Genomic DNA, 144,179 nt, shown 5'->3' on the forward strand with positions numbered 1-144,179 from the left:
ACTGTATCAAAAGATACTTGTATCAGATACATGAGAATCCAAGCTTTTTTATCTACGCTTTCTTATCTTCGCTAAGAAGAAGTCTTTAAAATGTATCACACAGTAAAAAGTCAAATTTCTGGGGCATCCGTATACCAGAGATTATGGTACTGCTTCAGAAGGGTGTCAGACAGTCAGATTCCAGGATCGGAATGATCTGTTTTGTAATCGAGAATATTTAATCACGTATCTAAATAAATTAATAATGATATTAATTTAAGGATCTAAATATCTAAATCTATGTATCTATATAGCTGGTAGTAGTACTGTATTTCACTTTCTTTGTAAACACGTTTTGTTAACACCCGAATCGCAGGGGGATTCTGTTTTTTGGTCTGTTATGGTCTGTAGCTCAAATCCTGCTTAACTAAAAATTAGACACGAGAAGAGTATTATTGAACAATGTTGTGAGGCTCTGGCGGAATTTCTCTGTAAACTGAAGAGTTATAGAGGAGACAGGTTGTGTATCGCTTCTTTTGACACTTGTAAAAAACACATTCCAATGTTAATGCGAAACGGAAGATAATGTGGTGTATTGGTCATTAGTGAAAAGATTTATTAATTTAATCTCTTTACTGTGCACATTTTAATCCACTTAGTATTGAATATTTATATGGAATTTTGCCACTAAAGGGAAATTTTAGTAGCTAAGCATAAAATGCAGAGGAGCATAACGAAGGTGATAAACAATATTAATTTAGGAACATAAACATATTATGTAAAATGTATGTTGCTGTTATTGGTATTTTAAAAAAAAAATACACACCAATACTCAATTTCTCCCTAAACATTTTAAGCACCAAAGTCTTACATGTGGTTGACCTTCCGACCATATTACTGTAATATCTGTATTGCTGTTTCAGTGTGTGTCACATGTCTTGCCTCGGTGGCGTCACGGCTTAAGCGACTGATTTACAGTACTGTATAAACGTGAGGTCGAGTGTTCAAATCCAGCAATAGCTTTGAGTTTTCTTTTAACAGAAACACTTCTTTGAAAAACTAAAATAGCAAATATTATGGACACTAAAGTATATTGACATTTTTTATATTTCAAAATAACACGTTTGTACTGTATGTACAGTACACAGCGGTACCGCAGGTTGAACTGTAGGGCGCAAATCTCCCTGAGCCCAAAAGCCCAACATTATGTGCATTCGCCTGATGCAGCGCGGTTTTCATCACTCTCTGCGGGAGTGCTGGCTGTGACGAATTAAACCGGTTTCACAGGTATTTACAAAGTAGAAGTCTTCCAGCGAAAGACACATCCCCCCACTCCAAAACCCTTTTTTTTTGGTTACAGTAGTAGTACTTAAGTACAGTACAGTAAGTACTTACTGTACAGTACTTACGGTAGTACTTCTCGCGTTAAGAAAGCTAGGTGTTAGCATAAACTATTAGTAATCAATAATATTAAATTTAGCACTGTAATAAATTGTGCTGATAATAAATTCTATTCTACTCTGAGAATGTAGGGGGGAGGAAGAATGCTCGTGGTCTTTTCACTGATAAACTTGTGTCAAGCTGTCAACAAAAACCAGCTGTCAAAAAAACATTTTTTTTTTTAAAAGTCAATTGTGTGTCCATAATATTGCTATTTTGATATTGCTAATTGCTGTTGCTACTGAGTCTCTGTGTGTTCAGTACACTGTTTGTGAAACAACCGGTTTCACAGGTATTTTCAACCCCAGGCCACTGTTGATTCATCGGTTGTTATCCTGTAAAGCGCTTTGAGGAGCCACCTTTAAAGGCGCTATATAAAATAAAGTTTATTATTATTATTATTATTATTATTATGAACATTGATCATATTTTTCCTCCCAGAACTTGTAAATTGTTGTTGTTATTGTTGTTGTTATCCTGTAAAGCACTTTGAGAACCATACTGTCCAGCTTGTCAGGTGCATTCTCTTCTAAAATAATAAGTAGAGCTTTGGGCTTATTAGTGCTCCACTTACAGCAACCCAATGTAAATACATTTTGTCTCCAAATCCACCACCACTCGTATGAATCATAGCCCTGCCAAACAATGCAAATTCCGCTGCAATGGTTGTGGGCAGGAATTATTCAGTATAGCATCTCCATGTTCAAGTAAACACTGCTCTGTGTGCAAATGCAAATGCATTTAAAAAAAAGTTTTTTTAAGAAAAGCCACCTTTAAAGGCGCTATATAAAATAAAGTTTATTATTATTATTAATATTGATGATATTCTTCCTCCCAGGACTTGTAAAATTGTTGTTGTTATTGTTGTTATCCTGTAAAGCGCTTTGAGAAGCATACTGTCCAGCATATTGTATTTCATTGCACTTTGACAGATCGTCTTATAATCACTTGTTGTTAGAATATCCCCCAAGAGGATATTCCCCCCAAGAGGATATAGAGGATATCCCCCAAGAGGTATCCAGGTAACAGTGAAACAGGCGTACAGTCTGGGGAGATTGCCCGTTTTCCATGTAAATAGTTCCCTGGTTCCACACCCCTTGGTGTCTCTCTCTATCTCTGTCTCTCTCTCTGTCTATCTGTCTGTCTGTCTCTCTCTCTCTCTTTGTCTATCTCTCTCTCTCTCTCTCTCTCTCTCTCTCTCTCTCTCTGTCTCTCTCTCTGTCTGTCCCTCTCGGGCCCGCGCTTTTGGCGGGCTTGTCTTGTGTTTCTTTCTCGTCTGGGTGTGGGAGTGCTGCTGGCGGGTGGTGACGGAGAAGAAATAAAGCACAGTTTTTAACTCCACAAGTTTGAGTCATTGTGTTCGTTCTCAACGAACCCAAATTCATTACATTGGTGTCAGAGGTGGGAGGATGGACAGTGAACGGCTGATGATGTCGGACTCAGAGAAGCGTCGGTTCCCCCAGCAGCCAAGTGACCCCCTATGGTGCCTTTTGGGGGTGAGCAGCAGCCGCCAGGGGCCAGGACAACCCCTCAGCACCACCAGGGGCCACAGCCCTTATCAGGGCTACCCCACGGTGACCTACTCAGCGGAAGGGGGGCCCTTTCCCAGGTCGCCTCAGGCCGTGTGGCAGGAAGGAGACGCCAGACCAGCGGGGTCCAGCCCGCCACCCCTACTCCAGCCTGCGCCGGTGAGACCGAGCCGATATAATGGGGAGATCCCATGGCAAATGTTTGAGGCCCAGTTCCAGATGGCGGCCTGGGCAAACAGCTGGTCTCAGGTGGAGATGGTGGGCCACGTCACCACCGTCCTGGAGGGGAAGGCCTGCCAGGTGTTGCTGGATGTACCCGTGGACCAGAGCTACAACTACGCGGTGTTGGTGTCGGCCCTCTGGAGGCGTTTTGGCAGGAGAGGGGAGGCGCCAGGACTGCTACGGGCAAGGATGGCCCAACGCTGCTGCCTAGCGGGATAGCCACTGGGTCCAGTCGCCACAGACATGGCCTACTTAGCCTGCCAGGGTTACCCTACTCTCCCGGAGGAGGCCCACCGGGAGATAGCGCTCCAGGCGTTCCTCTGGGCCCTGGTGCTGACTGAGGTGCAGCGTCACATGATGCTGGCCGCACCGGTCCTCTTGGAGCAGGCCCTGGCTCTGGCTGAGCAGGCTGATGCTGTATTCGAGGAGACCGGTGGGCACCAACGGAGGGGTGCACGGGGAATCAGATGGGGAGGAGGAGACGGCCTGCGCAGCGATGCTGGGGGAGTGACGACGGCTGGTCATCTGTCACCGCTGTGGGGAGAGGGGGCACATCGCCAGGAAGTGCCAGACGCTGGATCCCCGAAGACTCCGGAGGCCGTTGGGAAACGGGAGCGGGGCGGCCTAAAGGGGGAAAGGCCGCCCTTGAGCGACGCTACCCCTGCTCCAGAAAGCAAGAAAGAGTGCTTCACCCCTCCTGCTGTGGGAAGGGTTGGCCACAGCCGGGGCTTATTTCTTCCCTGCATCATCGAGGGCAGACCCTGCCCGGCCCTCGTCAACACCGGTTCGACCAACTCCCTGCTGTGGCCTGGTGTCCTGCCGGGCACCGAGGCAGCCGAACCCCCAGGGCACTCACCGTGCACTTTGGGGCTGCGAGGGTGAAACACCCCTTCTACCTTGCCCCAGTCCGCGAGGACTGTATCCTGGGGTTGGACTGGTTGCAGCAAGTGGGTGGTTGCCTTGACCTGGGCGTGAGGGATGGGTTGCTGTGCCGGGGGTGGCGGGTGCCCTCCAGCACCGAAGTCACTTGCTGCAACCAGTCCAACTTCTGACACCAATGTAATGAATTTGGGTTCGTTGAGGACGAACACAGAGACTTAAACCTGTGGAGTTAAAAACTGTGCTTTATTTCTTCTCCGTCACCACCCACCAGCAGCACTCCCGCGCCCAGATGAGAGAGAAACACAAGACAAGCCCGCCAAGAGCATGGGCCCGAGAGAGAGAGAGAAACCGACACCAAGGGGTGCGGAACCAGGGAATTATTCACATGGAATATGGGCGATCTCCCCAGACTGTACGCCCATTTCACTGTTACCTGGATACCTCTTGGGGGATATCCTCTATATCCTCTTGGGGGGAATATCCTCTTGGGGGATATTCTAACAACAAGTGATTATAAGACGATCTGTCAAAGTGCAATGAAATACAATATGCTGGACAGTATGCTTCTCAAAGCGCTTTACAGGATAACAACAATAACAACAACAATTTTACAAGTCCTGGGAGGAAGAATATCATCAATATTAATAAAAATAATAAACTTTATTTTACATAGCGCCTTTAAAGGTGGCTTTTTTTAAAAAAAAACTTTTTTTAAATGCATTTGCATTTGCACACAGAGCAGTGTTTACTTGAACATGGAGATGCCATACTGAATAATTCCTGCACACAACCATTGCAGCGGAATTTGCATCGTTTGGCAGGGCTATGATTCATACAAGTGGTGGTGGATTTGGAGACAAAATGTATTTACATTGGGTTGCTGTAAGTGGAGCACTAATAATACGCTGGGCAAACGTTCCGAGGTCAAATTCTTCCAGCACGGGGGTACCTTTAAAGCGGACACGACGGCACCAAAATTTTTTGGCGCGCCGTCTCTTTAAAGCCCTGGCCAAATATGAAGACAGTACGTACAGTTATAATTCAAACGGAATTAAAAACTACACATCCCAGTTACCATGGTGGTGCTTGTGATCATTGCGTTTAACCAACGAAAGAGGGCGAAAAATCAGTCACATGACTTTGGGGCAGAGTTTCGAAAGCTTAACCTATCAGGAACAAAGCGAAATTTACACGATAGGCTACCTCAAACTGTCAGTTACATGACTGTGTATGTCGCTTAAGCCACTCCTATTTGGCATTTTAGTTATGGAGGCGAGAAGACGCCCACCCCCCGGGTGCCTGATTTGCCGCCATCTTTAACCGTTCCGTGTCCAAATCGCGGTAGCTATGCGTCCGAAATAAAGTTCATCCCAGCTACAAAACATATATATTTTTGTGGTAAGAGGGAACAAAACATCAGTATTTACTGCTATTTGTACGATTTATAGTTGAAATCTGAGGCTAAATATAAAGTTAAAATCTCGACAAAGCAATGTAGGAAATACAGAGAAAATAAATCCTTTCTGACATCTAAAATCAGTTTCGATCAAGGTCTCTAAAACGAACAAGAAAAAGAGGATTTTCGGAGGGCAATTACGCTGTGTTTATATAGAATAAGTGATTTATGAGCAATTTAATTTCTTGTTCGTTTAAAACTGAAATGTCAGCTGCAAAAGATCGCACCAGAAACAGCACTCTCTCTGCCTGTCATAGACGTTCAGGAAAGGGTGAATGAAGTCATGTCAAGTACAATAATTCGGTGATCAATAATAACAGTTGTAGGACAAGAAACAAAAGATAGTGAAAACTTAAGCTTTTTAAGGCTAAAACTCAAATTAATTCTACAAATTAAGGCAAATGAAAATTCAGGACGTTAAAGTGCTAGAGGTGTAAAAAATAAAAAAAATGCACATGAGCAAAAAAGTTTTAGAAATGGAGCAGGTGTTGCTTTGAAATAAGCAAACAGAAAAAAAGCCGTGACTATAGTGCAGAAGAGGGATGCAGGAACGCTTAGATATACAAAAAAATCACAAAAAGGTGTATGTTACAAAAGAACATGCAAACATGTTCATCATGTACATGAACATGTACATCAATTTCCCTTTGCGATCAATAAAGTCTTATCTATAAACATGAAAACAGAGTGAGGAATCAGAAAATTAGCATGCATAAAAAACAGCAATTCTGTCAGTGAGCCCTAAATGAATTAATAGCAACCATGGTTTCATGGAGGGCTTCTCAGATAGTTGGGCATTCAGGTAAATTGCCAGGTGAAAGGATCTGTATTTTGTTAAAGCAAGTCAGTTTTTTCCGCAACACATAAATACATTTTTCCAATAAAGTTTAGCCTTTGTCACTAATAAAACCACTAAATAAAGACATAAATATAGAAATCTTAAGATTTTTTTTATTCAATGTTGGTAGCAGGATGAACTGTCAGGTTGAGCTAAGTGTATATTTTGTCGCAGAGTTGCTGCAAGATGTTAACAGTGAAAAAAGGTATTTAGAAATGAGTTATTTCAAGAAGAAAATTTTCAGAATAATTGCAAATCTAGCAGGATAGAGAAAGCACAGAAAACAGGCAGTTAGATTGATCAGATTAGTATGAAAAGTCATTTAGCAAAGGGAATGAGAAGAGTGACAAACTAGTATACTTTAGATCTTTTTTTCTGAACCAGGGAAAATCTGATCATGTTTCTCTATAACAATAATAAAAAACTTTATTTTATATATCACCTTTAAAAGTGGCACCTCAAAGCAATACAGTAGATGTAAAAACAGATAAAAGGACCACAGATTACAAAGTAAATACATATAAGAAATACAAGCAGTTAGAGGTGCTACCAAAATTAGAAAATGAAGCAGATACAGACACTAAGTCTTCTGAAAAGAAAGGTTCTGAGTTAGATTTAAATGCACTCAGGGTACGTGACTGATATCACTGGGAATACAAATTGAGAGCTCTGGGGTGCAGCTAGAGAAGACCCTGTCACCTACAGAATGTAGATGTTCTTGAGGAAAGCTAGAAGACCAGAGTCAGACGGACAAAGGTGGGGAGTAGACAGATAATAAGCCATATACTGTAGGTACTGAATGAGGATGAGGATTTTGAAGTTGACTCGAAACCTGATAGGTAACCAGTGCAAGGACTTGAAAACAGGTGTAATGCATCCCTGATAGGATTCTCGCTGTCATATTCTGAATATATTGAAGATTGCTCAGTGTGGATTTAATTTCCCCAGTGAACAGGATGTGCATTTATTAATTCTAGAAAAAAAAGCCTTTCTTGATTTCTCTAGTTCTTAGTTTCTCTAGTTCCCTTTAAAATAAACTATTATTCCACAATGCAGAGTATTACATGGCCAGTATTTACACATGATATTTGTGATTTAAAGAAATTAACAAAAGCAGCTTTTGGGGATTTAAGTGTTGGCTGAGTTATTGCAGGATAAAAGACTAGAGATGTTGGTAAGAAGAAGTTAATTTTGGGAAAGCTGAGGAATACACTGATAACAAGAACACTTCCTAATGGGGTCAGGCATACTTTTAATGAAGATGATGAAGTTAACAGACTGTATGTTTACATAGATACTGAAATGAGGATTGTATTTTAGATTTTGTGTAGTTGCTAGCATTGAACTGTGTGTTGGATGCACATGAATTGAAGGAATGGGCAAACATAGCTGATGCGGATCCACAGAGCCAGCATATTAAGATGTTTATAATTAGAGGCAATTTGTTTAAATAACTAGGTATGGATACTGATGTGCAAGAGAGGTGGAAAGTCTGTTTCCTTAAGCCAGCACTATAAAATATTTTATTCTCAGTGAGATGCTGCCATTTCATAGTGGGTTTCTAACACTGTGTATAGTTCCATCCACACAGTGCCTTTACTTCCATCCATTTCTAATCTCTTTATCCAGTACAGAGGATTTGGAGCCTATCCCAGTAAGCAACGAACACAAAGCAGAATACACCCTGGACATAGCGCCAGTCCATCACAGGACAGACAGACACAAACGCACACACATCAGGGCCAGTTTTCCCATAAACCAATTAACTTACCAGTATGTTTTGGAGTGCGAGAGGGAGTCATATCACACATATGGAGAAAAACCATGTAACCCAGAGAGAACATGCAAACCCCACACACACAGGATGGCAGGAATTGAACCTAGGACCCCAGTGCTGCAAGATAGCAATGCTAACCACTTCGCCAGCATTATAAATGGATGGATATCTTAGTTATCTTTCTAGTTCACCGGATTGCATGCATAATTTAATTTTGAAAGCCACTGAGACATCAGGTACTACTGTTGTATTTATGAAAAAGAAACAAAACAAAAAGCATACTAACAACTGTGCCATCCTGTCACGATCGTTACTCCTCCTCTTAAGGGCGCTCCAGCCCTTCCTCGTTTTGTCCCATTCCCCACACCTGTTCCTTATTCCAGCCCCTCTTTTTCCAGACGCAGGCGTTTGCCAGAGGCTTCTCATTGATTTCCGCATCATGAGAGCCCGGGGTCCTGCCGCGTCTGGCTCCGTTATGGTTTTAGTTTCCTGTTCCTGATTCCCTGCCCAGCCGGTCCCGACCCGGTTCTGGTTTTAACTTCGGATGGATTCGCTGGTCTTGGACTAAATCTCCCGTCTTGGATTCCCCCTCTGGATTTACCCTTGGATTGTTCGCCCTGGATTCACTCCCCCTGGACACCTGCACTTCTCGGACATGCCCCCTGTCTCCTGACCCTTCTCCTGCATGACTATTTCCCAATTGTATCCTCACATTCCGGATCGCGTCGTCCGCATAGGGCCCGGAAAGAACTGTTCCTGATAATCCTACTCCTTAGTTAATACATTTTATTATTCATAAATAGTTAACATTGTTAGCAAAATATTTTGAATTATATTTAACCCTATTTTTTCTTTAGTTTTGTATTTAACTTATTATATGATAGTCAGATTTAATGTATATTTGAACAATGAAAATATATTTTTACAATATGCGGGGGAAAGTGCAACAACTTATTACAGTGCTAAATTTAATATTACTGATTGCTAATAGTTTATGCTAACATCTAACTTTCTTAATTAGATGTATTTAAAACAGTGAACTAAGTGTAACATACCATTCAGAAATACAATCGAGAATAGTTTTGTTGTGTTTGTATGGATGAAACGTTTCTAACATGTATAACGTAACAAAATTAAAGACGATTAAAATCTGTAATCTTTCCACTTGTAATGTAATTAGACAGAACAACAAGTTTCTGCTTTGTCTAAGGATGGTATCAAAAAGTAGTCTAAGTGGTGAGAAAGCTGTGCTTAATGATAATTAAGGGACTTAAAAGTAAAAAGAGATGCTTCATATTGCTTGATTAATTTTAAAAACTAAGTTATAAATGCAGACGCGATTACTGCCATAAGGGCTCCAGGCAGCAGAACGTTCATTCTGTACTCCTGAGCTCCGTGCCTCCTCCCTCTCTCGGTGCCGCGCCCCTCTCTGACGGAGCGCAGTGGGCGGTACGCTATTTTCAGAGCCTCTGATTGGGAAAAAAAGACCTGCTGATCAGTTTCACACAACAGGAAGAGAAAAGAATGGGATTTTTTCTCTTCGAAACATGTGTTGTCTTTATGAAATTCGTGTATTTTAAACGTTTAATTAAGAAGTAAAAACCTTACAGCGTACACAAAGATTCTGAGTTGATCACGAGGAAGAAAAATCACCCATTTTTCGCTCATAAAAAGTGGTTTTTAACTCTCGAAACCTGTTTTTATAGGTTTTAAAGTCGTGCAATGTCTAAGTTAAGCAGGAACACATCATTATATCTCATTTTTTATTTCTTTTTAAAAAATTTTAAAAATCGTTTGCCCAGCCTACAAGCCCAAAGCTCTACTTATTATTTTAGAAGAGAATGCACCTGACAAGCTGGACAGTATGCTTCTCAAAGCGCTTTACAGGATAACAACAACAATAACAACAACAATTTACAAGTTCTGGGAGGAAAAATATGATCAATGTTCATAATAATAATAATAAACTTTATTTTATATAGCGCCTTTAAAGGTGGCTCCTCAAAGCGCTTTACAGGATAACAATCAATGAAACAACAGTGGTTGGGGGTTGAAAATACCTGTGAAACCGGTTTGTTCACAATGTACTGTAGACACAGTGTTACACCAACGCATTAGCATGTTAAAGTGATTCCATTGAGGAGCCGGGCGCGATAATTGTTTTGTTTCTTGATTTTCTGATCTGCAAGGCCATTCGGCTGCAGCGAATGTGAATTCTGTCTGGCATTACCAGATTGTGAAAAAATTAAAGTATTTTAATCAAGATTCCCTTATAAAATTAATGTGAAACAAAACAAAAACTAAAAATAAGATACAATCTACAGACATTCACAAAATAAACATATCTTAAAACATTTACATATATTGTTAAATTATTACTTTAAATATATACTTTAGGTTACTGAAACAGCCAGTTAATAAAATCATTGCAATTTTGTTCTTGTTTGGAGGTGGGGATATTCTGACAACAATTGATTTAAAGACAATCTGTCAAAGTGCAATGAAACAATAACTACGCTGGGTGAACGTTCCGAGGTCAGATTCTTCCGTGACAGGGGTACCTTTAAAGCGCAGACGACGGCATCGAAAAATTTTGGCGCACCCTCTCTTTAAAGCCCTGGCCAAATACGAAGACAGTACGTAGAGTTATAATTCAAACTGAATTAAAAACTACTCCTATTTGGCATTTTAGTTATGGAGGCGGAAAGACGCCCCCCCATCTCTAGGTGCCTGATTTGTCACTATCTTTAACCATTCCGTGTCTGAGTCGCAGTAGGTAGAGACACGTTCGAAAAAAGTTCATCCCAGCTACAATACATTATTTTTAATATTTTTGTGGTAAGAGGGAGCAAAACATCAGTATTTATTGCTAGTAATTAGTGTACGATCTATAGTTGAAATCTGAGCCTAAATAAAAAGAAAAAGAACATTTTCAGAGAGCAATTACGCTGTGTTTATGTAGAATAAGTGATTAGGTTTATGAACAATCTAATTACTTATTCGTTTAAAACGCTATATAAAATAAAGTTTATTATTAATTTGCTGGACAGAGTGGTGAACATTATTATGCAGAAGACAAAAATAACGATTTACGTTAAAAGACATTTAATTAAACACGATTGCGATTTAAATGGAAATGGGGGTGACAGGAACTCTTAATCTAAATATAAATAAAATAAATAAAACAGGTTTCGATAGTTAATAACCACTTTTTATGCACGAAACACGGGTGATTTTTCTTCCTCCTTTTCAGCTTAGAAATCTGTGTACGTTGTAAGGTTTTTACTTAATTAAACTTTTAAAATACGTGTTTGGAACAGAAACAACATATGAGCAGATCAGCACGTCTTTTTTCCCCAATCAGAGGGGTGTCAGATGGTGTCAGCCAATCACCATTCTGAAGCCCTACCGTAATCTCTGGTATAGGGAGACACCAGAATTCTGTCCCATAGTTTAGATAGATAGATGATAGATACTTTATTGATCCCGTGAAGGAAATAAAGTAAATCATTTTCATTTTAGGAAATTATGAAACGCTCGGTTAAAAGCAAGGGAGATTGTCTGTTATAGTGGACATAAAAACAAGAGTTTGCTGCGGCGTTATTGGAAACCCAAATTTAACAAAAAATCGCTGGCATTATATCCTTGAAGACACAGACCGGTGCCAGACCGGGAGAATGCCCCCAGACATAATGACATTACATATTGTCATTATGTAATGAATCTATATATCCATCACTTGAAAATTTGTTATAATATTTAACTAAGTTTGCTTTCTAGTCACACCACGACTGTTAATAATGAAGTTTATTACTTTGTGTTGATTAATGAAAGTGTTATTTATTAATAATGAAGTTTAATCTATCTATATTAGTAGATGTATTGCAGCTAAATGTATAGCCTTTAGTATTCCATAATGAATTTTCAGACATCCTAGGGAGTGAAAAGAACTACTGTACTTAAAAAAGACATATTTAAATAGGGTTTGAGTCTTAAATGTACAGTATTCCTGGAACTCTACAGTTTAGGTTTTTAGAAGAAAACAGGGATATTAAGGAATCGGGGATAGAGAGAAGAAGTTGTGTAGGCAAGTGGAAGGGTACATAGAAATAACTCATATAGCCTCTTTTTAAAAGTGAATATTTATGACAGTTCTTTATGTCTGTCCCGGGGCTGTGGTCCAACAATAATGGTGTTGAAACAGCCTGAGTATGCTGAATGTCATGACAACAGAACAGGTGGCTCATTCCAGTCGATAGCAAGGTTGTGCTAGCTTTTAACGGACTGGTATGTAGACCAAATAAGAAGCAGGAAAAACACTTTTTAATATTCCAAAGACTCTTTCAATGTGGGTTCTTACTTTTTTATGACACTTACAGTACAGTAGAGCTATGGTGGTGTTGTAGGATTGGTCACAGCAGTCAGAATATACCAGCGTAAGGGATAACCACGGTCACCCACAAGGACTCCACAATACAAGTGTTTCTTGCAGTGTTACTGCCAGTCCATCTTGCTACCTCATTATGGTTAGATTATGGTCACACACCATCTGACAATTAATAGTATACCCATGTCTATTTAAACTAGATTCTGCCTCAGCCTGGGGAAATCAAATGGGGATATGAGTGCAATCAATGGCACCAACAGCTCCTGGGATTCCAGCTTTAATTTAAAAAGCCATGCAGATGTCTCGTTGCTCCTCTTTATTTGGCATAGCAATGTAAAATGTGTGTAGGTATGCATTGACTGTAGAGACTCTGAACTGTACAGCAAACAGTGCTCTCATTTACTTTTATAATATCACCACCAAAATGGAAAAGCAGATCCAGTGGCAAAAATACAAGATTAATTAAACCTGGAATGTGGGGTCCAACGGATGCCCTCCTCTTCCCGCGGATTGCAGTCGAGGTTCCAGTATCTTAATAAGTCTTTTGACAGAAGTAAGTTCTTTGAAAGTCTATATTGAAATTTAAACTCACATTCATTGCATGCAGTAAATGGATCATAAAACAATTGTGATAATGCCTGGATATAATTTATGCAGACCATACTCTTGGAGCATATAAAACTCTGTCACAGTAACTTAACATCTTCACAGATTTTGAGCAACCGTCAATGCAGTGTATTAAAAAGAAAAGAAAACAATGGAAAACCAGTTATAAATCATAGTAATCTATTCCAGTTCCCTGCTCTTTTCCTTTGGCTGCTGGCTGGGCACACTGTGGAGGGTGGAAGGTCAGGATGTTACCAAGATCATTGATCAATGGTGCTAGTATATAGTTTACATCTGTACTTTTGAATAATATTAATAATGGTTTTAAAATATTGCATTGTTCAGAAAGTTTTTACTGTACAGACAGTTTGAAAGACTCATTTCTGATAACAAAATATTTTTTAGAACAAAAAACATTGCAAAGGTAAAAAGTAAAAGATCACAGCTTATTATAATGTTTTGTTAGTGTACAGTACAATATAGACAATAAAAGCTTCATTTCTCAATACAAGTATTAACAGCAATCACTGCTCTTCAAATACAAAATTACACAGTGGCACAAAAGCTCTACTTCATAGAGCTTATCAAGAATGATGTGGAGACAGTGGAAGATGCAAAAAAAGACTCCATAACAGTATTGAAGTGCAACACTGTATGGGAATTAATCCAGAGCAGATTCAATGCCAGCTTCCCAGAAAGACAGCCGTCAACTGTGGCCAATCTAAAAAGTGTTTGGAAGAGGCCAAAGATTGATGTGCGCCATGCAGTGACACAGCAACAAGCCCTTCTTTCAATAGGCAGACCAGTATCACCTCTGCCGCAGCTCTATGCACAGATAAGGTCAATAGTACTAAATCTTCTAGCAGAAGTGGAAGGTGCTACTGACAGTAGCAGCTCTAGAATAAATACACAAGATAAAATTATTGTATTCCATTATTGCAAGGGTAACATATTGCATTAAATACAAGGGTGTCCAGTGTTAGAGATACAAAACATTTTTAGAATTTGTTTTTATATAGTTAATGTCTCAGTTACAAAGATTATTTTACCCTGTGTTTATGATGAAGACTTAGATTTTAGAGACCTAGAAAACCTGAAACCTGTGTGGTTACATCTCTGCAGTCTCACACTGGCCTCCCTATCAGGTATACATCTGAAGACAATATAAAAACACTAATGTTTGTTGGTACTTGCTGGTACTAACAGGTGCTGTAAAAGACAAGGAGAGTGAAGAAGGAACACACTCCAAACGAGCAAGAGTAATTATATCACACAATGTGGTATCTTTTTATTTCATCATATGCACCTTTTTACTAATTTTGCATTCTGTTTTAGGAGGCACAATGGAGTGGGGATGCCAGTGCCTCTCAAGCTTCTGTGAGAGATTCTGACTCACTCTCCTCCACTCTGACAGCAGCTTCTCTTCACAGACGGCAGGTCCATCCATTCCTTCACCTCCCAAATGGACTGATAAACCTCTGAGAAAAAAGATGCAGCAGGTGGACTGATACCACCATACAGTCAAACATTCACACCACATCCTCACAACACCCGCAAACTGTATATATTGCAAAATCATGCACTGCCTCAAACACAGAACATATTTCTGATATAACACATAAACACTGCACTTCAGCAGACTGAACTACTACTCTGCAGCCACAAGACCAGACAGACACTGACGGTAAAGGTCCAGCTGGCCTGGACACACATCTAGCCAGGCGTAGTGGAGTGGAGGGGGTTTATGTGGCACAGAGATCTCAACCTAGGGGCACCAGCACAGCCTGCATGATTTGGCACTGCAACATGCCAGTGAGCTGTTCCTTCTTTTGAGAGGAAAATGTTGGAACTTTATGAAAAATAATTTAATTTGAAAAGAAAAAAAATATTCCTGGCACAGACGGAGAGGGATAAACTATTATTTGAAGAAAAAACTGGATGTAAACAAAAGGCACACAGTGCTACAGAAATGAGATTTGTAATAGAAGTTTCCTTAGTATACCTTTTTAGACTTACAAATATAATTTGACCATTCCCACATAGCAGTAATTTATATAAATGCTAATTCTGTTTAAAGAAATAAAATTACTAATGCTGTTGGACATTAGCTGGTCCTTTTTATAACAATTTCCAAGCTCCACTGTAAGGAATATGCAGTACTTTGCCTTTGTCATTGTTATTTATTGTTACTTTATTAACCAATGCAACATTCAAGTTCCCAAGACCATTTCCACGCCCAGGAAACACAGGTCTAACCTCACCCAAGGAGAAATTCAGATGCTCCAATCTTTCCGCAATAGGGATGATATTGTCATCAAACCAGCTGACAAAGGAGGAGCTGTTGTGGTGTGGCAGAAAGACTTGTACAGACAATTAACTGATACTTCTGCCTACCGTCATCTCCAATAGGATCCTACCACTGACTACCAGAAGTGGTATTGACTATCTCTCTTCTTATCCGCAACCAGGACCTCCCCCTGGAAGCGAACCATCTCATCATCGTAAATCCCCAGGTATCCCAATTCTACCTCCTTCCCAAAATCCACAAACCTGACACCCCTAGACATCCCATTGTCTCAGCATGCAATTGTCCTAAAACACTCATCTCTGCTTTTCTCGACAGCCTTATGAGACCGCTGGTTGAAATGCTTCCTTCCTTAGTATGCTTCAAGTATACTAACCATGTCCTTCAACTTTTCAATGATTTCCAATTTCAGGGTCCAGAATGCTACATTTTTACCATGGACATCACATCTCTATACACTGTGATTCCCCACAATGCCAGTCTTACAGCCCTCAAGCACACGCTGGACAAATGCACAGTGCTTGATCCACCCACCCATACCCTTGTACGTCTTGCAGAATTGGTACTCTGAATGCATTCTCATTTAATAACTTTTTTTACCAGCAGGTTAGTGGAGTGGCCATGGGCACCAGAATGGGACCAAGCTATACCAATATTTTTGTTGGCTGGGCAGAAGAAAGGTTCTTCGCTTCCTACACTGGCTTTCTCCCTGACCTCTACAAGTGATACATTGATGACTGCGTTGGTGCCGCCACATGCTCTGATGACCAGCTAGAGCACTTCCTGCATTACTTCACCAACAGATTCTCCTGTATAGCTAATTTCACCCCAAACACACTAAAAACTCTCTCCCTTTATCACAGTTCCTTCGGCTACGATGGATCTGCAGTGATGACATGGATTTCCAAAACTAAGCACTCAAAATGCACTCTTTTTTATCAACAGAGACTACCCCACCCATTATTGACAGGGCCCTCACCAGAGCCAAAAACAGCCCTCGGACCATTAACTCAATCAGGAACTCCAGGCCTAACAACCACATTCCTTTGGTACTTCCCTTCCACCCTAACACACTTTCTATCCCCAGGACCGTAAACAACAACTTTTCCATCCTCCATTGGGGCCCTCTTTTCTAACTGCCCCATCACGTCATATCGCTGACCACCTAAATTGTGTAACCTTCTTGTTCACAGCTCCCTTGACTGCCCTCAGCAATCATCCACACCAGGCACTTTCCCCTGCAACAGAACCTGCTGCATCACCTACAAGTACATAGACTACACTCACTCATGGCCTGTCAGGACAATTCTGGATCACTCAGATGACATCTTGTACCTCCAGCAACCTTATTTACTGTATCTCTTGCAGAAAATGCCCAGCCATCTACACTGGGGAAATAGGAAGAAGACTCGGAGGCCACTTCAGGGAACATGTTAGGGCTGTGAAAATTAAAGTTTTCTTCAAGCCCATAGTTTCTCATTTCACCTCTGATGGCCTTGATCACACTGATCTCGCCGTCTGCGTTCTCAAAGAAGGGTTTCTTATCTCGTATAGCAGAAAGACATCAGAAACTAAAATGATCCTGAAACTTGGTTCACACATTCTCTCTCAACGACAGATTTGTTTTCTTCTAATCCTCTCTATTCACTAGGTTTCGACTTCACACCTTCACACTTCTCTCGACTTCACACCACATGAGTGGCTACTCTGCCTTTCCCCTGCTCCTGCCTCCACTCTACCGGCTTTTGTTCTCCTATGCTATATAATCTTTGCTGTCTGCCCTGTCTTTCCCACACCCAAAGAAGTTTCCACAGCTGAAACATTGTGTTTCCTTTCTTCTCTTTTCAGCATGGAATAAACCTATTACTTGTTCCTCCACATTTTATATATACAGTGTATATAAAGACACAACTCCCACTCATATTGGGTCTCCTACGTTCTGTGAGAGTTCTCTTTTCTGTCTCCATCTATCACCAGTTTTAGATCTGAAAACCTCAGGATGAGGTAGATTACCAGCAAGGGGTCATTCTAGTATTATTGTAATTCAGGGCAAGCATGTAGGCTCAGTTTTTGCGGTCTTCTCTTTGATGCAATAATAGTGCCTTTGTTATCAGCAAGGTTCTGGCTTTAACGCTGGGATGTCCTTGTGAGCAGTTTATATACCCACTTGTTAAGCGTGTTCAGCTGTCAATGATAATTCCTGTGGGGCATTAATAAAAATGTTTCTCATGTGGCAACATGACTCTCATATGGGCGTTAATTCATTATTTTCAATTACTTCCTCATGTTCCTATATACTGTACAGTATGTACCACAGAGCAAAACAATGCAAATGACAGATGCCTGACAAACATAGATCCAATAGCCTAAATGAGTTACTAAATTAGATTTTAGATAAATTAGATAAATCATCTGAAACACCTTGAATATCAATATCAATAACTACTTTTGAATATCCCATTACAATGTTACAATTTATTTATTTTAAATTAAAATCTCCAAGTAGTATGACTTCATTTTTGTTACCATCTTCTTTATGGTTATTGTAATCTCTAATAGAACATTTACTGTATGATAAAGATAATGTTAGATAAAGATACCTGATTACACGCACATGTTGAATAGCCTGTAGAAGATGGAGGTGCATTATGGGGTGGACAACTATCCCACACGAGTAATTTAAGAACCTAATTTAAGACAAAAGGAAGAGGCTCATATGGGTAATGAAAGTTAGAGTTCGTTCACAAAATACTGATTGTCAGTTATGAAAACTATGTTTTGTATGGAACAATCATAAACCTTTTTCAATGTTCTTCATCAAGATTTCTCCAAAACCTTCTTATTGAAAATTCGTGTATCCTCTCACCTGCATTAGTCATGGAACAACCACTTTTCATCAGGTGACAGAACGGTTTCTCTCTAAAATGAAAGTAATTATTCAAGTATAATGCATACTATATGTACATTGTTTTACGAGGAACATATGACACCTATCCACGTATGTATGTACAATACCCTTCAGTCAGATTAGCAATTAGCAGTATTGTCTCTATTGGCAAAAATATTAGTGAGTGGATGAAACTCTTCCCTTAGCTCAACCTGAGCCCAGCATGACAACAAAAAAAAACATTGTCAGAAAAATGTACATCATCTAAAGGAAGTATGTCATGTGATTTAATGTATTGTGTGTGCCCCAAACCTAATAGTGGAGGTCATCAGTGTCAAGACACTGGTCATCAAGCTCATGTTATCTGTGGCTATAATTTTAGTGAGGATGAGGAGGAAGAAGGATTTTGCTCACGTTTCATGCCCTCTATGTGTTTATAAGTGAAACTCTTTTAGTGGTTGACAAGCTGAGTTTTATCAACTGGGTACAAAACAAGGAACTTTAAAACAACTGTATGCAAGATCACAGAATGTTAGAAGGGTTTTGTAGGATTAGAAGAAGTCCCAGTGGACAAAGAAGTATCTCTCAGATTAGATCTACTCAGCTATTTACAGGGACTGGGCAATGATTTACATAAGTGCAAAAAAATGTCTATCCATTACATGTTTTTGTGTGAAAAAAGAAGGTACTTTGCAGTTCTAAATGCACTAAGTAAACTCTTCATTACACACTTTTGTAATCGTTTTAATTTTTAATATCTTTGTAATCATTTTAATTATTTAATACAGTTGATTAAAATATATTTCTATTAATATATTGACAACAAACACCATGTACCATCCATCTTTTATCATCAAATATGAAAAAGTTATACATTTTGCTTACTAACACTTTGTTAATACTGGTATTTCATATACTGTAATACCTAAGTGTTTTATATAATGCCTTGTCTAAGTACTGAATATAATACAGTATATTAAAAAAAATGTTTTCATACTTTGCCAAAAACTGCCAGCCATTGTATAGAATACCTAGAAAGTTTATATATTGACTGGATTTTATACTTTGCTGTAACATACGCAATACTTTTTTTATTAAAAGCAAATGCAGCACACACTGAAAGCATGCTTGTGTTTTACACATCTCTCTATCCAAAAATGTCGAAAAATGAACCTCGGGGGACCTTGTAAATAGCTAATTAAATGGCCAAGAAAATTAATAAAGTTTTTTGTCTCGTAGTGAGCAGGAAACGATATGCAGCTACATATTTTATTAAGTATGAATGGTAAGTATAAATAGTGTGTAATGCATGCAAACATGGTGTGTATAAACAATTAAGTAGGCATTTTTTGTAACTGTAGGATGTAGATAAGCATCATATGTTTGTTTTTATTGTAGCTGATGACTTAACATTGCCTAAAGGATTATGATTCAACAAATTAAAATGAACTAAGGACAAGACAATGTAATGATACAACAGCTAACTGCCAAGGATGATGTGTCAGTTATTGTACATAAAGCCTGCCTTTGAGATGAAATGCATTTTACATTTGACTTCAAACAAATGCCACTGAAATAGAACACACGGCATAATTTTGAAAAATAAAACAATTTGTCAGCTGAACTAAGCCTGTGGGTGGCTGCTGTTGTTTAAAATGTGTGCAAGGCAGTATCTATCAGAGCAGCACATTGAAATATGTTTTAAAGGATTTAACTGCTATGCATAATGTTATATTCTTTTAATCTGTCAAAGGCATAAACGTTTTGTTGGAATATTTCTTTACAGTGTTTGTCATTAAAATAACCGCAGGAAGGTACTTGTCAAAATAGAACACTCAAATAGACCACCTCAAAACTTTGGATAGGGATCACATTTTTTTAACAAAATAATATCATATTGATACAGCCATATGTGACTACAGAAGTGTTTCTAAGAATCTAGATACAATAGGTAACACTTGACTAATATTAACATTTCCAGCTTCACAGCAAAGGGATGTTTGGCTGAACTGTAGCGATCCAGATTCAGTGATCAAAACAATCATAAAGTTTACATTAGTTTAGCTTATCTAATTAAGTTCTGAGTTAATGATTAGATGTCAATCAATAGTCCAGGAAGACAGTATGTAACTAACAGAGAGGTACAGTAGGAGAAAAACAAGAGGGAAAAGAAGATATCAGAGGCATGAGCTATTTTTTACAGATCACCCAGAAAGACTGAATTGGAGCTAAGTATTTGAACATTGTGAAGAGACCTTGCTATTATGTAGTGTTTAGAACACTCTGAAGAACCCCTTGATTCTTTCCTCTCCTGGTTAATGGGTGCATTTTTAGAATAGGGAGATAAGATTCCCATCCATTTGCTGGCATCCAGGTTTACACAGAGAGGGAGATTCAACTGCAGGTTGTGCTCTGGTTGGTTTAAAAGCAGCTTATCTCTTCTTTGGGCCCTGGTAGGCATTATACATTATACAAGAGTTTGAATACTTAGTAACAGCCTTGGGTTTTTCTGACTGGTTAGGGAATTAGGCCTCTGGGATGCCTTTTTTGTAACTCTGTACATCGTGTGACCTGTGTGTTGTATGTTTATGTTGTGTGTAAATTAGTGCGTGTATTTTCATGGTCACTGTGACACAGTCATTGTAGCTCACCAAGCACCAGCAATTCCTGTTCCTGGTTAAATACCTGCATTTCTTTTGGTATTAATAATGTGAAAGCTTTGCTGGGATGCACCCACTAGGCATAAAGTACAAGACAAAGCACATAGCTTAGTGATATGAACTTCTGTGGATTTTTGTGTGCATTCATCTTCTTCAAGCTTGGCTGGGTAACTGGTGGAGTATTTGAATAAAGAATAATTTACTGAGCTAAGGCCTGAAAACTGTGACATTGCATTGAATATCCTTAATCAAGAATTATTAGATTGTTTTAATTGTGTTTGGTGCACCACATAAGCAAAGGTCTAGAAAGTATTCATGTGTGTTACTTCAGTATAAGAAATTTTTATTTGAAAAATATACTGATGGAAAAAAGAAATGCAACACCTCCTCCTCCACACGCTGGCCCTCCCATCTGTGTGGAACAGGCTGAAGAGTGACTCATCCGCGAAGAGGACCCGATGCCACTGCTGATGAGTCCATCGCAGCCTCTGTCTGGCCCAAGTCAGTCGGGTGTGACTTCTAGGAGTTGTGAGCAGAGGGCCTCTGACAGGTCGCCTTGCTCTAAGGCCAGCAGCATGGAGCCTCACTGTTCTGTCATTGATGCAGGTCTTGTGTCTGCTGGCAGTTTCAGCAGCAGTATGGCCGCAGATCTGAAGTGATCTCTCCGATGGACCAATCTGATGTGTCGGTCCTGCTCTGGTGTAGTCACTCATGGGCGACCAGATCATGGACGGTCATCTGTCCTGCCGCTGCTGAAACCTGCTCTGCAGTCAGGACACAGTGGAATGGCTTACTCCATAGTGTCTGGCAATGCTGGACCATGACAGCAGCATGCCAATGACTCTCTCCCTTGCTTCTGGTGACATGGTTATCATTTTAAAATGTAACACATCTATACAGTATTTTGTTTTTCTGAAAAGGGGATTACATGCCATGAATGAAGCAGGATTGGAGCATGATTTTTAATGTGCCAGATTTCACAGATATTCTTTCATGGAGTGATTATAAACTAATTAAAACAGCTGAAATTGTTTATATTGAAATTTTCCATTATATTGTTAAGGTACAGTATGCAAACATTTGAAACATTTTAATATCATTTTAATGATCCCTTTCAAAACCATGGTGTAACTAATTGCATCTAGATGAAGGCAGACTATAAGAATGATGGTAATACTGTAGTTGATGTATCATATGGAAATCTGTGGATGTTACTTAATGGCATTCTTTAATGTGTGTGGGATATCGGGAAACATAGTTTTTTGGTCCATGTATTCAGCTCACATTACAGATTAAATACTGTACTTGGTGAGAGAGACACTACCTTTTCCGTTTAAAATAGACCCTTTAAAATAAAAAATAAAACTATTTTAGAAATGTAAAATTAAAAAATGCTTATGAAAAAATCTAAACGTATTGCTAATATTTGTCCTTTGTTTTGTTTCCTCATGTCACAGTTAGTAGTCAAAATATTGTATATAAGGCCTGAGTCAGACATGCAGGACAGCATGATAGAAAAGCAGATTAATGTGCCTATGTGAAACACTACTTAATATTTTTTTTAATTCAGAAAACAAATGTCATTGTTACTAGCTGCTACCAAAAACAAAACAAACCACAACCAATTAGTGGCTGCCCAGCTCATGGAAATATTTCTCAATTTTGTGTATAACCATTTGTACTGGGGTTCTTAAACTGAGCAGAACATATTTTTATAGTTTTTTATATGAAGAAGCCCTCAAATCAAGTTCTCAAAGTGAGCATAAAACAGATTAAGTTTATTTGGAAGGCTGCTGTCATTGTCCAGTAAGATGAAAGTTTTTTTTAAAATAAATGATCATTTCCTGATTTTTTTTACCACAGTAATCTTAAATTGTTATAAAAAATTGCAATTGATCTCCAAACCTTTGAGTGTAGTTGTCCTTTGCTTTCCTCACAGCAGAGCGCAGCTGATACATAGCTGAGATACAGTATATTTAGTTCAGTCACCCTTAATAAAGGCCCTATTCTTTCTATGGCATAGGTCTTGCAATTTCTAGCATTGATGAGTAATGGCATTTTGTTGGACCTTGTCCATATTTTCAGCATTTTCTACATAAAATGCTCAATGTGCAATAAGCCCTTCCAGTCTGTTACCAATTATAATGCACAGCTGACTTTAATTTGCCTTATCATCAAATACTCTGTTTTATCCAGATAGCCTGGATCATGTCATTATACATTTGTGTCTAAAATTCATCAAGTAGCATCACACAAGTGGCTCAACACTGCCTGGTATAGTGTTGAAGTTAATCTGCCAGGGCTCTCTCAGCTCAGAGAAAAAAAAGGGATTTTGTCCAGCCATTTCTTCAAAAGAAACTAGTATATCATTTTTGACAGCATGGCCTTGTAGTTTGCTCCGGATACCCACAACCCTTTTTGTAAGACAGTGCCTTGTTTTCTCATCCTTAAATCACATCCTTTATCATTTGTGTCCTGTAGTTTGTGTTTCAGTGTTGAACATAAAGCAGCTTGTTTAATTAACTTTATCAACACCTATTAAGTGTTCATAATGCTTTATTCAGATCCCCTCGTAGTGTTCTCTGCTTAAAATGAAAAAGTTGTTTTTAATTATTAAGTAAAAAGAGCAACAATGCTTTTTTTGTAACTAGATAATCAAAATGTTACAGAGTATTCTAACTGAAGACATAACATTCTTTCATTTGAATTCTATAGTTTTTATGTATTGGATTTGAGACAAGAAGCTGTGATAGCTTGACTATTTAGTAATGAACTTGGATGTGTTTAGCTGAATGATGGTCGTAAAAAAGTTTACAATCATCGACCTCTTTCCAGAGCACTTTTGAAGCAATCATGAGGGTGCTGTAATAATAATAAGTACTTACAAAGTAATAATAATTATTATTAAGAACTTACAAAGTATAGTCCTTTAGGCAGGCAGGACTGATTCAAAACATATTCTTAAGAATTGTATATTTATACAGTAGATGCATATAAGGAAACCAGAGTATTGCAATAAAGAGAAACATGAAACATCACAGAACTATTTCATACTATAAAACTTGTGATATTACCTTAAAACCCCTTATGCAAAGGGAGTTCCTAACCCGTTTCAAGGATCTTAAATTCTGTTTAAATCAATTTGCCAGAATCCATATTGTTTCTATGTATTTTAATAACATAGAAATGTGGGAAAGGGGCTGTTACAAAAATATTTTATTATCTCAATAGAAGGGGGTATCCTTAACTATGAAACACAGGGTAATATAATTAAAATCATTTAAGCAATTTTGTTTGAGTCAAGCCATTATGTTGTTAACCATACAATTATACAGTATGCCACTACATCACAGTTACAGTATAATTAAAGTACAGTATTTAGAGGGCAATTTCAAATCTAAAACACAAATGCACATTTATTATGTGTGACTAACTGCATACATTCCAAAGATGTAGTATACAAATTTAACAACAAAATAAAGATTAGTTGTTTAGTTTATTGTCTGTTTAACGTTATTTTCTTTACTAGCTACTGTATATGTTTTGGGAATATCCTGTGATACATCACTTACTATAAATATATTGTTACAAATGGGGGGTTACGAAACTGGTAAAAATCAGCAATTGACTGAGCGGTTTAGTCAATAAGTGAAATAACTATTCATAACCCCCAACTTGTATGTGATTTTAACCACACACAGTACCTGAGCCGCTGGTATAACTAGAGGCATGTGAATTCTTTATTCTCTGGCACAGCTTTGTTGAGAGGAGTAATAATACAGGCACACTTAGTTAAAACAAACATTTATCACAATAAACTACAAAAGACACAAAACATACAACACACAAAGTTACATTATATACAGTATTTACAGACATGGTCACCCAGAAAACCCCAGACTGCTACTAAACACTAAATTCTTAAGATGCCTACAAAGGGCACACAAGAAATGTGCTGCCTTCTAACTACAATAAATACAAAGCAATCTGCAGTTAAATCTCTCTCTGCACCCCGGATGCCACAAAATAAAAGGGTGCCACCTATCCATAAAATGCACCCTAATCAGGAAAGATGTTTCTAAAAGATGTCTCTTTTACCCAGGAAATCCAGGTTCCCTAAAAACACAGAATAGCACGCTCTAATAAGGTTCAAATACTTAGCTCCAGTCAGGTTTGGTTTGGATGATCAAGAAGTAGGGGCTCTCTCCTGGCACACGCTTCAAGTCTCAACTCCTCTCTCTTCTCTCTCCTTGCTCTCCTTGTTTCTTCCTTCATCCTCCCCTCCTTTTCTCTCACTTCTGTTTTTTTTTCGTTTCTCCTGTGCTCTTCATGTGAACTTATTCTGTGTCTTTCTGCCCTGCTCCTTTGCAATCATTAATCCACAACTTGCCTAGGTAAGTTAAAACTTAGGTAAGTTAAAGATAAACTTTACTATTGTTTCTGCTCAAGGGACCCCCCAGGCCTCAGCAAATATCCTCTCTGCTTTGAAGTTACTCTTGACTCTTACTCTAAACTGAAGTGTTTACTCTTCCCAGTGTCACACACTTTATCTAAAATCTAAGAGACACTTCTCAGTCACCCAAAGCTGTAACAATATATATTATACATATGACTAAAATGCTGTCAGATGGTGTTGGATATGACTATTGTAACAGTACTTCTGAGCTCTCAAACATTTCTACATGATGGCTCTCAACTTTCTGTCAATTTACAGACACAATCTACTTTTGTTTGTGGTCTTGAAGGCCACAAAATCAGTGCGATTGAGTGGAGTTCATTGCACTTGGCTGTATTTGTTTACATGAATTGTTCTTCTAGAAATAATTATGGGTAAATTACATTTTATTTATAACGCTGCAAATACTGACAGTGTGATTAAAAGCTTTGTCTCATCTTCAGAACTTGTTGGATTAGCCCCTTATTTTATTTTATCACTGCCTAAATCTATTATTTAATATGTGTATACTGTAGATATCTTATCTGTAAATGTCTTACATGCTCATTTTTCCAGGAAAGGTTATATGGTCCCCACAAAAATAATAATTTCAATATCCTTCACATCCAAGTAAAATGACTGAACTTTTGCAGCAATTGTCACGGATGTTGGAAAGGACGAACCGTGGAATGGCAGGAGAGCGAAAAAACCCTATGCGTAGAGGCGAGACGGGGGTAAGCCCGAGCTCAGCTGTTCAGGAAATGCCATATAGAAACCTATGCCCTCAGGTAGCGGACGTGGGGCGACCTGGTGCTAGGTGGGTTTCAGGACATCCGAACCACGATGCTGAGCGAGGAGCAGAGCAGAAGCAGGAAGTAAATAGGCTTCACATAAAGACACACCAGAAAGACATGAATAATCACAGGAAACTAGGAACAGGAGAGAAGTAGAGTGCCCTCTAGGTGTACTGGGCATGACAGGAATTGTGTTATCCAATCGGGAACACAATTTCCATTTAATAAATAAATAATATTTGCATGGCATTTATTAAAAATCATAGATAGAAATATCTTTGATTTATAGGGAATTACTCCTTAAAGGGTTAATTAGCTGTTCTCATCTGATAGCCATCTGATCTGAACTCTGATGAGTTACACACAGCAGTTAAGAATCCCATATCACATTATCACATATGCATGGGAAAATGTCAAGCTATGTCTATAATGAAAGTATGACTTCATATATCATCATCTTTATTGCTTTTGATTACTATATGTTCAACCACTAGATTTATGGAATATATCAAGCCAATATTTTGGCAATTAATGACTTGATATTTGTATGCATCTTAACTTTGTATAGGAAAAGTCTTATTAATTGAAATGGCTACACATTTCCAATTATAAACTTATATTCAAACCTCTTAAGACAATGTGAGCTGAATAAAAATAGCATACAGTATACAGGTATGTACACTTCAAATTATTATTAATGTACTTTCTTTCACTGTATATGGCGTTACAAATAGTTTATTTTTTTTATGATCAGGTGGGTATTAAAAATGTATGAGAATCAAAAGCGAGTCAATCTTTAATAAGAATTAATTTCTCTCTGTGTATGACCGAAATAGGAGAAATTTAACCATGACCCAACTCAGAATAAACATAAATTCTATGTATTAGTTTGAACAATTTTATAAAAAAGTGTTATACATTTAGCATCTTACCCTCAGGCTGAGATCATTGTTACACAGCTACAGTATATACTGTACTCAGACCATAGAAACCCTGTGGTCCTTATCTGCAGTTCCTCTATTATATCACCCTACAACTCACAACTTGCAACCTGCTGAAACTAAGCAGGTGTGAGCCTGGCCAGTACCTTTTCCCAGGAGACCTCCTGGGAAAGCTAAGGTTGCTGCTGGAAGAGGTGTTGGACCAGTAAGGAGCACAAACCCTGCGGTCTGTGTGGGCCCTAATGCCCCAGTGTAGCAATGGCAACACTATACTGTAAAAAAAGGCATAATCCTTCCTTTGGATGAGATGTAAAACCGAGGTGTTGACTCTCTGTTGTCATAAAAAATCCCAAGGCATTTTTCAAAAAGAGTAGGGGTGTTACAAATTTCACCCTGGCCTTAAGTATTCATGGCCTCCTAATAATCCCCATCTATGAATTGGCTTCATCTATTCTTTTCTCCACTGATAGCTGATGTGTGGTGAGCATACTGGAGCACTGCCCAGGTGGGTGCTACACATTGGTGGTAGTGGTGGGGAAACCCCATTACCTGTAAAGTTCTTTCAGTGGAATGTCCAGAAAAGTGCTATATAAGTGTAAGGAATTATTATGATGTTAGAAAACAAACTGCTAGATTTACCAGGGAGAATGACATGGCTAGGCTTCAGAAATGTTAAGTTAACCTTTTTAAGAACTAAACCTTATTCCTTACAGCAAGAAAGATAATTGCTAAATCATAGCTCTGCAGGTCAAAATATTAGTCATAGGTCATTAAGAATACTGTAGTTACAAGCACGCCAAGGTTTTGCTGCATTTGAGCAGAAAAGGTAGTTCTTGCTGTGACACACAAACCAATATGATTGACAAAATAACCATTCTTAAGAAAAGAAAACTTTGTTTTATATATCCTAAAATGTGAATTTGGGTTAAAAGTGATTGAGCTAAAGAAATCTCTGTAGGTTAAAAAAGCTGCTTTTAATATAGACTGGTGCCTGTCTTTTGCAGATACACATGACTGTTATCTTAAAAACAAGACATGTAGACTAACAGTACTTCCGATAGTCTTGTATTACATGACTATTGGGAATGAGTCTTGTAAGGAGAGGCATACAATTAATGTTTTCACCTCATAAAAATCCACCTACGTATCATTTGCAGGAAAAGAGGGCATAATTGTTGTACCTCTTCTGCAATGAGACACATTTCAGTTTTTAAAGAAATGGTGTACAGATGCAGCCATTCAAAGTGCGCGTTACAGACACGTACCGCAGGTGGCGTCGCGCATTGTGACGCAAGATGACGCGCGGCACCGCAGTACGTGATTGGTTGACCGACAGGGGCACTCGTGGTCCGTTGGTCTGTCGTAGAAAGACTTACAGTAAACGTCTTTGCTGTGCCCATTGTAGATATTCAATTTTACCACTGAAGGGAAATCTTAGTAGCTGAGCATAAAAAGAATAGGAGCATACTGTAACGCGTGTGAAGGCCATAAACGATATTAATTTTGGAACATAAACATACAGTATATGGCTGGTCTTGGTACTTTAAAGAAAAAATACACACCAGTATTCCATTTCTCCCTAAACATTTTAAGCATCGAAGTCTTTAACTAAAGAGATACCGGAGTCAACAAGCATACTTTTAGAATTTGATTAAAAGGGAATATAATATTGAATCGCGTATATATTTTATGAAAGCAAGATTGCTCAGCTGGACAAAAGTCCACAACCTACCTTTATCAGAAATATTTATGCATCAAAGCCTTTACCGAAGATATTACTAATAGTATTAATAATGACTTTGGACAAGCTGTATACTCAAAGTATAATTTCTTTAGCACATTTGTACAAGCACTTGGAATCTGTCCAAGCCATACTTTGTCAGGCATTTTGTTTTACTTCAACGGGCATAAAAACTCCCTTGCTTTTAACAGGGCGTTTCATAATTTCTAACTACGAAAATGATTTAAAATGCGACACTTATCATTCAACTAGAGCTCAAAATATCACAAGGATCCTCAAGAGCACAGCAAAGACTGTATTAAAAGATACTTGTATGAGATACATGAGAATCCAGGCTTTTTTATCAACGCTTTCTTTTCCGTATACCAGATTTTATGGAACCACTTCAGAAGGGTGTCAGCCAGTCAGATTCCAGGAATCGGTACTTTAAAGGAAAAATACACACCGGTATTCCATTTCTCCCTAAACATTTCAAGCATCGAAGTATTTAACTAGCATGTGAAATAGCGTGTGAAAAAGTGGTAGTTTTAAGCTTTTCTGCTAATATAATATGGAATCGCGTATCTAAAGAATTTAATAACGTTATGATTATATTCGTGTACTGCGACAGGGCTGTGTAGGGCTGTTTCGCCTCTGTCTTCATGCAATTCCCCCTGTAGCCTACTGGTCTACGTGCCCGCTTACCAACTCACGGGTTGTGTGTTCAAATCCAGCTGGTGCTGAACTTTTCTTTTCACAAACATTTCTTCTAAAAAATAGAATAGCGATATTATGGACAATCAATTGACTTTTATATTTCAAAATATCCCAACATGATCGATTCTAAGTCATTTTTGATAACAATGAATAGTCACCTTCTTCCCTTCTGACAACGGTCCCTGCTTCTGCTTCCTGCTTCCATTGTGTGTGTGTGCAATAGAGTAAATTTTTATAGAGAAATGGAGGCTGGACAGTATGCGTTACAATATAAACATTTATATTGATTTAAATCGTGTTCTGATTTAAATCGCAAACGCGTGTTTAATTATATGTGTTTTTTAATCATAATCAGGCTAATGCAACATAAATTGATACAGTATCTTTGTCTTCTAAGTATCCTAATAAACTTTCAGCATAGCTTTCTACCCGTTAAGATTTATATTTCTTGGGATTTTGGGATCAAACGTGGAAGGATTAGATTGTAATCGTTTTTATTTGTCAAATACGTGATTGTATTTCTGAATGTTATGTTACACCTACAGTAGTTCACTGCTTTAAATACATCGAATTAAGAAAGTTATGTGTAGCACTTTAGATCTTTTTTTCTGAACCAGGGAAAATCTGATCATGTTTCTCTATAACAATAATAAAAAACTTTATTTTACATATCACCTTTAAAAGTGGCATCTCAAAGCAATACAGTAGATCGAAAAACAGTTAAAAGGGACCAAAGTAAATACCAGACAAACGCAAACGCGTTTTTAATAAAATGCTTTTATTCATTCAGCAGAGACTGAGAGGGACATCCAGCAGAGAGAGACACACACACCGGTTTCCATTGACAAAATTGTTTTTTTTCAATTCCTCTTGTCTAACAGGAATGTTTTGTTTGTGGACAGACTGTTAGACTAGAGGAAAAGATCGCCTCCTTCTACGAAGCATTTCGTTGATCCGATCACGAATTCTTTTCCAGTCGCACGAAGTAAGGGTAAACTTACACCATACCGATGAGCTAATGCCAGGGAAAGAGACCATTTCCTTTTTCTGATCACTCGCTTTCTGGATACACATCTCACCTGTCCTGTTCTTTGTTTTCCTGGTTTGCTGATTATGCCTGCTGCGGTCCACTCCTACCCTCACACCTAAAGAATACTATTTTAAATTTCTTGGCGCAGTTCATTAACCCTTGTATGTGCTGTCCGCGCCCAAAATGCAATTTAAAAAAAGTCAAAAACCGCGCTCAAAATGCAATTTAGAGCTTTCTGGCAAGAGGAGACACCCAAATCAATGTAACATGCCACAGTTTGTGCATGAACAGGGTTATACTGCCTATTCCCTTCGATACCCATTAAAAAAAAAAAAATGTTTTGAATCCCCGGCGGAACCGGGCATCCATATGAATCAAGTAACAGGTTTATTCCATGCTGAAAAAAAGAAGAAAGAAAACACATTCCATAAGAATTGATTGAGCTCCGCTCTGTACCACGCAATGATCCCCCTGGAGTCTCTGCCCCGGGTTATTTGGGTTTTTAGACAGAGGGTAAAAAACTCTCTCTCTGGCTTGACCTCCCCCTCCATGGGTATTGTCTGTTTTTTTTTTGTTAACATGGCTCGCCAGCTAATGTGAATCGAAACCTGTCTTTCTAGCTTTTAAAGTCGTGCGATGTGTAAACCACAATTCAAATAGAGAAAAAAGACCTGACTGACAAGCCGATACATACTCTTAGAGTTTGATTAATAGGGAATATAATACAAAAATATAGTACTAAAAAAGGTACTACCACTTTTAAAGGTGATATGTAAAATAAAGTTTTTTATTATTGTTATAGAGAAACATGATCAGATTTTCCCTGGTTCAGAAAAAAAGATCTAAAGTGCTAAACATAACTTTCTTAATTCGATGTATTTAAAGCAGTGAACTACTGTAGGTGTCGAGAATCGTTTTGTGGTGTTTGTTTAAAAGTCGTTCCTAAAACGTATAACGTAACAAAATTAAAGACGATTAAAATCTGTAATCTTTCCACTTGTACTGTGAGTCATCGGAAAGTTTCTGCTTTGTGTAAGGATGGTATCAAAAAGCAATCTTAAGTGGTGAGAAAGCTGTGCTCAATGTATTTAAGGGACTTAAAAGTAAAAGGAGATGCTTCATATTGCTTGACTAATTTTAAAAACTAAGTTATAAATGCAGACGCTCCCTCGGTGCCGCGCCGGGTGTAAATATCAAAATATACATACCCAGCACTGATTGTACCCATCTGTCATGCAAATAAAACACCTTGAATTGAATTGAATTGAGGGAGAGAGGGAGGAGGGGGAGAGAGATAACCAGGACTCAAGGCAAATAAGGTACACTCCACAGGCATTCACAACAGCAACATATGAAACGTTTGCACGTATAGTTAAGTTATTACTTGGTTTTCAAAGTGCAATGAAATACAATATTGTTGTTGTTGCTATTCTTGTTGTTTTTATCCTGTAAAGCGTTTTGAGAAGCCACCTTTAAAAGCGATATATACTGTAAAAGCGCTGATTCTTATGGAATGTGTTCCGCCGGGGATTCAAATTTTTTTTTATTTTTTTTTTAATCGCGTATCTAAGGAAATCTCAGTATAACTTTGTTCATGAACAAACAGTGTCATGTTACATTATTATTAGTTTTTTTGTTAACAAGGCTCGCCAGCTAATGTGAATCAAAACCTGTCTTTCTAGCTTTTAAAGTCGTGCGATGTGTAAACCACAATTCAAATAGAGAAAAAAAGACCTGACTGACAAGATTTAAGATGTGGCTGTCAATGTTGGATTAAAAAAAACACATTGCCCAACGTTTGTTGCATTGCTTGAAAAATAACTTTATTTCGAGAGACTGGATAAGTAATTCAAGTGTTTTTTTTAACTTCCTGAAAAACAACTAATAATTTAACTATATGTGCAAACGTTTTATGATATGTCGCTGTTGTGAATGTCTGTGGACATGTGCTGGCTGGACAGGAGGCTCCACTGTACACAGAGAGGGGCGGGAGGAGGGGACAAGCCGATACATACTCTTAGAGTTTGATTAATAGGGAATATAATACAAAAATATAGTACTAAAAATAAGATACACTCTACAGACATTCACAACGGCGACTGTCAGAAGATAGGACACAGCGGCTCAGGCACCCGCTGAATGGAAAAGGGGCACTTTAATGTTCTGTATGGCTAATACTAAAGCCAATACTGGCTCAATACCCTCAATGGGCTTTGACGTGCTAATGCGTTGGTTTAACAGTCCGGGTGTGGCAAGCTTCCAATGTCAACTCGACTCGATTGGAAGACAATGAACGTATTTTAGCCCTAAATGAATTAATAGCAAACATGGTTTACATAAAATACATTTTTCCAAGAAAGTTTATAATAATACGATCTATAGTTGAATTCTGAGCCTAAATATAAAGGAAAAGCATTTTCAGAGAGCAATCACGCTGTGTTTATGTAGAAAAAGCGATTAGGTTTATGAGCAATCTAATTACCTATTCGCCTAAAACGCTATATAAAATAAAGTTTATTTAGAGATGAATGATCAGTGTCGCAGTTTAATGCAATTTAGAGCTTTCTGGCAAGAAGAGACACCCAAATTATAATGTAACATGCCACTGTTTGTGCATGAACAAAGTTATACTGCAATTTTCCTTAGATACGCGATTAAAAAAAATAAATTTTTTGAATCCCCGGCGGAACACACTCCATAAGAATCAGCGCTTTTATACAGTATATCGCCTTTAAACACATATATTTAAACACGCGTTTACGATTTAAATCAAAACGCGATTCAAATCAATATAAATGTTTATTTTGTAACGCATAGGTGACTATTCATTGTTATTAAAAAGACTTAAATTCGATCATGTTGTGATATTTTGAAATATAAATTTGTTTGGTGCGAGTGAGGTTTTATTTAATCTCTGACCAAGGGAAACGTTTCATTTTTTCAAAGAAATGTTTGTTAAAAAATAAAGTCATACTGTACAGTAGTTCCATGGGATTCAATCACAGACCATGTGACATGGGAGTCAGGAAACTAACACACAGTGTTTGATAACGCTATAAAAACGCTATAAAATAATGTGACTAGGCACAGAACAAGTTTACAGCACAGTACAATAATAAATGCTGACCATGACTTTAGAAGCATAAATTACCTTACACTCAATTTAAACACAAGCTGTCTTTAGCCCTCTAAGCTGGTTCATACAGAAATGTAGAGATCCAGGCTCAGAACACACAGCTTCATTAGCGAATACATATGCAGGACAACTAGAGAAGACGTTTTACAGAGGATGGATTTTTAGAAACATCCCATCAGTGACATCACTGAAGTCAACTCCTACTGTGGGTAACTGTCGTGTGGATAGTTTCACAAGAATCAGACAAAGGTTTAAGCATCGCTTGTTCTAGATAAAACTGCAAAAAAAAACAACAAACCATAATGTACTTCTTTGCGGCTCTGTTTGCCCAAATCATATATTCACAACGTTAAATTAGAAAATAATATTACGTAACCAAAATCCGCAATATGGAAACAGAACCTGTGTAATTGTTGACAGATGATGTTCTCGTAACATTTTTACAAGACAAACTACAACATTTAAAAAATGACTTGTACTGTATGTACTTGATATCTCTAATCAATCCACGGCGATATAGTTAAAGCAGTCGCCGCACAAAACGAAACTAAAACGCCCTGGGCATACCGTTTCGCACTTCTTATCAGTTGCTCAAAAGTAATTTGACCGTATGAAATGCATAATATAAACCTAGAAACATATACAGTACGTGAGCAGTACTTACGTAGTATCAGTGTCAAGACATACCTCTCAAATACTGTAAATCAAGTTAAAAATATCTCAAGACCGATTCTGGTCATAATGAAACCATGTTTCGTGTATGTTTTCTTTAAAGTACCGAGACCAGCCATATACTGTATGTTTATGTTCCAAAATTAATATCGCTTATGGCCTTCACACGCGTTGCAGTATGCTCCTATTCTTTTTATGCTCAGGCACTAAGATTTCCCTTCAGTGGTAAAATTCCATATAAATATTCAATACTTAAACGGGCACAGTTAAGACATTAAATATACATATACATACTGTATACAGTACAGTTTGCATATGGTAATATGTTTATGTTCCTAAATCAATCTCTTTTATGAGCATGTGTAAGGCATGGTGAATCGATTCTCAAAAATTACTGTACTTTGCATGATTGGAAAAAAATGCGTGATTGCGAAATGCTGTGGTGTTACTTTTACAAAGACGGTCAATGAAAAAAAGAATGTGGACCAGGGCAATACTTTGAGTTTACAGCTTGTCCAAGGTCATTTATTAATAATACTATTAGTAATATCTTCGTTAAAGACTTTGATGGCTACAGCTCAAACATGAGAGGTTGAGCTTTATTAGCTCCACCTTGCGGAAATTCCGGATACTATTATTTTGCTAGCGGTATTTACCGGTAACTTGCGGTATTTACCGGTAACTTGCGGTAGACTGCGTACAGCGTACCGGAAAATAATGCGGTATCGCCCGCGCATTTTGAATGGCTGCATCTGTAGATTGTAACTATAGTATTTGAAATCTCAGATGTTTAATTTTTGATAGTTTTTTTCTAACCCTCACTCAATACAAAATCTTTTCGAAATCTAACACAATTAAATTGGTACATTCTTTAAAAAGTATAAATATCCCTATCTACCTATTATTTTCTTTGTCATTTTTTTGTCTATATGGAATTTAAATATTTTATTTTTTTAAGGATTTAAATATGCAAATGCAAGTCTCAAGAACTACAGCGAAAGACATCAGTAGAATGCTCAGTGTCACTGATGCTTCAGTTGTTTGCAGGGTCTCATTGATTGCTACTAGATATTCTGCACAGTCATTCAATATCTGACAATAAAGATGAGATCCTAAGTACTGCTGTGCATTCTGCTTCTGCCCCATTATTAGTACTCTCCTTGATTGCAGTTATTTATGAGTTAGGCTCATTTGCATATTTAGGAATCCTTGGAAATTGTTAGAGAACAACATGGGTATTGTACAACCACCTATTAGCAATGAAAAAAAAGAGTTAAATAAGCTGCTCATTTGTTTCAACCTTATAGACATTTTTAAAGGTGAATAACTATTTTGTAAGAAATTAATGACATTACACCATTGTAGCATCCTCTCACGAGGCACCAGTAATATAGGGGTTTGTGCATTTACTGGGACAATTATTGATTGTAGCAGTAAGTCACAAAATGATACTTTTGATGGTATTAGAATCTGTTGTGTATCTTAATAAAGAGCAGTTCTTATATAATTTTAACTATTTTATTAACTATACAAATCACGCCCTTACACCATATATTCTCGCCTTCTACTCTCTAGTTCTGTTGTCTCGCGATATCTACTCGCTATACTACAGAATTCAACCTCGCGGGATAACTCAAACACACAGGTACTAATACATGAGAATACATTTATTAATACATAAAATGTGCATATAAACATAACAGATCTTATCGTGAGGGTTAGTAGAATACGAAAGGCATTTATTCAATCACGAATTACCAATACCAAGAGGGACATACGTTCCGTATATCATTCATTTAGACCGTTTCGGAAATGAACTTGGTTACAACTTCTACACTAGATACTCAAAAGCAAGTTCATCACTCATAGGAATTAAATTGATATCAACTGGTTGAGATAACAATTGAATTCTCGAGCGGTAATGCAGAATGTTGAATACTCATCCAATCTCTGGGGATTCAGATCTTCTGCGGACACAAAGAAGCAGTGGCAGGCTTGTTGCTGTCCAATCGGCGCTCTCTGGCTCGGTGCCAAGCAGTGCTCGGTGCGGCTTGTGGTGATGCGTTGCTGGTGCTCTCTGAAGACCAGCTAGTTAGTATTGGCTGAAACTAGCAAAGTTTGTGCACAGGAGAAAAGTGACTGCGGGTCCCAGCAGGTCAGGAAGAAGACCGGTTCGTTCCTGATGAAGCGCTAGTTCTGAATACTGATTCAGCTGTCCACAGTTCCGACTTGGTGAGCGTTAGCGGTGGGTTCACAAGGCTTGGGCTAACCTCGGGTGGATCCTTTGGTTACGCGCTGGCTACCTCCGTTCTCGACTCTTAGAACAAAAGTTAAGTCCTGCACTCGGACACACTGGCCGTTACGTGGCTGAGTCTGAGGATGTTCAGGAGGAGCTCTGAGTCTGAATGTCCAACAGGCGCGCTGCGAGAATGTCCTGCGCTTGGGAACTGTTCTGCCCTTGGGAACTGTTCTGCTCTTGGGAACTGTGCTACAGGCTCTCTGTGTTGCCTGTTTTTCCTGGAGGAAATGCAGGTCGTTCATTGGTTGAAAGTTTCAAGGGCATCAGAGACCCAGGTGGGGTTAACCTGCCCTACCAGTTCCTGATTGGCTGATAATGAGTAACCATGCCCTCTGACCTTAGAGTTGTAAACAAACTTTGAATCAGACTCTCCCTTGGAATTTCAGACTTTAAGGCGCCAGATAACCATTTGTTAGGGTTGCTGCACTGGGGAGTTGTTCCTTATCAAGACACTCTATCAGCTAGAAAAACACCTTAATTGTGAACCAAATGGAATGGCCTCTCTGTATCAAGCACCACTGAAATGAAGGAGAGAGGGGCTGGCAAGGGAGCAGAAACCTTAATTCCTGTACTTTAATAAGCCTTGCCGCTACATATCCCCCCTTTTTGAAGGTCACGAGGTCCTGAGACATTGTTGTCTTCAAACCAAAACAGGGTTAAGTGATGTCCCTTGTGTCATTAGAACATTAACCTTAAATGTCCACATTACTCCTCGAGAATTCATACAGAAACCAGCATTGGAATCAAACATGATGAATAACATCCGAAGTATGTATAAACAAAGGAGACATCATCTCAGTCTAGGAATTACACATCAGGAAGTTCACTGTCAATATCTGATACCTCTGTAGGCAGATATTTGGGAAGAAGTCACTTCCTTTTAACTGACATGCTACCTTTGACTCATTCATGCTACCCAGAGTACATCTTGATGTAAGAGTACAGCATTCAGAGTACACTGCCAGTCATGATCCAGTTACCCAGCAGCAGTGTTACAATAACAACGGTTCCTGTTCCCAGCCCCCCCGATGAACCATAACACTGTGTTGGGCACCTACCAGGGTGTTTTGGAGGTCTGTTTCATTAAAAGCAAAGTCAACTACCTGTACCTCTTCAGGGCTTACTTGTTTCTTAGATTTCTATCCAATTCAATAGTGTGGCCCTGAAGGCATCCACGACCTCAATTTTTGGTCTTATATTGTCTGGTTCTAGACCGTACAGTGTTAAGTCACCAAGCTGTACTATGGCCTCCTCAGGAACTTGCAGGAAAACTGTTTGATTTGGCAACTGCATTGTGGTAGCTGTATCATGCCTGTCATAAATCATAGTGACAGTTAAATGTGGTGTGCGGACCAGCCATTTACTTCCCACCTGCTCTTCATGGGGTTCATTAACCTCCCTCTGCTCGTTAGTAGCTTTACACCCTTCATTGGTGGATCATTCAGACACAGCCAATGGATAGCTTTGGTAGCCATACCCATCTCAAGGTTTGGAACCGAATTCAATCTTGGAGCAGAAACCTTAATTCCTGTACTTTAATAAGCCTTGCCGCTACACTATCTTGTATAGTACTTTTAAATATTTGACTTGTTTTAACATCTAATTGCAATCAGTGCAATGTGCAAATCATAAATAAAAAATAATTGCAATTTTAAAATATTATTTAGCATAAAGGTCAAGAACATCTTGATAGAGCAACAATGGAGCACATTTTTAACACCATATTTCTGTGTGATTCTTAAAAAATATACTTATAGTTGGTTACCTACTGTATCTTTATGTTTTTCACAAATGAAAATGTAAATATTTGCACAATGTAGTTATGAAAAAATCATGTCATAAATATCTTAACTTCAAAGACAATCTTTATGTAAACAAATAAATGGTTTAGAATCTCAGCAACAGTAAAAGTTAAATAATGAATAAGACCTTTGCTTCAGTTTTATTTTATGAATGTCGCTTAGTTCTGGGTTCTATACCACATGTACAATATACAGTATAAGTGTACAGTAATTCTTCAAAGTGTGCTTTGCATGTTCCTACTGTGTTTGTGTGGGCCTTCTGTAAGTGCTCCATTTTCCTCCCAAAGACATGCTGACAACATTATTTGTTGTCTCTAAACTGTTTGTGACATAAAGCTTTGTATTCATGATACTTAGGTATTTAAATCCCCATAGAACACAATGAGAATTAAGATGCCTAGGTGTTTTGATTATGAAGCCTATTTTGTCTACTACCTAGCTCTAGTTGGAAGATTGTCTTTATTTCTCAATACTGATATATTGTAGCAGTCTGCCAGCACTAAGCCACTGGGCTCTGGGGACAGTGGTATTAAGCCTGTTAAGGATGATGAGAACAATTCTAATCTTAAATTAAGTTTACTACCATGCTAGGACTATGTGGAACTATGGAAATTGATCTGTCACATTTGAAGAATGCATATGCTTACCTTGTGTTTTGCCCTTCTCTTTATTCCTAAATAGTCCGTCTTTACAAGCGGCTGATACCCCAGGTTTGAACAGGTACTAGGACACCGGTGGAGACTTGTTTGCCTATAGATGGTGCTAACAATTGGTAGACAGCTATAATGCAAATAATACGTTTTTAAAAGCATTCATTGTTTTTTTTTATTACCAGCCGTAGGGTATTTAAAATACTATCCTGGCTTTTAATGCATTATTTCATTGTGAAATCATGCTTTAGCAAACTGATACTCTTGCAACAAAATGTAGGGTACAAAAAAAAAACAGATGTAAGGACAAGGTCTTTTATTTTGGTTAGAATTAAATGTTATTAAAGATTTCTGTTAATCTTTGTGTGCCTTGACAAACCTCTGATAAGGGGCATCGTAAAGCTGTATCACGTTCATTTAGTGACATACAGTATAGCGCAGATGGGCTCCAGCCAGTCTCCAGGCTGGTTAATTCCCAAAAAGTACAGGACAAAAGTCATTATCCCATTATCACCCAAAGGAAGATCCACCAATAAGTGATCTGTAAGGGTGGTACCAGAATTAAACCTGATAGCATCTTGGCCAATCACCAACTGGTGATACCACACCATATAAACTAAAATACAAGTCCTCTTTCTCCAGTAACTGATTTAAAAGCCTCCCTTTAAACTGGCCAGCTGACTTTTATGACCATGTGACTGCAAGTCAGTTTTTTCCAAGAATTCTGTCCAATATTTTTTCTGAAACAAAAGAAATATTGTGTTCGCAAAACCCTGTTGGACTCTTCCATTTTGACAATATTCAGATTATATCCAGAATGAACAAAGGCATAGCACAGAACAAACACAAAGAAGACAAACTGTGCACAAACTATTTTTTAACGATCGGAGTCTGCAAGACGTTTGTTTGGCAGAGCTGCCAAAGGCCAACACAAGCTGCTAAGCAAAGTAAGGCAAAAGTAATTTCTCTCACTCTCTCTTGTGTCAGGAGCCTCTCTGCACTGAGAAGATGATATGGAAACCCAGACAATTTTTACTAGCGTGAAGTTTAAATTCATTATGGATGGCTGGCCAACAGATTTTTGAGTATTAAATATCATTATTTACATAATTCTTGAGAGAACTGTTATTGCAAACACATATTTGATGTTTAGTTCATGATACTAAATGCAAGTAAATATGTCTGAGAATATAAATGTGTTTAGTTATAGGAGACACATAAAACCTACGAACTATGCTGTAACACATTATGCATTCATATTTTAAGTTATTAACTCAGATCTTTGTAATCCATGAGTACAACCAGACATTTGTGTTCACAACAGATCATTTCAAATAGATATATATTATATTTCATTGTTGCTTGTCATGTATATTTTTGTTATATCAATAAATTGTATATTGTATATTTAGAATCCATGAGACTTAAATTACTGTTTGATTGATTCCTAAAAGTTGTAAAGTACTCTCACACTTTACTGTTGCAATTTCTGATTGTTACAGTAAAATAAACCCCCAGCCTTCTACACAGAATAAAAATGGGAAAAAAGTAAAAATCCTGTATAAAAAGCCTGAAACCTTTGAAAATTATGTGACAGAATATAAGAAATGGTATGTACCTTCTGGCTCTCTTATGATAATCCCAAATGCATGTAGTGTTTATAGAATTCTATTTTTATGTCAGTCTTTCATCTCTTATTGAAATGTTGGGACTAGATACAGATTTCCTAGCCAATGAAACACAGGTCCAGCTATTTGATGAGCTGTTCTTTGATGTTCACTTTGGGAGATAAAATGGCCAGATTATGATATGCTGCCAGGTGTACTCTTTACTAAAGCTTTGAATGATGATCAGAAAACCACTAGTGAGTTGTTGCACTCTGTTTTACATGGTACACAATGAAGCATTAAGAAGATGAAGGATTCTACTGGACAAAAACAATTCCATAATGGACAGTGAAACATATGACTGTCAAATGTATGAAAATATGAGTCATCCACATGGAAGTAATTTTATTCACAGCAAATACATATGTTAGTTCCACACTTTTGAAAAATGTAGTCAATATTCTTTCTAAGCCCATTTACACTGTTTTAAAAATAAATAATTATTATTCTACAGATAATGTACGGAAACTTAAAATGGGCCATTAAACAGTGTTTTTACACAAGTACAGTAGAAAATGTAATAGCTGGAATCTTGAAGAATCATTAATCTAGTAGTGTTCATTAGAGATTGTCAGATACAGAGCACTAGATTCTTTTCAGCCTCCATTCACAGAATATATTTCATCCATCAGAAAGCATCTTATTCCTGGTGAAGGCAACCCAGACATTACATTAGCAGGATTACAGTCCATCGAAAAGTACTTTATGTACAGAGAGTTTAAAAGGTACGTTGTAGGTTTACAAATCATATCTTTGTAAAGTGGAAGAAAATTACAGTACCCAGCAAAAACACATGCAAACAAGGGGTGAACACACAAGTTCCACAGATGGCAAACCAATCCAAAATAAAAACCTAGGATAAGAATATACACTTTTTATATGCTATGTATATTAGTTGTTTTAAGTATCAGTTCAAAATAAATTAATTATGTCTGGTTCTGTGTAATATCATACTATTCACTTTGGAAAATCTTGTAGTATTGAGTGAAGGAAAGGGCTTTTCTAGCTGTTGAGCTCTGTTAATGGAGGAGTGAGAGGCTCTTGGTGTGTGTGAGAAAGTAGTGGTGGCCGGTTATGCAGACAGCTGAATGTGCACAGCCAGGGATAGCAGATTGAGATGTCAGAGGTTGTGCGGGTTTTAAGATGAGTGTATTGAGTGTCTGCAAAAGAGTCAGGTGCTGGAGATTTGGAGTTGAGAGAGGAGTCTGAGTAAGAGAGTGAGATGCTGGAGAATCTGATGTGTGTGACGAGTGTGGGATTTAGCCTGGTGGCATCAGGAGGTGCCATCAAGGGCTGGATGTGGACCTGGAAATCTGAGGGCTAGCTGGTCATGAAAGAACTGATGGCTGTCGTGGGGAGCTGGAAGCTCCATAATAGAGCAAGGAAGGCTCCAATATTGAGTGTGAGTCCTCTGGGTGCAGGAGGCTCCTAAACAGTAATGGAGGTACAAGAAAAGTCTTGAAAGGCACATGTAAGGTAAAAAAGGCAGCAGAGAGAATCCGGCCAAACAGGATCGACCAAGTAAAATCAATCCCGTTTGGATCTTTCACTGCTACTCCCCAAAAGGGACTAGAGAGTGAGGATGAGAGTTGCTCTTCGAGTCTAGGAATCTGTAAGTGAAGGGTTTGACGATGTGAGGAACCTCAGATGTGATCTCAGAGGAGATCATGGAGGACAGTGACATAAAGGAGTTAAAGATTCTGGGCCTGAGAGTCCACAGGCCGAGGGCTCAGAGATCCCAGAATATGTGTGCCACATGTCCTAGTTGCTTCGACGAGGGGGCAGTGCTCATCACCACTCTCTTAAGGAGAGTGCATGGAAAGAGAAGAAAAGAGTGAAAAAGTTCCCAACCAGGCTGTGAGAAGCATTTTCGGAGTGATGGACATACACGTTCATAGCCACAGTGGTGGCCACTACCCTTGTGGCATCACAGTAACCTTTGCTAATTCTGCTATATCAGTTAATACATTATTTTTTACTGTCACCAAGAATCTATGTTAAATACATTAAATAGAGAATTACTAAAAGAATTATGCCAATGGACATAATTTAATTTTTATTTATGTAAATTGAAAAACCCCATAAATTAAAATAATGGAATTTGCAGAACATTTCTTTACAATTGTAAGTTTTCAATAGGGTCTTTCCCATTTACATCAGCTTAATGAAAATTAAAATGATGAAAATTAAAACAAATATCAAAGCTTTCTAAAGTGATGCTTATTTATATATATGCATATATTTTTTAAGTGTATTTTTTCAATAAAAGTTTTTTTTCTTTGGTGTTTATACCATTGAAAAAAAACAGTCATGAAAAAGTGTTGAAAAGCACCTCTCTTATTTCACTATTTCTTCAGCTTCTGATGACATTTACATTTTGAACTGGTTTTACAAACCTGAATATACTAACTTCAAAACAATTACAGTACAATGGCAAGCATAACCAACATTTCTTAGCATTACTTAGAGGAAATCTGCTAGTTAAAATATTAATAGCATAATCAAGTTCATTTAGTGTATAAATACAGTATATCATATTTATTATTCTAAGGTATCAATGAATTACAACTCTACACCAGGCAATAACAAAATCACATTTACTTACATGTCAACAAGATTTAAGGCTGCTAGCATTAAAAAAAAAAAGTTCTGGTAAGTAAACTACTTGCACACCTGCTTTATTTTATCTAGTTATAACTACCATCATAGATTGCATGGCTTTTTTGTTCCCTTAACTATTTTTAAATAATAATAATAATAATGTAATGCTACGGGGTTCACGTGGGCGCCCTTGCCGCTGCCGCATCAGGTCAGGCCCCCACCATCGGGGACTTGAACCTGGGCCTCCGGCGTCACTCAACAGGGACCCAGCCAGTTGAGCTAAAGAGAGATCTCCCCTCAGCCCAGCGGCTGCAGCCCCTGCTATTCAGAGGGGAGGGCGGTGACGTCACCGCTCTGGTAAGCCAGCTCAGCTCTTGCAAGCAATGGAGGCCGTATGCGTTACAATAATAATAATAATAATAATAATAATAATAATAACTTTGTTTTAAATAGAGCCTTTAAAGGTGGGTTTACTAAATGACAAAAACAATAAAAAATACACAAGATATGCAAAATGAGAATACACAATGAAAGGAGACAGTAGATGGGGGTACTGAATACAGTAGGAGCAGAGAGGTAAAGAGTGTGGAGGGGCGGTGCAGTGGCTCTGTGGCCAAGGATCTGAGCCTGTGGCTGGCAGGTTGCCAGTTCATATCCTGTGCCTGTGGCTGGCAGAGGAATCCTATTCCATTGAGCCCCTGAGCAAAGCCCTTAACCCCAACTGCTCTGGGGCACTGTATAAATGACTGACCCTGCGCTCTGACCCCAAGCTTCTCTCCCTGTCTGTGTGTCTTGTGGAGACCACATTGGGGTATGAAAAATGACAAATTCCTAATACAAGAAATTGTATTTGGCCAATAAAGTGATCTTATCTTTAAGAACAGAACCAGTTAAATAAAGGCTCTTCTAAAGAAGAATGTTTTGACTTTAGATTTAAAGGAGTTAAGAGAAGGTGATATCCTTGGGAATAGAGTTCCAGAGCTTTGGGGCATAACAGGAGAAGGCCCTTTCACCCATAGAGTGTAGACTGGCTTGGGGGACAGATAGAAAACCAGAATTAGAAGAGCAAAGGTTGTGAGGTGGGGAGTAGGGTGATTTTAGCTCAGACAAGTACTGAGGTGCTAAGCCATGCAGAGCCTTATACAGTAGGTGAGCATGAGAATTTTGAAGTCGATAAGAAATTTGACAGCGAGCCAGTGCAAAGACTCCAGGATAGGACTAATGTGATCACTTGCATTAGACCTTATCAGGATTCTGGCTGCCAAATTTTGGACATACTAGAGTTTGTTCAATGTAGATTTAGAAACCCCAGCGAATAGAGCATTACAGTAGTCAATTCAGGAGAAGACAGATGTGTTGATCAGCTTTTCAACCACAGATAGCGATACATGTAGTCTAGCGGTATATCTGGGTTGAAAGAAAAATGTTTTGACAATATGTTGCACAAATAGGTCAAATGTCAAGCCTGAGTCAGATATCACCCTTAGGTTTTTCAATTTAGACTAAAGTTCAAGTACAGTGCCATCCACAGATAGGGTTACTGCATTGGCTTTACAAAGTTGATGGTGGGGGACCAATAGGTATGACCTCAGTCTTGTCATAGTTTAGATGAAGAAAATTTTGAGTCGTCCATGTTTTTATGTCAGAGATGTAATTAGATAGAATAGAGACAGCCACATCAGTGTCAGGTTTGATATGGATGTATATTTGAGTATTGTCTGTATAGAAATGATAGTTGAGGTCATGTGATCTTAAAAGCTAACCAAGTGGAAATATGTAAATGCTAAAAAGTAGGGGGGGCCAGTATTGAGCCCTGAGAAATACCAGACATAACAAGTCCAAGTTCAGACTGCTAAGAGAGACAAAGTGACAGCGATCAGTGAGGTAAGACTTGAACCATTTAAGAGCAGTGTCAGAAACACCAAACACAGTCTCAAGATGAGACAGTAAGATATCATGGTTAACAGTGTCAAAAGGCACTGAGATAAAAAAGAATGAGGATAGAAAGAGAGTCAGAATCAGAAACTATTAGAAGATCATCTCTGACCAGGGCTGTTTTCTGTGCTGTGAAGTTGTCGGAAACCAGATTGGAGGGGTTTGAAAAGGTTATTTATAATGAGGTGGTTATTTAACTGAATTGTGACAGAGCATTCTAGAATTTTTGCAAGAAAGGGTATGTTGGGGTGAAAATTGTTTAGATTGTCCAGAGCATTGTTTGGCTTTTTTGGCACGGGGGTAATTGCTGCAGTTTTGAGGACCGTTGGTACGACACCTGTGCTCAAGGATTCATTTATTATATTGAGGACAAAGGGGCAGAGAGAAGTGAAACATGACTGAAATAAAGTGGTGGGAATGGGATCCAATATACAGGTGTTTGATTTCATATGCAAAACCAGTTTACTGATGAATGCAAAGTCAAGAAGACAGACGTTAGAGAAGGGAACCAGTAAATTTAGGCAAACAGAGAGGAGGTATGGAAATGATGTGTGTTGTGAAGAGAATGTGATGCCATATGTTGTTAATCTTGGAGCTAAAGAAATCTAAAAATGTGTTGCAAAGTTGCAATGAGGGAGGTAATGCGGTGGGGCAGCTGGTTTTAGCAGTCTGTTGATGGTGGAGAAAAGGTGTCTAAAGTGATGCTTATGGAGAAAACAATATTTTAACATCATTAGGTTGGGTTGCCTACTGCTTGAAATACCCAGGCCAATCAAAATGCCTCTTACCTGCTACAATTGTCCATTTTCACCTTAGGTCAATCCATCCATTTTCAAAGAACCTTTTATCTTTAGAGGCTTGCAGTGAGCTGGAGGCACAGGGTGCAACACAGTACTGCAGCCAAGGAGACACAGTAGTCCACTGTGGGCACACACCCCAGCATTCACTACCACTCCCACACAGGGACAATTTAAAGACCATTTAATATAGACACCAAATCTTTATACTGTAGGAGCAAGCTAGAGCACACAGACAAGGGAGAGCATGCAAACTCCAAACAGAGGGTCCACAAGGCTGGAATCAAACTTAGGACCCTGTGAGGCATCAATACCTGCCATGCGTTAGTAGTTATTTCTGTAATAATATTTCTATCAATATATATTGGGACGATTATAGAAATAAATTATAGAAATCTTCAAATAAAATGAAAGTGTGTGTGTAGTATAATTGGGGATTCCTGCTTATTTGTACAGCTTTATCAATATAGTTTGTAGGACAACATGACACTAGATGTTTTCTAAAATAATTTAATTGTAGTTTAATCAGAAAAAAAAGATTACTGCATGTTATTATTGTGTTATTTTTCTGATTACATTTATTTTCCATTGTCACCCCAGTATGTTTATACTTGTCACCACCATTCTTATGTATTTTATTTATTATATAATATATTCATGTAATTATCATTCCTTTTGTTGTGGACTAATAAAAAATGGAACCCTGTTGGAAGAGATATTCAGGAAATGTGTCGGGGTACTTATGAATTAGCTGGAGTACTTTTTTAATTTTGCTGCTACCTGGGTTACCAATTTGGAATAATTTTTTGTTGTAATTTCCTGACATAATACTGTTTACAACACTTACCAAATCTACTCTCATTTGCTTTCTGCTTGCTTGGTCTTTTATATCTTATTCCATTTCCCCATATGCAGATCAGAGGTTTAAGCATGCCATTTCATTGATGATTGCTGCAACACGATTCCGCCCACAGTGGATTTACAGTCTTTGCAAAAGGATTTGGTGTGAACTGTGGATTGGCTGAATATTAAGATGCACTGTTTAAATTAAAATTGAAATGCATCATTAAGGACTAACAAGATTTCAAACACACTTTGAGTTATATATATATATGGGAATAAAGTGCTTGTGTACCAGTTAATCAACATACACTAGGTGTTGAATACAGTCATTTTATAACATAGATTGTAAAGCATAACAATATACTCAATACAGTATATCAATTGCAAATCAATAACTTTAACAAAAAAGACTTGTAGAATTGTACACTGCAATTGCAATAACATAATATAACTCAGTACATCTGTCTGTTCTGGTTTTGAACCCTTTATTAATCCAATTGGTTAATTTTAACTGTTTTCTATACTCAGGTTTAGATTTACAAATCATTGCCTTTATGTGTATCATTTCTCAAAAAATCATCACAAGTAACATTTTAAACTAGTTTTTCCAAAGAACCCCAACCTGGTTACCCGTTAAAGAGATAAGACACATGAAAGGAAATAACTATTTCAAATGCAAACAAATGTTCACAGTGCAAAGGCATGTTGGTTAAATTCTACCAACACAATGAAAGCACATAAACGTGCATAAGTTTTGAAATCCAGAACCTGGCACAAGGTTAATGTTAATTTGTCATTTGTCCTACTGTTTAAGAGGAAACAAAATAGTTCCAGAATTATTTTTTCTCCCGAAGAACAGGACAATAAACATTTTTTGTGTCTTGGCAAGGAACATTATATATGGAAAATGGAATGGAAAAAGTCAAAGACAGACTATTCTCTGTGTGTTAAATCAATGTAAAATAGTGACAGATGTTCTTAATTTGTTTTTTGAATGAAACAACAAGGACTCCTAACAAATAATTATAACAATATTACCAGGTATCATATGATTGGAAGCATAACTTTCTTCCATTACTATGATTGGAAGCATAACTTTCTTCCATTTTGCAAACTTGTTTTATCTTGTTTTGAGTAGTTTATTGACTCTGCAGATTTATTCTTCATAAATCTAAATATTGGATGAAGATAGTTGCAGCATAGGAAGTGTCTTCAATAATCAAAATTAATTGCAAGAATAACAAATTACTAACGTACATCTGACAAACAATCCAGAACTTAAATTCGCTATAACCATTTTTTTAATACATTGTAAATAAGTTGCGGTAATAAAATCAGAACAAAGGGGTTTAAATTTATTTTGTCAAGTAATGACCCAAACAAAGATTGTGTGATGACAGCCATTTATACATTTCTTCTGCAAGAAAACAGATACTGTATTGTAACTGCAGATTACACTGTATAAAAGATTTCACATTAAAGCATAAAGTAATCAGCAAAAAAATTGATTTCAAATCACTATACATATTCACTTTTTTTTCATTTTACTGAGAGAAAAAGAAAGACATCTTTGCATTTGATAATTCTGTAATGGGTACATTTCATGAAAGCAATACAAAGTTAAAAGGATCATGAGAGGTAAATGCATAACCAAATCAAACACATTTAAATATATAATACACAAATACAGACTTTTTTACCCCAAAATCTCCACACGGTGTCACAATGAAGGTAAATATACTGCAAAAAAAGATGCAAAAATTGTCTTTGTGAGAAGTCATGAATATTTTAAGTAGACAATTGTAGTTCCAGTTGTTTCATACGAGCTTTACTGTAAATGGATGCTCAGTACAAGAGTTTCTCTTCCTTTCTTGCCTTGATAAAAGTGCTTCTTGTGTGGATAATTAGAATGCATTGGGTGCAGAGAGGTGGTTGGAAGTTAGGGTCAACTGTGTTGTCCGCTCCGTGGAAATAGCAGGCAATTTTCTCTTTGCTTTAAGAAGAGAAAGTGATATTGGAAAAAGTCAGCACTTAAAACTATAGTAAAGCACCCTTCACAAAGCCACAAACAAGAAGCAGGACAGCAAGTCCGTAGCTTGTAGCTATCCTCGTACCTGTGAAAGAAGTTATAAGATATTCGCTCATCTTGCAGATTTGCAATGCTTCTTATCAGGCCACTGTTAACACATTTACTAATATGTTGAAAATATGTTAGCACCTTGGCTATGGTGCTCTTGGCTATCTTAGCATGCACTATAAATAACACATACAACCTTTCTCTGTCCATTGTAAAATCATTGATAGTTCAGATGCAAGTCATTTGCAGTAGGGTAAGCTTCCTCTCAGTCTCGCATTTAATTTATAATTTAAATTCTATACACTACACAATTGTTGTATAAGCAGAAAAAAGTATCAACATGATAGCTGATATATAATTATACTTATGCATTGCATACTGTATAGACAATAGTATAAACCTTAACACAAAATATTTTCTGTATTATATACTGTAACATATTTCTTAATATTCTGCATAATATACTTCCCTTTTTAGAGACAACCAAAGTTATATGCACTCATATACTGTATATTAGTATCTTGAAAAACATCATTTTAAATGTGACATTTAAATACAGTATGTGATTAAGCGACTGCTCTATACTATTTCAAAAAGGCAAATGTTAATATATACTCATACCAAAATGAAATAATTATTATACTAACAAGGATAATATTGGAAAAGAACAGTAAACACAAGTGGCATTCCTTGCTGTATGTAAAATAGCCTAAGCACTTAAGCGTTTGGAAAAAAAAGACCATGGGATTTCACATTTATTTAATCATGTAGAAGTGCCTTAAGCATGTTGTAGGCCTTTGTGTTTTTACTTCTGTCTGTGTCTTTATGACCCTTTCAGATTTGAAGAACTTGAACTTGTATATAAAGGACAAGTCTGAAAAAATGAATATGCTTGTGAATTTCAGTACCAAAGAATGCAATGATTACTGAGAAAACAGAGAAACTAATTGGACATATACCTTTGAGATTCTAGTGCAACTTATGGAAAATCAGAGATTAATTGAGTTGATCAACATGGTATTGTTATATTTTTAATAAATATTAAATTGCATTTAGAATGAATGACCATGAAAAAGAAGAAAATCAAAACCAGATGTGAGATTATTTTGCTATATACTGTGATGTTCTTTATTTTTAACAGTTTTTTTTTATTTAGTCAAACACAAGAGCTAAACAACATCCAACAATTAACACAAATATGCATATTCCTGGTAAATGTTTCTGTAACCCTTAGCCTATCCTGGAAGCATAATATGCTAAATTGGATGATACACTGGACAGAACACCACCTCATGGTACTGTACATGGATGGTACATGTCTTCCCAAGGCAGAATCAAACCCAGGACACAACAGCTGTGAGGCAGCTGCACCAAGCCATAACTACACAATAGTGCACGTTTATGTTGTAACACTCTGTCTGAGGTACTTATTGTATCTTTAAAAATAGCAAATGAAAGCAAGCGCATCTTTACAGTAGAATAGTGTAAGGTGTTTAAAAAAAAACTACCTTGACCATGTTTTGTATCAGATTAAGCAAAACTTTTCATTGTAGAATTGTCATTGAGACTTTACTCCTGCGAAAATTTGGTCAAATACACCATATTATTATTAAATTATTATTTAAAGCATGCTAAAAGCAATATCATGGTACTGTAAAAACTAAAAAATCTAAAAAAGTATTATACAGAACTGTATATAGTATTGTGACATGATTTAATGTGCATTTTGTATGTTATAACACTATATTAAAATTAGCTTGACAAGAAATAGCTTTTCAATAATCACACTGGTGTTTTGTTGATTTCCTGACTCTAATTATAGGCATACAATAATAAATGAGAGAGAATGCCATGACTGTGTTTATGGTGTTTAAAACAAAGTGCATAGTGTACACTTTATTTTGTTTTATTCACACTTAACATTGACATTATTTTAATAACTTTGGGGCAGATACTATTAATATATTCTTTTTTCAGCCAGATGAAATTCTGTCCAGCTCACACGTTCTCACATTGACAAAAAACATTTTCCAGCACTGAAAAACATTTCCTTGGTTATTTCCACTTTTTATAATATGCTTGGATATAATTTTTAATGGGATATAATGTTGAAAGAAAACAGTGAAGATTAAGCTGTTATAAATGTGTTACTCTATTTTTTCATTTAAAGTGACCATTTTTCTCTTCAACTGTAACCTAAAAATAAATGACAAATTTAATATTTATCCATCCGTTTTCCTATTATTTATCCAATACAAGGTCTCAGGTAAGCCAGAGCCTATCCTGGCAAGCAATGAGCGCAAGGCATTATACACTCTGGACAGGATGTCAGTCTATTGCAGGGCTCACAGACATAAATATGCACACACTCACACCAGGGCCAGTTTCTTCAGAAGCCAAATAAACCTACCAGTACATCTTTGGACTGTAAGAACAAAAAAGAGTACAGAGGAAACTCATGTAAATACTGATCCCTGTAAACACAGAATCCAAGGAACTGAATCCAGGGCTCTAGTGCTATAAGGACACATTACAAATCACTACACCACCATCTCCCCCAGGTTTATACAGTAAGTAACATAATTTTATGGTAAGGTGTGTTTTACCATTTACTTCATTGTGTATGGTTATGGTATGGTATGCTTTTTATTGTGGTTGTGGATCTTGTTCTCATTTTTATCCATATCTCAAATTATTATAAAATATTAGGGAATTTGGTGGCTCTTATTATTTTCTTTGGTGGCTCTGTGAATATCTATCCTATAAACAAAATCATAGTATGTTTGTCCAGGTATGGGTGCCTGTGATATGGTACTGATATTTAATTACCATAGCAAAAACAAAAATACATTTATATATCTAGATCAGGCAAAACAATCTCACTCATTTGCCACATTCTGCAAAATCCTATGTAAACCTATAGAAAAAATAAAAGCTACATGTTTATGTGAATCATCAGTTTACTTTTTATTGAGATTACAAGAGCTGGAATAAAAACCCTGGACGACACTTGGTGTAGCTGCCATCAAATAAAGGGTACAGCAAAAATAATAAAGGACTCAGCTGTTTCTAGTTTCTGTTCATTTTATTCTGTCTGGGTGCATTATGAAAAGATGACATATTTTATAATTGAATTAAATTGTAGGTTTAAGGTATAGCCAGTTATGTTTTTTCCCTTTCTCTTTTAAGAATTTTCTTAAAAGCTTATTATTTATTATCAACATTAAAAAAGTTATTGGGTGACAGTTACAGTATACCCCTATTTTTCTATTTTTAATTTTTCTATTTTCTATTTTTCCTATTTTTAATACCACATTGTGTTTTCTACCAATAATTCTTTAAGGCACATTAATCTTTCAAAGGCAAAATTAGGTGATGTAATACTTTCTATTCTTTAAACATTTTTGTTGCATATTCCTGAATTTTAGATAGCTAAGAGTTCAGCACTGTTTTCTTCTTATCTGTATAGTTCAGAGTCACTTGTCATTCATACCAAATCCCAGCATAAATTTAAATCAAAGCAAATACTTTCCATCTGTCTTTAAAATATAATGTTTGAGAAATGCGTAAGACCTGACTGATAAATACATTGTTTTTGAGGCAAGAACAGTGTGTTAGCTAAGTTTAAAGGAAAAAATAATTGAAATGAGATGTACTGTATATGTAATTGTTAAATTAAAGAGTGATTATTATTTGTCTAATTATTACATCAAGAATAATTTAATTATCAATTATAAATATTAATATATTATTTTGATACTATTTAATTTAATTAATATAGTGATCTAATGATTAATTTAATAATTATGAGGTAATGGTAATATATTCATAATAATTACATTCTGTACTGTTCAACAGGGTGAGTGTTTTAATTTAAACAAAGAAACATACCATAACATTTTTCATTTTTCATAAAAGTTAATGTTATTACTTATATGAATTAATTCATGATAAACCTTATGCTACACTCATACAAATTTAGCATTAAAGGAACAAATTTTTATAAAGGTTTTAAGAGTAGGTGTAATGTTACTAAGGTTCACAGCACGCAACTAAAAGAGACTACTTATTCTTAACTAAGTAAGGTTGTGGTGTAATCAAATTTGTGCTATTAGAATTTTCTTGTAATTACATGTTTAATACACTTTTGATGCAAAGTCATTACATTTTTAACTAAAATACAGTTGATGTATTTGTATTATAAAGCATATACTTGTTAAAGACACATCATACTGAAATAGATAAAAAAAACTCCTTATACGGTACTTAGTGAGCATGTTAAAGATGAAAAAATCTATTTTTTCACAAAAACTCTGTGTTAACTGATATGCATGAAACACACACTCAAAAAATCTGATTTATAAATTAAAAGCTTTCAGCAGAAATATAGTAATTGAAATCTTACTGATTTATATATTTATTTCCGTTCTTAGATAATAGTAGTAGTAGGAAGAGGAGGAGGAGAAGGATGAGAACACAGCTGGTGATAATTACAAGTGAACTCAACACTTCATGCTTTATAAAGATCAAACAAATCAGCTAAATAATTATTATGCAAAACCCCTCTGTCAAAGTTAGAAACACCATGTCTCACACTCAGTACCGATTATATTGGGTAAGCCTGTCTTATGTGGGTAAATCAGGCAAACAATCACTTCATGTGTTTTCTTATTGACAATTACTTCTGAAAAGGGCAAAGGAATCTTTGTTTTAAAGTGCAGTTGTCATGTAATCTTACTTTGCTTTGCCAGTCATGAGCCCAGAAAAACAAAAAAGAGGAGAGTTGACTGAAAGGGCAGCTTCCCATCACCTTGAAAAATCCCTTGGCTACAGAAATCACTCACAGAAGTCAAATGGCATGTTAAGAAAATGCCACTCCAATACGACACAGTGAAATGGGCAGAAATTAAAAATCAACATGTTAGTTAAGTTAGACGAAAAGATGAAGTGATAACATCACAACAAACAAACAGTTATATATTCAATGAGACAAACACACAATAAAGGTGTAGGGAGAATTATGAATAAAGCTGTCAAGAAATCACTAATGAATAACTTACAGCAGGAGTCCAATCTCAACATATCAAGTACACCACAGACCAAGAGTATACACTAACAATGACAAGTAAAATAACAAAGACAGATTCTATAAAGAAATGCTGATTCATCAAATAAAAACCAAACTAAGATCATGTCTTGGTTAAAGGGGACTTTGATTAGAAAAGACAGAAGGCAATGGAAATATTGATAATGGCTGATGTAAAACAGGAAAGATGGCACAAGACTTCTTGAATTAAGTGCTGGCAACATCACAACAATCAGCATTCATAATTCTTTCTTGCAACATAAAAACATTCAGAAGAAGAATTCAGAAGAATGACAGAAGAGACTGGGAAGAGGGTCTCTGATCCATGTATTCAGATAAATCAAAAGCATTGACAAAGTTAAACTAGTAACCTTCTTCAGAGTTAACAATAAAATAAGTACTGAAGGTCACATGGAAACTATGCAGACTATGCAGAAATGCACTGCAATCTGAGAACAGGGTGTACTTCTTTGTATAAAGGGTGTTAGGACATGAAACAAGCTACCCAGTCATATTGTTGAAACAGAAATCCAGAAATCCATGTCCAGGGAGAAACAACATAAAAAATCTACAATATTCACACTTTAAAGCAGTGTGAAAATGGTAAATATGGTCTGAAATAGAATAACCCAAACTATCCAACCTTTTTTTACTATTATCATGGCAAAGGTTAAAGGCTCAATGTAAACGAATGTAACAGTCTGGCAGATGGAGAAGTAGAGGCAGAACTCTAAATTTAAAAGGCAAGAGAAGGGGGAAATCTTCACGTATCTTGGCAGATAAACAAGCCAAGATGATTCCACTTCCAGTGAAGTAAGAATAAAAACTGGAAAGTCAACAAACGCTTCTTTTAGAAAGCTTAATTAAAAACGAACCAAAATTGAATGTGCACAATGGTATCATCACTTCCATAGCTACACATAGCAATAAACACCGAAGAAAGATACTCAGAAACCAGATGTATTTGCCATAAATGACTTAGAAGAATACCAGGAATTACTTATAAGGATTGAAAAATTAATGAAGAAGGCAGAATAATCACTGAAGTGCACTTTCACACTTAACGTGCCAGCAGCCATAACACCCTGCAACTCACAACTGGCAACCCACTGAAGCTACGGAGGTGTGTGCCTGGTCAGTATCTGGATAACATCACTTTATTAACCCTATACAATTTCTTGCATTAGGAATTTGTCTTTTCGCATACCCCAGCTTGCTCTCCATGATGGAAGACCTCCTGGAAAAAACTAAGGTTGCTGCTGGAAGAAGTGTTAGTGGGGCCAGCAGGGGTGGTCTATGGGGCCACCCTGTGGTCTACGTGGGTTCTAATGCCCCAGAATAGTGACGGGGACACAATAGTGTAAAAAGGCGCTATCCTTTGGATGAGACATAAAACTGAGGTCCTGATTCTCTGTGGTCATTAAAAATCCCAGGCCGTTTCTCGAAAAATGTAGGGGTCCCATAGTCCCTTAACAATCATGGTCTCCTAATAATCCCCACCTATGAATTGGCTTACTCTGTTCTCCTCCCCACTAATAGCTGATGTGTGGTGAGTGTTCTGGCGCACTATGGCTGCTGTCGCATCATCCAGGTGGATGCTGCACATTGGTGGTGGTGGAGGGGAGTCCCCATTACCTGTAAAGCACTTTGAGTGGAGTGTCCAGAAAAGCGCTATATAAGTGTAAGCAATTATTATTATTATTAATCTAAAAGAGAAGACATTAATATCTGGAGAATTATTATAAATGGATTAGACCATTTGTTGAGTACTGCCAGCAATTTTAGACTACCAGAAAATGCAAGAAGGAAATGAAGGAGACCCAGAACAATATGGCTCAGGACAACACCCAACTATCTATAGAATATACTTTAAAATAAGATGGATAAAGGGATAAAATGGAAACAACTGGAGACTGTAGTGGGCAATGGATGGACATTGTGAACATGACTCCAACTGTCATACTGAAGGTAATCTCCTACATAAAGAACAATTTGGAAGATTTTCAAGTAGTTGAATTATGGGAGTCCACAACATTCAGCGATAAAGTATTAAGAGTTTACTTTATTCAGTTGTAAAAATAATGCAAAATCATTTATTCAAGGAAATTAATGTTTATTTAAAGCACTGTTTTTACTGACCTCTGACCACTTAAGCTTTGAAACAAGCCAAAATCAAAGCTTCAACTCTGTGAACCCTGTAACTGTTTATTAGGGAATGAATAGAAAACACAGTATTTCAGTGTATAGTCTATGTTAAACTCGAAGGTTTACTGATTTTTGCTGCATACTAAAGTATACTCTAGTGAATAAATATAATTTTGTTCAATATTAACATAACATGCATTAGATAAATATAGCTAAATCTCTGAACAAAAAAGCTGTCATATGTCATAACCTACAGTAATTGTTTTTCTTTTTGTTTGATATAAGACATTTTGTCTTTGATAAGATAGATAAAGGGCTTTATTTTTATATACAGTATTGCTTCTACAGTATGTTTCATACAATGATGTTGGTTCTATAGGAAGATGGCTTTCACACCTTCCTGAAAAGAACTGGTATGAAATGTTACCTATTAAAAACTTAGTAATATTAGTTATTGAATTGAGATGTTATTGTATTTACTGAAATTATTGTTGCAGTTTCCACATAAAAATATGTATTACTAAAAATACCAACCAGCTATTCTGCAATTGGAAAGGATAGTTTTCAGCACCTGTATTTTCTAAGTCCAGTATATACTGTTTATGCTGCATATGTTGACCAGAAATTGAATGATGCTTGAGGCTTCATTGTTGGATATACTGTATAAGAGTATTTAATTAACATTTAAAACTGGTAAAGCAAAATAATCATTGTTGTAAACTACAGTATGTGCAGCAATGGACTTGCAGTTTTTCAGGAATTTGAAAATTCTATTTTGGTACGGAGATATTATTAATATGTTTTCTTTTTTATGTACATACAGCTAGAAAGTTGCTTCTGATTGAAAATTCATACCTGAACCAGGACTGTGTTTTAGTATTTTGGATGCCGTCGTTTGAGAGCTAGAGGTAGAGTGAAGTTGTTGGTTCTCAGAACTCACTCCATTATCAGCTGCAGCTGACATATTCGTTTTTCTTGGCTTTTTATCTGTCAGAGGCAAAGGTTCCGTCTTCTTGACTGGCTGGTTTCGTAGGCGATTAGTGCTGTTCACTTGAAGATACGCTTGAGCCTTGTATTCCCGGAGTGCCTCATAGTTGGCATCAGTGACTCTGCATTCATACAAACCTTCATCTTGTTTTCCTACTTTGGAAATCTGTAGCTTGTGGGAAATGTCATTTCCTTGAACCCTTACTGTCTGCACAAATACAAAAAGAAAGATTTTCTCAACAAACAGCATTATTGTATTATCGGTGTAAGAAATAGAGCTACAAAAAGAAAGATGATTACACTGCATTTCTAAAGTTAGAGAAATGTCTGAAAAAATGCTTTTTATAACACTATTTATAACATGCATATATACAATAATATTCAAAATTATGAGATTTCAAGTTTATCATTTATTGACTTCTACACATGCATACAAATGTAAACACAAATTAATAAAACAAACAACTTTAGCTTATGACTAATGATATCATGAAAACTACATTGAAATTGTACATATAATAAAATGTTTTTTTCTGAGAATACCATTCTATTCTATTAGGTTCAGCTGCAATGGAATAGCACAACTGATTAAATACTAATGTACTCCATGATTCCATGTATTGTTTAGATTTTAATATTATAGCATACAAATATCTGAATGAAAATAGTAATAATTTAGTAATGTTTTTCATTATTCATTTTATTTGGTGCTGTATGACACATGGCAAAACAGAGAGATAGAAATAAAACAAGTAATTATTATCATTTACACAGATATTTTAGAGTCTGTTCTATAATAGTTAATACAAAACACAATTATTTATATTTCAGTGCTTACACTTATTTTAGTCCCCTCGTCATCTGGATCACTTCCTGGATTTAATTTCACCTTAAAATAAATTAAAGATTGAAAATAAATTAAAATGTGAAGGAGTAGAGACATTCAAATGTGTCAAAGTAGAATGTTTGCTTGAAGGTAGTTTCAGTATAAAATACTTGCCAAACAAGTCACTTGACACTATAGTAACTATCACATGGTAGATGGTAGCCTGTTCAACAAAGCCAAGTGGGGAAGGATTTTTCTTAGCATTCAATCAGAAAACAAAATACTCCCCATTCCCTCTGTTCAAAAACTACCACAAATCAGCACTTGTACTCAAAGAACATGAAGTAGTCTTAAATCTTAATAGCTGAAAACATTCATGGAATATAGAATACTTTTTAGGATAAAGATCATGTGTCTACACATCTTTTGTAGTAGCACCAAATTTGCTTTAGTGAAATAATATACTGTAAGTAGGAACCCAGCACTGTGATAAGTAAGGTCAGCATTATTGGATATAAATGAAAAAGTTCACCCACCCCTCAACGTCTGAATATAATTCATATGTAAACTGTTTATAAGGTGAAAATGTATAAATAACAAATCCAATTACTTTACATGTACTGTAAGACCTTCTATTTCTCACACTCCAAAAATGACCTAATATTACTTCACTTTACCCTAACAGAGCAATGAATCATCAGAGTAAGAACATTTGTTTGTCCATGATAATTATCCAATTTAGCCTACTACAGTAGTCAACAAAATAAAGTAGTGTGAAAAAATTCTAAAACGCAGACACTCCTAAAAACATAGGAGCTGTGTTGTGGGTGACTGTAGTGGGAGGTCACACTAATTGCATGATGTCTTCAATTCAACTTTGTTGTAGTGTTGTTTTATTCATAAATTACTGTAGGTGTTTGTAAATTGAGGGATGAATGTATTGCAATATAGTATACCGAGATGTTTTCAATAAATACTCTGAAGGTAATGGTTTCATGTTTTATCCAGAAGATAGACATAAGTTAATCAACTGTTTTAATAAGCCATAGTTAGTTTTCCTGCAGCTTGTCTGGGTTATCCAGGTTTAGTGATCACAGATGCCTGAAAGATGGTTAAGTGTATCCAGGATTTGACTGCACATGCTGCATTAAAAGTTCTGGCACTCAGGCAGTATGAAGGTGTCTTGGGAAATGGGTATACTGAGATGCATTTATGGCACAGTGCATAATCTCTTTAATATTTCACACAAAACATCATATTTTACTACTGTAAGGACAACTAACTACACATGTCTATAAAAATAGCATAACCAGAACCATTGCCCTATCAGTTGTGGAGGTTCTGTTTCCTTCCCAAAATTAATCTCAAAATGATTATCTTACGGAGTAGGCACATACAGTATAGCGAAATGTGCTGTAAGTCATATTATCTGATATTAGGGTATATATGCTTGTTTCCTGCTAACAAGTAAGTCTGTATCTATTCCCCACATAGAACATTTCTGAATAATGGAGGATTTGTTATTCCTTGTGGCTCCACAAGGCTATAAGAACTGTGAACCTGTCTCTCAAGACGAGATAAGAGTTGCACAGACATTGCCATGAAACCATTTGGCCATGAACAAAGTAGTACTGGTTATTCTTAGGTCAAGAGAAGAGATTCGATGGGATTACTATGTAGCTGGGAATGCGAAAAAGGACTTTTTTAAGATTCAGTTTTAAAAAACTGGGCAAACACACCTTAAAATCTTCCATATATATACCTTGTGTACCACAAACACCATGTTGTACCATTAATTTGATATTAAATGAAGAAATCACAAATGGTTATACTCAAAAGAACAGCATTAAACTTCAAGACAAAAGGGATATCTAATCAAATGCCCATAGATATCACTTGTTTGGTCTTAAATTATTTATAATAAAACAGATAAAGCAGTCAGATTCTGACTGCAATAAGCATTACTGAAAGGGTTTTAAATTTAGAGAATAGGTTATTATGATCCAACCTCATCGATTGAAATCCCAAGAAAGGAATACCAGGTCACACTTCTAGTGGCTAAATGAGGTACAAACTCAGTGTGTAGAGTGTAGAGGACTTCAGCTTTTTGAGCCAATAATATACCATTTTTCATTCCTTATTGATAAAAGACTGCACGAAGTATTGGATGTGTTCATTATCCTGTCTCTTGTGACAGAAGCAATAAAAATTCCTGAAGGAGAGACATGCAAATTTCAGATTTCAAATGGGCAACTAGCACCCTGGAAGACAAGACTTTGGAATGTCTTTGTCTGAGGCAAGCAAAGAAAACAGCTATTACAGTCAATGATAATTATGACGATAATAATGCCAATGTCAATGTCAAGAAAAACCTGTTTTTCTTTTTAATTAATGAAGATGAAACACTCATGAAAATAAACCACTATGATGACGATGGACTAAATTGCTTTATATTTTTTAATGAATTAAGATGAGACGAAAGGACCTGTTTGACTAAAACTCATACTGAAATGAATTTAATCACATGGAGTTTACTGTGTATTTGCTAGCAGTCATATTGTTCTGCAACTCAAAACTGGAAACCCACTAAAGCTAAGCAGGTGTGAGCCTGGTCAGTACCTGGATGGGAGACCTACGGTTGCTGGTAAAAGTGGTGTAAGTGGGCCAGTAGGGGGCGCTCACCCCAGTGATGGGTACACTATACTATAAAAAGGTGCCGTCCTTCGGATGAGAAGTAAAACTGAGGTCCTGACTCTCTGTAGACATTAAAAATCCCAGGGTGTTTCTCGAAAAGAATAGGGGTGTCACCCCGGAGTCCTGGCCAGATTTCCCATTGGCCTTTACCAATCATGGCCTCCTAATAATCCTCATCTATGAATTGGCTTCATCACTCTGTTCTCCTCCACACTGATAGCTGATGTGTGGTGAGCATACTGGTGCACTATGGCTACCATTGCATCATCCAGGTGGGTGGCGGTGGAGGGGAGTCCCTGTAAAGCACTTTGATTGGAGTGCCCACAAAAGTGCTATAAAAGTGTAAGGAATTATTATTATTTACTTTATGTCTAACAAATTGCAGACTGGCTGTAACAGGTACAATTCCAGGGAGGTGGCTGTAGGTGGCCAGTGCGGTGCCTCAGACTATCAATGTGTAAGAATTGCAAGTATCTGGGTGTGCGGTTTTCTTTCTTCTTTTTTGTTTTCTAAGTGTCTAACATTTCCAACCAATCTTTTCCACACCTCATGTCATGTTCTTATTGTTTCTTAATTGATTGGCACCCTGATAAACAATGAGATGTATGCGCTGTACAAATAAGATGGTTGGTCAAACACGCCATGCGTGCTGCATTTCAGCTTCGTAATTGTGGTCTGTCAGAAATGTGATTTTTGTTCATATTGTATATGACTTTCAAAATTTTAAAGTGAGTCTGTAAAATGTTTCTGTATACTGTGCATTTCACAGCATGTAATTGCTATAAGAATGTTCTTTAATTAAATGTAGTTTGTTTAATTAAATTTAGTTTGGGTGGGTGTTGAGCAAATCGAGAACATATTATTGTAACAACAACATCTTATAGCACATGCAGGCATGTATTATTTATTTATTTCTTCTGAATAATGTGGAGTGAAAGTGCAGTAACACACCTGAAGCACAGGCCTGTCACTTTGTTTGCATGATACTAGCACAATGTCATAAGCACTTAGACTACTCTTAGGCTATGGTACTTTTTTAACTGGAATATTATGGTGTCAGCAAGGCTAGTTATGAATATTATTCCAGTAAGTTAAAGAATGTATATATAATATTACTTGTCCTGTCCGATTTTAATATTTTTAAGTAACTCATGCAGTAATTCCCCTATAGTTATTGCAAATTCCATATTGTCATAAACTGTGAAACAAATTTCTAAAAGTATTTCTTTTGGAATTTTTATTAACAGTGCCAAAATACATTCTCTTACTAGCAAAGAGCCATATGATGTATTGATAACCCTTTATTGCACAGATATTACATGTATTTGATATCTGGCCTTTCTGGAGATCAATACACTTTAGATTGTGTAACAAAGACTTGTGCCTTTTAACAGACTCTTATCAGAGGTGTTTTTTTTCCTTAGAAATTTTGTTATTTTATTATAGTTTTATACATTTTATTTCCTAATAAAATTAAAACTGCTTAACTAAAATGTGACTTAAACTAATTCTGTTTTAGTCATCTAAAAGTAACACTATTTATAGCCAAAATTTAGTCGACTACTCTAAATTTAAAGTGGGTGACTAGAAAGTGACTATGACTAATAGACACTTGAGTCAACTTGACTAAGACTATGACTAAATCAAAAACTGATGACCAAATGAACACTGCAAGAAAGTTACTTGTAGGTCTGGGAAGACTGAAAGTTACTGTATGTTCTGGAAGATGGGTAGGGAATATTTTGACAGGACCACAAAACCCAGGAAAACCAGATCGCCTAGGAGAGAAAGTAGCAAAGAGCTCAACTGGACCAGGGAAGCAAAATACAATATTCAATGACCATCCTATTCAGCCAGCAATTCAGCTACTTGCACTCTACAGCAACACCAGGTAAGCACCCAAGATGGGTCACAATGCTCCTTGCAATGACAAATCATCACAAATCAGGTGATGACTACTATCCAGGACATAAGCGATAGGAACACACCAAGCTTTTCTAGTTTATGAATTTCCTAAAGGAATAGTTCGCATTTACCTTGTGCTCAGTTCAGTGCTTGATAGGTATAGTATAAGATATAAAATAAGAAAAGGTCAGATTTTATTGTTCCCTGAGGGAATTTTTATGGACACCTAGCACTCCTGTACATTTAAATAGAACGCAAAAAAGAGAGAAGAAAAACATTGCACATTATACTATTACAAAAAATAAGAAAAACATTGCACATCATTCTATTGCACATGTACAGTATAACACATGACAACATGTAATATTTATAACACATCACAAAACATATTGCATTCGAGTGGGTTGTAAGAGTCAAAATTGTGTTTATCCTTGACATTTGCATTGGATTGGATAGTGGAACAAAGGAATGTTTGTATCTGTTTGACTTATATTTGGGAACCCTAAAACATTTGCTAGAAGGAACAAGTTGATATTCAGAGTTGAGAATGTGGGAAGGATCTGATATATTTTTTCCTGCCTGTTTGATTATGGATTTTTAAAAGATTGTCTGCAGGGAGTGGTGCTGTTTCACTCTCATGACCTTCAAAGCTGTCTGGATGAGGCGGGTAATTTGCGATTTAAAATGAACTGATAGATTACCAAACCACACTGAATACCATATCTGACAATGCTCTCGATTACAGCACTGTAAAAGAGTAGCTTTACTTTCTGTCGAACCCCAAACACTCTTCGCAGAAAATATAAGCGCTGCTGAACTTTGGAGCAAACACTCTCAACATGAGTAGACCAACACAGGTTATGGCCTACGTGTACACCTAAGTACGTATATGAATCAACCTGAGTGATAAGTTCGTTGTGGATTACTACCTGTGAGTGATCACCAACTGCTCTGGGATCGAAAAATTTTTTTTTAGTTTTTTTAGCATTCAAAATTAAGCTATTGTTGTCACACCATTGCACAAACCTTTGGATTTCTGACATCTATACAGATGTGCTGCTACCTCTATGCATTAAGCCAAGAACAGATGTATCATCTGAGAATTTGAAAATGAAGTTGCTTTGACTACTGCTAGTACAATCATTTGTATAAAGTGTGAACAGAACTGGAGAGCTCACACAGCCCTGAGGAGCACCTGTGCTAATGGATCATGACTCGGAAAGAGTTTTGTTGACCCTGACATACTGTGTGCGATCTGTTAAAAATGAATGGTACCATCTTATAATGTTAAAATGATAAACTTTAATAGTACAAATGTGGACTTGGACAAGTTAATGCTATACCCTGATGGGCAGTGAAGTCATCAAAAAATGAGATGAGACAGGGATTGGGAAACACTATAACATCAGCATAGACCAATGATGGATAGAAATATAAGAATAACAGACACATTGAGTTAGTGGATCAAGAGACAAAACAACACTAGGGCATTTTTGACAAGTGTCCCTTGAAGAACTACCTTGAGAATAACAGGCTCTGCTTGCTAGCAGCATTGCTTCAGGGTTGGTAATTAAGACATTATTCATATTAATAAACCCTGATTCCAAGCCTATATGATTTAGATTCAACAAACACAGATACTGTATTCTCACTCCTGGAGGACAAAGTGAATAATGTCAGTCATATGTTGCCCTTTTTTGTCAACAGCCATGGAGTTTTGTTGACCCTGACATATTGTACTGTGTGCGATTTGTTAAAAATGAATGGTACCATCTTATAATGTTATGGTTAAAGGACATTTGCTTCAACTTACTTATCAATATATGGGGCTGCAGCATTTAAATCAAATCAAATCAAAGTTTATTTATCAAATGCACAACAATAGAGCGTGCAGCAGTAGTTGCGACAAAATCACAAAATCATAAAAACACAAAAATCACAAAATTAAGGTTAGAAAATCACAAAATTAAGGTCAGGAAATCACAAAATGCAGAGCTGAAGTCTACAAACAGCATCCGAGCATAGGCATTGTGGTCCTCTAGGTGTTTTAGAACAAGATGCATTATGCTGTTGATTACATCATTGGTGCCCTGCCAGTGTTTATATGCAAACTGATATGGATCCAGTACAGCGTTCACTTCTGAGCACAGCATGGATACCATAATCCTCTCAAAGCATTTCATCACAACAGACGTCAGTGCTACCGGCCTGTAGTCATTGTTATCTGAGGGACAGGGCTTTTTGGGTATTGGCACGATTCTTGCTTTTTTCCACAGCGCTGGAACAGAGTGAGAGTCAACTGACTTCTGAAAGATAGGACACCATGCTGGTGTTAATTCCTCTGTGCAGTTTTTTTAAAAGAGAGGCAGTGACGCCATCAGGGCCTGTTGCCTTTTTTGCACATATGTGCCTGAAAGATTGTGTGGTCATCTGTGGACTTATTACAAGCCTACCAGCACTACTGTCAGCTGTAATAGTATCTAATATATTGTCACATGCACCAGAGAAGTCCTGTGTCTCAAACCTCAGATAGAATCGTTCAGCTTGTTTGCTTTGTTTGCCACAACCTCCTGGAGTTTCAAAGTCACTCTCCATTGTCTCTTTGTGTTAATTCCTTGCATTCCTGAGTTTTAGTTTAAGCTCTTTTTGCAGTAATTTCAGTTGCACTTGATCCTGGTTTTTAAAAGCGAGTCTTTTGCAGTTGATGCAGTCTATCTCATCCAGTGATGTATAAACTGTTTATCTTGATAAGAATTTAATGTAGGTTCATGCCTTTTGCCTCAAATTAGAATTCGAGTTTATTAGCACTTAGATAGATACTTTATTGATCCCGTGATGTAAATTGCAGACAGGCATAGTATAGGTACTGTATAGTTGTACTATACAGTATCTTAGCAGCTTTCACTTTTTTAATTTTCCACTTTACAACCATTTCCTCAAGTCTTTCCATAAGCCTTTTTTGGGATTATTTTTCCTAATAAATCATTTATTGTAATAAAACGAAATAGTCCTGATTTTTATTCACGCGGATAAACCTCTCCAATATCTTGAATTCAGGTTGATAAGCATTGTGTTAATTATCGATTTTCAGAGAACACAATCATTTAAGGGTTGGTGTGGTGACTACCACTAGATCACAACACCTGTTTTATACTTTCCTTTGGTGTTTCAGTAACCTCTAGAACATGTGGTACGGGTTTCGTGTTCAAAGTTGCTTACAACAGGGTCTAAGGATTAGTCACATGTGCTGTTCTCCTAGAATAAGCATATGATTGACAGGAGGCAATCCTCCTAAACCATCTGATCCACAGTGCAATGTTTCAGATGAGATTGAAATAAAATCAAGTCTGGAGCACAGTCTTATACAATTCCATTGTGTTACTTATTACAGAAGGTAATATTGAAAGAAATACATCAGTAATTAATAGAAGGCTGACAGCTGGTACAGTAGACCAGGAATAGGGAATGGTAGAACAAAAAGATGTAAGATGAGTCCAAAAGAATTTAGAGATATTACATATGGTGCATTTTTCTATCATTTCCATTAAAAGGAAAATGTTACTTATTTTCAAATGTTCTTACATTTTGTGGAATTACTTAGGTGTACAAATATAATATCTCAGAAAAAAAGTAAATAGTGAGAAGATGGAGTAAAGCATTGGATGAATGCATGTCAGCTTATACCCTGAAATTAATTTTTAAACTTTTAGCTTAGAAGTCCAAAATATCCTCATATATGCCATTTTTTTCTGTATCTGTGCAGGGGCGTCTGTTTGTCCAACATCACTTGTACCTGTGTAAAATTGCCTTCATTCAAAACTTGCCATCGTAGATGTCAGATAGACAGCAGACAAACCTCAGTAATGCTGAGGCTAGAAAATGATGCAGTACCTAAATTGTATAAAATAATGCCAAATAAAGCAATTCATACATTCATGTTATATAGGCCTCAGTACAAAGAGTAACTCCCACACTAGCTGTCTGGGTGCCAGTTAATGTGACAGCCAGTGGATTTAGAATCAACCTTTTTAGGCCCTATCTATAAATTTATACTTATTGAATACTACTAGTCAAATATTAATAACTGTATCCTTTGGATGTTAACCAGTAGAGCATTTTGAATAGCTGGATCTGTATCTTTTTACCAGAACCTTGCTTGTCGTTTTATCATATAAGGAGGTTTAAATACAGTATTGAATCTACAATTCATATGAGATACAGTGAGATAACACCAATTAAACTATTTGAAATACAAGACCTACCTTTATACATTAAAAACGAATAATATTAAGTTAAATGCTTGATCATGATATTAAAATATTTTGCAAAGCAAAGTTTGAAAAATGCCTGTTTCACCTCTTTAGTTTGTTCATATTTCTGTCTCTTTACAGTACATGCATATTTTTTCTCTTTTAAAAAGACCTTCTGTAATCACAAGTCTTGAAATAGCCTTTATTGTAAACATTATGTTGAGAAAAAACTCCAAAATTAATCACACAATAATAGTAATACCAATAAATGGTATAAAAAACATGATGTTACGTTACAGTGTTTGCACTGTAAAACTGGCAAATAAAAATCTGAAGGCTAAATCTGTTTCTAAAAGATACCGTTACATTTAAAAATAAGATCTGTGCATACTGCCTTGACAACTAAATATTCAATGAATGTACTGCATAATAAAACTTAAAAAGGTCAAATTAAAGGCTTTATTAAAATTGCTGCAAATTATATTGGTTTATATAAGTTTTCACATAAGGGACACAGCACAAAAGTTTAACCGAAAATCTGTTGCCAACACATAACATCCATCTTAAGTATAATGTATTTATTTTAAAAAGTTTGCCAAGTGGACTGATGCCCAGAAAACTCTTTTGCTGACTGCAGATGTAAATAGTACAGTATTGGTTCTTTCAGTAAATTTGCACAACAAATTCCTCTAAATTCGAATGTGCCTGTATATCTATAAAACTGCACAGTGACAATCACAATGACAAATCAGAAGTAATATGTCTTCTTTGGTGTCAATGAATCACTGCCTGAGGTGATTATTTCAAGTAAAGAGCTGGAGTTAATCAAGTTGTTTATGTTCGGTATGACACAAAACACCCAGGACAGTCTGATAAATGTAACAAATATATTTAGCACTGCCATGAATATACTGACAAAGAAAACTTATTGTATGATCAATTTCTAAACTCTAATGTCATAGTACAGACCAACTCTCCATTTCACAAAACTAAGGTTCTATTTTAAAAAGAAATGTACTTTTCTATATTTCTATTAAAAACACAAAATACCAACTTAACATTGTCCCAGTCTACAAGCATATTCACTATATAAGCACTATTCAAAACAAAAATATATTGTTATTATTAAATGCAAATTATGTAAACCAGTTACAGTAATTAACATATACTGTAATAAAATAAAGTGCCAAATAAAATGGCACTGACAAGACAAGCCCATTTTCCAGTAACCTGTTAACATAATGTATATTGTACAGTATATATGCAAAATATGTACTTTAGTTACTACTGTGTTTGTAATTCTGTACTTTATTGTAAATATTGTAATATGTAATGATAGTAGTCATGCATTGAGGGGATTATATATTGTAGGTGCAGTAACATAGAGTTAATATGGAAATTAATTTTTAAAAAGATGGCTTGAGTGTTTTGAAGAAGAATTCATACCCATACAATACCCCCTATTCCAGATAATAACCATTGCTAAAGGTGTATTTGATATTTTCACTAATAAAAAAAAGGCCAATCCCTTTGTTTTACCTGTTGTCAAGCAGATAATACATTTTTGCTATAGGAGCTGAATTGTAGTTTTTAAGTCAGAATAAGAAATTACTGTTACATATGAGGGATATTAATTTAAATGCACTACTCATAGTACCCATTATTTAAGGTAGAATAGTGGGAATTCTTTGGAACATTTGCTGAACTGACCCTTATCTTGTCACTTGAGACAGTAACAATATCAAGAAATCCAGGGCAAGCAATTTTACTAGAATTTTGCAATCTAATCTATCTGAAAGTTTGTACATAATGTCAGTACTATTCATGCTTGGAATAAAACAGTTAAAATATAAGTAGATATGGGATTGGAAAAGCATGAGAGAATTAGTGTTCAAAGAGCAAAAACAGTTTTTTGACCATCTTGTACCAAAAGTTATAAACACAGAGAATTATATTAGACATGTATCCAGATAGATATTGACAAGTGGCACAGTCAGATATTGGCTGGCTTTCTTCACTGCACAATAATGGAACTATTGATTTTATACTCTCATATGGAACAAGAAAAAAATAGCAGATAAGGAAAGAATTGAGGGTTATTTTCTACAGTACATATAACAATATACTGTTTATCTGCATGTAGGGACTTAGAGTGCTGACTGATATTAAGACAATACCTGTGGGAATGATATACAGTAGGTATTACACTGTCAAGTATCCTGTGCAAGAGGTTCCAAAGAAAATGTAAACAACAAAAATTAAAGTGGGCATCCCTGATAACTGCCCCTAGAAATAACCAAATGGAAAGAATATTTGTTGCCTGGTAATACATTTGCTGAAGGGTTTACTTTTAGAATTTTAAACATATTAATGAAATTTGATCCCAAGCCCATAAAAGCCAGAACACATGGCATACGTTCATATTTGAACATATGCACATATTTCTAATAATCTTTCTGTTACGTTGACCATGCAGCTGGGCCTCTGTAAAAAAACGTAGGAATGCAGCTTAAAGCGGCACTCCTGATAAGCAGGTCTGTACCATGGACATTGTAAAACTGTGTTCATTCCTAATGATTTAAGGCGCAGCTTGGTTCTTCTCAGTCTGGTACCCAAGACAACGAGTAAGAAGTCACTGTCCATTACCCAAAGGATGATCAACCAAGAAGGGACCAGAAAGGTGGATCTCAAAATTTGACCTGATGGCATCCTAACCAATCACTGATTTCCTACTTTAAAAGGTAGTACCCAACTCATTTCATTGGTTGGCTCGCTGGCTCATTCCTTTTTCCTTCCTTTTTTCTTCAGCTAACCTGGCAATCCACGTATCTCCACAAGAGCTTGTGAAAATCTGCCAAGATGAATGGGCAAAAAGTATTGGTTTACCCATTGCTGCTAATTTTGCTTTTAGCAAAGAAGAAACTCACAGGTCTGAATATGTATGCAAGAAACATACTTAAGTTTCTTTCCCTTTATTTTATGTTGACCTTTACTATAACATTTTTCATCCTTAGAGCTATTTAGTTTGAGCATCTGGTTTTGAATATAATGTTAAGTTTTAAAAAAAATGTGAATACACCATTTTGTAATTTCACAGAAAGGAACACCACAGGAAGAGTCTGAGTACACTTCCCCTGATAGCATTAGATGTCTGAACTACATAATTTAGAGTAAAACATGCAAACTCTGGAGTTTATCTGCATGCGATGAGCCAATAATTCCCTGTATAACTCCCTCCATTTTAACCTAACAGCAGCAATATCTGCAAAAATGTTCAGAAATATTCCCCAATCTACCATACACATATATATTTAGATGACTAAAGGAAAGTAAATATCAGGTTCATAACAAAATAAGAGTAGCTCATCGAACAGAGCCCATCTTGGTTTTAGTAGTGTTATGCAGACAACAGATCAACAACAGTGTCTTCTTACCACTATGCTTTGCTGCCACCCTATGATATTTAAGGTCTGAATTTAATTATTTTCTTAGAACTTTAATTTCCAATGTAGTGGAAACAGAAAAAAATTAGAATGCCAACTAAACATGCCAACTCATTTGAAATAATATGAATGAATTGAAACCTTTAACTGCAAGAGACTTTAAACTAAATGGCTTTTAAATAAGCTCCCTGAAAGAAAAAGACTGAAAATAGCTGCACTGTTCAAATGCACCTGTGGGCACATCATTCATGTTTTTTCCAAACTGTTCACTATCCACAACTAAGAACAGTCTCCCCTTCATATTTTCTGTTAAACTGATAAACATTCATATTTAGTCATAAATCACTATGTATACATCATACATAAAAAAACGTGTGTAGAGCCTCTGGTTGTGAGTGGTTAAGGAATGCAAATTCCTATGGTTACATGCATCCTTCCAGAAAATTATTTTTATTTACATAGCATTTTTCAGGAGAGCATTGTTCACTAGTGCATTGTTCAGTAGTGTTGTTTCAAATAAAATTCCTGTAACATACTGTAGCAATATCTATTATCTCGACTTTGCAGAGGATCTAAACAGGTAATTTTTTTTTAGCCTGCATACGTTCCAATGCGAAATGGACCCATTAGTCCTGTGTATCAAAAACTAAATCCAATGTCCCCATGGAATTAATGTCTTGAATAAATAAAAAAAATACTTAGCTACATGAAAATAAGAGAGAACAACAAGAGTGAATACCTTGGCTTTATTTGTTAACGGGCAACCAATGACATCCTTTCTTCTCCCCTGTCCCAAACAACAAAGCTAGCTATAAGTTAGCCCGCACATCATTCCTTCCCGTTTCAGTAACGTAGAGCTCCCAGCTATTCCTACTTTGATGCTTGTACGTTCCCCAACACACCTGCAAGTGCTTTTAGCATTCTTGGATCACACTATGAGTCCCACCTCAGATGCGAAACATTACAAATAGTAGTTATTTTTAAACTTCTCAGATGTACAGCATGTGAGAGTCCAGGTATTCGGACAGAGGGAAAGCAGCCATTGCAATTGAATAGTCTGCTTAAACATTAACTTAAAGTTAACTTGCATTGTAACACTGTTAGGAAGTCTTATTTTCATTCAAAAACTGCAAAACAGTTTCCCACTTCAGTGATAATAATGCATATTTAAACTAGATATCACCTCACAGCTTGACAGAAATTCCCAAGTTTGCAAAATCTACAGTTCTTATACAAATTTCAGCTCAATATGACAACTATATAACAGAGATCAAACAATAATTTATAATGCAGAAACCTATTTTAAAAAATGGTGCAGTCAAAAAACTGTATAATACAATATTTGACTTCAAAGCACACAGTCCACAAGGGCAAAGTTTTTGTTTATTCAGATAACAAATCTACCTTCAAAGTGGTGGTTTATATTTTGCAATTTCTGGACTTTTTATTTTCTCCCAGCCAATATATAAGTTTTCAAAAGACATATTTTAATGTTGACAATTGTGGTGCAGAAACCTGTAAACGATTGTGAAATCCAGTATTGAGCATAAAATAAACATAATGCAGAGTAATCAAATTTGAAATTAAAAGTAATCAACATGTAAAAACTTTCATTAATCATTTTGCAAGAAATAGTATATGGCTAATAAAGTGATCTCTTATCTCTCTCTTAGATTTAGTTATTCTAAAACTTATATACATAATTTGCAAAGTCATCTCTTAACACCTTATAATTTTATAACCTTTTAACACAGTTCTGGCAATCAGGTGTTCTATCTGCAGTAGAACAGGTGGATGTACAGTCACTTGGTAGATAAAGGTTACAACAGAATGAGATCTACAACTATCTTATTTTCCTTATCATTGGATCAATGTCACATTCTGTCAAAATATGTGTTGACCACATAATAGGAGGTGGGCAGTGTTTTCTGGTCTGGTGATGTAATGCTTAGTTATGATCTGACATGAAGGCAGATATTACAAGAATATATTTTGACAACTATTGTGCCAATTGAAGTAGAAAATTTGAATGCAACACTTGGCTAGGGTAAATATTTGAGGTTCTCAGGACTTCAAAGCCAGAAAAGAATAGTGTTGTTCGCCTAGTTGAGCTGGGTGTGAGACAACTCATCAAAGTAATCTCTGTTTTACCTTGGTTAATTAAGTTCTAGGTAAATGATTAAGTGTAAAACAACAGTACAAGAACAAAGCATAAAACAGGTAGCTTTGGGCGGTGTGGTGGCTCTGTGGCTAAGGACCTGCCCCTGTGGCTGGAAGGTTGCTGATTTGTATCCTGCGGCTGGCAGAGGAATCCTACTCTGTTGGGCCCCTGAGCAAGGCCCCTAACCCCAACTGCTCCAGGGGTGATGAACCTGCGCTCTGACCCTAAGCTTCTCTCCCTGACTGTGTGTCTCATGGAGAGCAAGTTGGGGTATGCGAAAAAGACAAACTCCTAACACAAGAAATTGTGTATGGCCAATAAAGTGATCTTAATCTTAATCTTTAGAAGAGCAGACAGGAGCACAAAGATATAATAGGAGACAGGAATGGAAGACAGAAGGTAACCATCCAGAAAGACCTGATTCGAGTTAAGTATTTGAACCTCGTTAAGAGAGATTGTTATTCTGTTGTTTTTAGAATACTGATTTCTTGTGATAAGAATCCTTTGGTTAAAAATGGCCTCTTCTGGTCAGTGGCTGCATTTTAATAATAGGGAGATACTGTAGGTACCCATTCATTTTAATCTGGGTTTAGAGAGAGAGAGATTCCTGATATTCATTATTTTCATAACCCCTACATTTTGTAACAATATTAGGTACTTGGGTTTCTCCTTTGAGGTCTGGGCATCTGTTTAATAAAGGTGTGTCCAATATCCAACTCTATTTTCAATATGTCTTGAGTGTGAGTTCCTTTTGATAATTGTCAAACTCCCCAAGTACAGCCAACTTACTCAAAAGAAAATTGCTTCTCCAACGATTCTGGTGTAATTCTAAATCTACCCTGACATCAGTCATTCCCTAATTCCTGAAAGAATACTGCTGCAAAATATTGCTGTCTCAACATAAATGGATCTCCAATTACCTTCATAATTACTGAGGCATGTAAAAATGTGTAACTTAACATTCAAAAGATCACACTTCCTTCATTAGCAAACTTAAAGCAAACCTAAATTGCACAGGCCTCAGCACCTATGATTCATGTTAATATGGAGAGCCTGTAGAATGCCGAGCATGTACCCTACCTTAGGAGTGATTTTTCACAGAAAGCTGGTTTTGAATTAAGGAAAACTATAAATGTAGCAGAGTAGACTTTGGCCACCTGAGTAAGAGGGATTTGAAGTTCACAACTTCAAAACTGAAACCAAATTAATGGTCTACTATTAGCCAGTATAAGGTACTCACCGGCTCCAAAATAAAACAAAGTGTCTTTCAGAGACACCTCCAAAAACTAACATGTCCAAAAAGTCACATGTCCATGCTTACAGAAGCTATTTTGCAGCTCCAGTGATCTGAACACACACAAACCTATGTTTGTAACACTAAATGGGGCATGAACTTCTTTTCAGAGATTTTGTCGGTTTTATAATAAATGGTCTCTTAAAATGCTTCCCTTGTCTGCTACCTGAAACCCAACCAAAACAAACACAGTGTACGTCTTTATCTAAACATTCCATACATAACTCTAACTGAGAGTGTGAAATTAATCTACATCAACAAACTAATTAATTAACTAATTATAACCTTGTGTGTCTCTTTATGACGTATAAAGCCCTTTTAAACCTCTCTAGTGGCAGGTAATAATAATAATTATTATTATTATTATTATTATTTACACCTATATAGCACTTTAATGGACACTCCACTTAAAGCACTTTACAGGTAATGGGGTCATCCCTCCACCACCAGCAACGTGCAATGTCCACCTGTAGGCTGTTATTACAGTCCCCTCAATGTCTGGCTTGTAACACATGCATACATCTGATCCTATTAGAACACAAAATGCTTTGTGTTCAACCCACTGACTTCATGTAAATATAAATATTGGGGCACATTAACTTTAAGTAAAAATCTTTGAGTATAAAAGTCAATTTTAGTTGCATATTCCTTTGAGTCAGTAACTGCCTGAGAGTGGAAGTCTGAGATCCACTGAACTTCCGAAACTTTTCTGTAATCATTTCAAAATCTTTGCTAAGCATTTACGGAACCTACATTGTGGTCATACCTATTGGGGTTTTTTGACTTTTTTCATATATTAATGCTCAATTGAATTTAAATCTGGAGACTGACTTGGTCAATCTAGTCTTCTCACTTTTCGTCTCCTGATGAGCTCTACTGTATGTGCATTTGGTATCCAGTATGGTGAAGTACAGATGCAGCCATTCAAAATGCGCGGTACAAACCCGCGGTACGGTAAACTACCCACAAGCCACCGCGGGGCACTGCGGTAAGTGATTGGCTGGCCAAAATGACCGACAGGGGCACTCGTGGTGCATTGGTTGGTAGTGAAAAGATTTAATCATTTAATGTCTTTACTGTGCACATTTTAATCCGCTTAGTTTTGAATATTTATATGGAATTTTACCACTAAAGGGAAATTTTAGTAGCTGAGCATAAAAAGAAGAGGAGCATAACACATCTGAAGGTCAAAAACGATATTAATTTAGGAACATAAACATTACTGTATGTACGTAAACTGTACTGTGTATGGCTGGTCTTGGTAGTTTAAAGAAAAAATACACACCAGTCTTCCATTTCTCCCTAAACATTTTAAGCATGAAAGTTTTATGAAACGGTACCCAAATATGCGATTGCTGTATAGAATGAATTTTAATTTAAAAAACTTATTTAACACGAAAATTAAGCTGTTTACATCTTCCGCCTGAGAACAGTCACCCGTTGCTACCCAACACAGAAACACAGCCACTAACTAGCAAAGAGAGGACATATCTCCTCGCTAGCCAATATGATAAAGAAATAAATGATTATTTTGTTTATTTCTTTTGCACATTTATTTGAACATTTCCATCGATTGTACAAGGACTTGGAAACTGTCCAATCCCTAGTTCATCAGGCATTTTCTTTTACGCTGCGGGCATTCTCCCGGTCTGGTGCCGGTCTGTGTCTTCTAGGATATAATGCCAGCGAACTCTTGTTTTTATGTCCACTATAACAGACAATCTCCTTTGCTTTTAACCGAGCGTTTAATAATTTTCTAAAATGAAAATGATTTACTTTATTTCCCTCACGGGATCAATAAAAGTATCTATCATCTGTCTAAACTATGGGACAGAATTCTAGGGTCTCCCCATACCAGAGATAATGGTAGGGCTTCAGAATGGTGATTTCAACTATAGATCGTATTATTATAAACTTTCTTGGAAAAATGTCTTTTATGTAAACCATGTTTGCTATTAATTCATTTAGGGCTAGAATATGTTCATTGTCTTCCAATCGAGTCGAGTTGACATTAGAAGCTTGCCACAATTAAAAGAAGCAATTAACACAGCATAATTGCTCTCTGAAAATGCTTTTTCTTTTTATTTAGGCTCAGATTTCAACTATAGATCGTATTATTATAAACTTTCTTGGAAAAATGTCTTTTATGTAAACCATGTTTGCTATTAATTCATTTAGGGCTAGAATATGTTCATTGTCTTCCAATCGATTCGAGTTGACATTAGAAGCTTGCCACGCCCAGACTGTTACACCAATGCATTAGCATGTTAAAGCGATTTCATTGAGGAGCCTAGCTTTCTTAACTAGTAAGTACTGTGCTTCCTTGGTTTTGGAGGGGGGGGTGTCTTTCGCTGGAAATCTCGCCCCCTTCTACTTTGAAAATACCTGTGAAACCGGTTTAATTCGTCACAGCCAGCACTCCCGCAGAGAGGGGGGTTGTACTCGTTAATGTCTTAGCCGGAACACATAATTATATCTCATTTTGTATTTCTATAAAAAAATCGTTTGCCCAGCCTAACACTATTGTTGTTATTGTTTTTATCCTGTAAAGCGCTTTGAGGAGTACAGCTTTCTCACCACTTAGCTTACTTTTTGATACCATCCTTACACAAAGCAGAAACTTCTTGTATTTTCCTATGACATACAAGTGGAAAGATTACAGATTTTAATCGTCTTTTTCTGAACCAGGGAAAATCTGATCATGTTTCTCTATAACAATAATAAAAAACTTTATTTTACATATCACCTTTAAAAGTGGCATCTCAAAGCAATACCGTAGATGTAAACCACAGATTACAAAGTAAATACCCAGACAAACGCAAAAGCGTTTTTAATAAAATGCTTTTATTCATTCAGCAGAGAGAGAGCGTAAAACCTGGGCGTAACAGATGTTTCTTTTTCTGATCACTCGCTCTCTGGATAAACGTCTCACCTGTCCTGTTCTTTGTTTTCCTAATTTGCTGAATATGCCTTCTGCGATCCACTCCTGCCCTCACACCTAAAGAAGACTATTTTAAATTTCTTTGCGCGGTCCATTCTGCAATTAACCCTTGTATGTGCTGTCCTTAAGGTGATATCACATAAAGGTGATATGTAAAATAATGTTTTTTATTATTGTTATAGAGAAACATTATCAGATTTTCCCTGGTTCAGAAAAAAAGATCTAAAATATACTAGTTTGTCACTAGTATACTTTTAATACAGTCTTTGCTGTGCTCTTGAGATCCTTGTGATATTTCGAGCTCTGGTTGAATGATAAGTGTCGCAGTTTAAATCTCTCTCTCTCTCTCAATTCAATTCAAGGTGCTTTATTAGCATGACAGATGGGTACAATCAGTGTTGAGTATTTACTTTGCTTTGAGATGCCACTTTTAAAGGTGATATATAAAATCAAGGCTTTAACTTGCTTTAACTACGCAAGTCTGAGTTCTTGTGTCTGTCCTATCCGAACCCGAAAGTATTACAATATGTATCTTTATAGCAGGTGGTGCACAGCTTTTTAGTATAGATTACACTTTTCTAAAATGTATTCAAAAAATAAAAACGATTACAATCTAATCTTTCCACGTTTGATCCCAAGATCCCAAGAAAAATAAATCTAAACGGGGAGAAAGCTATGCTGAAAGTTTATTAAGATACTTAGAAGACAAAGATATCAATTTATGTTGCATTTGTCTGATTGTGAATCAAAAAACACATATATTTAAACCCGCATTTGCGATTTAAATCAAAACGCGATTTCAATCAATATAAATGTTTATATTGTAACGCCTAGGTGACTATTCATTGTTATTAAAATGACTTAAATTCGATCATGTTGTGATATTTAGAAATATACATTTGTTTGGTGCGAGTGAAGTTTTATTTAATCTCTGAGCCATACTGATTCTTATGGAATCCAGTTTCCGCCAGGGAGTAAAAAAAAAACACACTATGGTATTCTCTCCGATGCAGTGCAGTTAAAAACATATCTCTGATGCTGTTCCTAAATGAATATCGTTTATGACCATCAGACGCTTTATGCTCCTTTTCTTTTTTCCAGTGGATTGAACAGGGAGAGGCATTTCATGATGTACTTTTCACTGATGAAACAACAGTGGCTCTGGAACAGTTTTCAACCATGTCGTTTTATAAAAAGGGGAGATATGTACGCGTTACTGAAGCTAAAAGTTTACCCTTTGTCACTAATGTAACCACTAAATAAAAACATATAGAAATCCCTACGGTACAGACTGTATATGGCTGGTATTGGTAGTTCAAAGAAAAAATACACACCAGTATTCCACTTTCTCCCTAAACATTTTAAGCATCAGAGTCTTACATGTGGTTATTTCGGAAACGTTTGTACATGCTCCTTCTGACCATGTTACTGTTTACTGTTACTGACCATATTAAGTTTAAGTGCCTGTGGGCACTTTTCCTGTCCGTGGGGGGTGGACCATCTTTCATTAGAAGGTTAGTCTGTTCTACTCTGAGAATGTAGAGGGGGTGGAAAGTGCCCCCGGTCATTTAATTAGTATTAAAAGTCGCACTGATTCCCTTGCGAAGATACGGACATAGGAATATTCGTGCGTGGTCAAAAAAATGGCATAAAAATGACAAAGTGAAGGCTGTGAAAACATTCACAATGTACTTTATACACAAAACAAGTGTTCTCACAACTCTAGGAGGTTTCGTGAAAATGCTACAGGCGTGCCAAAATCGTTTTTTTTTAATTCAAGGTGGCTTTACCGCGGTTTTCATTTTCAGATTGTGAATCAAAAAGGCATTTAATTAAACATGTGATTGCAATTTTAATCAATTACTGTATTGATTGAAACACACATTCTGTACAGATACAGTACAGTCACATTCTCCTGTCGTCAAGTGGTGTAAAACAAATTAGCAGGTGATTGAGATAACAATGCACCGACCACTGAGTGGAATGTTCTCATTTGTTCTAAATTGTAAAAAGAGGTGATAATTCTTAATAATTCCGTGTCGCATTAACTAACCTCTTCAGTTTATTCCGCCAGACAGTACATGAATATAATTATATCGTTATTAATTTGTTTAGATACGCAATTCCATATTATATTCCCTGTTAATCAAATTCTAAAAGTATGCATTTGTTAGATAACAAGCGAATTCACAGAAAAGGTTAAAAGACTATCACTTTTCACAAAGTACATAATCCTAATATAAGTCTAAATCCTAATATAAGTCTAAACAGTATCAGCTTTATTTACGGGTTGCAATTTTAAAAAAGTCAAAAACCGCACTCAAAATGCAATTTAGAGCTTTCTGGCAAGAGGAGACACCCAAATTAATAATGTAACATGCCACTGTTTGTGCATGAACAAGGTTATACTGCAATTTCCTTAGATACGCGATGCCTGTCTGTCCTGGCTGTGCTCTCTCTCTCTCTCTCAATTCAATTCAAGGTGCTTTATTAGCATGACAGATGGGTACAATCAGTGTTGGGTATTTACTTTGCTTTGAGATGCCACTTTTAAAGGTGATATATAAAATCAAGGCTTTAACTTGCTTTAACTCTTTAACAATCTAATCTTTCCATGTTTGATCCCAAGATCCCAAGAAAAATACATCTAAACGGGGAGAAAGCTATGCTGAAAGTTTATTAAGATACTTAGAAGATAAAGATATCAATTTATGTTGCATTTGTCTGATTGTGAATAAAAAAACACATATATTTAAACACGCGTTTGCGATTTAAATCAAAACGTGATTTAAATCAATATAAATGTTTATATTGTAACGCATAGGTGACTATTCATTGTTATTAAAATGACTTAAATTCGATCATGTTGTGATATTTAGAAATATAAAAGTCAATTAATTGTCCATAATATTGCTATTCTATTTTTTCAAAGAAATGTCGCAGTACACGAATATAATCATATCGTTATTAATTTCTTTAGGTACCGATTCCTGGAATCTGACTGGCTGACACCCTTCTGAAGTGGTTCCATAATATCTGGTATACGGAAAAGAAAGCATTGATAAAAAAGCCTGGATTCTCATGTATCTGATACAAGTATCTTTTAATACAGTCTTTGCTGTGCTCTTGAGGATCCTTGTGATATTTTGAGCTCTGGTTGAATGATAAGTGTCGCAGTTTAAATAATTTTCGTAGTTAGAAATTATGAAATGCTCTGTTAAAAGCAAGGAAGTTTTTATGTCCGTTGCAGTAAAAGAAAATGCCTGACAAAGTAGGGCTTGGACAGATTCCAAGTGCTTGTACAAATGTGCTAAAGAAATTATACTTTGAGTTTACAGCTTGTCCAAAGTCATTCATTATTAATACTATTAGTAATATCTTCGGTAAAGGCTTTGATGTATAAATATTTCTGATAAAGGTAGGTTGTGTACTTTTGTCCAACTGAGCAATCTTGCTTTCATAAAATATACCAACTTTTTATTGACTGATGATTAACATGCTGTAATACACAGTTTAAATTTAAAAGCTCAAATGCTGTACATGAGAGGTTAAGCTTTATTGGCTCCTCCTGGCGGTTTTACAAGGTGATGCCGGATACTTTCCGGCATGACGTCAAATGACGCGATTTACCCCGTGATACTGCGTGATACTGCGACACACCCACAGGGGTATACCGTGAAATACCCCACCCATTTTGAATGGCTGCATCTGTAACATCAAATACATTTGGAGGCCTTTTTGTTCTACATAAAAAGACAAAACATTTCCATAAACTTCAGTTTCCTGTTCCATTATTAGTTACTTCATCAATGAAAACAAGTGAGTCCGATACAAAAGCTGTTATGTATGCTCAGTACATGCTTCACTGATGTGCTCTCTGAAGTATCCAAATTTCCTTTCTCTCTATATAGTTCAACTTTAGTTCATGTTGATCTTATATGCTCATGAAGCTTTTTTTTTCCTCAGACTTTCCTGGTTAATCTTTGTATTTCCAAACAAATTCTGTTTTGAATTATGTTTTGAAATTTTGAATATACTGTGTGAAGCACCCATCTGTCCAACATGACAACTGACTATAATTGTTTTACAACTAAAGACCCCATCTCTGTAATTTTAATTGTTGACAATTTTAGTAGACTTTCATATTTAGTGATTGAAGCATTGTTGGGTAAATTGCAAAGAGAAAGTAATAATGAAAAAATTATTGAATCAAATAAAATTAATATTATTGTTCTTGAGAATGGTAAAGATGTAGAATAAAATTAAATGATGCATACATTCATTTGTAAGTCCATAAGAAATGTACACAGCAATTAATTATATGAAAATTTGAAATTATTGTTTTTACACCTACAGTAGGTAAATAGCCAACTTAAAACATATGGGAATATGTTAGATTGATATTATATAAACATGATATTATATAATTGATTGCTATAATGTTATTAAATATTATATAGTTTATTGTCTCCTGCTTGTATTAGTGTTATTATTATTAATAACACTTAATCTGAATTCTCCTCTCCATTAAAATTATAGTTGAGAACCTAGTTCAGCAAAGGGGATAATGTGATTTATACACAGAGCATCTGTAGTAATTGCATCTACAGTATGTAAAATTGTATTTATTCAGTCTCGTTGTAGGTTATGCATATGCTTGTTATTCCTGCTTGTGAATTATGAGATACAGTACCAACATTATTGAGTGCCAAAAAGACTTGCAATGAAGGAAAGGCTTGAAAACCCTTATTAATAGAAGCCCAGATGTTCAGAATACCAATTATGCATAAAGCAGGTTTCTGACACTATGAGCTTGCTTTAGTACTTCAGCATTAAAATGCTTATAACATTGGGTTTTGTGTTAAGAAATATTGTGTTGGCAGTTACAGTTTGAAATGTATTCTAGCATTGACATTATGTTTCTTTAACTAGGCTCTGTTTCTTAGGAGGTTATAAAGTTTGAGTCTTTCACGTTTCATTTTTATCTTAAATGAACATGATTAATTTGGAGAATATAAATGTCTTGCATTTCCTGCTCTCTGCTTAAAGCAAATTGAATAGATTAAATAATTTTAATTTATTGTTCCTTGAATAAACTAAATAAAATGAATTTAATTTAGGAAAAATAAAATGCAGAAGTCTGAATTTTAATCAGAAACATTCCATTAGAAACTGGGCAAACAGTAGCCCTAAGGCATTGATTCAGGTCTAAGTACAGTAATAGCACTACAAGCTCACACGTACCTAGCAAGAGTCCCTGGTAGCTGTACACTTGCTCTTTAGGCATTACAGTCCCAGATCCAAACAAATAACTGGATTATCAACATAAATTCCACCCTCAATGGAGGCCATTGATGGTCAAACCATACTAGTACTGTGTAGAAATATTCTAAACAGAAATGCTATATAAACTGAAAGCAAGATAAAGTAATTGAATGAATTACTACACTACAATTTACCTTCCTCTTTTTGACATTTAATTACATTTTAACTTAACTTCAAATGTTCTCTACATAACATCACAATTATTCAATGAAGCTGTAAATAATAGCTGAAGAAGCTGAACAGCTTATTGTCATAATTAGTTTACTATAGATATACAGTACATTATCATATTGTGTAACATATATAATTCAAGAATGTGAAATTCCCGAAATACAATGAGCTTTGAAATGTGCTTTGGAACAGTGTTAAAAGAAATCACGATAATGTAAAAATTACAGTCTTACTAAATCTAGACAGCCAAAGCGTTTTCTAGTATCTGTTACACTTGATCTCCAAATGACCTACTTGGACATTTATTTCATTATTTTCTTTAATATGTGTTTGTTAAACCTTAAACTGTACCTGTCCAGAAACAGGGTTGACTAGGAATTAAATAATACCCACTGTATACCCATTTATGTTCACATGGCATATTTTAAAATTAAATTCAACTGTTTTATTCATTTTACTGATATGAAGATGATAGTTTGCTTTGTATTGGGTTACTTGGGCTTTTTAAGTACAGATTATATTTGACTTGTAAAAATATTTTTAGTTGAACTTTAATTTCAGATACTCAGAAATTCTACTAAATTCTAACTTCCTGCTAGACTTCTCTCTAGTACTTCTAGATAGTACTTGCTAAATACATTCCATTTAGAATTCAAGATCACAGCTTTATCTAAGGGTTTTTTATGACCTGCATCATTTCAAAATGTTTTTGACACATGTCTGATGTCTGTGTGGCGTCTACATTTTCAGCCATCTACAAAAAACAAATAGTCCGAATATGCTACAGTATATGTATCTATTAACACTATAATCTATTGCCTTTTATAATGCTATTTCAGAAATTCCTTATTATAATAAGATTTGCAGTTTTGGAGCATTTAAAGTTTTGTACCAACAGCAATGCAAGAAAAAAAAAACATTACATACTATTAAATGTGGAATCTGGACATATTTTAAATTGAATGCACCTTCAGTAAGAATGCAGTATGCAGTTTACTTTCTGTGATGCAGAACCACCATTAATCCAAGGAACTAATGATTACAGTTAATGTATTCAGACCGCTAAAACATTTTTGAATGCAACTAAATGTAGCTACTGAAATAAGCCTAAATGAGATTTTTTAATTTACTTATTTGAAGTAGATATTCTTATCTACTTGGGATTTTCAGAAACATGGGATGGAAAACTAACTTTGCTAGAATTCACAATTATTCAATGGAATGCATGCAATGTGATACCCACAGACTGGATTTAGTACATTTAATTAAAGAGTTTGTGTCTCCTTGGTCTCCAATGTCTGACATGGCCCTTTTAATTATTCATGTTAGTCTTTGTATTTCTTTAAATAATTGACATTGAGTCCTTTACAAAACACATGGTTGCTTCATAACTCAAATTTTTCATTTATGAGAGAAAAAAATACATAAAAACATACACTCTCTTAAAAATAATTTATAAAAATGGGCGAATACTGTATACTTAGATAATCTGGTCTCCGAAACATCACACTGATCACAAATGATCACATCTTCTTTAGTGAGATAATGAACAATAAATGTTATTAGGCCTGTGCATTCTTATTGACTCTTAACATTATTACCTTTGACAGTTCAGCCTAAACAAGCATAAGAATTCATTGGGAAGTTACCAAGTTGAAATGGAGATTTAGTAGTATAGGATATGGAGATGCATGAATTAATTCTGTATTGTATTTGTAGGAGTACTGTATGTGTAAACTGATGTAAGAATTCCTGATAATCCTTTAAAAATAATCCTATTTTCTAAGCAAGCAAATTTGAAAATAACAGAATTATATTTATATAAAACTGACAACAAATTCGGTTTTATAGAGATAGTGATTTTATCTATAGTTCTTTCATCCTTTTAACTCCATAATGAAAAGGGACTGTAATCTAAATATATATGTTTCTGTTTCTTAAGGATTATACATAAGAATTAATTTGTATGCTGTACATCTACAGCCCAATTTAGTTTCAAGAATAGATTTCTTAAAGGAGTATGCATTATTCTAATTTCTTTTATAACATGCCAATACTTTAAACTTACAGTTCAAAATGTTATAGTTACAGATTTACAGCATTTTTATATTAATATCAACAGTAAATTGAAAAAATGTATTTTGACTAATCTGAGATGCACACTAGTCGAGCATCACGTGTCTAATGTGAAGAAAATATGCCACATAGCATGGATCCAATTTTCTCCATAAAGATGTAGCGTGTTTTGTTGTGAATTATTATACCCTTATAAATCTCTAAGAATGCAAAGAAGGACACATAAAAACTAAAGCAAGAGTGTGTAACAACCATTCAAACACACCACCTTAATTCCTACAATGCCAGCATGTTGCCTTAGCTCTTCACATTTTGAGTGGTCTGTCTTGGTTTTTGGACCACCTCTGGGATCTTAGCATTTTCATATTGTTCACCTCTCACAGAAGACTTCTTACCATTTTGGTCTTTATTTGGCTCTTCTCACAAAAGTCGCTAGATTTGTCATTAACTATTCACTCCCCATCTTTATGAATCACAAATATTGTTGGACTATTCAACAGTTTTAATTGTATTGTTCAATACTTAATCTTCACAACCAGTAGCTTTTTCCAATCACAAACATTCCTGGCTGATCCTGTTTGGTCAGGGTCAACTCTCTATAGTCAACAATTGCATCACTGACTCAGCAGCAGCCAGTTTGTTGTTTTTTCTCCTTTACTTATCTCGCACCCTGAGACAGCCCATTTGTCTGCTGATATTAAAGCATAAAGAGGTAGCCAGGACTCACCTTATGAACCTATGCAAACTACTGTAGACTCCCATCTCTCTCAGCAGTAGGGAGAAGGTATAGTGCTCCTTTACCAAGAAATGCTCTACTCCTACAGGAACTAATGGCTCTAGTCAGCTCTGGTTCAGATGGGCAACCCTAAAGTGTGCTTATTGAGCTTAGCAAATAAAATTACCGTACATATTATACATTACTGATACATCATAACAGATTATCCAACACCTGTGACACCCCTCAGTATGGCAAAGCTATACTTTCTTAAGTGTCAATAGCTTGCTGAGTCCCACAGGCCTAAAGATAGTCCAATCTGGTGCTAATGAGACCTACCCTCTGGAGCTCTCATTCTCCCTACATCCAGGCTGGAGCATAGATGTAGACTTAAAACCTTTTCCTCCTAGATGTTTTATTCTGAATTAGCTGTTTCACATGGTGCACATAAATCTGTCAAACTTCAAATGTTAGAGACGTTGTTTTAAAATGTGATGGAATTTACCCTTCTCCATATGCTTCATTAATAAAAATGTGCAATTCGGTAAAGTTTAGGTTGATTTTAGTGAAGTGTTTAATAAATTTCATATTGTGCTCTATTTTTTCTACTTAAAGTAAATGCATAGATGCATCTCAAAGGCTGAAGTTGATTGATAGTAATTTCCTGATCAGTTTACATATATTTGCATCTGTAGTAACTGTACCTTAACCCAAAAGAGGAAGAAACTAAAATGAATGACATTAATGGATATAGGAAAATGACAGCTTGTAACTAAAACCCCCAAAGCAATTTTTAAATCCCTTCTCTCTTTTCTCATTGGCAATGTTATCTATTAGATTTAGGTGGAATGTCACAGACTGACAGAACTGAATTGTATTAAAGAAAAGTCTAAAGTTTAGGGATTACCATCTGAAATACTATATATTTTATATAATGTATACAGCTGTGTGATGGGTCTAGTATAAATGTGCAGGTTAGTTCTTTTTTTATTTTCCCTTATTTTGGAGAGTAACTCTGGCAGCTGAGGTACTGTATGCCTGTATGTAAAGTTTGTTTAGATAACTAAGGCATTTAATAAGATAAACAGCCCACAAACTCAGGAATATCTAATCCCTTAATCAGACTCCATGTGAGTGGAGACCAGATGGCTCCACAACATTTTGAACATTTAAGACTGCAGTTTCCAGAAGATGAGCTGCAGGTCATGTGTTATACAGTACTTGTAAAGAGGTAAAATGGGATAGAATATATCAAGAGAGAAGAAGTGACAAAACAGAATGGACAACTTTACAACTTCACAACTCCTCTTTAACAAATGAAAACCAGGTACTGGGCACTGAAGGGACATGAGAGGGACTACATTTACAGTAGGAAAAGGAACTGTATGTCTCATATTCATCACTCTTTTTTATTTGGAATTTGTTTTTGTTTGGAACTAAAGTTTTTCTCCTTTTTAGCATCTGTTTAATGGGCTGTCTTACCTGTAAGGAATTGTTTTATAAAAAATGCATTTTTCTTATAAAGATTTAGTTTCAAGTGCTCTAGTAGGGTGATCAGTGTTAGGGATACAATATGGAAGGCTTGATGAGCAGTTGTAAAATCTCACTACAATTGTAAAAAGGGTTTGCAAATATTGTTTTTTTGTGTTTCGTTTCATATCTATAATCATCTGTAAGTCTTTTAAGAAGTCTGGGTGGGGTGCTGCTTCATCATGCATTTACTGTTAAAGAAAAGTAAAGATTAAGTACATGCTTAAATGTACACTAGCTTTTCCACTGTTAAATTACCTTTAGTTGTTCCTTTGTTGCCTCAGAATATATGTAAACCCACACAGTATTTCGTGACCAGTGGAAATGTGTAATTATTATACAGCAAATAGATTTTACTCATACTGGTGTCAGAAATGAGAATTATTTAGGTTAATAATTAAATCTGTCTCCAACCTCTATTTATTTTTGTCAAGAACAACCTGTTATCCAAAACATTTGTATATATGACCATCGTAACATTCCTGTGGATAGATTCATATTGCAAATAAGAATAGAAATTACATTAATAATTACATCTGAATTGAATGAGAAGTATACTGATTGTATTTAGTCACTATAAGTAAAGCTATGATATTTCATGTGAGATCTAAGCATGTCACATGAATGAGTTGTACTTGGATGGGTCAATGCTGACTTTTTTTTTAATGTTGAATTAGGGTGCTTTATTACAATCGTCCTCAGTGACATAGAGTAGCTAAGCACTTCATCCAAAAACCTGATGTCTGTGAAACGTGATTCACATTCTCATGTATCACTGCAATGCAGTGTATCACAGTTGACAGTCTCATTCTTCTGAGGAGTGAAACAAGCACAACTGTATTCCTCTTCCACACTGAACTTGGATTCATTTCTATGTCTGAAGTTCTTGGGAGCAACTGTAAAATCAGTGCATAGAGAATCCTGTTCTATGTTTATCATGTACAGGTGCAACCATTCAAAATGTGCAGTACAAACCCGTGTATGATTCTGAGTTCTTGTATTCCCCAGTTCCTGGTTCCATGGTTGCTACCTCAGTTCACCTATTCCTGTGCTCCTGTTCCTGTGTTCCACGATTCTTACTATGTGTGGATTCCAAACCTGCCCTGTTCAGACCTGCTTCCAGTTCTCCCCCGGTGTCTGTGACTTCCTTGCTGTTCCTTGGTTTGGATCCTGACTGTTGCCATGCTTATACTTTAGACAGTGTATAGCATGATTTCTCCAGTTTCAACCCATGCCTGCATAACCGTGACTAGAAGTGGGCCGCTCAGCAGCAACCAGTCTGTCTGCTTGCTCAACACAGCCTCAGTCTCTCCAATCAGCATAAATAGCACTCAGTCCAGCCCCAGTGCGCACAGCACTGCTCCGCTAATCCAGAAGGCACACAGCATTGCCGCGTCCATGTACACTCTTCCTGCTGAGTCCTTTACTCTACATCTCCCGCCTACTGTTCTTCTCTTTTGGGTTCCTCCCCCAACAAAGGTCTGCCTTTCCTGTCTACCGGAGTGGCGTACAGTACGTAACAAATTATGTATGATTATCTTATGCCTGCGTGAATCCAATAATCATTTGAGAAGCAAGAAAAATAGTAGCAGTTACCACAGTTTGGATAAGAGCAAGTAGATCACTCAGGTAGTAGGTTAACTACATGACTACACTACACTACATGAAAATGTATTTCATCTGCTTGCACTACAAAACTGCTGATTTGTACACACAGCGAAACATTCTGAATTAACAGTACCTTGCCAAGGTTTTCTGTGAGATTAAATACACCTGTTTTTCACACTTTTCACTTGTATTGTGTTAGCTGTTTCAATTTAATATGTTATTTTTGCGAAAAGATAAAAGCCTAGAGTGTACACTCGAACTCGAGAATGTACAGTACATGTTCATCACAACGGGATAATTCTTAAAATTGTGTTGATTTTTAATGTCTGCAAGGGTAGATTTCCCAGTGTGCATTAAATAATTGTCAAACTGTGGTGGAAACCAATGGTGAGATACAAATAATAATCATATAAAACTTCATTTCCCAAAAAATGACAGCCTAAGGTCATATAGTATACAGAATTCTGTCATCCTGAACAAATGAAATAAAGGGGAAAAATGTTACCATAATTTGTCAGTATTAATTACATGAAGAATGATTAATTATACAACTCAACCATGATTTACTTTTAATACTAGTTAAGGCTGCAATCCATTTTTTTTCACATACTGATGAAAAATTACAAAAAGGTAATGTAGTAAACTGAGTATTACAGTTGATTAAAAAATGACATTTCACAAGATTAACACAAATGCATCAAAAAATCAAGGTCAATATATTATCATTAACTGATCATTAAACAGATTATGTTACATAATGATGCCACTGAATACAATGAATACAAGTGCAATTACATTATATATAAGCAATTAGCTTGCTTTGGTATTACAGGGATTACAACAACCAACAGACCCAAAGCCGAAAGGATTTCCCATATGTCTCAGTAAAAATGATATTGCTTTTTAATTTCATGTCTGAAATTAAATGGATTTTTCATAAACAGTATGTTGCTGTATAGAACTGTTTTGTTTTCTGAAAATCTGCAATCTTTTTCAGTTTTGTTCAATTTTTTGTTTTCTATATTTTGTTTTCACAAAGCTCATATCATACTGCGACAAACCATTCATAATGTACAAAAACCTGACAAGCTAGAAAAATGGTTCAACCATTATTAGATTTGGTATCAAACAAATGAGAGAAACTGAGAAGAAACAGCTGAGCCATGCACCATAAGCAAGCGTTGTTTGTAAAAACTGGACTTTTTATAGGTATTTCAATAACTGTATGAAACACTTCTGCATTAAATCTTACCACACATATCAGTACAATATTGATTAAAAATATATAAATCCCTTTTCTTTTAAAAGTGTAGCTAGATAAACTAATGAATTTTAGATGGCACCAAGTGTTGCTGTTCTACTAAGTTAAAAGTTTAATTACATTCTTTATTTACTAGTGCAGGGGTCCAACACTGATCAGAGCACAGTCAATAGTTTCATGAAATTTATGGAGGTTTTAATTATTCAAAAAGACATAAAGTAAAACTGCTAAATAAGTTTTGTTAAAGGACATCTTAATCTTAAATTTAAACCTGATTCTCTGGAATATTATTCCAATGTTATATAATAGCCAACTTTACTGTTTCATGTGGATATTTGTGTGGATCACATAACACTTTCTATACGCTAAGTTTCCATAATCTAGAAATGACAAACCTTCAAGGAAAAGAAAGCTCTTCAATCAAGTATGGAATTTGTCATTTCCAATTGTCAAGTATTGAGGAAATTAAATTGTATGGAGTGTAGACATACCTTCCTTATATGAGAAGGAGTGATTAGCAGCTACATATCACAACACAAAATTCCTTTTAAATTAATGTGAGGAGATAAAATCAGCAGACTAGAAAAACTTTCTAAGGTTTTGAATTTTGTCAAATTGTCAAGACTTTCAGCCCAAATTTGCAAATAGTTATAGGAATCAGAAGTGTCTAATTATTGGAATATACTATATAGTGCCCTCAAAATGTATTCATATTCCGAATATAAGAGGATAATTAGTATCATAAAACAGAATGATTTACGAGATAATGTGTTCTGGAAAAAAAGTCAAATTAGAATCTTTATAGCATTGCACAGAGTAAAGTCGTAATGTCATACTGCATAAATATCCTATAAGTCCAGAAAACACAAAGATCACATTTATTCATATCTTTATACATAGTATTTTTTAAATCCTTCCCTGGCATGGATTATACTGACAAGACACCTGCTGTAGTGTGCTATGATATTCTGGAACATTTTAGAAGACATTTTTATTCTCCCAGGCATAATTGCAACAGATCAATCAGACCCTTTAGTTTCCATATGTGAACTGTTAATTTGAACCACATACTGTATATTTAATTGGATTAAGATTTCAAGATTGAGAACACTTCTTAAGAGAACATTCATTTTTTGAGAAATTAACTATATCTTTGTTAATTTGCATGTATGCTCTGGCTCGTTATCATACTAGATTGCCCAATTAGGACTATGTTTGAGCTATTTAGCAGAGAGAACCAGGTATTTTGTCAAAATGGTTTTGTATGTACTGTAGATGGAGAGAGCTCCACCACCACAGATTAAAAAAAAAACAACCCAAACATAATAGACCTCCCAACACCTTTCACAATGAGCTCATGTTAAATCATCATGAATTTAATCTTTGTTTTTCACCAACCTTAATGCTGATGGGCATTTCCAAAGATCAATTTGCATTTCATCTGATTATAAAATATGGATTAGGATAAAATACTCTCACTGTCATTTAGATAAAACTCAAGTTCCAAATTCAACTGGGTGTTTTGTGATACAGTACACCCTCAGAAGAAGTGTATTCCCTACAACATTTCCATGAATGCCAAATTCATACAGATGAAGTTAAACAGTAGTTTTTGACTTTATTTTCTAAAGGTGCAAGTTTGTGAGATCTCACAGCAGTTGTCTTTGGATTTATAGTTTCCTTTATATTTTGGTTCAGTTGCCTGTCAAATAACTTGTCTCCAACACCATAGAGGCAAGATGAACATGTGTTCTCTTCATGGCAGTACTGCCACTATACCACTAGCCTTAAATTTCTGAAGAATCTACAGTGTAAAGTGGTGGATTCACCTTTATGTTTAGCTTTATGTGGATTCTTTTATAGCCTTCCTGAACTTGTGGAAATCAGCAGCCATGTGATCACTGTATCTTCATTTTTTGAGAGGTTTTGGTCCTTAATCATGATGACACATGCAGTAGTACTACTGAATGTCTTCTGTGTGTTAACACTTTATATCCCAGGAAAATAGGAAACTTTTTGATGGATGGAATTTAATATTTAGAGGTTTAAATACACATGGCCCTAATTGTTTCTAGTGTTCAACTAATTATTTATTTCTGATAAATAACACTTGGCTCTATTCAATGCATTTAGAATAACAGTATAACATTTTTAGAAATGTCTTTAGCACAGCATTATTCACTCAACAGCCATTCTATGCTTTTTTTGTTCCTTTTTCATTTGGGGTATGAATATGACTGGAGAGCACAGTACACTACTGTTCGAAATTTTAGTAACACTACAAAATTGTATTAATATACACAGGATATTATTTAAAAAATTAGTTAAACAACAGAAAGACAAAAAAATCAACAAAAGATACATTCTTATGAAACATGGGATTAGATATTTTATGTTCCCTTTTGAAGATTTGCACCCATCAATTTGACCTCATGTCTACTTTTTTAGAAACTTTAATGACAGACATTTTAAACATGACAAATATGTATTAGAACAAATAGCATTTTTGTATTATTAGCGCCTCTCACTATTAATATGAGTCTGTATTGATTGCAAAAAGGTTGTGAATGTAAACAAATAGCCAATTTACAATTTACAGATAGTTCGTATTTAATAAAACTGGATGTATCAGACTCTTACTATATGCCTCTGAACAAGAAACAATTGGGTCAAATCATGCTTTCATTTATTGTTAAAAATGCTTTCTTACAAATTAGGTTTGCCCTAACTGTTTTTCATAAATGAGTACCTCTTTCTAAAATCTCAACCAGTATTGATAGGGGTCTTTGTAGCTTGGCATTTTTTCACACTCACAATGCTATTTGTTCTAGATATCATTTATCTTGTATTCTGTTTTAAACTGAATTATGAGTTCCTATACTTTATTTAATTTCACCATAATAAATAAAAAATGGATTTTCGATCACTTTCCAGTAAAGACAGAAGTCTGCATCAGTCACTCATTGCGTCATACATTACATATTTAAACTATGCCAACAAACACAGTCATGTTTAAAATATAAATATATATTTCATCCCTCAAAATAATATTGTGGGTGGTTATAATGGGTCACTTTAATTATTGTAAAAGGAGATTTATTTTCTCCACATATTGTATAACAAGCAAAACTATTTATAAAGATGCTTGTATTGATAAAAACATTAATATACAGTACCAAAGCCATGGCATTATGCATAAACTGAGTGGCCACAATAAAGCATGTAATTTTGAAAATGTGCACCGTCAGTATACTGTATTATATGCATGCCTAACTCTGGTCCTCAAGGAATACTGTCCAGCAGGTTTAAGAGGACTCTTTAAATCTCATGCTTCTTAAGAACAAGTAAAGCCTTCAGCTTTTCCAATTAAATAAATAATGAGTTTGATTAGACAAATAAGGACAAATAAACCAAGATACATTCTGACTCATCTGGATTTGTGTTCCCCTAATATATTGTTTTGCCACTTAACCTAAGTCAAACAATGGAAACATTTCCCCACCTACCTTTAATATTGACTTCCCCCTTATCCCTGTAATTAACCATTTTCACTACAAAATACCATTAAGCAAAATACAACATTTATCTGACTTCTTGTGCATTTGTTGGAAAACAAGACAATTTCCTGAAGTGCACATCCACAGTATACTGGGAGTGTCTTAGACGTTTTATTGAAACATTAATCTTTATCCTGACATATTTTTAGACAATAGCACTTTGATATCTGAACACAAATGTCAAAAGGAATAAGTCAAAGCAGCTCTGCGGCTCTCTCTGTTGGTGAAAGACAATACTGCAAAAGGCATTTGGTCTCAGTGTTTATTTATTAATGTCACGTTTACCTCAAAATGAAATTAGAATGTATAACATGTCGCAAAGGATTAGAAATTATTGCTTTGAAATAAAATTTATCTATGACACTAAGAACAGCTGCAGCAGTTTTACAAGAAAATAATATCCAATGCTAAAGACTAATCAATAAATTAATTACACATCAATGAATATCATCTGGATTCATTTTTATATGAGTTACAATAGTTACTGTAAAATGTATTAGATTTGGTCAGAAGTAGGGGTGACCAAGTCACTCCATTATTGTATCAGTCTGATAAATCAAATATTATCACACATAATATAATATCAAACATATTTTATATGTTAAGTATTTTATTGAATATCTAAAAACTCTGGTCCTTCTTAAGATTCAACAGCAGGATGACAATGTTCATAAGATAATGGTGAATCCTGCTTATTTTGCTCCTAATTGTATTTTTTCATTTCTGTATATTTTGTGCTTTTTGAACTATTTCCAGAAAGAGGTTTTTATTTACCTTCCCTTCTAGCTGAACTGTCTGAATCACTGATTAGAAACTTCATAACGCAACTAATTGTGAGATTATATCTTGTAAATTGCAAAAAAAAAAACACTGAACTCCCAGAAACAGTTGTTGTACTGTAGATCTTTGTTCTTACCAGTCACTCCTTCGCCCTTCTCTAAAAATGTAATCATATAAAACTAAGTATATACATCTTCATACTGTCAAATTATGCCCTGTCATCAAAAGCAAATATGCAATTAATGTGCTGATCACAGCTAAAGGAAGATCAAGAGAACCCATTTTGAATTTTGCAAACTTCTGTTGAAAACAGACTACTCTAGGGTTCTGTCATTTTAAGGTTTTACATATTTTCTGTGTAATATATTTTATAGAACTTTGAAGATATTTTAGTCTCTGAACTTTTATTATATTATATATTATATTATAAATAATAAAACTTAAATACTAGAGCATGCATTCTCCTAAAAATGTTCAGCAATACTACTGGCTGGTTACTGCTATATTAAAGCACTATATTTCTTAGATTTTTTTCATATGAAGTAACATCTTGTTAAAATTTTGTTTACAGCAATGTAAACTTTATATATTACATACAGACATACAATCACAGGGGTAACTATACTACAGTACCTGCGTCCCAGTTACTTCTTCGCTGTTTTGTTCCTCTGGAGTTTTTATAAACCACCACTGAATCTCCAAGTAGACTGAGGACAATCCACTCTGAAAGGCACATGCCATCTCTACATTTTGACCTTCCTTTGCTGTAATATTTGAAGGCTGTTCAGTAAATTTTCCTGCAGATAAAGAAATGAAAGATTATTCCTTTAGAATCTTGAGATAAACCATTACTAAATGTTTAATTAAAAACAAATATGGAAGCACGGAGTTATGTAATGCACTGAGAATCCTGGAGGGAAGAGCGGGTATGCAAACCATAGTGACATACCTCCAGTTCATTCATTAAAAACGTTCTGCCTCTTTCCATTTGCTTATTGTAAACCTTAGAAATCACGGAATGTGAAATTAAAATGCTAAACAATAGTTTTGTGGAGAAAGTTGCGAATATGCGCCACAAGTCACAAGTCGACAATAAAAGGCAATGCCCATGTAATACAGTCTACTCCCCCATAAACGCGTTATGTCCTAATATTTTGAGACTGCATATTTCATTACTTTGGGTACGCATTTGAAAACAAAAATGAGACTGTTGCCAAAACATATTCTTAATAAGGAACTATGCGTTCATAGTACTTTCGGGGGGAGGAGTCGGTGTTTTTTTATGCCACCTGTTAAGGTTTTTTGTTTACTTTTAAAATAATTATGTAGAGTGGCAGGTATTTTAATTCAGCCTGCACTACATTATACTTTCGCTGCCTCTAGTAGAAACCACATACACGGACGTGTTTTACTGCAATGAGTAAAAGGGAACTACATTTTTAAATAAACCGAGCACAGCAACTAGAGAGAGCTTGTCCAGGGTGCTGAAAAATAACTGCAGTCCTTTAAAGCACAAAGCAGCCCAGTTTCTGCGGATCTGCTACTTTGAATGCTAGTCGCGCCTGGTGTTTTCTTCAAAGTTATTCTTTAGGAACGATAAACAAAGAAAAGGGGAGCTTGTATCATTTGATTAGAAATGAGAAATTAGGAATTGAATCACTTTTTGTAAAAAATGCGTTACACCTTTGAGTTCAACAGTTGATTTTTTTAATCATTTAAAAGTATAGCAGCTCTCAACTACTGTCAGTTATCGTCCGAGTCACCAACATGAAACGATTACTGTATATTAAATTACAGTACGCTAGAATTAAACTGTTTTTTTTTGCTCTTCATCCGTCGAGTGCATGGATTTCGTGTTATAATAACCTATGAGGGATGTATAGGTTTGTAAGGAAATGTCACAATTCCAAAAAAACATGTTTTTATACACTATTGTTAAATTTATTATTAATTTGGTACAAATGTCTAAGCAGCTCTTTATATATTCTTGCACAATACTTAAAGTACTTACAGTACACAATACTTAGATTTACATTAAAGACCATACAGTACGTACACATACAGTAGTACTTTGTAATAAAAAAAACTGCCTACCTTGCAAGGAGAACCCAAGATGAATACATAAACTAGAAAATAAGACAAATCCAACACAGTCATGAAAGGTCCACATCATTCCAAAGGGGGAAATGTCACATCAGGGTATTAAAATCGGTCTTTGAAAACAGTTCTGCAAATTACATACGTGCAGTGCGGATCTTTCTTGTGACAAAATGCCAAACATTAAACATGCTGCAGCAGGACTAGACTTTGAAAGTTCTATATGTTGTAAAGGATTCAATAAGATGGACTTGTAACTGCGGTGCCTGCCCAAGGTGTTGTGAAGCTCTGTTCCTTTCTCTCAGTACGTGACTGCTGATGAAACGTCAGTATGCAGCTCCCTATTGCATGCTCGCTGCCCCTCAGTAAGAGCTACAGTAGGGAAATTCATGATAAGAGTCCACGGCAGAAATTCCGTGAGCTGTAGTTAGTGCATGTTCCTTTTGATAAAAGTAAACGTTTTCCGATTTCACTCCATTATTATGAAAGAAAAAGAGATGTTTCAACGATTTTTGCAAATCTAAATGTTAAGAATTGGCTATGTTAGTGTGTATGTCAATATACTGAAGCAACAGCTTATTGCAAAGCAGTAAGTAAAGTTAACGTATTTCTAACTAGACAGTAATGAAGATGTGTGTCTTTGCAATCTTTGTAGATGTAACAAATAGTTTTGTTATGAGCTTTTTCATTTGGTATGATTTCAGTGTGTCGTTTTATGCAGAGTCCCTTATTGGAAAAAGAAAACGGTGTCAGAAACGTCCGAAACAACAAGGCACTCGGCCATTCAGGTTTTGCCTGAACAATTCAGAGCCTCTTTTTAAAAAGATTCGCAGAACATATTTCATTGCAGTAAACGCATTTTAAATTAAATTGTGATTTCGTTTTATTATTTCTATGCTCTTGTAAACAACTGCGATGCAGCATCAGTATTCAATTAAATTTAAGTCTGCCTACTAGTTCAGGGAAGATGTGAGAAAATTTGCATAAACAGAAAGATTGAAGGGAATCAATAGTGAGTCATAATGGAGTAGTAGATAGAGGTACCTGGTTGTGTGGTTCCTTACCACACACTTATCAACAGCTGCAGACATGAAAAAATCCAAATACATTACTATTTTAAAATAGTTACCTACTATAGCTTCAGCATCGGTTTAATTATATTTGGATAGAAGCCAATATAATTTTAATAAATCTCACTATCCTAAATTAACTACTGGAGTAACAAAGTTGGAGTGGACTGATTTAGCACCTGGGAAGACCTCTGCTTTTTATGAGGGCACTAAGACCCTATGTCATTTTAGTGTATATCTAGGGTTCAGTTTGTGAACATTACATGATATTGTAAAGCTTACGGCCGACAGGTACTGTGTAAGAGCCGGCGTACCAGAGCAGGTGACGTCACCGCCCTTCCCTGTGATAGCAGGACTACAGCTACTGGGCTGTAGAGAGATCTCTCTTTAGCTCACCGGGCTGGGTCCCTGCTGAGTGACGCAGGAGTCCCGGGTTCGAGCCCCCGACGGTGGGGGGCCGACCCAATGCGGCAAGGGCGCCCGCCTGAGCCCCCGTTGCGTTACAATATTAATACTGGGCTTTGTGGAGAGATGGTACCCAACTCTGATACTTGAACACAATAATCCAAGTTTTTTTTAAGATTGTGCAACAAACAACCCTACAGCCCATTTTGGCACCTGGAGGCAGCAGAGAGGAGATTGGACCTCAGAGTTCAGTTACAACAAAAGAGGATTATTTTTTTGTACAGTGGGTGTGCTAGTCCTTAGGGGAGAGAAAGCGACATAGAGAGAAGGGTGACCACAGTTTACCATAGCAGGACATGTGGCAAAAGAGACGCAGGGTCAAGGATGAAGGCACAGCGGTGCAGTCCAACACATGGGGAGACTGTGAACTCTACAATATTATTAAACATCAACAGCTAATGAACTTTGAAATGTGCTAAGCTGGTGACATCCAGCTCATAATAAGTTCTATTTGAACTAAAATCTCAGCTGCAATGGAAACCTGACAGACTTACTACTTGGAGTTTTACACAGTGGTTCAAATCTAATTTAATGGTCATTGGGATAGTTTAATCATATTTTTGCTATTATAAATTGTATTTATCTGTATAAATAAAGGATTATTTGATGGTGTTGGTGGGTTTGGTTATATGTTACATGTGGGTCGGCCACTAGGAAAGTTGGGTCTACAGTCTGAACTATAAACCACTGCATGATATACAGTATAACGTTGCAATTAAAATAAAGCTTTTGTTCATAGGTGCTTTACTTGGTCTTTTGACATCACAGTGGAAACTAGAAAACAGTGGATTGAGGAAAGAGAATTAACAGTCTGTGGCTCATTGTTACATAGTGTTTTTCAGGACCCTATGCAGACAGCACAATCCCGAAGGGAGTGAACAGACATGGGGAGGAGACGAGGAACTGGGCTGGTAGACAAACGGGGGGGTGTGACAAAGGTGCTCAGGGGGGTGGGGTCCAGGCAAACAGTCCAAAGGGAGTCCGAAGGGACATCCAGTACAGGCAAATATTCAGAGCTGGGTAATCCAATCCGAGACAGACAAGACAAAGCCGGAGCAGGATCCGGTGAGGGGTTGAAGACAGACAAGACAATGTTAAAAACCGGAGCGGGATCCGGCGAAGATTCGGGGAGAAAAAGAGGGAATGGGACCAGGCACTCCAAGTCCCAGACTCGGCTGGTTCGGGACGCCAATAGGAGGCCTATGCCCTCAAGCCGCAGACGTAGGTCGACTCGGTGTCCATGTTCCAATGCAGAGCCCAGAACAGAGTGAGCGTCTGGCTTTTGTAGGGAGGCTGGAACATTGAGCAGGTGCACAAAATCAACTAAAAATGTGAACGAGCCGGGGCACCCGTAAGGAGGAGGGATTACAATTGCGACACCTCATAATGTTCCTGGATAATGATAGTTATAAAAATGTGTATTTTTGCATTAATTAAATAATTTTATCAGTAATTCCCCCAGCCACGTCTGCTTAGATACATTTCTCTATTAGCTGCTCTTTTTATTATTTTAAAATTATTTTTAAAAGGACTACCACTTTTAATCTTTGGAGAGCTGCATTCTTGATTTTTAAAACATTTATTTCTGTTGCTAATGTTTCCTTCATTTAAAAGCTTTTGTGCCAAATGCAGTTTCTTCCTACAGTATATTCTTAACCATTAATATTCTATGTATTCAGACTCTTTGCCTCTTGCTTTATACAATCAAAATGTTACCAGCATCCAAATATTGGTAATACAATTTTAAAATTAGAGGCAATACATTTCAAAACAAAATAAAACCACTTCTCAAACAGTTTCTATGAATGTAATTGCTTTTGAAACATGTATAGAGATAGATATGTAGGAGTTGTGTGAATATACTGGGACAATTTATTAATTTTAGTAGTAAACCACAAGGTCATTCTTTTATGGCTATTAGACAATCAATCATCAGAAACAATCAGCGACGCACACACAAATTCAATATACAAGATACATTTATTAATACATAGATTGTGCATTTAAAACATAACAGTCTGCCTGAATACAGATGGCAGATCTTATTGTGATGGTTACCAAGATATAGAATATATTACAAAAATACAAAGCACAAAGAGATACAAAACAAAGAATATGCATTCAGTATACAGTACCATTCGCTATTCCAAATCATGAATCAGTCTCATGAATACAAATTCTACATTAGATACTCCTAAGTAAATGCATTACTCATACAAATTAAATTGATATCAACCCTTGTTGAGATTCAGTTGAATTTTCGATTGGCAATGTAGAATATTGGGTTTACTTATCCAAATATGGATTTGTTTTTCCTGGAGCACGGACACAAAAGACCAGCTGGCAGCCTCTGTTGCAGCGACATCCAATCGGCGTCCTCTGGCTCCCGGCCAAACAGTCCAGGTGCAGTTCTGAGTGGCAGAAAGAAGGAAGGAGAGAGAGTCTGTCTGTGACACGCAGAACAGTCGTTGTTCTCCCAGGGACCTACTAGTAGCCCGGCTGACTGCTAAAAGTCTATGCACATAGGGGTCTGAGCAAGTCACTCTTTAGGGTGGAAGAAATGTGGTTTGCTTCCGGCATAGCACTACTGCTGAATAACAAATTGTCAACAAGAGTCCAAAAGTATACTTCTGTGATCAAGCGAAGTGTCCATTTTAGCTTTTGCTAGCATTTCACGAGGCCTGCTGCAGACTAGACCTCGGGATCAGAATTCTTTTGTACGGCTTTCCCCTGGCTGACGCTTTGCTGAAACGAGGTTCCAGTCCCTATACCGACAACACTGGAAGTCACGTGATTGTCTCTAAGGTTGCGAGAATGTCTGAAGAAGCAAGGTCCTGAGCTCTGCAGTCTCTTTTAACCAGAACAAAGACAGGTGATGATTGGTTGAAGGTTTAGTGGGCATTTGAGTCCCACATGCCCTGCAGGTCCCTGATTGTATGATCAAGATGAGAGATGAGTAACAATCACATCTAGGACTGCAATCCAGATGTTCCCAAGAATCTCATAGACAGATAGGTGCCAGAAATGGCCATTGATCATGAAAGCCAGGCATGGCTGGGTGAATCCCCATTTGGGAGCTGCTCCATATTGGAAAGAAAACACTTTATATCAGAAACTACATGAATAGCTTCTCTGTGGCTGCACCACAGAAATGAGGAAGAGAGATGGGGGGCTTATTTAGAAAGGCACAGCAACACTTAATTCTGTCTTATTAATAAGCATTGCTGCTACAGATACAATGTCTAATTAAAATCATGGACAAAATTCAGTAGCTGCCACCTAAATTGCCACACAACGGTGCTCCTAAGCAGTATGTGTAAGAAGCTATTGTATATGTAAAACAATAACAAGTGTAACATGTATGTTAAATATTTGCATATTTTCCAAAAAATATCTCAAATAGAACATAAGAAAGGTTACAAAAGAGATTGCTTGACCCATGTAGCTCATTTAGTAAGTAGTAGCTAACCAATCCAAGAATCTCATTCACTCATTTCTTGAAAGAAACTAAGGTATTAGCATTAACAGTGTGATTAAGCAGCTTGTTCCATACTCCTATTACATTTATTGTGAGAATGTGGAATGTTGTAGGCTCATTAATTATCCCAGAGTTATAGTTAGCCACGAAAATGTTTTCCATATGGGATTATTATTTTTTTTTTCACTAAAACCCATTTATACACAAACCTGTACAGCCAGTTCAAAAACTGTTACCATAACCTGGGGTGCTATCTGTGTTGACTTTCTATGTTCTCCTTGTGTTTGTGTGTGTTTCCTATAGGTGCTCTGGTTTCCTTCCCAGTGAAAAAACAAACTGATAGGTTAATTTACTTCTGGAAAAATAGACCCTTGTGTGAGTGTGTGCATATCTCTGTCGGTGTGTATCCTGAAATGGACTGGAACCTAATCCTAAGTATACTTGCCTTGCACCCGTTGCTTGCTGGGATAGGCTCCAGCTCCCCCGTGACCCTGACTTGGATTAAGTGGTTAGAAAATGGATGGATGCGTAGATATTTTTGTATACATACAGTATATAGTATATGTAGAAATGTGGGTGAAATTATACAATAAGGAGATATAAAAAAGCATCTTGCAATGCAATCAAATTATAAAGATTAATGATCATTTCAAGTCTTACAATCAGGGAATACTGAATGTATCATGACACATGATTTCATTATTCTCCATAATGCAGCAGCTAATTGTATTATAAATAGGTCTCAAGCTTAAACAAGACAAACTAATATATAATAACACAATGTAATTATCATCACGGCGTCCTTTGGCTAGCGATTGCCCTGGGAAACCATCACATTCTCACAATTCACTATTCGGTTTCTCTGTACCCAATCCTCCCTTTCATTTTTTCCCTTTTGTTCAGGTATAGTGGCAATGCTTATTAATTATTATTATTAAGACATAATTAAGTGTTGCTGTGCCTCTTCCAGAGGCCCCTCTCTCTCGTTTCTGTGGTGCAGGACACACAGAAGCCATTCCATGTGGTTCCTGATTTAAAGAGTTTTCTTACTGATAAAGAACAATCCCAAAATAGTGAGGTGACCCAACTATCATGATCAAGGGCCACTCCTGGCACCTATCTGTCTCTGGGATTTTTAGGAACATCTGGATTGCAGTCCTAGGTTCAGAGTTCATTGTTACTCATCCCTAGAAGTGATCAACCAATCAGGAAGCTTAAGGGCACGTGGATCCTGAATGCCACCCAAACTCTCAACCAATCAACAGCTGTATTGTTCCCCATTAAAAAGTGATGCACAGGCCTCAGACCTTGCACCTCTGTGTGTTCTCTCTTGTTCCAAGTGTTAGGCTGGAGGAAGCCCTATGTAAAGACAAATCTACCCGAGGTTTTGCCTGCAGCTGCCCTCGTGAATCGCTGGCACCACTGTGAACACCCGTCTGGTCACCTGAGTGATGTACGGTAGGACTCTTTGTCGACAATCTGAATAGATTTTATTCAACAGTAGAGCTACGCAGGAAGCGAACCGAGTTCCTTCCCCCCCAAAGAGTGATTGCTTGGACCGCAGTCACCCCCTGTCCACAGAGAACTACTAATCAGCCACGCTATCAGTAGGTCCTTGGAGAGAATGCTGTCTAGCACACTGCAGCAGCAGAAATCTCTCCTTCCTTCTTCCACTACTCAGAGCTGCACCAGGATTGGTTTGGCACCAAGGCAGAACCAGGCCTGAGGATGCTGATTGGACACCGCTGCGACAGAGCCTGACAGCTGATCTTTCTGTCCGTGCCCCGGGAAACACAAATCCATATCTGGATAAGTAGCCCGATATTCTACATAGCTACCTCGAGAATTGAACATAAGTTGATATCAATTTAATTCATATGAGTAATGTATTTACTTTTGAGTATCTCGTGTAGAATTTGTATTAATGAGACTGATCAACAATATAGTATAGTCGAATGGTATACTGAAGCACATTCCTTGTTTGCATCTCTTTGTTTTTTGTATTTCTTGTGTATTTCTTTGTATTTGAATCCATGTGTGTGCATTGCTGATTGTTCTGACGATTGATCCTCTAATAGCCATAAAAGAATCACCTTGTGATCTACTGTTACAATTAATAAAGTGTTCCAGTAAATTCACAAAACCACTACACAGGGCACCCGCAATTTGGTTTCTCCATACCTGAGCCTCCCTTTTATTTTTCTCCTTTTTTCAGGCCAGTCATTATTTGGTTTCCCTGTACCCAAGCCTCCTTGTATTTTTTCTGGATGCTCACTATTGAGTTTCTCTATACCCAAGCCTCCCTTATTTTTTTCTTTTGGCTGGGCACTCGCTATTCAGTTTCTCCATACCCAATCTTCACATTTTTTTTCTTCTGGCAGGACGTTTGCTATTTGGTTGCTCTCCGTACCTGAGCCTCCTTTTAGTTTTTCTGCCCTTGCTCTGTGTAGTAGTTTTCAGCTCCAGAGTTGCCTGGCACAGCAGCATCTGCTCTAGCATCAAGCCAGTCCTTGCTGCCTGCAGGATTTTTCAGCTTTAGCATCGCTGACAGACAGACAGACATCGCTGAGCGCAGCAGTCTCTGCAGCTTCAAGTCTACCTGTCCAGCTCCTTTCCAAGGTAGCTCACAATTTGGTTCCTCCCATAGAGTACAAGAGACTCCCTGTTTTCTAACCAGTCAATTATGTGTGGCAGCATCCCAGCTTCCAGTTTTTGCTCTGTACTCCAGTCTCTGCTCCAGCGTTGCCCTGTGCACCAAACCAACCCTTGCTCAGCACAGCAGTATCAGTGGCTTCACGTCTGCCCTTCAAGCCATCCGGCTCCTTTTCCAAGAAAATCTCGATTCATTTCCTCCCATACATTTCACTTCCTGTTTGCTACAGGCAGTTACTTTGCTACTTTGGCAGCATTCCAACTTCCAGTTTTTGCACTGCAGCTCGCATTGCCTGAGGCAATTTCTAGCCATAACCTTCTAATCCCATTCAGTTCATTTTTCGGGGGTCTAGCTATTCGGGTCCCTTCCATACCCAAGACTCCCTCCAATGGACTGTATTCAGAAGCCTTTCTTTTCACAAGGGATGTGGTTAGCCCGCCTTCCCCTGGGATCGACGTAATGGTTTCCTCCATTACTGAATGGACTGTGCTGATTAGCCCCGTCAGCCATTAATTCATTCTCATAATCACCTCTTACTGTACACTCTCTGGTCTCTTGCACTTGGGTTCTGACAACTCACCATCCACATGACAGTAACACAACATTTCACAACTATACACATATTTACAATTCTGCTTACTGCTTTCTATATATATATACAGAAAAATTACAATTATTCTATAATAAAAAAACACATCATGACAATGGGGAAATCTGTCCCTGTCCCTCTGTTATCCTACTAAAAAATGTTCATAATCAGGAGCAAACCACTCTCTAATAACAGGAGTCTGCAAACTTTCATAAGGAGAGTACGCTTTAAATGAAATTAGCTCATGGACTTGTTTTTACAGATTTGTTTGCCACTTTTCTAATGTAAAAAAATAGCCTTACTTAATTTTGATTAATACAAAAATATATAATAATATCTAAAAAAAACTCAGTGTGATCCTTGCCCTTGCTTTCCTTTGTTCTCCAATTGCAGATCTTAGCTAGACACTTTAACAGAGATAGTTTGGCGTTGTCTCAAAGACTGCATTTGAATGAAGGCAAAACCTAGCACAAAGCAATAACTCATCACAGTAATCAACAAGTTCTGGAAAAAGGAGCTGACCAAACAAAGTTATAATTTTATTAACAGTCTTGTTCATGTTCGTCTAAGTATTGTCGAATGCAAGGGGAGGCATTTGAGAATGTACAGTAATTTAATGAAGGAGACAAGAAGTTTTAATGTATTTGTTATATTTTTAATTATCAGTTGATATAATTTTAGATTTAAACCTCTGAATGTTTATAAGCATCTATGAGTTAACTCCCTGCTACAGCATTTATAGCATTTGTACTTGAGCCCTGTGTCAACAAATAAGAACATCAGGAAAACAGAATCTTATGTTTTTTTTTCAGTTTTGGAAAATAAACCATTAAAATTAGAGATTCTGTGTATGTACAGTCTGGTTTTTGTGATTTAATATTTAACAGATGTTAGGTTCCTTTTTAGATAAAAACTAATTTAAAATAAAATGGGTCACTGGAGTTATGAAGTCCTGTAAACACATACTTGACTGCAATTTATGGCACACCAGTGTGCAACAGCATGATAGTTGGGAAATTTAAGTCTTCACTGCACCACCTGGCAGTGTTACAGAGTAGTGCAGTCTAGCTTTTGACAACTGGGGAAAAATAAGATTGAGGTGATACATGTCACCTCTGTACACTGTGGTAGCAATTGTACACCTACAGACACCTCATGCATTCTAGATGGCTGCACCTACAGTATGTATTAACCCTCGACTGCATTGTAGGCCCCTCCAATGACGAGTGTCAATTCACTTCTAGCGCTACACATTCCATCACTAAAAACATTTTTAAAATCATTTCTCAAAATATCACAAATGCAAGTGATCTACATTTTTCTCTTAACACAATTTTTTTTTTACAACAGAGAAACTATTTCGAAATAAAGTATAATGCCGGTAACAGACATACATAAACCACAATGGCTGCTTAACTGCTATTTTTACAGCTCTAACAGCCTCAGGTGGAGGCTTGGTGGAAAAGGACCTGTAACCTTCCTTCAGACTTTCACCAATTAAGCCAGATATTGTACAATATCTGTTATTCTAAAGCATTTATAAATAAAATATAGGGAAATAGAGTTCCTTTATAACCCAAGGCAACAAATCGCCATTTTTTTGTTCTGTCAAAACACAGTCCTTAGCACAAATCATTCCTGATCAAAATAACATTTGTCAAATTTGTTTCATAAATGGTAGGTATCCTATTAGTTGTCAGTTAGTTAGCATAGATCAAAATTAGGTTGCTGCTTAAATAAAAAAATACCCCTGACTGCCATTTTGATAGTTTTTCATATTAATCTCTACCAGAAACTGCTATTTTGCAAAACCAATTTGGTTAAGTTAACTCGGTAGGTACTGTATAATTTTTTTGACTTTGCAATTGAAATCTTGTAATACAAGAGTTCCTCTGTAAACAGAACAGCAGCCAGACTACCACTCTTACACTGATTTCATCTTGGGAAATGCTATGCTTATTATATTGACATGTTATCATCTTCTGTGTTGCAGAGATGGTATTTCTATGCACAACAGGTCATTGTGAAACATAATAGTAATTTTTCTTGTCTTCTTTATCATATTGTCTGTCTCTTATAGTTTCCATAGTTTTACATATACTGTAAAAGCGAAACTCTTATTACTTGGCTAAAATTGGTCATCCTTTATATGAATTCTAATGAATTATACCCTTTTTTGATTTAGGGTGATATGGCCTAAATCATGGTATAATTTTAATTTTGGACAGTAACAATATATATCATGATATATAACGTTTTTTGATCATTTCAATAGGACATGCTTTAAAAGGAGTACAAGACTTGGATAGTAAGTTTTTATTGCCTGGAGTTAACTATAAGGTTATTATTAACTGTTTGTTAGTTACTGTGCTGTTCCACAGCGTAGAAGTTGAACATTTTAAGAACGTTTTTATTTTGCAGAACTGAAACAATACAATACAATAAACTTGATACAATAAACATGAATAAAATAAGTAAATACAGTATGTAATGTCCTTCCATCACTGGCTTTTCTTGTCATAAGGACAATGATTAGTTAATGACTCAGTGGTTTATGTCTTACCTTTCTGACAGACAACAATTTGTTAGTATTGGCAATTTTTAATCAGATCTTGCCCATGTCATCTCTGGAGTCCCTCAGGGCTCAATCTTCCATCTTTACCTTTTTAATACTTATCTGCTACAAGTTAACAGAAAACATAGAATGGAATCAATGTCCATTGTTATGATACCGATGATACTCAGAATCACCGAATCCTCAAATTGCTCATTCAACACTAATCAAATGTCTTGAAGATATACAGTACCACAAACTGCTGAAATGTCTAATGGTTCAAGAATAGCAGAAAAGTCTGCATATGCATAGATAAGTATCATTCACAACTTTCACCAATGCAGTGTCAGTACAATGGGCAGCCCTAAAATGTCTTTGGGCAATGTCTTCTACCTTGATTCCAAGGATACTGCAACTGCAGTTGATTCAGAGTCATCTGTGGTTTGTATTTTTCATGATGAAAGCTTGCATGAAATAAATCACCCTCTTCTCTTTTTCTGTGTATTTTGTTGGCATTGGCATATACAGTATAATGGCTTTGTTGTGACTGGTGTCTGAACTTGAGCATCTGTAATGATGGTATCTAGGGGGCTGATGTCCTGAGGTTCTAAGTTTTGGAGTAGTGCAAACTTGTTTGGCAATGTGATGATACACTTGAATTTTTAATAACAGGCTGCTGTTTTCTGCTCCTTTCCATTATTGCATTGTCTAGCTACTCTGAAGTTTAGGGGGTGGGTGTCTTCATGAATGTGAGGTTGCCAGTTTCTCCATTTCATGGTACTCTATCATCTTCTTACAGCCTTCTCAAGTGTACAGTATGTACTTTTCAAGGAGGTACAGACTTTTGTAACAATTTTCACAGATGTTCCGTATACTGGAGTCTTCCAAGAGGCTCCACATATCACAGGTTTTGTATATACAGGTCATTTTCTATTTACATGGAGGATGCATTCCTTAAAATGTATAAATTCAGAACTATTTCCCCTTAAGAATGAATGCAAATCTGGGGAATATGGATTGTGTGATCTACTTCCAAACAGACCAGTTGGAAGTTTGAAACCAGAACCAGATTGAACTCTTTACAGAGTTACCAGATTAAAATAAATACAATTACATTTATTCATGTAAGATGTTTTTTTCTAGATGTACTAACAGGCTTTTTAAACTAAATATTTCATTCATGTTTATCAATCTCATGCAAAATGTGAAAGGAAAAATGTTGTGTGTGTGGGGTGATCAATGGTGTGGAAAATGCATGAGTCACGTACCCTGTACTGGTCAATTATCCTTGGTCCACATATCAAACATACTGTAACATGAAAGGAATAAGAAACTACTAGCATCCTTTCCAAAGCAGCAGGCTTCAGGCTGGGTGTTGAAGGTTAGTAGTATGATATCCAATTCCTTTTAACTTGTTAAAAGTAATTCAGCTCATAAAGATTTTATTACATTTTAAGTTGATCATAACCAATATACAGTATACACCACAAGAAATTATTTCCTACAGAGTTTGCCAGATAATGACTGCACAAAAGTATTTAGCAACATGTGAGATCCCAAAAGTACATTTAGTGTCCTTGTAAAAAACATTTATATTGTTTTTTACAGTCCTATGTATTGTCCCATATCATTAAACTGTGGTTAAATTAATTGGAATTATATATGGTGGTTTACGTTTGACTCACCTCAGAAAATGCTGAGTGCTTTTTGAAAAAAAAAATGGTAATGCAATCTTAAAAAAAAATATTATGCAGCAATTATTTTTAAACTGTGTAATGAAGTTATTTAAACTAAAATATTTAAATACATGAAAAATTGGTGGTAATGACAGAACAATTCTGCGGTTATTGCCATCCTTGAAGAAACATCTTTCCTCTCACACCCATCTAATAATAGCCAAAATGACAGAGAATGCAGGTCATCACTCAAATGTGCCTCCAAAGCTATAGAATCAAAGTAAGCTACAGTATAATGGAACAAACCCGGTAATGCATCCATATGGGAGATCTGATGTTTGAGTTCTACGGTTGTGCATTCTAAATGATAATATATGCAGAAGACAATTCTACATTTAACATGGTTATCAATCCTATTTAAATAAGTAAATAAGTTAACTTTGGAGCAATTTTAGCGATCACTGGAATCTGATATAGTATTTCTAAAATGAGATTACAAACAAGTGAAATAGTTTTTTTTACATTTCCCCATTTACCACCTTGAGTTCAGTGTGCTGCTGGGTTTCAATGACGGCTTTCTATGCTTCTTATCATAGTGTCTGCACCCCTCCCTGTGCAATCAAATCAGTCCCTGGCCTGCCCTGCCTGTCCAATGCTGATTTTCCATCCTTTCTCTTTTTCCAACATCGACTAAAGTGAAAATTATAGGCAATTATCTATCCAGGAATTTCCAGAAAATTTTCACATAAGTTCTCTTTTGTTGATAGCTTTTTATGTGAGGCTTTTATATTCACAGTGTCTTTGGATTTTTGTAGACCTTTTTGCAAATTATTTCTTTGCAGTAGATATTCAGACTTATCTGATTTTAACACATTTATTTATTTAACTTCTCTTGAACTTGATCCTGTCAACTGGCAAATACCTATCATGTCACATTTTAGATGCTGTCTAATAATCAATATTTCTCTTTAATTAAGTAGAGTTGTACTTTAAGTAGAAAAGGAATCACTTTCTAAAGCACCATAATTCTGCTTAGTGGGTTTCTTGTTAGGAATCCCTTTGTTTTTAAAAATTTCAAGTTCTGTAAGCAGGCATTGATAAGTAAAATACTATATCTAAATAAATATAACTGAGCTTTAAGAAGTGAGAGATGCTTCTGGACCATGCAGTAACCTGCAACAGGGAACGTTTGTAAAAAAAGGCATACTGTATCTGTAACTTATGAAGGGTTTTTATAGCAAATTAAAGGGCACATTCATATTATAAAGCACAATAGTAACTGACATTTTTTATCTTTAATACTGTTTATGCAGTGAGCCACTGCCTTCTTTTATTTAAAATATTTCACAAAATCAGGCAGTTTAAAATACTTTAATGACCCCTTTAGCCACGTAAGTAGGATATACTGTATGCATTTTAAAGACTTGCGGGGTTACAGTAGCTAGTCTACCAATGTTTGGTATTTCATACATATCACTTAATTTATTCTCTTATATTTTATTTACTTTTCTTATTCATATTGTTACAGCTTAAGGTGACTAAGAAGTGTCTCATGGATTTTAGTTAAGGATTGTGACACTTATCAGAGTAAATGCTTCTAGCTTCAGAGCAGAGAGGATGTTTGCTGAGGTCTGGGGGGTCCCTTCAGCAAAAACAATTGTAAAGCTTACCTTGGTATACCTAGGTTAGTTGTGGGTTAATGATTGGAGCAGTAGAAACACACAATATAAAATCATATTAAGATCACAAAGGGAGAGAAAGGGACAAGAAACAAAAACTAGGAAGGAGAGGAGAGAGAGTTCAGAGGAGTTCGGATTTGAAGCTTGCGCCATGCGAGAAACCCCTGCTTCATGATCATCCAAACCAAACCTGGCTGGAGCTAAGTATCTGAACCTTGCTAGAGGGTGTGATAGTCTGTGTTTTTAGGGAGCCTGGGTTTCCTAGATAAGAGATACCTTAGTTAGAAACGTCTTTCCTGCTTAGAGTGCATTTTTATAGATAGGGATATACAGTAGGCCCCCATTCATTTTGCAGCATCTACAGTAGGTGACCAGAAGTTTAGGCGTCTGAAATGCCTTGTTTGTAAATATTGTACATAGAGTAACTTGTGTGTTGTATTTTTCGTGTGTATAGCGTAGTTTTGTGTCTTGTCATTGTAATAAATATTTGTTTAACCAAGTGTGCCTGGATTATTACTCCTCTCAACAAAGCTGTGCCAGAGAATAAAGAATTAACATGCCTCTAATTATACCGGCCGCTCGGGTACATTCAAGAGAAATCAATTACAAGTTGGGGGTTATGAATAATTATTTCACGGTTATCACCGCTCAGTCAATTCCTGATTTTTACTAGTTTTGTAACCCCCCATTTGGAACAATATCTATTCCTTTTTCATTAACATACATTGTCACAATCATTATACTGTACTTATTTTACTAGAGTGTAGGTGGTAACCACCATGAAGAATCTAGTATAATGACTATGAAGTATCTTGTATAATCATGAATTTGTATAAATCACTCATAATGATGAACATTGCACAACTAAAGCCATGCCTTTTCTTGTCAACTCTATGGTATTCTGGAAATACATCAAATGTATTTCTAAATTAAAGAGCAGAGGAACAAAGTAAATGTTCTTAAATACAAGTAACGTGATATTAGATTATAAGAGAAATGCTTTCAACGCAAACATATTTTACAAGTTAAAGACTCATTAAAAAAAGAAAAAAAACACCAAGCTCCCTTGTGGATCCTACACTACATTTTCAGTTCTCATGCTGTCTGAAAGAGTTAATGACTAAACTGCTTAACAATGACTATACAATCAAAGAAACACTTCTTATATCTGTTACAGATGCAGCCATTCAAAATGCGCGGGCGATACCGCATTATTTTCCGGTATGCTGTACGCAGTCTACCGCAAGTTACCGGTAAATACCGCAAGTTACCGGTAAATACCGCTAGCAAAATAATAGTATCCGGAATTTCCGCAAGGTGGAGCTAATAAAGCTCAACCTCTCATGTTTGAGCTGTAGCCATCAAAGTCTTTAACGAAGATATTAATAATAGTATTAATAATAAATGACCTTGGACAAGCTGTAAACTCAAAGTATTGCCCTGGTCCACATTCTTTTTTTCATTGACCGTCTTTGTAAAAGTAACACCACAGCATTTCGCAATCACGCATTTTTTTCCAATCATGCAAAGTACAGTAATTTTTGAGAATCGATTCACCATGCCTTACACATGCTCATAAAAGAGATTGATTTAGGAACATAAACATATTACCGTATGCAAACTGTACTGTATACAGTATGTATATGTATATTTAATGTCTTAACTGTGCCCGTTTAAGTATTGACTATTCATATCTAATTTTACCACTGAAGGGAAATCTTAGTAGCTGAGCATAAAAAGAATAGGAGCATACTGCAACGCGTGTGAAGGCCATAAACAATATTAATTTTGGAACATAAACATACAGTATATGGCTGGTCTCGGTACTTTAAAGAAAACATACACGAAACATGGTTTCATTATGACCAGAATCTGTCTTGAGATATTTTTAACTTGATTTACAGTATTTGAGAGGTATGTCTTAACACCGATACTACAGTGCTTAAGTACTGCTCACGTATATGTTTCTAGGTTTATATTATGCATTTCATACGGTCAAATTACTTTTGAGCAACTAATAAGAAGCGCGAAACGGTATGCGTTTTAGTTTCGTTTCGTGCTGGGACTGTGCTGTTAGTTTCCTGACTCCCATGTCACTTGGTCTGTAATACCGGTTTAATTCGTCACAGCCAGCACTCCGGTTGTAAAGTAGAAGCAGGCGAGATTTCCAGCGAAAAACACCTCCCCCTTCTTCAGGTGTGAGGGTCTTCTGCTCAGAATGAAACGCTAAAATGTAATGTAGGCTCTGAATGGGTTCAATTGTGATTTGGGCTTGATTAAGGTCGCTGCCTTTCATCTAAAACCCTACTTGAATCCTTCTAAACTAAAAATCAGTGTTTGTGAGTTCTAAATAAAGAGGTATCCAGGTAACAGTGAAACGGGCGGACAGTCTGGGGAGATCGCCCGTTTACCATGTAAATAGTTCCCTGGTTCCGCACCCCTTGGTGTTTCTCTCGCTCTCTCTCGGGTCACCTGATCATTAGCTCGAAAGATTTGAGTGCTTTGTGTATATTCTAATGGTAGTGGGGGCAGGGTGTGTGGGAACAGGTTTGGTTGAAATTGCATTGGAGATCTATGTTCTTCACACCTGAAACATTTTCTCTGAAAGCATTTTCTTCGCAGTTTAACCGATCTTGTTACAGCATGTTACAGTTTACTATTATTAACCATATTAATTTTAAGTGCTTAATGTAAAATCTTGTAAAAATATATTTTCATTGTTCAAATATACATTAAGTCTGACTATCATATAATAAGTTAAATACAAAACTAAAGAAAAAATAGGGTTAAATATAATTCAAAATATTTTGCTAACAATGTTAACTGTTTATGAATAATAAAATGTATTAGCTAAGGAGTGGGATGGCACAGTTGTTAGTATGTTTTTTGTTTTGTTTCTTTTTCATAAATACAACAGTAGTACCTGATGTCTCAGTGGCTTTCAAAATTAAATTATGCATGCAAACCTGTGAACTAGAAAGATAACTAAGATATCCATCCATTTATAATGGTGGCAAAGTGGTTAGCATTGCTATCTTGCAGCACTGGGGTCCTAGGTTCAATTCCTGCCATCCTGTGTGTGTGGGGTTTACATGTTCTCTCTGGGTTACATGGTTTTTCTCCATATGTGTGATATGACTCCCTCTCGCACTCCAAAACATACTGGTAAGTTAATTGGTTTATGGGAAAACTGGCCCTGGTGTGTGTGTGTTTGTGTCTGTCTGTCCTGTGATGGACTGGCGCTATGTCCAGGGTGTATTCTGCCTTGTGTCCGTTGCTTACTGGGATAGGCTCCAAATCCTCTGTACTGGATAAAGAGATTAGAAATGGAAGTAAAGGCACTGTGTGGATGGAACTATACACAGTGTTAGAAACCCACTATGAAATGGCAGCATCTCACTGAGAATAAAATATTTTATACTGCTGGCTTAAGGAAACAGCCTTTCCACCTCTCTTGCACATCAGTATCCATACCTAGTTATTTAAACAACTTGCCTCTAATTATAAACATCTTAATATGCTGGCTCTGTGGATCCGCATCAGCTATGTTTGCCCATTCCTTCAATTCATGTGCATCCAACACACAGTTCAATGCCAGCAACTACACATAATCTAAAATACAATCCTTATTTCAGTATCTATGTAAACATATAGTCTGTTAACTTCATCATCTTCATCAAAAGTATGCCTAACCCCATTAGGAAGTGTTCTTGTTATAAGTGTATTCCTCAGCTTTCCCCAAACTATCTTCTTCTTGCCAACATCTCTAGTCTTTTATCCTGCAATAACTCAGCCAACACTTAAATCTCCAAAAGCTGCTTGTGTTAATTTCTTTAAATCACAAATATCATGTGTAAATACTGGCCATGTAATACTCTGCATTGTGGAATAATAGTTTATTTTAAAGGGAACTAGAGAAACTAAGAACTAGAGAAATCTAGTTTTTTTCTAGAATTAATAAATGCACATCCTGTTCACTGGGGAAATTAAATCCACACTGAGCAATCTTCAATATGTTCAGAATATGACAGCAAGAATCCTATCAGGGATGCATTACACCTGTTTTCAAGTCCTTGCACTGGTTACCTATCAGATTTCGAGTCAACTTCAAAATCCTTATCCTCCTTATATACTGTCCTACAACTGTTATTATTGATCTCCGAATTATTGTACTTGACATGACTTCATTCAGCCTTTCCTGAACGTCTATGACAGGCAGAGAGAGTGTTGTTTCTGGTGCGATCTTTTACAGCTGACATTTCACTGTTTTAAACGAACAAGAAATTAGATTGCTCATAAATCACTTATTCTATATAAACACAGCGTGATTGCCCTCCGAAAATCTTCTTTTTCTTGTTCGTTTTAGAGACCTTGATCGAAACTGATTTTAGATGTCAGAAAGGATTTATTTTCTCTGTATTTCCTACATTGCTTTGTCGAGATTTTAACTTTATATCTAACTTTATATCTAGGCTCAGATTTCAACTATAAATCGTACAGTAATTAATAGCAGTAAATACTGATGTTTATACATGAAAAAGTCATGCCTTGGAGTATAGACCCCCAAAGGAATGCCATAGACTCAAACTGCAAAATAAACACATACAGAAAGAAAGTATTTGTATTGTAATTGCAAATCCTGGTACTGTATGAGTGATTGGTATGACTTTCCTCATTACAAATCTCTTATTAGAATTTAAATTTCTGTGTAACTCCAGGTCAGAACAGAGAAAATGTAACTGCCTTAAGGAGTTTACGATTATGAAAAATAGAAGGATAAGCATGATACGTATGTCTTCTGTCATTTTCTAAGTCATGTTACTGAGCACCAAATCTTATTGAGAATATGAATCCATTTAAGGTTTATACCATTAAAGTAACGGTTTATTCCATGCTGAAAATGTTTGTACCAGACTTTTTTGAGGCCTGTTTAATTGTGTCTGAAGTCTGATGTTGTAAATTTTATTGTTAAAAAGATCCATGAAAATGTCACTACTAAAGTTAGCTGGTACTGTTGGTACTGTAAGTGGCAAGTAGAGCTCATATTTTAGATTTTGTGTAGTTGCTAGCGTTGAACTGTGCGTTGGATGCACATGAATTGAAGGAATGGGCAAACATAGCTGATGCGGATCCACAGAGCCAGCATATTAAGATGTTTATAATTAGAGGCAATTTGTTTAAATAACTAGGTATGGATACTGATGTGCAAGAGAGGTGGAAAGGCTGTTTCCTTAAGCCAGCAGTATAAAATGTTTTATTCTCAGTGAGATGCTGCCATTTCATAGTGGGTTTCTAACACTGTGTATAGTTCCATCCACACAGTGCCTTTACTTCCATCCATTTCTAATCTCTTTATCCAGTACAGAGGATTTGGAGCCTATCCCAGTAAGCGACGGACACAAGGCAGAATACACCCTGGACATAGCGCCAGTCCATCACAGGACAGACAGACACAAACACACACACACCAAGGCCAGTTTAAATCTAACCTCAGAACCTTTCTTTTCAGAAGACTTAGTGTCTGTATCTGCTTCATTTTCTAATTTTGGTAGCACCTCTAACTGCTTGTCTTTCTTATATGCATTTACTTTGTAATCTGTGGTCCTTTTATCTGTTTTTACATCTACTGTATTGCTTTGAGATGCCACCTTTAATGGTGATATATCAAATAAAGTTTTTTATTATTGTTATAGGGAAACATGATCAGATTGTCCCTGGTTCAGAAAAAAAGATCTAAAGTATACTAGTTTGTCACTCTTCTAATTCCCTTTGCTAAATGACTTTTCATACTAATCTGATCAATCTAACTGCCAGTTTTCTGTGCTTTCTCTATCCTGCTAGATTTGCAATTATTCTGAAAATTTTCATCTTGAAATAACTCATTTCTAAATACCTTTTTCACTGTTAACATCTTGCAGCAACTCTGCGACAAAATATACACTCTGACAGTTCATCCTGCTACCAACATTAAATAGAACAAATCTTAAGATTTCTATATTTATGTCTTTATTTAGTGGTTTCATTAGTGACAAAGGCTAAACTTTCTTGGAAAAATGTCTTTTATGTGTTGTGGAAAAAACTGACTTGCTTTAACAAAATATGTTTACAAATCCTTTCACCTGGCATTTTCGTAGTTAGAAATTATGGAACGCTCTGTTAAAAGCAAGGGAGTTTTTATGTCCGTTGCAGTTCTTTTGCAACATGAATATAATTATATCGTTATTAATTTCTTGAGATACGCGATTCCATATTATATTCCCTTTTAATCAAATTCTAAAAGTATGCTTGTTGACTCCGGTATCGTGTTAGTTAAAGACTTCGATGCTTAAAATGTTTAGGGAGAAATGGAATACTGGTGTGTATTTTTTTCTTTAAAGTACCAAGACCAGCCATATACTGTATGTTTATGTTCCAAAATTAATATCGTTTATGGCCTTCACACGCGTTGCAGTATGCTCCTATTCTTTTTATGCTCAGGCACTAAGTAAAAGGAGATGCTTCATATTGCTTGACTAATTTTAAAAACTAAGTTAGAAATGCAGACGCTCCCTCGGTGCGCTGCTCTGGTGCGCCGGCTCTTACACAGTGCCTGTCTGCCGTAAGCGTTACAATATACATACCCAACACTGCTTGTACCCATCTGTCATGCAAATAAAACACCTTGAATTGAATTGAATTGAGGGGAGAAGGGGGGGATACTAAAGCCAATACTGGCTCAATGGGCTTTGACGTGCTAATGCGTTGGTTTAACAGTCCGGGTGTGGCAGGCTTCCAATGTCAACTCGACTCGATTGGAAGACAATGAACGTATTTTAGCCCTAAATGAATTAATAGCAAACATGGTTTACATAAAATACATTTTTCCAAGAAAGTTTATAATAATACGATCTATAGTTGAAATCTGAGCCTACTTTAAAAATAAAGGAAAAGCATTTTCAGAGAGCAATCACGCTGTGTTTATGTAGAAAAAGCGATTAGGTTTATGAGCAATCTAATTACCTAATCGCTTAAAACGCTATATAAAATAAAGTTTATTTAGAGATGAATGATCAATGTGGTAGTTTAAATAATGTGAGTCAGGAAACTAACACAGCGCCACCGGATTTAATAACGCAATAAAAACGCTATAAAATAATGTGACACAGTACAGCACAGTACAATAATACTGACCATGACTTTAGAAGCATAAATTACCTTACACTCAATTTAAACACAAGCTGTCTTTCTGTATGAACCTCTAAGCTGGTTCATACAGAAAATGTAGAAATGCATTAGCCTGATTATGATTAAAAACACATAATTAAACACGCGTTTGCGATTTAAATCAGAACACGATTTAAATCAATATAAATGTTTATATTGTAACGCATACTGTCCAGCCTCCATTTCTCTATAAAAATTTACTGTTGCACACACACACACAATAGAAGCAGGAACCGCTGTCAGAAGGGAAGATATGTTCAAAATATCGCAAATATCGATCATGTTGCGATATTTTGAAATATAAAAGTCAACTGATTGTCCATAATATCGCTTACCTATTTTTTCGAAGAAATGTTTGTTAAAATAAAAGTTCAGCACCAGCTGGATTCGAACACACAACCTGCCAGTTGGTAGTCACGCACCTAGACCAGTAGGCTACAAGAGAGCTCGCATGATCAGGCAGGCGAAACAGCCCTACACAGCCCTGCCGCAGTACACGGATATAATCATACCGTTATTAAATTCTTTAGATACGCGATTCCATATTATATTCCCTTTTAATCAAATTCTAAAAGTATGCTTGTTGACTCCGGTATCACGTTAGTTAAAGACTTCGAAGCTTACAATGTTTAGGGAGAAATGGAATACCGGTGTGTATTTTTTTCTTTAAAGTACCAAGACCAGCTATATACTGTATGTTTACGTTCCAAAATTAATATCATTTATGGCCTTCACACGCGTTACAGTATGCTCCTATTCTTTTTATGCTCAGCTACTAAGATTTCCCTTAAGTGGTAAAATTCAATATCTACAACGGGCACAGTAAAGACGTTTACAGTAAGTCTTTCTACGACAGACCAACGGACCACGAGTGCCCCTGTCGGTCAACCAATCACGCACCGCGGTATCCCGTGTCATCATACCTGCGGTATCTGTACCGCGGTGTCTGTACCGCGCACTTTGAATGGCTGCATCTGTATATCGATTTTTACCTTTCTCCCAGTTACTCTTTTAGACACTTAAGCTTTGTGTGATAACCAGTCTTCCAACAAAAGTCAAGCCTCAAACAAAAGACATTCTTAGCATTTATTTGTTTAAATTCCTTCTGTAATTATGCCTCATGTTCCTTCACGGCTCCCAAGTAATTAATCAGGATTATAAATAATCTGAATGGTGTATCTGATTTATTAGCAACATTCATCTTCAAGGGTTTGTCAAAATGTTTAGCAGTATGTTTTATTACAGTGTATTATTATTATTATTGTTATTGCTTACACTAACAGTATATAGTGCTTTTCTGGACACTCCACTCAAAGCGCTTTAAAGGTAATGGGGACTCCCCTCCACCACCACCAATGTGCAGCACCCACCTGGATGATGCGACGGCAGCCGTAGTGCGCCAGAACGCTTACCACACATCAGCTATCAGTGGGGAGGAGAGCAGAGTAATGAAGCCAATTCATGTATGGGGATTATTAGGAGGCCATGATTGGTAAAGGCCAATGGAAATTTTAGCCAGGACACTGGGGTTACACCCCTACTCTTTTTGAGAGGCACCCTGGGATTTTTAATAACCACAGAGTCAGGACCTAAGTTTTAAGTCTTATCCAAAGGACAGCACCTGTTTACAGTATAGTTTCCCCATCACTATACTGGGGCATTAGGACCCACATGGACTGCAGGGTGAGTGCCCCCTGCTGGCCCCACTAACACCTCTTCCAGCAGCAACCTTAGTTTTTCCCAGGAGGTCTCCCATCCAGGTACTGACCAGGCTCACACCTGCTTAGCTTCAGTGGGTTGCCAGTTGTGAGTTACAAGGTGATATGACTGCTGACCAAGGGTGTGTGTTGGGGGGAGGGGGGGGGGTTCTGAGATGGGGTGGCAGAAAAAGAGTGGTGAGGAAGAAGAAGGATTGGCATCAATGGTGGAAATAGCTGTGGGGCAGGCGTTTGAAGTGTGAGTTTGAACAAAGCAAAGATTAGAGAAGAAATGTTCATTGCCAGCACAAATGCAGCAGTAAAGGTCTATATCCATGGCTCCCCAGTATGAATGATGGCTCCTCTGAAGCAGAGAAGCTTCAGCTTTAAATTAAATCTGCTCATTATGTTCATATAAAGAAGAGCCCCTGAAATTAGTGGATTTTGCTGATGGTGATTAGGGTAAATGGAGCACGAATTTTCTGTTGATGCTGAGAGACAGAATTCAGAGATCATATGGCTGGAAGATGAGCAGGGGTTGTTAGATTTCTGCATGACAGAGAGAGGGCTGTAGTCAATGGGTGAAGATTAAAAGGTAGTGTAAATAAAAAGATAAGGTTAATATCTGCACTGCATAGGACAATGGCAGGTGGACTGTACATCAAGGCATCAAAAGGCTCAGGGGGGATGGGAAGAACCTTTTGTAACAAAGAGCTAAAAAGCTAAGTCATGTTGAGGAAATTAAGGGAAAGGTTTGAAACTGGAAGGATGTTGTAGGATCTGTAGGATGTCTGCTGACTGAGCCAGAGAGGTAGGGGCCAAGAAAGGGAGAAAACTGGGGTCAAAGGCACCAAAGGTGTTATTTTATGGGGAGTGACATTTTGGGCACAAAGGACAGAGGCAGAAGAAAGGCAGCAATTAAACTGAGCAACACAGAGGAAAGGCTAAACCTAGGTCAAGATGTTCAGGGGACTGGGTTGATTGAACATGGGGATAGAGAAACAAGAAAGAGCAGGAATAGCATAAAAAGTGGGAAGAGCAGACAAAGCTGAAAAAAGACATTCAGATTGTAGAGAAGAAAAGGAAATGTTAACAGTAGAAGGAACAGACACAGATGGATAAGATCAGTCTAAGAGTACAGCATCCATATTAACTCCATTAAAACTCCATATGCCCTTCCCTCTAGTCCGAAACACATTCCTCCTTCTGCCCTTCACATCCTCTGCACACTCTGCTCTCAGCCCTGCAACCCGGACCATTATTAGTGATCCAATAACAAAAGTCTCCATCCAGTCTACATTTTCATTTGACCAATATACAGTACAGTACAAAATTGAAGTATAGAAATACCCAGAAATAAAAGGTGACATTCTATACTTTTGCCTTATATTCATATTTTCATCTCAAATCTGAATTTCTTTAGTATACAGCAAAAATAGCAGTTTTGACCTCACTGTCCTAATACTTATGGAGAGCACTGTATGCCTGTGTAATATTTGTGTCAGGGTTGCAAGGGTTCGACCATGCTTCCGGTCTCTATTGTTTCTAAAGCAGTCCGTTACACCAGAGGTGCTCAGGGCAGTACTGCGGCATGCTGGTGGCTCAGAACGCAAGTGCAGAGCTTCGGGAGCTTCCAAGAGTTTTAAGAAAGCTGATTGCTATGGAGGGCAGGTTGACAGTTGAGGAAAAAGGCAGATGGCAGAGACGTAATACTACAGGGTAAAGCCAGAAATGGACTTGCGGAGGAGGAACGGTCTGGTTGGCAGGCAGCAGGGTCAGTGGGATATGTAAGGAATAAAGGTAATAGGCAGTAGTGCAGCTGAGCATTACCTGATTAGGAGAGAAGGCAGCATGCAGCTTTCTTGATTAATTCTAATTTGTTCAATTTATTCAATCTTGTAAAAAAAATATAGTATTTGCTAAACATATACAGCTTAAAGTCAAGAAATAGTTAAAAGTATGTGGGGTACGGTACACATGTAGTTTGAGAATACGCCCTAATATGAACACTTAAAATGTGTAGCACCCAAGAGACATCCTCAGAAACTGAACAGTACAGTATGCTAATACTGCATTTCACCTGTGCATATACTTAGTAGTCCATTGGGTACAGAGTAGATCACGAGTCTTAGTGTGATTTGGTTATGTAATGTGTATTATGGAGGAAAGATAAAAAGAGAAAATGAGGCACCAGGGCAGTTGGTGAAAGACTATTAAGATACTATTGTGGAAGAAGGATCTTAATTAAGCACAAACTGGGAAAAAAGGGAAAAAATGCAGTTTATAACTGGTTTATGCAATATACATCAATATACTATATACTGCATACTGTACATCAATAAAATTGTTGCTTCTTAAAAATACAATTTTAATTGTGATCCTCTTAGTTTAGTCCTGTTATTTTGGCTTGAACTTCTTTTTTAAATTGCCTTCCTTCACCACTGCTTTTTTTCTTGGTATGATTTTGTGAAATGTATCTAATTTATTTAAAAATGTAAAAATATGAAAGAAACTTCACAAGAGCAGAAGAGTTCTTTAATGTTATTCATTGTGGTAGATGGTTGGACAGGTGAGTTCTTTGTATTAGGGATGTCAGATGGTCTGAAAAAGCCTTATCTTTGAAAAAGCTTGTGACAAATGTTTTGAAGCTTCCACTGATGAAGTTCCCTCAGTATCAATCGTTCATACTCATTAGCAGTTTTAAATCTTTGGGACATTTGATCTGCCAAGATTAAATCAATTTTCTGACAAGTATGCAAGTAATGTCCTTTTTCAGTTCACCATTCTTTGAAATGGGCTGAGCAGCTATTGATATTGGTTAATTCATTAACATTTCGTTATTAATTAATTTACTATATTATGGTTAAGGTTTATTGTCTTCCATGAACCTGAGGATGACCGATCAGGCCAATATGGGACCCCTTGTAATCTCTGACAGATTGAACAAGTGTTATCTCCTGAGATTTCTGGTTGTATACTGTTCCAGTCATGGTGAGCTCTCTTCAATGTTCTTACTTTGCTTCCTCATTCTGACAACTTTAGGTCTCATAGTGCTGAGCTCCAACTCAGTTATTCTCCTGTCTGGTTCTGTCAATGACCATATTCTCAGAGAACTTTACATTAATGTGTGTACCTTTTCATCAGTCAACATTCAGCACAGACCCTATTTGATCACCTTGTCCTCTGACAAACTGATGATGAATTACTTTGATGAAAACAAGCTAAAGAGGATCTGGAAAACTTTAGCAGGAACATGGATATAAGGTGCCTTGTGCTAAATAACTGAAATGATTAAATGATGCAAGACTTTAAATTGCTCAATTTTGATGTAGGCAAGAGCTTCCTGTTGCATTACCACAAATTGTCTTATAGAAAAATTGTGTTAAAAAGAAATTCTTTACTGAAACAATCAAACCAAAAACCTGGTTTTCTAGGATTAGGCTACACCTAGACTAGATTAGACAATACATTGATTAGTTTATAGCCACGTAAGACTTTCAAGGCTTGCACACTCTTTTCACAGCTGAAATGTGCCTTCATCAATCATTCCAGTTGTCTTTTTAATTGACTGTTTTCAGTCAATTCAAAGTTCTGTGCAGTCTTTCAGTTACTGCACCTGTTCTTTTGTTCCTTGGAATAACCTGTTTACATATTTAGTCAGCACAGTTACATCAGTTTTTAAATGGTTCTGGTTTCTAGTATTGTGAAACTGTCAAGCTCAGTAATACCCAAATTCACCATGATGCATAGGTATGTCTGCTTACTCTTACACTCTTACCCTGAGAAGTGTTCCTTATGTTGTAACATATGTTGAATGGAAACATTAAATACATTATATATACAGTAACGTATACTATGACTACTATGCAAAGGTTTAATCACACATACTGTATAAATCACTACACACCACAAAAGTTTCATTTCTATTAATAACTTACAGTCTTCTTTCCCTAGCTGAAAAACAATCATGTTGTAAGTGGTATAAACTAATTAAAAAAAATGATGTTTTTATGTTTTTCATTTGATACTGTACTGTACAGTAAATACCATTTCTGGAATGGTGGTATAGCCCAAGGTTAAGCTAAGAATACATGCCACATTGAGAAAACAATTGAACAACACAAATAATTTTAAAATTAATTCAAAACCAGTACGTTTAATTTGGTATATTGTGTATCTGTATATCTGTGGTATTATACAATCACTATGGAACTACAGGGTTAAAAAATATTAAAAGAATATCCTGTTTTTAATTTTTGCATAAGCCATGTAGTTTTCAGAAACATTGTTTTAATTGGCAGAAAACAATTCTTGGATTTTAGCTGCAGCTCTTGAACATCTAATAGAACAGGGCATTTTTATCAGCTTTGTAAAAAACTAAACTTGCATATCTTCAACTTTAAAATACTAGAATTAATTATTCCACACCTGGATTTTTACAGAGGGCAGGTATTTTCACTTTTTTTTTTAATTGGGATGCGGATCATATTAACATTGGATTCCTAAGAAAAATGTTTTGCTACTTGGATATAATCATCAGTAATACTGTCCATATTCCTGTTTAGTCATTATTGCACCAATGTATCTAAGCAATTATTATTATTATGGTTATAGTTTTATAAACTCATGTGTATTCTGGTAAATACTGTATGAGTTCAAATTTCAACATTATGGAAACACATACAAAAATTCTTAGTAAAGATAAAAAATGACAAATAGAAATAATTACTTAGTCAATAATTTAATAATGCTAGATTTTTATAATATATTATTTTGTATTAAAAAATGTTTTTTTTGAGTAAACCTTAATTGAATCATGATAAATTCTATCATTAGTCATAGTTTTACTTGATTTTTTATTTTAATATTTTAGTCAATTCATAGAATTTAGAATTCTTGATTAGAATTTAGAATTTTAGAATTCTTCTCTGATGCTTTGATAATAATTAAACCATTTGAACCAGTTCAGCATATATTTTTTTTGTAAAAAAGTCTTGCTATACAGTAGTACAGATGCAGCCATTCAAAATGCGCGGGCGATACCGCATTATTTTCCGGTACGCTGTACGCAGTCTACCGCAAGCTACCGGTAAATACCGCGAGTTACCGGTAAATACCGCTAGCAAAATAATAGTATCCGGAATTTCCGCAAGGTGGAGCTAATAAAGCTCAACCTCTCATGTTTGAGCTGTAGCCATCAAAGTCTTTAACGAAGATATTAATAATAGTATTAATAATAAATGACCTTGGACAAGCTGTAAACTCAAAGTATTGCCCTGGTCCACATTCTTTTTTTCATTGACCGTCTTTGTAAAAGTAACGCCACAGCATTTCGCAATCACGCATTTTTTTCCAATCATGCAAAGTACAGTGATTCACCATGCCTTTCACATGCTCATAAAAGAGATTGATTTAGGGACATAAACATATTACCGTATGCAAACTGTACTGTATACAGTATGTATATGTATATTTAATGTCTTAACTGTGCCCGTTTAAGTATTGAATATTCATATCTAATTTTACCACTGAAGGGAAATCTTAGTAGCTGAGCATAAAAACAATAGGAGCATACTGCAACGCGTGTGAAGGCCATAAACGATATTAATTTTGGAACATAAACATACAGTATATGGCTGGTCTCGGTACTTTAAAGAAAACATACACGAAACATGGTTTCATTATGACCAGAATCTTGAGATATTTTTAACTTGATTTACAGTATTTGAGAGGTATGTCTTAACACCGATACTACAGTGCTTAAGTACTACTCACGTATATGTTTCTAGGTTTATATTATGCATTTCATACGGTCAAATTACTTTTGAGCAACTAATAAGAAGCGCGAAACGGTATGCGTTTTACTTTCGTTTCGTGCTGGGACCCGTGGATTGATTAGAGATATCAAGTACATACAAGTCATTTTTTAAATGTTGTAGTTCGTCTTGAAAAAATGTTACGAGTACATCATCTATCAACAATTACACAGGTTCTGTTTCCATATTGCGGATTTTGGTTACGTAATATTATTTTCTAGATTTCACGTTGTGAATATATGATTTGGGCAAACAGAGCCGCAAAGAAGTACATTATGGGTTGTTGTTTTTTTTTGCAGTTTTATCTAGAACAAGCGATGCTTAAACCTTTGTCTGATTCTTGTGAAACTATCCACACGACAGTTACAGTACCTAGGAGTTGACTTCAGTGATGTCACTGATGGGATGTTTCTAAAAATCCATCCTCTGTAAAACGTCTTCTCTAGTTGTCCTGCATATGTATTCGCTAATGAAGCTGTGTGTTCTGAGCCTGGATCTCTACATTTCTGTATGAACCACCTTAGAGGGCTAAAGACAGCTTGTGTTTAAATTGAGTGTAAGGCAATTTATGCTTCTAAAGTCATGGTCAGCATTTTTGTACTGTGCTGTAAACTTGTTCTGTGCCTAGTCACATTATTTTATAGCGTTTTCATAGCGTTATCAAATCTGGTGGCGCTGTGTTAGTTTCCTGACTCCCATGTCACATGGTCTGTGATTGTAACCTGTAATACCGGTTTAATTCGTCACAGCCAGCACTCCGGTTGTAAAGTAGAAGCAGGCGAGATTTCCAGCGAAAAACACCTCCCCCTTCTTCAGGTGTGAGGGTCTTCTGCTCAGAATGAAACGCTAAAATGTAATGTAGGCTCTGAATGGGTTCTGACTTGCTTTAACAAAATATGTTTACAAATCCTTTCACCTGGCATTTTCGTAGTTAGAAATTATGGAACGCTCTGTTAAAAGCAAGGGAGTTTTTATGTCCGTTGCAGTTCTTTTGCAACATGAATATAATTATATCGTTATTAATTTCTTGAGATACGCGATTCCATATTATATTCCCTTTTAATCAAATTCTAAAAGTATGCTTGTTGACTCCGGTATCGCGTTAGTTAAAGACTTCGATGCTTAAAATGTTTAGGAGAAATGGAATACTGGTGTGTATGTTTTCTTTAAAGTACCGAGACCAGCCATATACTGTATGTTTAAGTTCCAAAATTAATATCGTTTATGGACTTCACACGCGTTGCAGTATGCTCCTATTCTTTTTATGCTCAGGCACTAAGTAAAAGGAGATGCTTCATATTGCTTGACTAATTTTAAAAACTAAGTTAGAAATGCAGACGCTCCCTCGGTGCGCTGCTCTGGTGCGCCGGCTCTTACACAGTGCCTGTCTGCCGTAAGCGTTACAATATACATACCCAACACTGCTTGTACCCATCTGTCATGCAAATAAAACACCTTGAATTGAATTGAATTGAGGGGAGAGGGGGGAATACTAAAGGCAATACTGGCTCAATACCCTCGATGGGCTTTGACGTGCTAATGCGTTGGTTTAACAGTCCGGGTGTGGCAGGCTTCCAATGTCAACTCGACTCGATTGGAAGACAATGAACGTATTTTGTGATATTTAGAAATATAAATTTGTTTGGTGCGAGTGAGGTTTTATTTAATCTCTGACCAAGGGAAACGTTTCATTTTTTCAAAGAAATGTTTGTTAAAAAATAAAGTCATAGTTCTATGGGATTCAATCACAGACCATGTGACAAGGGAGTCAGGAAACTACTCTAACACACAGCGCCACCGGATTTAATAACGCAATAAAAACGCTATAAAATAATGTGACTAGGCACAGAAAAAGTTTACAGCACAGTACAATAATAAATGCTGACCATGACTTTAGAAGCATAAATTACCTTACACTCAATTTAAACACAAGCTGTCTTTCTGTATGAACCTCTAAGCTGGTTCATACAGAAAATGTAGAAATGCATTAGCCTGATTATGATTAAAAAACACATAATTAAACACGCGTTTGCGATTTAAATCAGAACACGATTTAAATCAATATAAATGTTTATATTGTAACGCATACTGTCCAGCCTCCATTTCTCTATAAAAATTTACTCTGTTGCACACACACACACAATAGAAGGAGGAACCGCTGTCAGAAGGGAAGATATGTTCAAAATATCGCAAATATCGTTCATGTTGCGATATTTTGAAATATAAAAGTCAATTTATTGTCCATAATATCGCTATTCTATTTTTTCGAAGAAATGTTTGTTAAAAGAAAAGTCCGGCACCAGCTGGATTCGATCACACAACCTCCCAGTTGCTAGTCACGCACCTAGACCAGTCGGCTAGAAGACAGCTCGCATGAACAGGCAGGCGAAAAAGCCCTACACAGCCCTGTCGCAGCACACGAATACCGTTATTAAATTCTTTAGATACGCGATTCCATATTATATTCCCTTTTAATCAAATTCTAAAAGTATGCTTGTTGACTCCGGTATCATGTTAGTTAAAGACTTCAAAGCTTAAAATGTTTAGGGAGAAATGGAATACTGGTGTGTATTTTTTTCTTTAAAGTACCAAGACCAGCTACAGTATATACTGTATGTTTATGTTCCAAAATTAATATCGTTTATGGCCTTCACACGCGTTACAGTATGCTCCTATTCTTTTTATGCTCAGCTACTAAGATTTCCCTTCAGTGGTAAAATTCAATATCTACAACGGGCACAGCAAAGACGTTTTTACTGTAAGTCTTTCTACGACAGACCAACGGACCACGAGTGCCCCTGTCGGTCAACCAATCACGTACTGCGGTGCCACGCGTCATCTTGCGTCATACTGAGCGACGTCACCTGCGGTACGTGTCTGTGACGCGCACTTTGAATGGCTGCATCTGTATGTTCCAAATAATTAATGTTTTTGGTACTGTGAAGTTTATAAATGTTTCAGAGACATCACTCACAGACATAGAACAGCAGAGGATTGGACAATAGCACTGTGCATCGGTTTTAGCTTAAATAAGTTTTAGCATTTTAAATCAATTGATAGAATATATAGAATATACATTCAACAACTCCATATAACAACATCTTTACACAGCAGGAAAGCAAGTTTCCCCTAAAATAAATCTTACCATATATACACAACTTTCACCTAATTAAAAAAACTTAAATTTGTAAGTTAGAGTTTTTGTATTTCCCTGCAAATTATTCAATTAATTATTTTTGGAAGTTTATTTGCTCTAGATGAAAAGATGCTCACTATCTGATACAGAAATGTCTGAAACTTGGACATACAGTATAATGCATCCACTTTCCCCCTCATAAGACAATGTGCTCCCTCGAAATTGCTAGATAATACGATAGAGGTCATAGTGCATTTGTTGCAAAATCTATACCAAAAGACCCTTCAGGCATATAGCAGGAACACATTATAAAGCACAGAGGGATTCTCAGAAGTGAAAGCGTGAAAAGCTGACAAAGTGAAAAAGAAATGAGAGAGTGAATTTGATCCGCTAGAATACCATCTGAAAAAAACTTTAAATGGGCTGAGAGAAGCAGTACAAGTTATCACACACAAAGATGAAATGTAGGAGTTGCATAAAAATAGAAAAAAATAATGAGAAAAAGTTTTATTTGGGATGAAATGGGATTTATATTTTGCAGTGGATTTCTACTTTTTTTCAAGAAATTTGCACCACTCTTGCCAGATTCTCTCACGGTTATCCACTGAAACTGCTAGGCTATTTCAGACAAAGTGCATATTCTTACCTCTACTCTCATCTATCCAGCTGTCACCAAGCTCTTCAGACAGCATGGCCACATCAGATGTCTTTCCTTTCTTCCTATAATTTCTACTGTCCTTCCAGACAAGACAAGACAAGTTTTTATTGCTGATACTTTTCTCAGCCAGTTCTTTGAAGTTTCTTGTTTCAGAATTGCTCTTCAACTGCCTCCCAACTGTCCACCCATTCATTAATTTTCATCCCGTTTAGGGTCACAGGAGGGCTGAAGCCTCTCCCAGCAAGCAACGTGCACAAAGCGTCATGCACCCTGGACAGGACAACAGTCCAACACAGGGCACACAGACACAGACATGCTGACACTCACAACTAACCTACTATGTTTTTGGACTGTGAAAGGAAACTGGAGCACCCAGCAAAAACCCACAAGAACATACAAAAACATACAAACTCCATGCAGACAGCATCCCAGATCCAGAACTGAACCCAGGGCCCCAGTGCTTTGATCAGCAATGCTAGTCACTGTGCCATGGTGCTGCCAACTAGGTCACCCCTTGTACTACTCACAGGGCATGACCAGCAACTAAACCTCATACTCTTTAGAAACCACTCTTGATGCCCTTGTCCTTGTGTGTCTTCATTTGACACATCTTTATCTCTCTCTTTCTACCCCCACCACCTCTTCCTCTTCTTTTCATCCTCATAGAGATACATTGTCTTATTTTTTACTGTGAATTTGGATCTTTTTTGTATTTCAATTTGGTCTAATCTGAGATTGACAATTACTTATCAGATGAACGCCTTTCATTCAGCACATATTAAATATCCCCTGATCAGAAGGTAATTGTAGATTCTATGATTCATTCTCCAGATTTGTTATAATTGATGTATCTCACATTGATTTGTTTGCCATAATAACCTTTTGTATTAAATTGAAATGTATACTTTTATTATACCTGTGTAAATGTATCACTATGCAAGTGTTTGCAAATGTGGTTACTGCTTTACTGCAAGTTGCCTAGAATAAAGAAATAAACAAGCCAACTTAAATTAAAAAAGTGAATAATATCAAGTTCAGTTGGCCAACTCTTTGCATACTCAAGTGGGTAGCTGTGTCAGCATGTTTAGGCTGCAAAGGAACAAGTAATAGGTTTATTCCATGCTGAAAAAAAGAAGAGAGAAAACACAACGTTTTGGCCGTGGAGCCTTCTTCGGGTGTCACCTGACACCTGAAAAAGGCTCCATGGCCGAAACGTACCAGTTAATGTGTTAGTTAAATAATAGCAACATAAATATTCTTGTGTGTATGTAACAAGTATCTTTTGTTTATGGAGTGGTAACATTATCACAGTGGTAACATTCTTTTTGTGTGTTTAAACATTGGAATAAAGCTTCTGAAATTAATAGCTTTGTCATTATGTGCTATTATGTCATTTTTATGCAACATCCATAAAATGGTGACAAAAGTGATCCAATTAATTCTAGACCAATATTTCTGGCTATATTACATGTATTTGGAAGTAGTTAAAATACTATACAAGGAGTAAGATAAAGGATGTATGCTCTCATTGGAATGACGTAACTAGTAGAATACTAGAAATATCTGTACTAGGATCACTGTTCTCATTTATATAAATAATAGTTTGTATAGTTAATTAGTAAATTTTGCATAGTAAATTAATAAACTTTGCAGCCACCTGAACTTAGCATACTGTATTCTAACACGTGTTACTTTACTGATGCATTTCTGATGCCCCTTTTCAGAGGTTTCAAAATTTATACGGGTGCTAGAAACCAATAAATAAAACACACACATTTCTCTTAAAGAAATACATCTTTTTTTGTTTCAAGATAATTAAGACAATAAAATGCATGTGGGTAATACTATAGCAAATGCATGACATATTTCATTGAAAATGTCAACATTAAAATTATTAGGAACACAGTATTGCATTTATGTACAAAATACAGTACATCTGGATAATAACCACTTGTCAGAATACCAAAAGTTTATGCTACTACTGGGCAAGGCAAATGTGTCCTTGATGCAGCCTGCCATTTACAAGAGGAGTGTCAAATGTCTTATATAGGAGAAAAAAAGAACTCAGGATTTATGATGTCCTAATTTGGAGAAAATTGTCCAAAGTATAAGTTTTACTTTTTTCCCTCATGACACCAGAACGCTGCTGTACAGAGCTAACAATCCTGGTTAAATATTTTTTTAAGTAAAGCATGCTAATAGAATAGAATAGAATATTTATTGCCACACGACCAAGGCCGGTGGAAATTGTTGTTGGTACAGCTTTGCTACAGACATTTGACATGTGACAAGAACATACAAAATATAAATACAGTACCAGAATTCACAATATATAATACAGATAATTAAAATACAGGACGATGAGAGACAGTACACAATAAAGAACATAAAAATTTACTCTATAATTGAATATGCAAAAAATGTCAAGTTGATGCCCTGTAATGTAAACATAGACAAACAGACAAATATAAACATAGACAAATCAGTGCAATTTAAATATGATACAGGTCATGAAGCACAATACTAAGTTTTTGATCATTGGGGGCACATTACTTGTTGAGCAGCCTAACAGCAGTCAGGAAGAAGCTGTTCTTGAAACATGAAGTTTTGGATGTCAGTGATCTGAAATGTCTACTTGAGGGGAGCAGCTGAAATAAATCATGCGCAGGGTGAGATGGATCTACAATAATCTTGTTAGTGTGTATGGTGGTACGTTGGGTGTACAAGGATTAAAATGAGGAGAGAGCAGTGCCAGTGATGTTAGAGGCCTTCGTAACAATGCACTGAAGTATTTTCCTTGTTAGGATGTCTGTGCTTCCGTACCACACAGAGATAGAGGACATCAGAATGCTCTCTATAATAGTTGTGTAGAATCAGACAAAGGAGGTGTTGACTGATTCCAAACTTCCTTAATTGTCTGAGGAAGTACAATCTCTGATGTGCCTTCATGATTAGATGATCTGTGTTGATGTAATGATCTAATGTTGCAAAAATGAAAAGCAGATCTCACAAACGTGTTCATTAACAAGTAAGCTCATAGCCCAAAAAAATCCCTTCCCGCAATCCATTTATTGTCCTTCATATGTGAAGAAGCACAAACAAAAAGAGTAATAAGTAATTTATCGCCAGATCCTGTTTTACAGATGCAGCCATTCAAAACAAACGGGCGATACCGCATTATTTTGCGGTGCACTTGACACAGCCTACCGCGAGTTACTGTAAATTCTCGTATAGTACCTCATAATACCACGTGGTACCGCAAGTAAAATAATAGTATCCGGAATTTCCGCAAAGTGGAGCTAATAAAGCTCAACCTCTCATGTTTGAGCTGTCACCATCAAAGTCTTTAACGAAGATATTACTAATAGTATTAATAATAAATGACCTTGGACAAGCTGTAAACTCAAAGTATTGCCCTGGTCCACATTCTTTTTTTCATTGACCGTCTTTGTAAAAGTAACACCACAGCATTTCGCAATCACGCATTTGTTTCCAATCATGCAAAGTACAGTAATTTTTGAGAATCTCCGATTCACCATGCCTTTCACATGCTCATAAAAGAGATTGATTTAGGAACATAAACATATTACTGTATGCAAACTGTACTGTATACAGTATGTATATGTATATTTAATGTCTTTACTGTGCCCGTTTAAGTATTGAAGATTTATATGGAATTTTACCACTGAAGGGAAATCTTAGTAGCTGAGCATAAAAAGAATAGGAGCATACTGTAACGCGTGTGAAGGCCATAAACAATATTAATTTTGGAACATAAACATACAGTATATGGCTGGTCTCAGTACTTTAAAGAAAACATACACACCAGTATTCCATTTCTCCCTAAACATTTTAAGCATCGAAGTCTTTAACTAACGTGATACCGGAGTCAACAAGCATACTTTTAGAATTTGATTAAAAGGAAATATAATATGGAATCGCGTATCTAAAGAAATTAATAACGATATAATTATATTCATGTACTGCAACACAAGAATTGTACATGCTGTACGATGTCTGTTGATAATGTTTTGTAGGGCTTTTTCAACACTCCTCATGTGAGCTTGCTGGTGGCGCTGTGGGTTAGGTTCCTGACTCCCACATCACACGTTGGGTGTTCGAATCCAGCCGGAACCATGACTTTTTTTTAACAAACATTTCTTTGAAAAAATAAAACGTTTCCCTGGGTCAGAGATTAAATAAAACTTCACTCGCACCAAACAAGTTTAGATTTCTAAATATCACAACATGATCCAATTTAAGTAATTTTAATAACAATGAATAGTCACCTATGCGTTACAATATAAACATTTATATTGATTTAAATCATGTTTAAATCGCCTTTATTTAAAACCCATAAATAAAGCTGATACTGTTTAGACTTTTAATTATTTAAAACTGTATTACAGCAGCACAATGCACAATGCAACATAAATCGCTATCTTTGTCTTCTGCGTAATAATGTTCACCTCTCTGTCCAGCAAATTAACAATAGTAATAATAATGAACTTTATTGTATAAGGTGCCTTTAAAGGTGGCTCCTCAAAGCACTTTACAGGATAAAAACAATAACAACAATACTGTTAGGCTGGGCAAACATTTTATTTTAAAGAAATACAAAATGAGATATAATGATGTGTTCCGGCTTAGACATTAACGAAGAGCATAACACGGGGGCGGCGTAGCGGTCGGCTCTGGCTTTCCCATCTACACCGAAGCACTGCAAGTACAACCCCCCTCTCTGCGGGAGTGCTGGCTGTGACGAATTAAGCCGGTTTCACAGGTATTTTCAAAGTAGAAGGGGGCGAGATTTCCAGCGAAAGACACCTCCCCCCCTCAAAAACCCAGTAAGTACAGTACTTACTAGTTAAGAAAGCTAGGCTCCTCAATGAAATCGCTTTAACATGCTAATGCGTTGGTGTAACAGTCCAGGCATGGCAAGCTTCTAATGTCTCCTGACTACGGCGAAAGGAACCCTTCTTTCATTGGAAGACAATGAACATATTCTACCCGTACATGAGAATATAATGCTGGCGCATGGGCGCGGTGGGGTGCTGTACCAGCTGTCAAAAAAAAAGTTGTTTTTTTTTAAAGTCAATTGAGTGTCCATAATATTGCAGTAAGTGAAAAGACCATTCTTCCTCCCCCTACATTCTCAGAGTAGAATAGAATTTATTATTAGCACAATTTATTACAGTACTAAATTTAATATTATTGATTACTAATAATTTATGCTAACACCTAGCTTTCTTAACTAGTAAGTACTATACTTACTGGGTTTTGGAGGGGGGGGGTGTCTTTCGATGGAAATCTCGCCCCCTTCTACTTTGAAAATACCTGTGAAACCGGTTTAATTCCATATTAAATTCCATATTTAATTCCTTCGCTTCTGCATAAGCTTTCTGGAGGAACAGTGGATGGGATGTGGCACTTTCTGGGAATACTGCAAATTCACAGGTGCCTGACTTGATGGAATTCACATTATCATATTCACATATCACCTCTCTCTCTCTCTCTCTCTCTCTCTCTCTCTCTCTCTCTCTCTCTCGCTTGCCCTCCCCCCTTTGTATTGTCTGTTTAGGGCAAGCGAGAGAGAGTGTGCTGTCCTTTGACAAAACAAGGCTCGCCAGATAATGTGAATCGAAACCTGTTTTTCTAGCTTTTAAAGTCGTGCGATGTGTAAGCGGGAACACATCATTATATCTTACATATGAAAAATACATAATATAGCTCCCAAACAAACGCAAACGTGTTTTTAATAAAATGCTTTTATTCACTCATAATCTGACAATTTCAGGAAGACTAAGGAAGGACTAAGGAAATTGTCATCTGTTGTTGAAGCTCTGTGAGCTCGGTGACTTTGAGACCACTTGTTATCCCAAGTTGTTTGAATCGCCACAATTCAAATAGAGAAAAAAGAGCTGACTGACAAGATTTAAGATGTGGCTGTCAATGTTGGATTAAAAAAAATACGTTGCCTGACGTTAGTTGCATTGCTTGAAAAATAATTTTATTTCGAGAGACTGGATAAGTAATTCAAGTGTTTTTTTAACTTCCTGAAAAACAAGTAATAATTTAACAATATGTGCAAACGTTTTATGATATGTCGCTGTTGTGAATGTCTGTGGAGTGTATCTTATTTGCCTGTCCTGGCTGTGCTCTCTCGTTCGCCCCCCCCTCAATTCAATTCAATTCAATTCAAGGTGCTTTATTAGCATGACAGATGGGTACAATCAGTGTTGGGTATTTACTTTGTAATCTGTGGTCCTTTTAACTGTTTTTAAATCTACTGTATTGCTTTGAGATGCCACTTTTAAAGGTGATATATAAAATCAAGGCTTTAACTTGCTTTAACTCCGCAAGCCTGAGTTCTTGTGTCCGTCCTATCCGAACCCGAAAGTATTACAATGTGTATCTTTATAGCAGGTGGTGTACAGCTTTTTAGTATAGATTACACTTTTCTAAAATGTATTTAAAAAATAAAAACGATTACAATCTAATCTTTCCAAGTTTGATCCCAAGATCCCAAGAAAAATAAATCTAAATGGGGAGAAAGCTATGCTGAAAGATACTTAGAAGACAAAGATATCAATTTATGTTGCATTTGTCTGATTGTGAATCAAAAAACACATATATTTAATCACGTGTATGCGATTTAAATCAATATAAATGTTTATATTGTAATGCATAGGTGACTATTCATTGTTATTAAAATGACTTAAATTCGATCATGTTGTGATATTTAGAAATCTAAATTTGTTTGGTGCGAGTGAAGTTTTATTTAATCTCTGACCCAGGGAAACGTTTTATTTTTTCAAAGAAATGTTTGTTTAAAAAAAGTCATGGTTCCGGCTGGATTCGAACACCCAACGTGTGATGTTTGAGTCAAGAAGCTAACCCACAGCGCCACTGGCAAGGTCACATGAAGAGTGTTGAAAAAGCCCTACAGAAACATTATCAACAGACAATGTACAGTGTGTACTATTCTTGTGTTGCGGTACATGAATATAATTATATCGTTATTAATTTCTTTAGATACGCGATTCCATATTATATTCCCTTTTAATCAAATTCTAAAAGTATGCTTGTTGACTCCGGTATCACATTAGTTAAAGACTTCGATGCTTAAAATGTTTAGGGAGAAATGGAATACTGGTGTGTATTTTTTCTTTAAAGTACCGAGACCAGCCATATACTGTATGTTTATGTTCCAAAATTAATATCGTTTATGGCCTTCACATGCGTTACAGTATGCTCCTATTCTTTTTATGCTCAGCTACTAAGATTTCCCTTCAGTGGTAAAATTCCATATAAATATTCAATACTAAAACGGGCACAGTAAAGACATTTAAATCTTTCTAAGACCGACCAACGCACCACGAGTGCCCCTGTCGGTCAACCAATCACATACCGCGGTATTTTGCGTCATCGCGCGAGGCCGTAGCCAATTATCTCCAGTACGTGTCTGTGCCGCGCACTTTGAATGGCTGCATCTGTATGTGTTGAACCATTTTAGCTAATTTTGTGCTTCAGGTTTAACTGTGTATTACAGCTGAAAAATACAGTATCTATTCATGCTTAAGAACATGATGGCCAAGTAGAGTTTAACTAATACTACAGCATGTCTTTTCTCACTACATTTTTTATGAGATCCAATCCCTTTTTTTCACATTCATCTGACGCACCCCTCCTCCACCTTTGTAGCTACTCTTTGTCACTTCTCACTCTGCCAAAGGTCCCAGCTTCCTGGTCTTTAAAGGGGGAAGGGGGAGGAGACAGGTCCGTGGGAGGTGTGAACACATTTTTGGTTTGGTTTCATAACATCACTAATCCTAAATGTTTGTTTTTTATTGTCTTTTTAATACTACTTTGTTATTTAAGAATACAATTATAACAATACATATTATACATATTGGTTTTAATTATTAGTATTTTAGAAGCAAATATGCATGTAAAAACCACAATTGCGATTTCTGTTTAAGGGCATCTTTAAATTCCCATACTCTCTCCCAGCATATTAGAGATTGTTGGTCTACTGGTCAAAATGACCAGTAGAACTGTTTTTTACTCCCCCAATATCTGTATTCACATGTTTGCTAACTCTATGCTATGGAAGTTCATTCATGTTATTCATTTATTATTAACATTATTTAAATATCTAACATACTGTGATATATAAAGCACGGGCTCAAATCTCGGACTCTGAAACGCAAATACAGCGACGATAGTGACAGCACAAGTGCAAGAAAGATGCAGAATAGAAGTGAAAATGCGAGTGAGGTAATTTGTGAATCATACCAGCAGTGCTGTAATTACAACAGCTTGATAAATATGATGTGCAAAGGAAGCAGAAGGTGTGCTTGATGTGATATCCTTGTCTGCTTTGGGACATGAGACCGCTTGAATCCACATACAGTATCACTTCTCTGATTTCTCAACAAAAGCAGCTCCATTCTTCCCATTAACTTTTTAAGTAATAAAAACATTTGCAAAATATGCAGCTTTGTATGTACAAATATTAGTACTTTTCATAAAATTTAATTCAATATTAGTTATTTTTAGTACTTTAAGAGGTGATGATTTTTACAGGGGAAGAAGTGGACGTAGGCATAGGTTGTCCACCGCATCTGTGACTTGGTGTAAGTGGTCCAAGGAACATAGAATTTTGAGAGCCACTGCTCTAGAGGACCAGAGGCAGACAAAAAAGATAAGGACTATAGAACAGAATTTGTGAATCTAGGCTGATCAACCAATCACCAGTTGCAAACACTTACAGAGCATGAGGGGGAAGTGTTATAAACAGGTAATTTTGGTTTGAAGAGAATAGCTAAATGGTCACAAAGGCCTAGTCCGAGGAAAGAAAAGTGAGAAACAAGAGTCATTTGCAATAATTAAATCAAGGGTGTGTCCTTTATTGTTCATACCCTGTTTTCTTTCAAGACATGGATAGACATTTTCAATTGACTATCAATTACTCAACAAAATAGACTGATCTAATGGCCTCTTCTCTTTTATTACCTTTCTTATGCTTCTTACATTATAAGGAAGAAAAATATATGTCACAGTTATACCACCGGAGGTTAAAATAAGAAAAAAAGTAGAAAAAGATCTGGGAATTGTAGTAAATTAATTCTTCTCAACATCTAGGGAATGCATAGAAGTAATAAAGAAGCAAAGAAAATGCTTGAATACTGTATATTCCACAGCATGTAGAATACAACTGAAAATTAAAAAATACTACAGTATATGCTGCAATATACAAAAAGAACAGCAATACTGTTAATTCAAAGACCTATAGAGATGATTTATGATGACAGGCTGGAGGTGCTTTACCTTTACAGAGTCAATAAAAAACATCTTAGAGGAGATTTGATTAAGCCTTTCAAATTCTAAATGGAATAAATAAGGCTGACCTGAGTAGTTATTTCAAAATAAGTTCACTGATCTGCACGCAGTAAAAGGAAATTTGTTACAAGCCATTTTCACATTGATAATAGAAAACACTTTTTACACTAAACTTGACATTGTAATAGAATTCCATAATGTGTAGGGAAATGATGAGTACTGACAGGCTTTAGATAAGAACATATGAAATGTTCATCCAATACATGAATCACACAATAACTTGGAAAATAAAAAAAAAAACAAAGCAACAAAAAATGTGGTTAAAATGAAAAACCTGCCTGAATTTTTCAAAAACAGTTTCCATTGTGGAATTCTCATTGCTCTGGCTTTCAAGGCATGCACATGCCATTGTGCAGTATGTACTGTGTCTTAAAATAAGATTCCCACAAACATGGAAGACTATTTTCTTACAACCTCTTATTATTTTTAGTAATTTTTCTTATTAAAAATAAGAACAAGAAATGAAATGTTAAGCAACACTGTTTCCATTTTTGTTTGCTTTTTTGCTTGAGGGAGTTTTGAATTATTTAACAGCACATTTCTGAGAGAATATGCATTAGTCAAATGAGAACTTAGTTGCCTCAAGGCCTGAATTTAGTAAATCACACAATGGAAATTGAACATAAACCACCTATTTCAGCCTCAAGTCTTGAAAAATGTTACTTAACAAAAATGCAAATTTGTAAAGAGTTGAAATTAATAATAGTAAAATAACTAAGTCTAAAAGGCTACTGAATACCATATTGTATTTTGAACCACACCTTGGTAAGCAAAACATGACTCAGCTAATTCAAATATTGTTGTGAGCAATATTTACATTAGAATTGTTTCATTAGACCTTGCTAAATAGATTAACAAAGCTTTTGTTGTTTATTTTAGGTCTTTTTATCTTTTGTGTAAAGCAATATCATTTTCCACAGTGATCTATTACAGATGCAGCCATTCAAAGTGCGCGTCACAGACACGTACCGCAGGTGACGTCGCTCAGTATGACGCAAGATGACGCGTGGCACCGCAGTACGTGATTGGTTGACCGACAGGGGCACTCGTGGTCCGTTGGTCTGTCGTAGAAAGACTTACAGTAAAAACGTCTTTGCTGTGCCCGTTGTAGATATTGAATTTTACCACTGAAGGGAAATCTTAGTAGCTGAGCATAAAAAGAATAGGAGCATACTGTAACGCGTGTGAAGGCCATAAACGATATTAATTTTGGAACATAAACATACAGTATATACTGTAGCTGGTCTTGGTACTTTAAAGAAAAAAATACACACCAGTATTCCATTTCTCCCTAAACATTTTAAGCTTTGAAGTCTTTAACTAACATGATACCGGAGTCAACAAGCATACTTTTAGAATTTGATTAAAAGGGAATATAATATGGAATCGCGTATCTAAAGAATTTAATAACGGTATTCGTGTGCTGCGACAGGGCTGTGTAGGGCTTTTTCGCCTGCCTGTTCATGCGAGCTGTCTTCTAGCCGACTGGTCTAGGTGCGTGACTAGCAACTGGGAGGTTGTGTGATCGAATCCAGCTGGTGCCGGACTTTTCTTTTAACAAACATTTCTTCGAAAAAATAGAATAGCGATATTATGGACAATCAATTGACTTTTATATTTCAAAATATCGCAACATGAACGATATTTGCGATATTTTGAACATATCTTCCCTTCTGACAGCGGTTCCTCCTTCTATTGTGTGTGTGTGTGCAACAGAGTAAATTTTTATAGAGAAATGGAGGCTGGACAGTATGCGTTACAATATAAACATTTATATTGATTTAAATCGTGTTCTGATTTAAATCGCAAACGCGTGTTTAATTATGTGTTTTTTAATCATAATCAGGCTAATGCATTTCTACATTTTCTGTATGAACCAGCTTAGAGGTTCATACAGAAAGACAGCTTGTGTTTAAATTGAGTGTAAGGTAATTTATGCTTCTAAAGTCATGGTCAGCATTTATTATTGTACTGTGCTGTAAACTTTTTCTGTGCCTAGTCACATTATTTTATAGCGTTTTTATTGCGTTATTAAATCCGGTGGCGCTGCGTGTTACAGTAGTTTCCTGACTCCCATGTCACATGGTCTGTGATTGAATCCCATAGAACTATGACTTTATTTTTTAACAAACATTTCTTTGAAAAAATGAAACGTTTCCCTTGGTCAGAGATTAAATAAAACCTCACTCGCACCAAACAAATTTATATTTCTAAATATCACAAAATACGTTCATTGTCTTCCAATCGAGTCGAGTTGACATTGGAAGCCTGCCACACCCGGACTGTTAAACCAACGCATTAGCACGTCAAAGCCCATCGAGGGTATTGAGCCAGTATTGGCTTTAGTATTCCCCCCTCTCCCCTCAATTCAATTCAATTCAAGGTGTTTTATTTGCATGACAGATGGGTACAAGCAGTGTTGGGTATGTATATTGTAACGCTTACGGCAGACAGGCACTGTGTAAGAGCCGGCGCACCAGAGCAGCGCACCGAGGGAGCGTCTGCATTTCTAACTTAGTTTTTAAAATTAGTCAAGCAATATGAAGCATCTCCTTTTACTTAGTGCCTGAGCATAAAAAGAATAGGAGCATACTGCAACGCGTGTGAAGTCCATAAACGATATTAATTTTGGAACTTAAACATACAGTATATGGCTGGTCTCGGTACTTTAAAGAAAACATACACACCAGTATTCCATTTCTCCCTAAACATTTTAAGCATCGAAGTCTTTAACTAACGCGATACCGGAGTCAACAAGCATACTTTTAGAATTTGATTAAAAGGGAATATAATATGGAATCGCGTATCTCAAGAAATTAATAACGATATAATTATATTCATGTTGCAAAAGAACTGCAACGGACATAAAAACTCCCTTGCTTTTAACAGAGCGTTCCATAATTTCTAACTACGAAAATGCCAGGTGAAAGGATTTGTAAACATATTTTGTTAAAGCAAGTCAGAACCCATTCAGAGCCTACATTACATTTTAGCGTTTCATTCTGAGCAGAAGACCCTCACACCTGAAGAAGGGGGAGGTGTTTTTCGCTGGAAATCTCGCCTGCTTCTACTTTACAACCGGAGTGCTGGCTGTGACGAATTAAACCGGTATTACAGGTTACAATCACAGACCATGTGACATGGGAGTCAGGAAACTAACACAGCGCCACCAGATTTGATAACGCTATGAAAACGCTATAAAATAATGTGACTAGGCACAGAACAAGTTTACAGCACAGTACAAAAATGCTGACCATGACTTTAGAAGCATAAATTGCCTTACACTCAATTTAAACACAAGCTGTCTTTAGCCCTCTAAGCTGGTTCATACAGAAATGTAGAGATCCAGGCTCAGAACACACAGCTTCATTAGCGAATACATATGCAGGACAACTAGAGAAGACGTTTTACAGAGGATGGATTTTTAGAAACATCCCATCAGTGACATCACTGAAGTCAACTCCTAGGTACTGTAACTGTCGTGTGGATAGTTTCACAAGAATCAGACAAAGGTTTAAGCATCGCTTGTTCTAGATAAAACTGCAAAAAAAAACAACAACCCATAATGTACTTCTTTGCGGCTCTGTTTGCCCAAATCATATATTCACAACGTGAAATCTAGAAAATAATATTACGTAACCAAAATCCGCAATATGGAAACAGAACCTGTGTAATTGTTGATAGATGATGTACTCGTAACATTTTTTCAAGACGAACTACATTTAAAAAATGACTTGTATGTACTTGATATCTCTAATCAATCCACGGGTCCCAGCACGAAACGAAAGTAAAACGCATACCGTTTCGCGCTTCTTATTAGTTGCTCAAAAGTAATTTGACCGTATGAAATGCATAATATAAACCTAGAAACATATACGTGAGTAGTACTTAAGCACTGTAGTATCGGTGTTAAGACATACCTCTCAAATACTGTAAATCAAGTTAAAAATATCTCAAGATTCTGGTCATAATGAAACCATGTTTCGTGTATGTTTTCTTTAAAGTACCGAGACCAGCCATATACTGTATGTTTATGTTCCAAAATTAATATCGTTTATGGCCTTCACACGCGTTGCAGTATGCTCCTATTGTTTTTATGCTCAGCTACTAAGATTTCCCTTCAGTGGTAAAATTAGATATGAATATTCAATACTTAAACGGGCACAGTTAAGACATTAAATATACATATACATACTGTATACAGTACAGTTTGCATACGGTAATATGTTTATGTCCCTAAATCAATCTCTTTTATGAGCATGTGAAAGGCATGGTGAATCACTGTACTTTGCATGATTGGAAAAAAATGCGTGATTGCGAAATGCTGTGGCGTTACTTTTACAAAGACGGTCAATGAAAAAAAGAATGTGGACCAGGGCAATACTTTGAGTTTACAGCTTGTCCAAGGTCATTTATTATTAATACTATTATTAATATCTTCGTTAAAGACTTTGATGGCTACAGCTCAAACATGAGAGGTTGAGCTTTATTAGCTCCACCTTGCGGAAATTCCGGATACTATTATTTTGCTAGCGGTATTTACCGGTAACTCGCGGTATTTACCGGTAGCTTGCGGTAGACTGCGTACAGCGTACCGGAAAATAATGCGGTATCGCCCGCGCATTTTGAATGGCTGCATCTGTATATATGCATACAATGAACAGCAGCAGGCACAGTTTGATACAATACCACAGTTTTATTTCTGGGCAATTTTATGGTCTGTAATTGATGTATGTGATATAGACAATTATTTAGCATTAATGAATGCCACAAGTGTTAGAAGAGGTTGCACAAGATTTCCTCTGGGCAAGTTGGAAGTACAAAGCTATTGAAAGTGGCTTATTGAAAAACAAAAGAATGTAAGTTAATATTTTAAAAAATATATTTACAATCTACTGGAAAGAATCAGTGACATTAGTGATATCATGCCTTAGAATTTTTAAAACAATATTTTAGCCTCGCTTCCATATTTACAGTAATATAAAATATTGGTTTATTTGAAGGACATTAGTAAATATTATTAGTTATGTATTTTCTTCCATCAAAATTTGATTTCACATTTTATTCCAAAGGCAAATATTAAGTAGTAAGGAGCATAATGAAGTTCATGATGAGGAAAAAAATGGCCAGAAACTACAGTATTAGATGCCTTATTCAGATACTGCTGTATTTAACTCTAATGTCCCCCCAAAAGCAAACAAAGTTCAAGTGTTACTTAACTGCACTTTAAGAAACTATTAACGTCACCAATTTGGAATAATTTCCTCTTACTAACATGGCTTAGCATATACTTATACCTACCTATTCCATTCCGGGAATAACTATTCTGGAATAAAACAAATAAGGAAATGTAGTTCTTAATGTCTATGATTAATTAATTAATTTACAGAATTTATAGAGCAAGAAATCTACTACGCTTTAGTTTCAAAATATCATTCTCAGAAAGTTGTTAAATCTCAACAGAGAATGTTTACCACACTTTGACACACCCATTTTAGTTGACTCCATTAGCTTTCTTGATAGCTTCAAATTGTTATTGTCATGTATAAATTTTATTTAGTGAGTTTTTACTATTTAAAGTGAAGAATCATTTGACCAATAAGTTATTTCATTTCTCTTCACAATCATAATAAGAGTTGACCCTTTGATTTTACAATTACTTGATTTTATATATGAAAGAATATAAGTAAATTGGTAAAGCCTTGTACTTATATTTAGATATCTGAAAAAAAAAACATTTATGTTAAACAGATAACAACAAAAAAATCTTCCCTGTTAAATCAGTTTGCTCCGTACTTACATATTTGAGAACGGATAAATAAAATTAAATCCGATTATGGAATTCTAAATCTCGTTCAAAGACAGAAGTACTTAAGACCCCTGCTGTATAGTTCAAGTAACAAATAAAACTGTACCTTTTCAATCCAGAGACAGAAATATGAAAAACACAAAATGAAGTCAAAAGACTTAAGACTTTTATCATTAGAAAACAGCTTTGAAACGTTTTATCACTATTCAGTTGTGTACATATAGCTCTTTTCTTCCAGCATGCTTTAATCTTTTCACAAACACATAAAAAAGAAATGGTGTTATATTGTGCACTAAATGTAAATATTACTAAAAAAATCACAAAAAGGTACATAGCACTGACAAATCCAAGGAAG

The 144,179-nt window shown here is 36.3% G+C and overlaps 1 protein-coding gene across 3 annotated transcripts; it reads right to left on the minus strand.

Annotated features, from left to right (window-relative positions):
* Window positions 1-47,481: 47,481 nt before the first annotated feature.
* On the minus strand, window positions 47,482-96,219 carry vstm2a (V-set and transmembrane domain containing 2A). Of its 3 annotated transcripts, none has more exons than XM_088918676.1 (5): window positions 95,934-96,219; window positions 94,473-94,636; window positions 58,141-58,191; window positions 57,171-57,510; window positions 47,482-49,121 (listed from the first exon to the last, which is right to left on the minus strand). In XM_088918676.1, the coding sequence occupies exons 1-5, from the start codon at window positions 96,010-96,012 to the stop codon at window positions 49,045-49,047; spliced, it is 711 nt and encodes a 236-aa protein (XP_088774802.1). In that variant the 5' UTR covers window positions 96,013-96,219; the 3' UTR covers window positions 47,482-49,044. The 3 variants fall into 3 exon arrangements, with proteins under 3 accessions (XP_088774802.1, XP_088774801.1, XP_088774803.1); XM_088918675.1 differs by having other exon boundaries at window positions 47,482-49,000; window positions 95,934-96,213; XM_088918677.1 differs by lacking the exon at window positions 95,934-96,219 and adding an exon at window positions 94,789-94,803 and having other exon boundaries at window positions 47,482-49,000.
* Between the last annotated feature and the right edge of the window lie 47,960 nt (window positions 96,220-144,179).

Source organism: Atractosteus spatula, chromosome 6, assembly GCF_055471065.1.
Source record: "Atractosteus spatula isolate fAtrSpa1 chromosome 6, fAtrSpa1.hap1, whole genome shotgun sequence".
Classification (NCBI taxonomy): Eukaryota; Metazoa; Chordata; class Actinopteri; order Semionotiformes; family Lepisosteidae; genus Atractosteus; species Atractosteus spatula.

Excerpts from the sequence above, each read along its gene's own strand:
- vstm2a (XM_088918675.1), bottom strand. The coding sequence starts at position 96,012 with ATGATGTGGACCTTTCATGACTGTGTTGGATTTGTCTTATTTTCTAGT. Across the intron at positions 57,511-58,140 it reads ACGAGGGGACTAAAATAAGT|ACAGTAAGGGTTCAAGGAAA; the intron begins GTAAGCACTGAA and ends GTATTTGTGCAG. Across the intron at positions 49,001-57,170 it reads AAAACACAGTCCTGGTTCAG|CAAAGAGAAAATTGCCTGCT; the intron begins GTATGAATTTTC and ends CTCTTCTTAAAG.